This window comes from Solea solea, chromosome 11 (assembly GCF_958295425.1).
Source record: "Solea solea chromosome 11, fSolSol10.1, whole genome shotgun sequence".
Lineage (NCBI taxonomy): Eukaryota > Metazoa > Chordata > Actinopteri > Pleuronectiformes > Soleidae > Solea > Solea solea.
The window spans coordinates 10,354,371-10,469,427 of record NC_081144.1 but is presented as its reverse complement, the minus strand read 5'-3'; the positions used below and the strand labels follow the sequence as shown (position 1 = coordinate 10,469,427).

Sequence of the window (115,057 nt, the reverse complement as noted above, 5' to 3'; positions counted from 1 at the left end):
TTATTATTTTCTTTTTTCGCTAGTTATTTTCTTTCTGTACAAAATAGAAAAGAGCACTAGCCGAGAGTTGTAACCAAAATAACGTTCTAAAAAATTTCCCTTGTGAAAAAAGTAACTTTAGGGGAACGTTCTGGGAACCAAATATGCAACCAAAAGCTAATTTTAGGGGAACGTTAGGAAAACTTACCATGACAACGACAGGACTACCTACAGGGCAAATAATCAGGGAACGTTCCTGCAACTAAAGGGTAACATTCCCAGAATGCTCTAGGAACCAGAAATTGTTAGCAGGGTATTTAGTCCCTGAAGGCTTGAAACCAGAGCAATGCAGATCTTTCACCCCTCTGATCCGGTTTCAAGTTGTTTTCACTTCAGTCAAGGTGTGAAAGAGGGTTGTTATGGTCGCCTGAAAGACAGTGCCTGCTATTGGGTGAGTGTTCTCGTGTGTGACTCATGATCCTTTTAGGAAGAGAGCATTGCAGGTCGATGATAGTTGGTGTCTTTGTCCACCTCCTCTGTTGAGTGATGGTTTCTCCAGGTTGACATACATGCTTACTTCACTCCTCGTTCAAACCATTTCTCTTCCCTGGTCAGAACGCCAGCAATCTCATCACCAAACAAGTGTCCCTAGTCCTTCTGATGCAGTGGGACCGCTGGCTCTTCTGTGCTGTGCCATGGGTTTATACTTAACTGTGCACAAAGGTGTTTTATAAAACGCAAATTACAGTAATAATAAAGACATTATTGCTGGGGAAGTACAGACATCAATACCGCAACATTAAATAATGTATTATAACATGTGAGCTACACAAATATAACAAGACAGCATTCATTATACCACTATCATAATTCAATAACCGTGAGTAACACAAATTGCAAATTTCCCCAGTGGACACAATGTGTAGAATAGTCAACACAGAGTTTTACACATTTCACCATTTGACCTTTACAAAGAGTTTTTCAGTGAGTTACTGCCTCTTGGGTTTTTAAGTAGTTAAGTAAGTAGAAAAAAGGTTAAAGCAATTTCCACACACTATCCTTCTATCTGTGAAGGTCAGCAGGGTTTGCACTTTATTTGTAGCACAGAGGATATTATAGATAGCTGCTTCCAGTGGGATTAGTGTTGTATGGCATTTTTGTGATCAGATCTGAAGATGCATTCAGGATGGATTGGGACCATACCGACCTGTATGGTACCAGTGTTGTTCGCATGTGATCGGATGTTAGATGTTAATACCAGGTATGAATGAGGTCTTAAATACACTTTCTGTTAAAGCACTTATAAGTACACAAAACTTCTAGCTTGAAATACATTTGTGACCAGAATAAAACAGTTAAGCCACTTAAGCTCATCTCATAAAATCCTGCTGAAGTCTATGATGTCTTAAGAATATTATAGCTGCTTGATTTCTTCTTTGGACAGCCTTTACCAACTGGAAACTGACATTTACTTAATTTACTTACTAGTTACTACCAGCTGCTGGTCTACTGCTGCCTTGTTTGGTAGGTTTGTGTTGCTCAGGTAAATCTGATCATTCATCATGTTTGCCTTTGAACTTTGGTGTGGGTGTGAGCAGTTACAAATGTGACAGAAATGTTGATTTTGAGTCAGAAAAGGTGAGTTAGCAGTGAGTTGCTAACATATTGATATCAGTGGGAGCCTTGTGTGATGTGACTAAAATCAGTTTTTTCTCGTGGTCATCTCACATGCCTTGCATATGCTGACTCCAGGTCAAAGGTGCCACAGGGGTCGCTCACAGCACTTACTGTGTGTGAAGACCACACTTCACCTGTGATATTACAGTAAGACCTTTGACTTCCACAGAGGGTTGTGAACTTTCAACGTTTTCTTTTTGCAGAATCCTAACCGATGGATGTGGGGCGAATGTCGCTTTATTGACCTGTGTAGTGATTTACATTCCAGCTTCGGGGTCATCACTATAGTTGCTACATGTGCCGTTACAGTGACCTTTGATATTCTCACCCAAGGCTACTTGAACAATTAAGGATTGTGCTGTCTCATCATTCATCATATGTTCTCTTAAATTAAGAAAGTGGCCAATGGACCAAATTAGTTTTGCAATGGGAATGAATATGCAGTGTAGTAGATATGTATTTGGGTATGTATAAAACAAATGTAATGACCAGTCCAGGTTATTGCTGTTTTGTGTGGGTTTTATTTTCCAAAAAGCAAACAAACAAACCAAAGAATAAAGGAATCTTTAACTGCCTTTATGTTTAACTCTTGTTCAGGTAAAAAAACTAAAAGTGCGTGAAGTGTCACTTCACACAAAACTAAGAGAGAATCAATTAAATATGAGATAAAAAAAAAGGTATATGTCCCTTTGAAATGTTACATTTTAAAATATGTTTATAGGTAAACCTCTGGTGAGCAAGAGAATGCAGTAAATTCCTCCACAGATGTCTCAGGGATTTAGGTGGATGGTATGGGATGGTGTATTTCAGTATCTTTGTCAGATAATCAAATGTAGCTCACTCTCCAAAATAGAAAACAACAATGTAATTGGATTATCAGAAAACAGAGCTACTTCTTTAAACATTAAAGTTGGAAATGCTTCTTGACAGAATGAAAAGAACCACCAGCTGTCAATGCTCTATGCAAGAGTTACAGAAAATAATCACCCCCAGGGAGTGGTGCTGAGGAACTCTGACCACTTTGAGTGCATAAAAAAATCAAACAAATAACGAATAGTAAATGTAATAATAATAATTAGAGTCACTTTTTCTTTTGCTCTATCTTAACCTAATTTCTCTATACCAGGATGATGAGAGAGCAAATTATCTTATTGGGAATAAATCTGCTTCCTGTGTAACGTCCACAGCTGACATTTTAATGTTGGCGATAATGGTGCTAGTTCGAGAGCTCAATATTTTCTCAAGTGGTACTTGGTATGAAAAGCTTGAGAACCACTGGTCTCAAGAACCGCAAAGAAATAAACAAATGTTTTCAATACAAAATTCTCACTAATCAACTGATGTTGCAGCTCAGTCCCCAGTAGCAATGGAGAAATCCAAGGGTGAGGACTTGCAGGAAATCACGACAGAGAAATAATCTCTCCTGATAGCTGGAAAGTAATTCAGTTCAAATTGTGTTCTTGCATTCCTGCGGTCTCACTCACCTGCAGACTATTCAGTAATTGATTCGTGCTCCCCATGGGTTTGGTGGTTTCAGTTGTCTATGCAAAATGGCTGTCTACACAGAGAATTGTATTGGGAGCAGCACAATAACAGGCAGCGGGAAGCTGCAAGCAAAGATAACAACTGTATTACCAGACAGGTCTCCTCACAGGCAGAAGCAGCAGCAGCAGCAGCAGCAGCAGCAGCAGTAGCCACGGCTCTCTGTCCTTCTGTGAGATTTATTATGTTGAGAATTTCCTCATAATTCCCTTATCCTACAACAGGAGGCCAGTGTGTGTACAGAAAAATGTCTTTTATAGCCACAGAGTGACAGCACTATTGTCGAAGGAAACATTGCCCACTGTGACTGAGAAGATGGATAATCATTTTTTACTCTTGCTATAGTCACTTTTTTCCCAAAGAGATCTTCTACATTTACAGTCTAAATACTGGTAATTTACTGGTATAATACAGTTTGTTTTGCAGTGGCAGATTTTATTCCGATGACACAATATTTCTAGGGACCTGGCAATTTGTTATTTTACCCTTGACTTTTTGTGTCTAGCCTATGACATATTTCTTCATTGATGGCAAGACACCAGTTGACCAATACAGTCAGAAAAGTCAAAGAACTATTCAATATTTAATTATTGTAATACTACTGCATGCAAATTGTATGCAGACAAATTGACCTGTACACTTATAAATGGAAAACTACAACAATGTACAAAGAAGTAACTTGTGAGGAGCTGCGCATATGAGGAAACACATCAAGGTTGCTCCAATTCTGCCTAAAAGATCACATGACCTTGTCTCTGTTTCAGAACATTAATGGGGAGCCATGAGGCAATTACAGAAATACAATTAGAGACTGAAATCATTTCCAGGCAATAGAGGTAGGGATCACTAATTCATTCAAGCCTGCACACACACCCACACACACAAACACGTTTTGCATTTGCATTGAAATCGTAAACAGTCTCAATGTCTGCAAACCCATGTCGGTTTGCACATATGTGGTGCTATTAGTCACTAATTAGTTGCCATTAGCCCGACTAGAAATAGAAGCAGCTTTGACTAATGAACAACAATTAGAGGTAGAAAGAGAAGTGATTAAATATAAAATGGAAGAGGACAGAGGACGACAGGCAGACACAATCATTCGATTCATTCTGGAACGATATGCTTGTGTTATTGTAACTAAACGGTTATTTTATTCAACGTTATTTTTCCCGGGGAATTTTGACCAGTAATTAACGCAAAAAATGACACATACACTTTTGTTGATAATTGATGATAATAATATGCACGACTGAATTGTTTTATTTATTTATTTATTCATATAGCAGATGTACACACAGGTTTTCCACTGTTTGTTCACAATTATTTTGGTCAGTGGAAATTACGTATTATCTGAAAATTGCAGGCCTGTGTCCATCTCTGCTTTACTGAGATTTAGGCTACATGTACATTGCAAACTTTCCCAACCTGCTGATTCTTGCAACACATTCAAAACTTGTTATCTGGGGAGTCCTCATACTTGGGGTGTCTGCATAGAGAAGTTCAGCCTCAGCCTTTAACATGCAATCCCCAACTATCTAATCTTTCTGTATACTACAGGCATACAGATAATATTAAGGGAGAATGCTCTAAATGAATAATCGTACATAATGTTAATTTCAATATATCACATAAATGAGATTTCTTTTTCCAGTGAGATTTTTGTTGTTGTTGTTTTTGTTTGCTCTCAAAGCATTGATGTTGATCACCATTGAATCAATGTCATGTCACATTTAGTCAGATCAGGGTTTTGGATAGTTGCATGTGGTGACAACACTTCCAAGATGGTATAGAAGCAATGAGTTATATAGTATTAATAGCACCGAAGCTACATTTTTAAAAATACAAAATTAATGAAAGCCTTGGTTTGTATTGGAGAAAAAGAAAAAATAGATGTATCTGTATCTCCTCCACCACAACATCACTCTTTTCCGTTACACTGTTTTATTCAGGACTCAATAAACATAATGGCCTCATTTTGAGGCAAAGTTATTCTGAGCAAAGTCACATAGACAGCAATTGTGGCTTTTCCAAAAATATATCCTCCATTAGCCACAGTGTCTGTGGGGGAAATGAACAGGACTGCGCGTTATGTTCACAAAAGGTGGCAAATTAAATGAAAAGGCAACAGTGCTCTATAGCAGATGTGAAAAGTCAATAAAGTGATGATCAGCATCCTTCAAAATGACTACTAAGTAGAATAGTACAGATATTTATTGCCATTGCAACACACAATTGTACAGTCTAACAAGATGAGTTTTTGCAGCTTTTCTTAGATGCTCAGAGCAGTCGGACAAAGTTATAAATGAAATAGGAAATAATGTTTAAACATTTTAAATAAAATGTGCATTGCATCCCATGTGCACTACATATTCCAAAAGATGTGCAGTGCAAAAACATGTTGTATTTTGAGAGCGAGTATACTGTTTGGTAAAATGTCCTTAGAATAGATACAACAATGTACATAGCAGCATATGATAGTACATTGGCAGTGATGGTGTTAGACTGGATGGGTTTGTTTTTTTACCTGATTTAGAACAGTCACAGCTCTGGGGAAGAAGCTGTTTCTTGGTCTTGTAGTGTGTGAACAGAATGATCTGTAACGTCTGCCTGATGGCAGCAGTTCAAAGAGGGGATAGCATGGATGTGTGTCCTCACAGATGTTACATGCTCTCCCGAGGCACCGTGTGGCGTAGATGAGTCCCGATGATTGAGCGCTGGAGACGACGCACTGGAGTGCCTTCCTGTCAGCTGTTGTGCAGCTGAGGTACCACGTCGAGATGCAGTATGGTAGAATGCTCTCAACAGAGCAGAAGTACAATGTAGCAAGCATCTCTCGTGACACACTGGCTTTCTCCAGTGTCCTCTGGAAGAACGAACACTGCTGTGCCTTCTTGTTTGTGTTCCACGTGAGGTCCTCTGAGATGTGTACACCCAGTTCTGTTCTGTTCTGTTTCTCCACTTTGTAGGAGGATTCATCATCACTGGTGCAATCATCATCCACAAATGTCCCTATGTTATTAGTGCTTAATGTGGGGAAGAGGGAGAAACGGGATGGGACTGAGGACACAGCCCTGCGGTGTTCCAGTGCTCAGGGTGATGTTGGACGATGTGTGGTAGCCCTGTCTCACTGTCTGTGGTCGCCCTGTCAAGAAATCCTGAAATCAGTTGCAGAGTGCTTTGCTTCAAGGAGGTGATGTTGGTTGAAGATGTCTCAATAGCAAAATAAAAAGGTATTTCAGAATTAAATTACATACCCTAGCTTTACATTTTGACATATTAATATGATTCTTGTCTTTAAGTCAATATTATATAGTAAGGTCTTAAACACATTATATGAGATAATGTACAGTATATTGTGATTATTGTGATTTAGCACAGTATAAATTGTCTGAATGTGGGAATTTAATTCAATGGGAACCCATATTAGTTTGGGAGTAGACACTGACTCACGACAGTGAATCTTGTAAGAATTTCCAATAGCATCTGTACGATAGAACAGTACAGCTTAATCTAACTTAACCTAATCTAATCCAGAGGTCCAAATCAAGCATTTGACAATATGCACATCTGACTGTTTAAAATGCTGACATATTCCAACCTGCACATTTAAAATGTGTCACTGCACTGGAGGAAAGGAGTAACTATCATATAAAGGATCAAGTTCCTCTGATGTCTTAGGTCTTTTGGGGCAAATTCTTCATTTGTTTTATACCTCAGTGGTAATGAGTGTTCTGCAGTACTGTAATACCACATGGTACAGAAGTCTGCCCATTGCTGTGAAATCAAAACTGCTTCATCAAATTAAAATCTACTCAAAGATTGTAGGTCAACCAGTTGAAAAACTTTATGAATCATCCCACCACAATAACTTGTTGAGAGAACTTTGCCTCTGACCCTAACCACGTCCTGAACCAATGAATACAGGCTATTGTCATTCGGCTGGAGGGACAGGGTTCCACAGTTTAATAAGGTTAGACCGAAAAGCGTCTTTGAATGAAATGGAAAAACTTCTGCTCATCTTATAATGTGTGTATTTATGTCTGTGGCTCTTGGGTGATTGTAATGTTTAATGTCTGTAGCTGTTTATGTCTGGTAAACAAAGCTGCTGTGATGCAAGAGAAATGTCAGGCATGTTCTGACAATAAAGTATTATGGTATCATAACTAAACACATCAGAGTACATGTCTGGGGACCATAAAACTCCTCAGAACATTTAACGACAGTTCATACAAAATTGCCAAGATCAGTCACGGAGTCAAATTCTTGTGTAGACAGAGCAGCTGAGCTGCAAACCCAGCTGTCCTCAGACTGCAGCAAGAATAAAATCACCCTGAAGAGCAGGCTGCACAGGACCAACTGGGAAATGGTGAATGTGGAGAATGGATGAGTAGCACCGCCTTCTCCTTCAACAGCTCGTCCTTTGATCAAAACGTCTCAACTGCCTGCTGCTTGAGTGGAGCATACTCTGAGGCCAACATCTTAGGACTGTGCTTGGAGCTGGGTGTGAAAGGAGAGAGTGTGTCCTCTGTTGGCACTCTGCTGACCAAAGGAGCATGCTCTATAATTACACAGTGCAGCAGCAGCAGAGTGGTTCAGTTGATAGTGTCACAGTAGTTATAACATTCAATATTAATACCTGCTATGAGCAGTTATTGTCTGTCCATCCATCCATCCTCTCCACATGAATGACGCAGGGAGCTAACCCCAGCTGACACAGGGTGGGGTGCACCCGGTCGTTAGTCCATCATTCCACAAAGAAACAAACAACAATTCACTCTCACACTCACACCTATGGTCAATTTAGAGTGTCCAAGTTACCTAATCCCCAAATCTGCATGTTTTTGGACTGTGGATGGATGGATGGATGGATGGATAGACACACAAATAGAGTCCTTTGTAAAAAGGACAGTATAATCATTTCTCAATTCCAGTCTTGAATGTCCACAACTGTGCTCAATAAATGATCATCTTCTCGAAGTGCATCAATATCATTTAATTGCCTTAGATTCTTAGGTTTATTAGACTTTCTAATACACTGAAACACGTCACATAAAATTCACAGCGTATGCTGCCGTCGTAACAGTTGTTTCAAATAATAAGGTGTCCATTTTTGTTATGTTGTATGTCACCTATTCATCATATCAGCATAGACAGCATCATATTAGACTGTATTTTCAGACTTATCAACCAACATTACAGAGATAACTGAGGGGAAGAATATACTGACGGTATTTGCAAAAGGAACATTAGTAATAATAATATAATATATGCATGCAAATCAGACATGTGGCCCATCCATTTTCATTGGTAGTTCTGGGAGTGTTGCTCTAAACTTAATGCAGCACTGTCCCTGACTATAGTTTGTCTCCAGACTCCCTTCATTGAATCTTAACAACCAGTTGCAGGTATTGAATATAAGGCAGAGGGGAGGACAGATCAGTAAATAAAGACTGGTGGTCCTCAGCAAAGCCTTAGCCTGGACACACACACACAGACAGGAGAGTGCAGTGTTGCAGCAACTGCTGTCCTGAATGAAATATTAGTCCTAGAGAGGCAAGACAACAGGAATGCACCAGCAGACACCCAAGTGATTGCATGTGTCCCCAGGCCGATTTTCATTTACATTACATTCAGGTAAGAAGACAGTAACAGACAAGAAAAATGGCGATGGTGGGTGATTGATCAGTTTTTAACTTGAAGGATCATACAGTTATATTCTTAAATTGTAATATGACATGTACAGTGACTGTGCAGCCAGCAGAAATGACAGCATCAGGTATTCTACTGAAGTCCAACCAACATGACCTATGTTTATGTTCAAGTTCCCATCAGAAATAAATTCTTAGTGCCATTTTTGAAATTCATATACAAAATGTGGTCATTTCTTATTTCTTACAGACAGCTGCTGTCAGTGTCTGTTAATGGTGATTATGGTTGTCAAATCATTTGCCTTAACCTTGAAACTTGCATTATCATTTTTGGATAATAGGCTAAAGTTTGGGCCACACAGTGATGCATGTGATCAGCACTGTTGCCTTGCAGCAAGAAGGTTGATGGTTTGCATCCCAGTTTGGGCGTTTTTGTGCAGGGCTTGGGTTTTCTGCAGGTTTCCTCCCAGCATCCAACAATGTGACGCTCCAGCGGTTTAAAGTTGAAGGTCAAAATTATATCAATGAGAAAACGAAATGCTCAAAACTGAGGGTATAAGTTAAACTTTTAGGAAGTGATGTGTTTTTGTATGATATAAATAATGCTTATTACAGAATCGCTGGAAGGCATTAAAGCATTATTTTTGACATACTTAGTCTGAGATGACATTTCATTTAATTGGGAAATCCATCAGGGAGCAGAGGAAAAGTAGATGAAAAAGTTTGTATATAAGAGTGGAGTAAATGTCAGTAATATTAGCATAACTCTAATATGTCTAAGCATTTATACAGAGTTTGGCTGTGCTGTATGTTCCTAGGCCACAGGGCAGAAATGACGTGCAGATGTGGAACACGTGTGGAGGGAAATAGCTACACAGGAACAGGAGGTAAAAAAGAGTGGTATGGTTGAAAAGGTGTTGATGTAGAAGGAAGGGAAGGAAAGTGAGAGAGAAAACGAGTAAGTCATTTACCACTTATTTTAGAACTTGATATTTGAAAGATATGAGACTGTGAATTGAATTCGTAATGTCACTGGATCTTTTTTGTACTGACATGAAAGCAAAGATATTAAAGATACCCAAGTGGGTATCAGTTTTTCATTATCATTAGAATGGCAGTGCTTGGATTTACTCTGGATCCACAACTGTGAGCAAAAGACCTGTGACCTGATTCTATAATACCTAGACTTCAAACTGGCTGCTGATATAGGTAATAAAGACCAAAGGATTTATTAGACTCTATTAAATAGTTACTTTTTATTTGTGCCTATAATAATTATGATGGGGTTGGTGTGGATTGGTGGGGTCGGCAAAACTACTGCACAACTTTCACACAAGAGACCACTGTTTACTTCCTTTTTGAAAAAGTTTGTCCAGCCTAACCAAGCACTGCTGAGTATAATAAATGGTGTGTTTTGCCATAACCAGCAACAGTGTACTATTTCCTCTTTCCAGTGTAAATCATTCACAATAGATCTCCTTACAAGTGTATTCTAAGGCACAACATTTTTTTTCACCATCCACATGGACCTAATCCAATGGGCACCATGAATACTGACAGCAAACTTGAGGTACATTCACTCATTGTTGGACCCACAGGCTTTTTTTTCTTTTTTTAAATGACAGGTTACTAAGAACTAATAATTTTCTCTGTCAAGAGAAACAGAAGGAACAAAAGGGCTGTTTGGCTGTTCCAAGCCTTTCATGGATGCTTGTTAGAGGATGAAGGGATAATAATAAGAGATGAATGCTAGCACACTGGGTGGTATTAAAACACCAATCCTCAGCATGGATGATGCAAGGGTTGATAGGTGTGGGAGGAGGAGGAGGAGGAGGAGGAGGAAGGGGAGCAAAAGAAGAGATTGACAGAAGATGAAAACAAAGAAGACATTTTTCGCAAAGGTACCAGGCGCTGCTTTGATGGACATATAGATGAATGTTTGGAAATGCAGGCAGGGGAACTGTTTTAATCAAAGTGACTCATTTGTTGCAGCAGAAACCTTTTTGTTCAGAGAACACATTTACTTGGCAAATTCTTGGCAACGTGGCCTTTTCCATCTCAAATGAATATGAAGTGTTTTGAAGTGAACTTCTCTGAACACACAACTAGTCATGTTGCTGCCTTGTGCTGCTCTAAACATTTGCCCCATATTAATTCACAAGAATTTCCAGGCTACATATGTATTGTAAAAAGATGCTTCATTTAATGTAAAACAAAGGGAAAGACGTATTCCTGTTAATAGGTTATTATGCTATTATGTCACTGGTCCGGCCTGCTAGAGATTAAATTGTGCCGTATGAGGCCGCTGAACTAAAATTAGTTTGACACCCCTGATGTAAACTCACTGATTGACTTCTATGTATTTAGTCTCAGCCAAGGTCAGTGTTAATACCAGATAAAGGTCCTAAAAAAGTTTTGTTTTCGTCTCCAGGCAGCGAAGTTTGGTCAGCAGAGTTGTCATGATACTCAGACCTGCAGCTCAGCAGGAAGCCACTTCATTGTACTCATTTATTTCCACTTCATGATATTATGGTATAAAATGCCTGCAGCAGTGGTGGGGACATGCAAAATGGTCTTTGTGGCTGTTGGTCTACAATGGTTGTAGGAGGTGTGAAAGGAGGATTGCTGGTAGTTTTGGTTTTAGGTGGATACAGTTGATACTTGGTACAAGAGTCTGCAACCAAGTTGTGTTGTGGTCAGTGTAATAACACAACTTGTTGACCAAAGTTAAGCCTAACATGAAGCTAACTTTTAATCTAACAGTTTCTTTGGATTGAGTTGATTGAAGGGTGAGATCAACAAGAATGGAGACACTCTAAGTCACCCTCAAGTCGGATTTGCAACTTGGAAAGTCAGAGCAACCTTACAAAGCCCAACATAGGATTCCAAAATGGCTGCCATTTCTGTCAATACTAAAAAACACCCTGCTAATTTTGCTGTTATTTGCTCTTCTGTTTTTTGATTGACATTAAATCAGTTAGTTGTACATAGTACTGTTAAAGTTTTATCCATGGACATAGAACATTGGTAGTGGTATTGCTAACAGTGTCTAGCCCGACATACTTTTGTGTCCATGGTTGTTTCTAACTTCTCAAATGGAACATGGTCAATGCAGAGGTGACATTACTCCCAGTTCCAACTCCTGAAGTAATTGGAATGTCCCATAAGTAAGTGACAGGGAGAAAAAGGATGAGAATGTGATTGAGAACTTTAGCCTGTGGAGTGCAGCATCACACCTTACAAAGACTTTGATCCTTTGAAGTAAAATTGCCAGTTGCACTGTACACACCGGCAACATGAAACCAAAACGTTTGCGCCTGGCATTGGCATAGGTTAGGGCTGAGGGCCAAAATGCCTTCTATGACCTGCTCTACACTCATCATCCTCTTGCTCCTGCTGTTTTGGGACGTGTGGAGCTACGAGGCTCCTGAAGATAAGCAGGATGAGTTTGCAAGGAGACCCTGCCCTGCCTTTCTGACCTTTACCAATGCTGCCTACCTAGCTGGAGTCACTGTGGAGTTGCCCTGCCACTGCAAACCACAGCAGGTACATGCAACATGACCAACTATATGATGAGATATTTAAATCAAATTCATTATCAAATGTTAATGTGATGTATCGCCCATTGCTTATTTCTTTTCCATCTTAAAGTATTTGTAACCGAAAACATATCCCTATCACATTTGTCTGTAGATAAGGTGCTAACAAAACTTTTACATTCAAAGAATTGGTTTGAATGTAAAAGATATTGACATTTAAAAGTTACAAACTCCCTGAAGGTTAACAGCGAATTGACACAGCTTTTCAATCACGACAGAAACCTTGCAGAAATGCAAAGACTATGAGATTGATCTGTTAATCCCACTTTGCATAACTAAATGAGTTAAATGGTTCTGACAAGAAAATTAGAAAATGTCTTTGGCATTTAGTTTCTAGATGAGAGACAAACCATTTGAGTCTCTGGTATTGATCTGCTGGACAACATCATCGATCACCAGCTGACGTGTTTTGGTCATTTCGTTCCCTGCGTTTCCCAGGTCCAATCAGTTGTGTGGTTCTACAGGACACATGCGGGCAGCTCTGAGGAGACCAGAGCCCTGACTGATCACCATGGCAACAAGCTCCTGGACACTGGTCAGGTCCCTCACAGTAACGACCTGAGGAGTCGATTCGCCATCCGTCTCTTTAGTCTGTTGATCTTCAGAGCACAGCATGATGACTCTGGTCTCTACATCTGTGGCTCTGCCAACAAAGATTACTTCTTTGGTTACGACGTGGACATCCAGAAGGCACACAGCATCAGCTTCCCTCTGATGTCAGTAGTTAACAATGGTCAAATTGCCACACTGATGTTGATGGATGAGTTATTCCCTCCACCAAGGTTTTAGCTGTGTTTGATTGTGTCTGTCGGACTGTTTGTCTTTCAGCAGCATAACTCAAAAAGTAAAGGAGGATTCTGATGAATGAGCAGCCTTGTCGTAGGTTCAGGTTTTAATAACTGTAGACATACTACATATTCTGTTCATTGTTAAAATGCTCAAATCTTACTTCCATCTGGTTCATGTTGCTGCTTGAGAGACAAAGATAACAGCGGAAACATCAATTACCATGAGCTTATCAGCTTTTTCTGAGAAATGACGCACATTTCAATAGATTATTAACAGCTGATGATTGCTCTTGGTCTCACAACGGCCTATTTTGGCCTATTTCATTTTATTATTATTATTTTATTCACAATTGGCAATTGAATGACTGAAAAGCATACAAAAAGGTGGGGTAGAATTCATTTAATATGATGATATATCTTCATCTCAAACATCTATATAAGCATTTGGAGAAGGTTAACAACTGTTTTTTTTTTAAATATTAATCTTAACCACCAATATCTAATTATTTTACACCACGCACACACATGAGAATCTATCCTTTCATTTTATGCTTTTCACAAACACAAATGTGACCAGAGCCACCTTGCTGGATGAAAATATTCTAACAGAAAAATGTGTATTTGGGGCAGAAATTGCATTGAAAATGCTCCTTACACTGTTGCCTTTAATCCATGCGCTATATGTGCTGCACAGATCAAAGGCAGATCCCATTTTTTTACCACAGTTGCCATAAATACCCAAATAGAGATCACAGGCAGATAGCACAGCATTCGACTCCTGTCATTTTAAATGGAGAAAATGGCAGAAAAAGTTAAATATTTCAAAATGTATATACATGGGAGAAATAAAGTTTAACGTAATGCAAAAATGACTTCAACACCTGATATTGGAGTGTATATGTAACTGAAGACCAAAATCTTTTAGGACTGCTGAGTTCTCTGAAGGATACAGTCTCTGAATCAGACTATTCTTACCTATAATGCCAGTTTGTTCTAATCCCTCGGATTTGAATGTTCCTAGGCTCACTCCAGAAAGAAAAAGCCAGCAACAGAAACAGACAAAGGACCCCAAATCTGTTCAGCCGCTGTATCGGGTCTTCACCCATTACCGGCCGTGGTCAGTGTGCGATCGCTGCGGTGTTCCAGGTGAACAGGTACGTGTGGGACTCTGCTACATCCACTCCAAATATCTCCATATACGCTACAGACGGGCCAATGAGACAGTCTCCTCATGTGGATCCGGAGCAGTGCCCAAAGCTTTTGTCAGTCTCAAGCAAAACAGAGTACAGGCCAAGTTGGAAGTCCAAAGCTGTCAGGTGACCTGCCCATCTCAACCTCCTCCCTCCTCCAAAGTCCTTGCTCTGATGTCATTTCTTGGACACAGGTAGGCATAAGCATGTACATAAACGTTTTATGTAGAGGTACATGGGACAGTATGGCGGTATAGAGAGTTAAAGTTCTGGGTCAAATGGTCTTGCTGGTCAACATTTCTTGTCTTCCTGCACACAGTTCTGCCTCCATGCCAGCGGAGGTGCCAGTGTTCTTCCATAGCCACCCAGCAGACCGCGTCCTGACCCTGGGTTGCCCCGGAGCGCGACCAAACATGGCCGTGGCCTGGGATCGAGGGTCAGAACCTATTTACCGATCGGATCATTTGGCAGGAAACAAGCCTGCAGCCCAACCTTCAAGGCTGCTGATAGACACCGGACATAACCTTGTTTTTCAACCTGCAAAAACAAGGGACTCAGGTAATACTTTCTGTTTACTAAACCACAACAACCAACAATTATTGTGCCAAAATTGATCAGGATGAAATTTGACAGTGTTTGTTGTGGAGTCTACCCACTAATGTAGAGTTTTTATCTGAACCCACTATCTAATATTTTACTGAGCTGCTCAGCTGTCGCTGATCTCTACATTAGCTCGGTTCGTATAGTAGCTCCCTACAACTCACACTGTGTGAAATCGTGTATGAGCTGTCGTGAACTCCACTTCGTGTTTTGACTGTGTCTTGTCTCACCACATTTTTTAGCATCATTTCTGTACTCTTCCCCACAAAGACAGGGACAGGTGCCACTGCTTTCCTGGGGAATTGGGAACAATGGAGCTTTTATGCCAAAAATAAATTCATCTGCACACGTTCTCCGCTGAAAAAAAAGTTCATGAAAAGCCATTCAATCTATCATTTTAAATTATAGCAATTACTTATGTAAGAAGGGAAAAACAAACTGCCACTTTTAATCACATCGTATTCATTTTATTTCTAAATATGTGGAGCTTTTATATATTTAACATTTAATGGGAACATTATAATCAACATTTTACACTGCTACAAATGAAGTTGATGTTCTCCTATGTTATTTAATTCGACTGAAATCATTCTTCATGTTTAGGCGCCTACTACTGCTGGCTACAGGGTCGCCGGGCCGCTCGGATAAATCTTCTCGTCCACATCAGTTTGGGACAGAGCAAATTGATAATGTCACACCCTGACTTCCCAGCAGCTACAAAGACTCTATTTATATCATATGCTGCCATGACGGCTGTGTTTTGCCTGCTGTTGTTTGGCAGAACTGTAGTCAGATACCTGCTGGACACAAAAAACAAGGCTTAAACTTGTGGAAACGTATGGGAGTTGAGTTGAGCAGTGATTCTCAATTCATTTAATGAAGATGTCATGTTGGAGTTGCACTGGTTTGTGTTTGTGCCAGAAGTATTTTCATATGGAAATGTAAAGCAAATCATTTACAGTATATACAATATAATAAACTGTAAAACCTGTGCATCTAAGCAAGAAATACAATTTGTCATTAAATGATCATATAATAACAACAGTTCATACAAAGTTTGAGAAGCAACAAAGCCTGATACAAAAAGTGTCCTGTGAGTCCAATTGGCTTTGGTTCATAGGCTTAAAATATAAGAAGTGTCATGTCTGCGTCAGTTAGTTTAGTTTATGTGTACTCCTGGTTTTATTTTGGTGAAGGGTTTTTCTGTCTTCCTGTCTGCGCTTCATCTGTCTCGCCTGGTCTCGTTGATTCCCTGATTGTCTGCACCCGGTGTTAATCAGTTCATGCTCCTTTAAATACGCCTCTCCTCCCTGCACCTTTTGGCTTTCCACGACGTTTGCTTCTTGCTTTCTTCGACCCTTCTTGTTCCCTGTGCCTGGCTCACTCTCGTCTGACTGTTCCCTGTGTTTTGGAATTATTACCTGAGCTAGAGTAAGACTTTGCTTTGTTTTAAATAAACTCTTTTGGTTTGAACAGAGATCCCTGCCTCCGCCTTGTGCATTTGGGTCCACGGCCTTGACAAGAAGTGTCCTAATACAAAGTGGTGTGTCCTGTCCATCTATTAGCTTTTTATATCTGTGCTTTGGTTATGTACGGTTTGATTCCCTTGGTGTCTTATTTCAGTTCAATTCAATTCAATTTGGTGAGGGGGTGATCATTCAGTAGCCTCACTCTCTGTGGATAGAGGATGTGGGCAGCGCAAATAATATTATTTGAATAATATAATAAAAATAATTTGTGTTTTCAGAACATGCTGCATTTGTGAGTGGGGAAACATCACAGTGTGTTATGTTAACCTGGGCCGACGTCTACAACAGTGTGAAGTGTTCTCATGTGCTTGCTACAGTAATCAGCTTTGCACATGACAATATAGCCCTTGAATCCTTTGAATTCTTCCAGTCAGAGCCAATTGTATGGAAATAGACACACAGGTACTACAAAGGCCATTGAGAGATACAAACAGATAGTGACACTTCACTTAGGAGGAGAAGACGAAAGAGGAGAGGAAAAAAAGTTTGTGTCAACAACAAAATGCTTGAGATTGGCGAGTGAATGTGAAATAATACGGGTGAACTCTTCCATCTAGCTGTTTCTGTGCAAGTTCAAAAGATACAACACTTGAAACATTAACCTTTTAAAATGTGTACTTTCTATATTTCTTATTAATATAGTACAGTGCACAGAAAAATACCCAGCTCTGTGCAGCTCAACAGACTGCAGGTTAGATTTGTTTGTAAGGACTTGTCACACCTGGATTTTGAAGCAACTGCAGGAGTTGAAGTGTCACTTGAAAACCTCAGTGCCACTGATGAAGAGCGACAGAGGGGTGACCAGGATCTGGTGACGAATATCTGGGCCCTCACTGTTGGTTTGAAGGAACATCAGATGCCTCCTCATTAAGCTGCCTCTCCAAACCTGAGAGCCAAAGGCATGAACATCCTGATATCTCCCCAGCTGTGGCCTCCTCTTCATTCCCTCTCATGCCTCCCCCCCCCCCACCTTCCATTTGCTGTATCCAGCCTGCAAAAAGATCACATTGATAGTGACAATACCTGAATTCAAAATAAAGCCTGTAGGTATTTTAGTAGTCACCACCTACTTGTTTCTCACGTGACATTTTGATTTATTCATTCTACGGGAAAGCCTGACAGTGACTCTTTTAATTAGGAAGATGAAATCTGATTGCAATTTTTTATCTCATTCTATTTTAAGTACGCCTTTAGAAACCTAGGATTAATACTTTAGCACTTATTTCTACTATTCATATTTCCCTTTGTCTGTAATCCTTTTTTTTTTATGCCACTTCCCGTGTCTTTTCTTCAGAACTGTGGCCAAAAAAAAATCAGGCTGATTTTTAACCTATGGCCTAACAATCAACCAGGGACTGATTTTCATCTGGGTTTAAAAGCGCAGCACAAGCTGCGAGGAGAGAAATCCAGCAGGACTCCAAGCCTGAAGGATGTGAGAAACACTGCTGTTGGGGATGTGATAATGTGATGTGAAAAGTGCTGCATTCTGAGTGTGGAGGTGGCATCGCAAAGTGTATGCCCCAGGCCAGTATGGTGAGAGTGAACGCTTAATAAAACCCCACCTGAATCAGAAGGGTTAATTGTCTGAGGAGCAGGAATGTGTTCTGTACATTTAAGCTGCTTGTTAGATGAACACAGGCAGTGTGATAGTTTGTACCATGGGACACAGCAAGAGGAGTGACTTCAAAAACCTTGACTGGTTCTTAACGGGTGCACCCATGGTAAATTGCTGCGGGAATAATACACAACTCCTTATATGGGCCTCCTGTGGTCTGTGTTTATACTGTAGGTCGCATTTCAGGCTTTATAAAATGCATTTTTTTTGTTGCTGAGCCAAAGTTATGATAAATTTCATATTGTATATTGTGCAGAAGTCACAAAATAGACCGTTTTTATTTTATTGTTGTTCATTAAAAGGAGCCAAGCAAACTTTTACGTCTTTCCAAATGTCACAAATTCAATCCGATTTTTTTTTTTTTAAATTGAGTGCTCTTTGCTCAGGTGTGTTTATATAGTTGGTGAAAATGATTGTCTATAGGTTGTGCTTGGGAAAAAAAAGATATAAGACACTCTATATACTCTGTGTATGCATTTTAACACAGTAATGGAATAAAGGAGCCTCAATGCTCTGTGTCCTAATGGTTAAGATATAGTCATAAATGTCGATATTCTAGTCCGTAGAGTAAACTTATTCCATATTCATGTCCTGGAATAGTCGCGTCACCTGGCAAAAGCAGTGTTCAAATATGAACCATTGATTTCCCCCTTTGTTGAAGTTGCTGTGGAGAAAGTGTCTGGATCTTATTTCCTGTGTAGAATAAAACCGAGGAGATCAACAGACAGAGATCAATGCAGCATCAACAGTGATGACATGGTGAAAAGGAAGCCAAAACCTGGCATTAGAGCGATTCATTCCATCCTGACAGAAGCAAAGTAACCGATGTTTTCTTTCACAGCCTCTGCCATGCTCTGTTGCACCTCATGCATGGTTAGCATGAGGTGTACATTATGTTGGCTTCTGTTATTGTTTTTTAAACACGATTCTGTATGTGTCCAAGACAATAAAGTCTTGACAAAGTCTAGCTTGTCTTGAGTGGCAGCATCCCAAGCTGACCATGGTGGTGAGAAGTCCTCAAAAACACAGAGTATAAGCTTTATTGTGACACATTCTGTTTTACGATGACTCTAACCATGTCTGGTCTGAAGCTGCTGCAGTCAAGAGGCCTTTGACTGCTTCCCCACTTATGTGATTACCTGCCCTGCCTTAATGTGATTCCCTTGTGTCGAACTGTCTCCCCATCACGACTCTTTATATATACACTCACTCTTCCTTTCTTTTCTACCAGGTATCTTACCTTTGTGTAGCATTCCATGCCTTGTTTCTATAGTTTCCTTGTTTCTGGCCTTTACCTCTGCTCGCCTCTTTTGTTTTTTGTTCTTTGTTCATCCACGAAAAACCTTGCATTTTCTCCTCTTCACTTTAGACTTTAGGCCACACCCATTGTTTGTGTGCACATGGAAACACAAAATGTTGTCCTCTCTTGCCACGTGTGCTTGTGCAAACAGGAGTCCATAATCTGCACAAGCATGGTACAAGGAAAATGTTGTGTTGCAGATGAAGAATCTATACCCTCTACCCTCTCCTGCAGCAACACCAGGCTGCCTTATCTGCATCAGAGTGAGCTGCTGGCAGACAGTGCAGGGAGAAGAATTGTAGACAACACACTACAGTCATTAATCACCTTGTTTGCACATCCAGGCCAGCCATGTAGCCATACCAGCTGTCGGCAAGAAGATAAATGAACGCAGCACTTTCTTAACCTTGTTTTACCTCACAGACACACACAGAATATTCACTCTGCTGCAACAGCTACCTGCCGCGTGGCTCCACCAGATCAGCGAGAATGACTTTGATTGGCCCTTTCAAAAGCAGTCATCATTTTTGACTGATGTAACTGACAAAAGTGCACTTTAACTTTCAGTGTTCCAACGGGAAACAACAACAGAATTATCTTTGAATTGTGCAATATGCAAGTACTATGCAAACACAAATGTATACGATCACTGAGGAAGAACCGCAAGGAAATGGCAAGACAATATGCAAACAACATGCACAGAAAAAATAAATAAAGCGGCATACTCGAAAAAGAGTGAGGAGAAGTATAACTTATTAGCTCCCACCCCTTCTCCATAAATTACTGAGTAACAGAAATAATAATTGAGAAGTAAATGTGTAAAATATTATAAAATAAGTAAAGTGCAGCAAATAAGTAAAAGCCCCTATACTACCTGTTAACTTGGAGCATTCGCTTCATTTCTACTAAGAATTCAATCTTTATATTTCCTTTTAAAACAGCGTCTTTATCAAGGGTTTGGGTGAAAAGGGATAATTAAAGAAAATATTAAGCTTCACACTTGCTGTATGAACTGAGACACCCATATAAAAAGCATTGATCATTGCTTGGTGTGAAGGAATGGTGAGATAACATGCAGCCCTGTCTTTCAGATAATGCAACGGAATTCTTTGGAGACTCGGTAAAAGAGGGAGACTTCCCTCGAGAATGAAGAGGAAACAAGAGAAACAGATAACGCTCAATGTTTTTTTTTTAAAGTTTGTGGAACACGCTCAACCACTATTTTTGCACCGTTGCACATATACCTTATTAAATGATACCATAAATGTGACAAACTGCTCAGTATTTTTCCTTAGTGGTGTCTATTCATCCAGATGATTTTTCTTCCTCCTCTCCAATGCGATGTGGGGGGAATCTAATTTAGTTCATGGCGCTCACAGTATTTAAAAATAATAATACATGTTCCACAACAATGAGCTCTAAGGGACAGATAATCCACCTGAAAAAAATGTAAACAATTTCCACAGGGACAAGTGGGTGGTTTGACAAATAGCTGAAATTAAAAAGTGAACAATGACGTCTGTTGAACATTCAAGGTAACTGGAGAGTGTTTTGGAAAGTGCTTCTGATAAGTGTAGAGAAAAGGACGAAAATAACTTGTGATGAATGCTTCTTCGGCTCCCACAGGAACCAGAGAGAGAGAAAATACTGCAGTCCATTTGAGATGATGCTCCTTAATCTGCTCTGTATGTAATTTATATGAATGACCACAGCTCTCTGGCTCCACATTGATCAGGTTTCCTCTGGAGATTACTATAAGAATAAAGTATCAGACTTTCTGGCTGAGCTGCTGCAAAGAAATACGACATGCACGACGTCATGTTTTATGGAAGTCTTCGTTGTGTGGCTTTTGTGCATGAAAACATTACGTTATTATTTGGTGAGTTTGGAACCATGGACCGTTACAACGGTCGAACCGGCTGTACTGTTGACAACGTAAAAACAAACGCGCCTGAGAGCTGTCGTGAACTTTGAGAGGGGGAGAAGAAAGAAAACACATGTGAAGGGAGGCAGATGTAAAGGCGATAAAACCCCTCTGCGACCATCACGGGATGAGGAACTAAGCTTTTCTGCCTCCCACTGGCGTTTGATAAACCCTGTGAAACCTGCCGAGACACTGAGGGTTCTAGTCAGAATGAATCTTTCATCCTTTAATGACCTTCAAGCTTATCTGAAGGAGCTTTTCATTAAAATCTCACCCTGTCTCTTTCATTAATCGCAGTGTGATTGTCAACACCTTTGATTTCCTGTCACACGTATCATCTCCATTTCCGCCCCTGGTCTCGTTGGTTCTTTATCATGCGTTTATCTTGATGATATTTCCTCCTCTCCATGTTGTCATGCCGTGTTGTTATTTTGGATCCAGTTGGAAGCCAAGAATATGGCCTTGCTCCTTCTCCGTAAGTCATTGTGCTCACAACAATAAAAACAAAAGGTGGAGCAAAGCGCAGCTCAGCCGTGCAAATGAGATAAATGACTGGAGCTGAGATAAGACTCTGCCCTCTTTGCTCTTGTTAGCTGAGTCAAAACGTAACATTGGTGTAATTTAAAAAAAAATGAAGCTTATATTCATACTTGAGCTCATAGAAACGTTATTTTTCTGCTGCTTTCTTTTCAAACCCTTAAAATGAAACGTCATTCCATCAATAGAAAACGTTTCCGTCACATGTGACCGTCTCTGGCTGCAGTTGTCAAAATGATTTCTCTCTGTGTCTTTCTTTCATCTGTTACCTGTCAGTTTTGTTCCATCACTATGTATTGCTTTACCTCCCCCCCCTGCCTGCAGACACTCAGTTCATTCATTCTTCTTACTTTACTCAAAGTCTAGTTTATGAAAAACCATCCATCAAATGTTTGCCACAGCCGCATCGCATCTTATTGTTGTTCCAGTCACCACGTGGGTGTCATTTCACCCACAGGTTAGTGATCCCCGTGGCATTTATTTCCTTCCTAACAATTTGCATCGAAATGAAACATCCCGATACAAAAACACGGGAGCAGTCATTGATTATGCCTCTGCTATTTGATGATATTATTGAATGGGCAGAGTGGAGGCTGAGAGGGAAAACAGCACTGAGCTCATTATCGCATATCATTCTGCATAAATTCACCTTTAATTTGGTTTATTTTTGATTACAGAAGTATTTCTGCTCTTGTTTTACAATAAAAGACATATGTCTGTCCACAACCAGATTTGCTGTATGTCTGTGTTTACCACATGGGAAATACATCTCTGGTCATGCTTTATAATTGATCCTTAGATGATGACCTGTTATGATTCTGGTCTGTCCCATAACCTAACCTAACAACTAAGTCAGGGTTTCATTTTTAAAACAGCTGCCTTAATACAGACACCTCTTTTTTTATCTTAAACATAGATGTCATGCAGTTACTTCTGCATTTTTTGCTATTTACTGATACTGACAGTGTATAAACTGACAGCTCATACCTGATTTATCAGTGTAACATCAATCATACCCTTTATTTCACGATATCTAATCCTCTTAGTGAGATACACATATATGTATCATGTCATCACCCACTCTTTTATGTCTCACGATGTTTTTATTACCAAAACCCAAAACTGTGTTCACTTGAACTCTCTCCTAACATGATTCTCACTTGGTTTCACTGAACACTTAAAATGTGTAGAGCTTTTATAATGATACATCATTATTCCACCCTGTGTTGTGTTTTGTTTGCATATTTTGTTTAATTTCAAAGTTAAAACAGGGTTTTTACGGGGGTTTTATTGCTGTATTTGCATCTATTTTCTTTTAAAATTTTCTTTTCTATAATATATTATTATTATCGAGATCTGATGATGCTTTAACTCCTCACTGTAACTGCTCATATTGTTTCATTGACGTTGCAATAAATACAAAATATCTGTCATTACTGAGCAGATAGATATGTGTTACTGTCCTGGAGGAGAAATTAACAATTTCATCATTTTGGTTGTTCGTGTATTATTACATCATAATTAGTGTGTCTCCTATTGGAGATCCTAAGATTTCTAAATAGATGACCAAGGTTTCATACTTAGTGTCCTTGTCCATGTTCGAAAAAAGGAACTCTGCACACACAGCAGCACAGTCACAGTAATGATTTGTTCATCGTCCCTGTGTATGTGTGTGCAACATTTATTTTAACAATGTTTCAGTCAATTTCTCAAATCAATACTTGCTTAAATCTATTTCTCCGAGACAGGAAGAAGAAGAAGAATAAGACATACATACATTCTTGTACTACTATCTTAATGAGGTCGCTCACTAACATTTCCTGTATCCCTATTAACGGTCACAACTAAATACCCACAACTAAGCAATCACCCTCACACAGACCTTTGAGGTAGTGTGGACAAAATGATTTAATGACACAAAGAACAGCTCAATCTTCACAGAACGTAGAGGAAATCGATTGAGAAAGACACATTACATTCAATTATAATAATCTCCCTGTATGTGACATGAAATGGATTTTTCTTTTGTCACATGTCATGAGTGTTCTTCTCGGAAAAATTCTCATTTTTAACAAGAAGTGGGTCTCATTTTGGGACCACGGCAACGATCAAACACTTCAAAACCGATAGTGATTCAAAAGACACAAATAGCTAAAAGTAATTTTATGGTCTTTTTCCTAGTCTTTAATCTTTTTGTAATCCACGAAATTCTATATTTTACAGCGTCGCTACAGGGCTCACATCCCATAAACGTGCAAGCGCTGGAAAAATGCTTCTTTCTATCAGGATTGTTATTATTATTTTCTCTTCAAACAGAAGATTATACAAGAGAAGAGACACACGGTCGCATGACAACAAGCTCTGTACTGTAACACAGTTTTCTTCCTGCAGTGTTGCTAACACAAAGCAAAACTCAAACAAGTGGACAATTGACCTCTGACAAGCATAAAATACTTAGCATATAAGCATATAAGTGTCTTTAGTTTGTGGCTTTACAGAGACTCTGCTTCACACTCAAAATCAAACAGCTTGTCGTCCTTTCTCCTGTTTAGCATTCTCTTCCTCTCTTGACCCTCACATTTTGCTCTCGCCACATCCCCCTTCATGCTGTGCCGTCCTCCATCTGCTTCTCTTTGTCTTTCTGTGTAACATAAGTCTGTGACATCTTCTTTCGCTTTAGTTTCCTCGTCACTCACATCTGCTCATTCTGTGCACACACACACACACACACACATACATATGCTGCAACCTTAATGTGCAGGAGGACACATGTTACAAATGTGTCGTTCCAATGTCATGGTCACATTATTATTAATGGGAAGTGTTGTTGGCGGTATCAGACTCATTTATAACCAAGGACTGCCAGATGTTGTGTCTCATTTTAAAATCTCGTGTGATGTGACCTTCAAACATTTTTAGCATAGATCACTTAAAAACCGTCACACTGTTTAATGTATTTAGTCACCGTGGTGATTATGAATGTGTCCATGTTCCTGTCACTCTCACTGTGCGGCCCCCCACACACCTGCTGCTGACACACCATCATCATTTGATTTAAATCTGAGTCCAACATGAACCTGCAGGTGGCACTGTTCTCTGTCTTTCATTTGTCAGTGCAGTACTGGCAACACTTCTTCTTCTGGAGCTTCCGGAGGTGGGGGACTCGAGTCACGTGACTTGACTCGAGTCTGACTTAAAGGAATACTTCACTAATTTGCATTTAGCTTTGTATTACTAGAATAGGGGCAGTATTTATGAAAAATTGTGCTTCCCAAACTCACTTTCTTTTTTTTGTTACGTGCCCACCAGTGACACTTGTTCCGAGGCTTCCGAGGCTTGAAACTGCAACGCTAATTTCACACTTTTTAGACCCACTCGTAGGGGGGCGGGACCTCATTCCCAAAATGTAAAGTGTCAGTGTCCGCCATCTTTGCTAACAGTTACGCTAACAAGACCAAGTGTCACTGGTGAGCACATAACAAAGAAAAGATGGAAACTGAGGTTGGGAAGCACAATATTTCAAAAATACTACCCCTATTATAGTAATACAAAGCTAAATGCAAATCTGTGTATTCCTTTAAGGCGCAAATTTGAAGACTTGGGATTTCCTTGACTAACACTGGTAAAAGATTCAACTTGACTTATACTAGACACTCGTGACTTCAGACTTGACATTTTCTTAAATATTGAGGGGTTAACATTACAATTTGTTTTTGAAACATGGAAAACATTGGCTGTCTGCTTTTGCGGCCTTGTGCACAAACCTGGCAACCGAGCAACACCAACACCAGTACGTGAAATTTCATTCTCACAATCTCACATCTTGGTGGGTCAAAAGCTGGTTATGATTAGTGTGTGAAAAGTGTTGTTTTTTTTTAGCCTAATATTTGAAATGTATTTCCATGGTTTAATGTAGGGCTAATGTCAATATTGTTTAATCTTTCCAAGTGAGGAATTAATCAATGTATTGTTTGAAAGTGTAATATGTACGTATATAAATAAACCCAAGTCAATAATAAACTCTAAATTTATAAAGAATTGCATTTATTTTGGAAGGGAAAATTCACATATCCGCATAACCCTAACCCTATTTCCATGTTTTTAAAAGTGAGGTCTCAAGCTCACACAAAGATATAGCACAAGCCATACAATACGGTCCCTTACATCAGAATGAAAGACATTGTACAGTGGGATATCTTAAGTATTGCCTTCCATCTTGTGTAGCTTAATAAAATCTCCAAGAGGACAAAGCGCAAAGTAAGTGTAATAATGAAATGCATTTGCTTAGTAAAAGATGTAAAGACATATGAAACCCATGTCAGTTATTCTATGGTGCAGAGGAATCGCTCTGTGTTTGGAAAGATTTTATGAGGAGATTCAGCTTCAGATTCACAACACGTAAACTCCGTGCAGAAAGACCCTTGTTCTCACCGGGTCGCAAACCTGAGTCTTCTTGCTGCAAAGACAAGAGTGCTAACCACTACACCAACCATGTGGCCCCCCTTTATTTAATATCCAATTTAAATTACACATATCAAAAAAACAAACACTTAAATGTACAGTATCATACGAACTAACTTAAATGATACAAGAAAATCATCTTTGTCCAGATCCAAAGCTGCAGTGTCACCCACACTGTTAAACTTTTCACTGTAAATGTACATCAAAGGTTTACAGTGCACCTTATAGTCATTGATTAAAGTTAAATGTGTGGTGCTTTTTCCATAATGGCAGAAATCCCCCGTTCTAAACTACTTATTAAAACTAGTTATTACTGTAAACTAAATTGACTGTTAAAACATAACCTTTCGCCAGCCGTCTGCAGTTAATGAGCCGGTGTTGAAAAATGACGACCACTTTGTGCCTGTTGGTTTGCCGCTTCAGACTGAGCCCTCAATCAAATTTAAGAGGGTGTCTGTTCCATAAAGATATAGCATTAATGTTTTATGTGGCTTAACATAATGCCACAAAGCATTAGGGAGCAACAGGAGATGAGATGAGAGGGCAGGAAGGTGAGCGAGGCGGGGAAAGAAGAGGAGAGGGGATGAAAATAATGGATTTGTCTATGAGGATAAATGTACGGAAGAGAAAACATGAGCGGAAAAGTGGCAGTGTATGTCTTCATTGGGACAATCTGTCTGTCACTGATGAGCCAAATCCAAAGTTTACCTAATGTTAAAGCTAAGTTGTGTGGGTTCTCTGACAACAACACATCATGTATACAGTCTCTTGAACATACCATTAACTGGTCCATTTGTGTGGTGCATGTGTTGTTCTAATATTAGGGCCAAAGTGAAGAGAAAAAAAAAGTAATCTTCAGAGAATAAAGTCGTAATAATATGAGGAGAATAAAGACTTAATATTATGAAAATAAAGTTGTAATCCTTCGGGAATAAAGTCATAATATTATGAGAATAAACTCATAATTATTATTCAAGCAAAATCTCAAATGATCAGCCGCAAACTGCGTCAGGATGCAGAACGCAGACCACTTGTGAAGTTATAGTTTGGTTTGGGCTTCACAAATAAGGAAATACTCAGTCTTTTGGCACATCAGCAACACATTATCATCAGCATCAGGACTTTGAAGGAAGATTGTGAAAGAGACTGAGTCTGTTTCTAAGAAAGAACCCACAGACATGGATGGAATCATCATCTTTTGTCGAGGAGGAAATGACTGGTTGCGTCCACATATGTCATGTTCTCAAAGGAGTGTTGTGTTTTGAGGGGGGCAGATTCTAACCTTGTGCCCCTTGTAACTCAGCTCCAAGTGGGAAGTGGCAGGGGGTGAACATGAGAAACAGCTCACATTTAGCACAGACTGAGCTGTTTGCACAGAAGATCAAGATCAGACAAACAGGATCATTGTCACTGGAAACACAACAGATTTTAGCCCCTCATTAAAAGCCTCATCCATTAAAATCCGTAGCTGCTTAAATCTTTGGAAAAATGATGTCTACCAATGCATCTTCATATAATAGACAGCCAATTTCCCCTGGAAAAAAAGTTCAAATGGCAAAATAAAGTGGCAAACGTGTCATCACAGAATAGGCTTAGATTTTACTACTTATCCAGATCAGTTTCAATTGGCAGCCACGTTTTCTTCGAAAGCAAGCCTGTCTGTTTTTAATAATGGTTTGTAATCTCCTGTAAACACTCCTCATCCTCCTTATACCAGCAGCCCTTTCTGGCTTTAGCCATGTATTATAAGCATGGCTTTAGGTGCCTCCATGAGATTGAAATGTAAATTCTTCCAATTACCTGATTTATTCCCTTATACCTGCAATGTTAATTACATTCCCATCAGTCACAGCTGAGGCTATAAATTCCAATATTAGCAAGCTAAAAGGTTAACTGCGACGGGGAAATGTCACCATCTTGTATGAACCTGACAGGACGTGAGTGACAGATATGAAGGGGAAGCAAATATTTAGATTCCTTGTGAGACAAACGAGTGAGAGCGTTAAGAGGAGACATCAAGGGCAGAGTGGGAGAAGGACGGAGCGATATCAGAGCGATGTGTGACCAAAGGCAATATCCATGCAATCAACACCATGTCAAAGGACCTGCTCTCTTTATCTCTCCGTTTTTTACTCTTTACCACCTCTCTCCATCCCAGTGTTAGCCTCTGACTTCAATACAGATCAATACTAACATGTTTAACTGACAGAGAAGAAGAAGAAAGCAATGACTTCAATTCTGCCACTTTTAACTACTCGAGGTCATAAAGTCAGAGTTGGTTTTTATGTTGTTGGTTTTTTTTAACCCTAACCTTAACCTAACCACACATTAAATTTTGATCTTAAATTGAATTTGCTCCTCAGAATAATGTTATGTCTCATTTTGGTCTCCATGAGGACTACTGGTGTTTATGTCAAAAAAAAAGGCCCTTGGTTGTCAAGTCATATCATTATTTTCATCCCAAGATAGATTGTGAACAGGAGAGGAGCCTCCTGCTGTGTGTAATCAGGGGACAGACTGACAGTGTGACAGGTTTAAAATAGTGTACTGGACATGTCTTCATGGCCCCCGACATGCGTGTTCATGCCCACCAGCCACCTAGATGTCCTTACATGAAGTCACTCATTCATGCAGTGTCTTACGGTCAGCATGCAGAGGCATTCTGACGTTCTGCATTTGCACAATGCTACAAATCCTGCACATAGTTTCAAGCTTTTATTCTATAATTTGATTTCTGCTTTCAGACTTCCCAACAACGTTACATGTAGATGTTTGTAGAGCGCCTGTTTTTGGATCAAGATAAACATCACTTATTCCAGCTTCCACTGAAGCAGGTGACAGGTCCTCAATAAAGACTTAAATTATCATAAGACCTGCATATATATTGATTTACTGCTAGCAGTGGGACAATGTAGGTTACTTTTCTGAACACTGAGTTGAAGAATAATGATGTACAGGCTCAAGTTATAGGTAACTGTTGCATAGAAATATGTGTAGGTTATAGTATATTTTTTGATTTAACTTATTCAACGATCGCTGCAGGGGGAGCTGGAGGTGATCGTCTTCTTGGGTGAATTTTATGTCTGAGATTGAGCTTTTTAAATGGCTATGCGGTGCTTTCAAGTACAATCAATCAAACTCTAAGAATTATTTAAAATCTGTCAGATCCAGTGGAATTGATTTGATCTTAGCCCTTAGCCATGTGGCATTGAGACTTTGTCTAGACGTCCATTAAGTGCTTTGATTTCTGGCAGCCAAGAGCATTTTTCTGTCAATCTGGGCCCATGTTTGCACAGATAGTTACGTTTTTCTCTCTTTACTTCCTCTCTCTCTCTCTCTCTCTCTCTCTTGACTCACCCTCATATCCCTTCCCACCCCTTGAATTATCCACGTTGCTGTGTGTGCTTTATACATGATAATGCCTCCTTGATGCTATAATAAAGATGAAAAAGTTATGTACTCCTGTCTGTTACATGCACCCACCCACACACACACACACACTGGTTTGATCCGAGTGAGTCACACTGATAGTTGGGGAACTGTGAGTAATGCATGGTTGAGTGTAACATAAGAGAATATGAGAGTGGTCAGCCATTAACCTTTATTCTACAAAAGTAGAATGAGTGAACCAAAGATTAGAACCACTCTGATGAATAAGATTTCTGTAATTTGAAATGAAAACAAATCTTAGATGGAACTAAAATACACAGTAAATGGTTAAAAAAAAAACTCCTTTGAGTCAAGTTCATTTTTAAACCCAATGGCTCAAGATCAAGTGGTTAAATCAATAATTAATGGTCTTCAGTCTGAATGTGTGATTGGGTTGAACACACCAGACAGAGGAAGTCAAAGAAACTCTCACAGCAAAAGCGAATCTTCATTCGGATGAAACTTTACCCTTTGCTCCCCAGATGTAGATAAATGTGTTTGAATTTCTTAAATCCACCATTCTTCCCAAATGTCAGCTTCTTAGAATCGTGTATTTATTTATTCAGCTTTATCATCACTGTTTGGGTAGCATTTTTAGCAGGGTCTGGCCGCGTCATCTGGAGAATCTCAGCACTGATTGGTCTTTGCCTCAACGTGAATTCTGCGGCAAAGTTGACCATTTTCAAGTCAAGAATTGGAGCTAATGATGCCCTCTTGATCTATATCAATATTATTTGTACAGTGCGAGATCATAACACACATTATCTCAACTCACTTACATCCTTTGAAGGTCATAGCTGAGGTGAACTAATTCTGGTTGATATTGGGCAAAAGGCTGTGTAAACTCAGAAAAGATCACCAGTTAATCACAGGGCTAGATGTGTAAACAGCTGTTGGACTGTGGGAGAATACCCACACAAAACTCACAGAAACTCCACACAGTCAGGCCACAGCTGAACAGGAATTCAAAAGTTGCCCTCCATTCCATCCTGCGTTAGCTAAGCTTTAGCGCTGTCATGTGATTTTCTGGTGCTTTCAGGCACAGCAAAGCCATGGGGCAGCAATTTCAGCTCTGGATTTGTTCACATCCAGAGCAACACAATACATACATTGTGTGTGTGGGTGTGACCTGGAAAAAGCTGCAGTGAAGTCAACAATGCAATATGTCATTTTTCTGCAAGGGCCATGTCTTTATGAGGGAGGTCAAGTCATTTCTTTCCTGCAGACTGACCTCAATCTGTGTGTGTTTACCTTTAAATCCTCAAAACAATACAGCACAAAGCTCCAGTTTCATCTTGTCTTGATTAAATGACACAGTCTACTGGACACCAATGCTGTTTCAACAAGCCTGATGCCTGTAAATTGCTGTAAATTATAACATGTAAACATGGATCTTGCTTCTTTACTTCAATTTCCAAAGATGGGTGTTGTCTCATACAGACAGAACTCAGTAGAAAACAGTCTTTTTAACCGGCGGTTTTGTCGGTTAAATAATAATAACCATCACTGCAGTTGTCTTATGAAGTGTCAACCATATTGATTTATATATAATAATAATGCATTTTTTTTCCCTCCCTTTAAAAATAGAATGTATATAAAGATTGACAACATGACCTCACTTCCTCCAGCTGTGAAAATGTTAGGCTTAAGTACCTCAGCTGTGGTAAAATTGAGGTGGTTTGGCATCACATATTGGGAGCTGACATCTGTCGTTTCAGCAGGACAATGCAAGGCCTCGTTCCGCATGAGCTACACAACATTGTGGTTTTCATCGACATATAGAGCATGTGTTCTTGACTGGCCTGCAAGGGCGTAAATCCCGGGGGGTTGTAGTGGAGATTAGACCAGTGATCATGGTGTATCTGTAACGTTATCCACTAGTATACTTTCCTCTCAAATTTAAGTTTCTATAGCATTTTTTTAGAAACCATTCTTTCATCTGCGCAATCAGAAGACATCATACGGAAACTGTATATGTGTGTGTGTGTGTGTGTGTGTGTGCTGTTTATACATAAACACTGTAAGGCTGTTTGCACAGTATTATGGCACTGCTGTGCCTTAAGTACAATATGTTCATGAACATCATAGTACATACTCTAGTGTATATTTAGTAAACATCTGTGAAGGTTTTCAAACGCTTCCTTGGACTCATACACTTAACAAATACGTGATGACATTTCAATGACATGTTTATTCCTCATTTCTGAGGAATTGGTTAAGGGGTTGAGATAAGACTTGTGGTTAGGTTAAGGATACCCCTTTGTTTAAGGCCAGAGAAAATTGTTTGCTCTGTCAGGGCTGCGGGGAAAAAAATGATGTCATTTGTACAGTATTGTCTATGTCGCAGGTTTAGTGTTTCTCAATTCCCCCCCCCCCCGTGTGTGTGTGCGGTTGCACCTCACCTGGCCTGATTACTCTCCACACCTGAGTCCAGTTATCTGCAATCACCTGGCAATATAAGAACCTCAGCTCTTCCGGCACTCATTGTCACATTGTTCAGCCAGTCTAGTGGTAGTTGTGCTTGTCTTTCCAGTGTGTGATCTGCTGATACTTGTTCTTCTGTGCCGAGAGCTCTGTCTCTATTTCTTCATCTACTCAGTCCACACCATCACGGGTATCCACCACTTACCTGCCTGCCCTTTACTATTCTACCCATTTTACCTTTTCCTTCCTACAGCCAAGGCTCTGTGTTCACTTCTGTGTCCAAATCAATCACACCCTACTGTCTAAATGGAAGGAAATGGGTTTATGTAACTATAAATGTCTCCTTTCCTCCTCTAACAGTAAAACTCCGAGGCAGAAAAGAGCGGGGCACGGTTGTGGAACTTTTCTACAAAGCAGACAAATGCTTATGTTATATCACTTTGTACAGCTGATGGGAATAACAATTGCGAAAACCTCAAACACGGAGGAACATTAGCATTACTTGGAGTGTTGTGTCCACCTGAAGAGAACAAATCTAATACGACATCGTTTATAGTTTGGTTTCCACCTCTCCTTTGGTGCTAGACACACCCTAGGGTTTACTAATATTTCTTAGGCTGAAAGCATGCCACTTACCAAAGGTGCCCACTGCTGTAGGAACAAAGCTGATTTTTTTTCATCATCAACGTGCAGCCCTGGTTTGGAAACTGCACGCAAAGAGTGTGCATGGACAGCACATGCACAATTGAATTTCTGCACCACCAGTAGGTGGAGTACAAGCCCTGCTCACCAAACAGAAAAAACCTGCAAGCGAGTATACCAGGGTCCCCAATATGCGATGTGCACGGTTGTGCCACAAAGGTGCTGATAGTTTTCTGCAGGTCTGTCACCACAATCTGGCAACGCATTCAAATTAACGTATGATTCGCTGTCAATGGCACTATAAAATAATTGATCATCAGAGGTTTAAATTATATATCTTATTAACCAATAAGAGCAAACTTGGAGTCCAATTGGATGCACCATTATGCAACATATTCCAATTTAGAGAATTGTGTTTTGGTGTGTCTGTATATTGCAGAAAGAGTGTGAGGCTGCTTCAAGTGACAATCATTTCAAAGGAATATGCTCTACACTCACTAAGTGATGTGCTGAGTGCTTTTACCACATCAACATTATAGAAATGCCATAGAAATCATCTTAGCATCATTTGTTGAATTCCTCGTAGGTTTCTCGGGCAAGAATCTGCTGCGTCACATTGCTTTGTTGATTAGTTAGATTAGTCACCCTGTGGCTTTTTATTCTCCATGACATCCCTTTTGAGATGTGTGCTGAAGAGATAAATTAACTTGACAGGAAATTCAATGAGAATCACTGTTCCCTCTAAAAATGACTAGTCCTGTCCTCAGGCAAAGCAATTAAGCAGTGATTCCTCCAGTGGAACTAATCAGTATTAGATTATACTCATTGAAAGGTGGAGTGTTGGTGAGACAATATAGCACATGCTCAGTGGACTGAGCTTCTCTTATAAGAGCAATAAAAACTGTAGTTATCTCAGGGTCTCTGGGGACAGTTCAGAGGTTTGGAGCATCCTGGATCAAACTGTTGGTCAATATCTGTCTGCATCTGCATAACCTCCAAATGCTGTGTATCAGTGGTTTGATATGCCGCTTCAGTGCCCCCCTGTGGTGCCAGAAAACATTGCACCACAGCAAACACTAACTCATGTATACAGTACCTTCTCATATTAATAACTGAATTATTATTTACACGTGGGCTGTTTTTGCCCTGTTGTGTTACATTAGTGACATTTATAATGAATCGAGGCCTTTTTGAGTCACCAAAACACAAAGCAGCAGATAGGCAGTGTGCAGTAAACATGCATTCGATAAGGCCTTGCACTGATATCAGTGGGGAGTTGCGCTGCTAGATATGATTCAGAATCAGACCACTGATCAAAGGTTAACCTCTGATAACAAGCTGCAGTGGAGACAAAAGCCCACAGTGTTGGTAGTAGTCTTCCAACAGGGGGTGCTGGACCATAAAAACAGACTTTACGCTTTTTAGTTTCAGTCTTCTAACTACTACCATTACATGTGGCTGGTTTAAATGGAGGTGGATATCAAAGTTGCAGTGCCCTCACTGTGTTCTCAGAACCCTAGAATGATCATTTGTGAGAGAAAGGCCTCAGGAGGACTGTGTATTGTATTGTTAAAGGTTTCAGTGAACTCCCTTTTTACAAGCCATAGTTTCCTTAAACCAAAGGCCATGTATAAGTGGAAATCAGAATGGTAAAAAAAAAACAGAGTTTGTTTATGTTGAGGGCTAATTTGTAATGATCTTCTATATTAGAAGATGTTAATGAATGGTTTAAAATGTCTGCAAACGTTTCAACCATGTGCTCTCTCTCACTCCCTCTCTCTCTCTCTCCCACCCTCTCCCTTGGTGTATGGCGCCCCCTCCTGTTAAACAAAAAAAAACATTGAAGTCATTTCGAGGTGCATATGTTACCAAGTAACTTTATGAATCAAAAAAAAATGTGTATTGTAGGTTGGCCTGTCAATTAAATTGCTATAACACACACAAAACAAAATGTAAAATACATACATGTTGTGCTGCCATCCTTCATAGTTTCTTACAATTATGTAAGATTTTTGTTTTGGGAGTTACATTTTTGTCCTCTGGCTGCCCCCAGAGTTGCAGTAGGGTTAAGAGGCAACATGTAAAATATCAAGACCTCTAAATGATCAATGAAACTGAGCTTTCTTCAAATGACTCATATCTCATGCTCAATCCGTGTCAAAATGGTCTGCTCAGGCTGGACTGTTCGTTTAAACGTAAGTTGCATATGGTTTATTCTAGATTCAACAGATTTTAAGCATTTAGTAAGCATACAAGTGTAAAAGTGCATAAAAGAGGAAACAGAGTTGACAGTAAAGATAGTTTTATCAATAACGTGACTCTACATGATGTTTTATTCAGTGCAATAACTTTTACTTTATATGTAAAACAATTACATATAAAGTTTGATTACAGAGGGCTCTACTCTCCCGCTTGGATGGACGTGTGAATCCGCGCATGCGCACAGTCGCCTCTGGCAGCCAGGGCGGTGATCTCGCTCTCTCTCTCTCACGCACACTCTTTCTGCCAGTCTCTCTATCACTCTCTCTCTCTCTGGGAAAAACCCGAGCAGGAGGAAAGCAGCAGAAGGGGGAGGAGGAGGAGGACTCCTTCTTCTTCTTCTTCCGATACAGCAGCGGCAAGATATTTAGAAAAATTTAAAAAAAAAAAAAACAAAAAAAAAAAACCTCGCACCTCACCCCCCGGTGCGGAGCAGCTGAGGAAGAAAAAAAACACACGGATGTGCCTCCGAAAGCGCAGCGGATACCGCCCTCCGGACCTTATTAATGCCAAGATTGTGAGTATCTGTTCGGCTGCACAAGCGAGCTTGAGGACGGGGTGGGGAGGCGAGGTGAGGGGAGGAGAGGAGTGCTGCTTTCAGTTAAATTTCCCCTTCTCAGGTCTCCAGTCTGCGGCGGGGCTTTTCCTCGCTGCGCGGTGTTGAGGAAAAGGTCGGTCTCCGCGAGTCCTCCCCTCCCCTCCCCTCCTGTCCGTCCGTCCTCACCTCCTCCTCCCCTTTCCCTCTCTCACCTCCTTGTTTCCTTCTCAAGTAGACTCGCAGCAGGGGAGAGAGGAGGAGAAAGGAGACGTCCTCTCTCCTTTAGCGTCGTTAGTGGTTCCGTTGTTGGTGACACACACACCACCGGTGTGTTTCACACTGCAATACTTAAAACTAGACGCTAGATGTATTTAAAGGAAACTAAAGAATTAGAAAATGTTTTTTTTAATTAAACTCTAATTTCTTTCTATTTTCTTACTCTCTAACATCTTGTTCACATCAGCAAGTTTGGTAAAGTAGAATGGCAGTAAACTTGTTAGCTTAAAGCTGCAGTGCGTAACTTTCAAATGTGAACGAGGTGCTAGGTTTCCATTGAAATGTCTCCCAAACTTTCCAAAAATCTGTGAATCTCTGAATATTATTTCACTGAGATAAGCAGCGGGTAATGCAAAAGTCTGTGGCAGCACAGAACAACCTGACGTAAAGAAAGAGTGCCAATACCTGTTCGAAAATGATTGTGTTTTGTATCATATATTGAAGCAAGTTGTTGTTTCCTCATTAGTCCATAAATTCCTCCTCTCGTGCGCCGTTTCTACTATTTTTTTCAGTACAGCAAGTAGTGAAAGTAGGAGGGACTTTTAAACATCCATGTTTATTTGCTGAAACTATTTCCAGCGCACTAATTAGCATCTGCCTTTTACAGATATGTTAACTCTCCACCTCCTTCAAACTTAAACGCCATATTTCAAGACTCTTTCAAAATTTCTGTGTATCCATTCGGGTGTTTTTACGCTGAAATCAAACATGTGCGTAAAAACAGGCTGATGGAATCTCACCGTATGTCTGTACATTCAAACCATTGCCAACGTTGATTTAGCCTATCAACTCCCGCTGTATTTGTGTATTTGTACTTTGTTTTGATCTTTGTTACAACCCAGCTCGTAAGGGAAAGGGAAGCAACATAGTAACAATACGGTAATTTGTTACATTATAATTTATTCCAAAATGAGCAAACCAAAAGAGGAGTTAGAGTTGAACTGTCATTGTCTGATGAAAATCAATGAAAACAAAACCTGTGCCCAATTTCCTTAATCAAAAATAAGCCTTCTTATGGTTTCCTCCTTCATTGGGCTCAACTGCCAGGTGTTGGTGCCATACCAATCACAGTCCTGTCCACTGCCAAGCAAAGAACACAACCTACTTTGCATATCTAAAAAAACAACATATCTAAAGGTGACATTCCCGTGCTTCACACAGGTAGTGATTTTGCTTTATGTCGCGACTGATGGAAAGAAAGCAGAAGCACAACAGCAACATAGCACCAGTGAAGCGAGACGGCATAGTACCCACAAATAAGTTTCAGAAGATAGTATGGCAAAAAAGGATGCTGGCAGTGTTTTAGTAATCCTCAGTGGTGCGACAGAAGTTATATACGTCTGTTTACCTTTCTGGAAGCCCTCTTTAGTGAAGTCATTTTCTTTTCAATTGCCAGTTAGCATACAATGATGGTAGCTTTGGTGGCAGCTTTGGTTACGAGTGCTAACAGAGCTCATGAGAGAGTAACAGTCCAATCCCACAATATGGAATAGAAAAGTCTAACCCCACAGATGCTAGTTATTTGACATATAATCCGCCCCTCTTTAGAGTAAGATCATTTCTTGTCTTATTGTTAACCCTAAATACTGACCAAAGGGGTCACCAAGACGGCTGCAGATCAGTAAGACTTTTTCATAAAGATGTTGGTACTAACCTCAGCAAGGTTCAATTGAATCTTGTTCTTCCAGTTTCAAAGAATGGCATGACTCATACCGTTTTATTTTTTATTATTAATGTTTTTTACCAATTGGCTATATTGTCCAATAAACTGATTACAATTTAATTGATAATCAGTTACCACTTCCAGTAAACCTTATGGGAAAACTCACTGGTCTTGTCACAGAACATGGGCAAACATTAGTGAAAGAGGCAACAGACACCGTTCCTGTCCCCAGTGGCTCCTTTTTGGTCGCTGTAATACAATGCCAATACGACACACATACTTTTCCTTTAAGCCAGTGTTTTGTCATGAGCATTGAGCACTCCTGCTTGAAAAACGGTAGATATCAAATGATCTCCATTTGTAGTAAAAATCAAGTTGTCATCTGTCTGTGAAAACCCTACAGAGGGGCTAAATATTGACATGGATTATGTTGGGGTTTTTACTCTACAATCAGTTTTAATATCACATGTTGATTTAATCTTAAGTATTTTCATCCACCGTTCTGTTCAAAACAAAAATTGTATGCGTTTGTTAGCAAGTTTAAACAAGTATTTCCCCTTTGTCATACTGACTCTTGTGCATTTCAGGGCAATATCATTATGATATATAATATATTTGATACCATTGATCTCTTTCACCCTTGTAAATCTCTATACCAAACTATGCAACTGATTGGATTAATTATCATGGCATGGTAAATGCTGGGCTGATAATTTTGATCTTTTTAAAAACTGTCCAAAATGACTGACAGTGATAGGGATACTTTCAATATTTGTCTGTTATCAGTGTTCCAGTTGTTTGCAGTATAGTCCTTTTGTGAGGTTTTGACACCATTATGATAAAGGCATAGTTTCTGAAGAGTGTTGTTCCTGACTTATTCTTCTTTAGAATCCATTCATTGACACTTCAAACCGTCCCATCTGCCGTGAGGCTTAACTGTGTCCAACAGTGTTTCAGTCGTTTGTGTGTTCATGGTGACCTTGCTGTACTTATTGCATGTTTATGTATAAACTGACACTATGAAGTTCATACTACACATACTGTACATGAATCCGGCGGTAGTCTTATTGTGTGCATTACATGTCCCTGTATATTACAATTATAGCCGTATCTCTACCTTTTATGCTTGTTGTTGGAAAGTCTTTGATTGTGGTATAATTTCTTTCTTTCACCACAAGGTGAAGGCCCTGGTTAGACCCTTTGAAGAGAAAGAGCCACAACAAAAGCAGAAATTAATGTGTGGTTGCATTTAAGTATTCTTAGCTTGAGCAGAGGTGGTATTATTCTTGAATATTTTTCTAGAAGTCTCCCCATTACTTCATTGTGTAGTAATTGCCTTTTCATGACTCACAGTGGACAGCTTTGGGGAAGGTATCGCAGAGGAAGGTGCTTCTGAAATTAAGGTGGGAAGTTTATGAAAAGTTTTGAAAGCATAGCCCCTTTTCATCATGTCCAGCGCGCAAAAGTGCTGCATCAACATCTTTTCATAAATCCTTGTGTTTAGGGATCATTTACTGTAGTTTGTTTGGATTACAAACACAAATGACTTTAAAAGATCCCATTGAAAGAGAAGTGAGATTAGCTTTAAAGCGTCTTCTATGTGCAGTTCATTGGTTGTTCTTACGTTCGTTCTCAACCGACTGAATAAAGTAAGCTCGGGTTGGATTGAACAGCTTTAAACTCATGAAGTCTGAAAAGGACCTTTTAGATACCATATGCATCCACATTTCTCCTCTATATGATCTGCCATTTATTTGGGGATTTCCACTGAAAGCAGCAGATGAATGTTGCTTTAACGTGGAAACCTGGATCAACAGTATCAGCTCTCAGAACTGGTGAAGTCTGTGGATAATTTTGGGGTCCCAACCATGAGATAAAAACAACAGCTCTCACACTGCCCGTATAAGGAGTCACCAACTTTTTTCTTTCCTTTTTCTTGTTGCCAGTTGGTGCACACTTCTTCTTACTGTGTCTTTCTTCATCGTGTCTGTTCCTCTTTTTTTCAATTTGGTCATCACCTTTCTTTCCTGAGTCTCTGTCTATTTCTGTCTCCCGTTAATGTCCCCTATATACTTTGTCTCCATCCATCAGTCTTGAATGACTTGTGATAGCTTTCTTTTTCATCTTGCCTTGTTATGTCTAGTGGGTTTTCCCGATCCTTCGATCTTGCTGAATTAATGTTGGAATCCACTCCACAAACAACACCCATTTACCATTGCCTATGTGAGGTTAAAATAAGAACTTATCAAATGTTTGCAGCCCTATTTTTGGTTTGACCAGTTCATATTTTCCAGTGGGATTTTACAAGGATTCCATGAATCCTTGTAGGGTGCAGTGTTTTCTCAGCTCACAGAGGACCATGTCATCCGTGTCAGATGTTGGCTTCATCACAAAGTCCCTAAAAGTTGAGTTTTTATGATAGACTGTCCCCATGACTATAGACTATTTGAAAACAGAAAAACATTTTCTCAGTTGATCATTTATCCAAGAACATAATCACAGATGTGATCAAATTCTCCACCTAACACCTCGAAACCTAAAGACTGACAGAAGTCATTTTTCTGTCGGTCGATCATTGAATAATTTCGCAAATTATTTCAGATGAAGTTAAATCATGCAATTAGTGGGCAAGAGAGAAGATTATCCTTCCTCCACTATATCAAAATCTTATGATTCACTTATTTGACAAGAAAAACTCAGTGTGGACATGTGCGTTGCGTAGCCTCAGACAAACTCAAGTACATTCTTTTGTAGAACACCATAAAATAGTTAAAGCACTCAGTGTTACAGACACTGAATTATTTTGTCTGAGGTTATGTAATAATATGCATAACCTCAGACATAAAGCACATGATAAAACACTGTTTGACTGTAAAATATTAAAAACCAGAATTTGGAAATGTAAACCGAGTTCGGGGAAAAACAAAGCCCACAGCTGATCACTGCGAATGAATGATTATGATTTAAAATCATTAGCGGTGATTTATGATAGAGATAAATAGTTCAGTCAGGCTAAGACATTCACTGATATAATGTACATAATGCCAGCCAAAAAAAAAAACATATTTTAAAGGCATAAAAGTTGAGCATTTATGTTTGCTGATGCAGACATTTTCATTCAATTAGTTGGAGATATCTTTGCTTGTATTTCCCCTGTTTTCATTAACCCTCATAGCTGTCAGGTCTGTGCCGAAATTAGTCCCTCTGTTTTCCCAAAATAACTTTGCATCATTAGCTTTCCTGATTGAAACTAATTGGCTTGATGGGCAACAACCTTGCCACTAATCACTGTCTCATGGTTTCAGTGTGGAATTCAAGTTACTTATAGTTGGAGGGGGTTTCAAAGGAAAATCAAGGCAAGAGGTACATTTCCTCAGAGTAGCAAACCTTAACTCCAGGAACCAATCTTAAACATATTCTAAGAATGCTTCACTACAATGTCCTGAAATTGTTTTGTTATTTTGGTGGAATGTAATGCCTGCACGTGTATTCTTGGTCTAGTATAAGCCCTTGTCCAATAATGTTTAGCCATAATTTGGTCCAGTATTCTGTAGGGTTCTATCTTTAGTCTGGTCCAGGAACTTGCTCATTTAGCCTCAGTTAGATGTTATATTCACTGGTATTTTGGCTTAGTTTGCTCCAGTGTTCTCTCGTGTTTTATCCACAGTTTTGCCCAATAATAGGAGTTTTCACACCCTGGTTTCTTACTCAGCTATTGACCAATCCAACTGTTTATCTTTCAGTATGATACCACAGCTTAGTTTATCAGCCAGTACTGAATGCTGATCCAGTTTGAGGTCTCTATTTAACCACAGAATAATCACACTGTATTGAACTCACTGAGACTGTATAACTGTAACTGACTATAAGTCAATCTTATAATGATAACGACAAGGATTCTGTATGTAAAGTGGGTTGGTCATGCAATGGCTGAGGCCCAATTTGTTGAGTAAAGTGAATACTGGTATAAACGCAGTGGATGTTATGTGGAAGCAGCTTTTTGTCAACCATTTGTCAAAGATTTAACTTTCAAGGTTGTAGCACATTTATGAGGGTGTAAATAAATGGCAATGAATTATGTTCAGGTGAATTTTGATGCACTCACTTTTTACATTTAGTTTAACAGGATTAAGCAAATGAATTTTGACGTCCAGAAAAAAGTCAATCAACATCTAGCAATGATGAGCTGGTGGTCAGTCAATTTCCTTACTAAAAAGAAAAAGAAAGGAATTATTTTTACGATGTCTGTCACCCAGTTTGAAGAATTTATGAGGGTCCCCTTTGTTTGTTAACAGTGTACACATTTGCTTATTTGTCATCAACAATTTGATAGTTTGCTTTCCTTCTAACCCTGGTCAAAAATGTGAAAATTTAATGTGAAAACTCACATTGACGAGATACAGTTTGGACAAATATAAATATACAAATAAAGTGTACAAAAAGGGCATCTAGTGTGCAAAGGCCTTTAGAGTCGTAGGACTGCTGTGCATTCCACACTAAACAATGTGCCGTCTTGTAACTGCGAGTCTTAATAGTCGTCGTCGTTCATACTACCACGAGTGAGAGTGAGTGACTGGTTGAGGGAGAACCACAGACAACACCCTCTTTCATCACAATACAGTATCTGGCTGATATTTTTGTCATCAAAACACACATGAGAAGACAACAGGGACGGATGAATGGAACCAGGCTTCATTTTAGTGGTTTCATGTCTCCAGGTCGACCGCACATGAACATTTAGTATAGCGGTGCTGTCTGTGATCTATGGCATTTTCTTGGATGTTTTTTCTTTCTTCTTCTTCTCTCTGATGAGCCGCGGTTGTATGCCTTTCGGGTGTCAGTCGTTCTGCTCTGCAATTGGCTTGGATCACTGCGTGAAGTGGCAGTACTCCCCTTATCCATGTCAGTATTGCTTAATCATTAAACACTAACTTGTGACAATCTTCAGTAAATAAAAGATACCAGGAGATGTTAGTGATGTTCATGACATAGAATTTAGACTATATTAAAATAACCATTCACATTTTCAACAAAGATTTAAACTTCAAGCACACAGTCGATTTTATTGGGTGTCCTGTTAAAATGCTGTCCTCAAGTCAGCTTATATAACTTAAAATGAGTGAAAATAACTTTTAATAGGTATTGTTTTTTTTTTTCTTCTAATTCTTTTAAAGTTCTTAACATGTTAAGCAGGCAGAATTACTTCTCCCTTCATCTGTGTGGGAAAATGTGTCAATTGTCTTGTGCAAAGTGCTCACCTGTGCAAAGTGCCAGCCTCCGTTTTGGTGCACATCTGTGAAACGTGTACAGTGAGTGATCACAATAATCAAATGTCATTAACAAGCCAGAAACATATACTAGACTCTTGCGAGAACAGGTGAACATCACGTAGTGCTCCCTGAGAAAGGATTAGCCTATGCTGGGCCATAATTTGACCCCATTTGACAGATAACCTGCACCTACACAGAGGAACTCTTAGGAAGTGCCCGTACCAGCTCACTTCAAGCTGGATCTTGGATCAAATTTCTGTCTCACACGTAGCGACTGCTGATCATGTGCCAATTAGAATTAGGGGTGATTATACATAACTTGACCAATGACCAGATTATCGGGCTGAAAATCATTGTGTTGTTTTAACTAGGGTAAAGAGAAATTCACGGATGCACACTCTGATACATGTAATTGTAATTTGATTCATATTTCATGATTATTTGATGTATTTTATATGTATGCCAATACAACACACTCACTTTTGATCTTTTTCTCTTCTTCTCTCTCTCTCTCTGTGTGTGTGTGTGTGTGTGTTTCCTGGCTGCAACCATGTTCTTGTGGATAAATGTACTACTGCTTGGACTTTTGGTGTATTTTGTTTTGGGTGTTGTTACGCTGTGTTTGCCCTGTGTTTGCCCTGTGTGTTCATGTGTGGGTCCATGCATGGGATTTCATACATTAACATGTATTACCATGCGTGGTCATGTATGTTCATGTTTGGATTGTTTTGTTCTTGTGTGCGTCTGTGTTACTTTTTTTGCACGACTGCTTGTTTCCCCAATATGTGTGTGTGTGGGTGGATGTGTATGCATATGTGTGTGTATGTGTGTGTAATTATAAAGGAGAGGTCTGAGGCAGAAGGGGGGATGACATGCATGTGTCCGGCCTGCTAACATCGTTGAAGACTCGTGCACTAACCGACTGCCCGCCCTCACGACATGACGGATGTTCTGGTAAAAAAACAACTGTACTTTTTTATGCTTTTCCTCTCTGTTTATTTCTTCTCTTTATTTCTCTCCTCGGTTTTGTTTTTCCACTGTATTGGAATCAAAGATGGCTCCTTTTTTAGTTTCCCACTGAGCAAACAGTCCAGCTGAATAACACAAATATCAAGTAACAAATGTGTTGACATGACATCATGAGATCATAACAATGACAGGTGTATTCTTCTTCTTGTAAAACATTTACTGAGCCAGTTTGGTTTGAATCCAACACTGATCTCATTCATGTTCTCATTCATGTTTACTGGAATACAATTTCAGTCTTCTTCATACATGTGAACTTTGGTAAATAGTGACATAGCGAGCCTGTGGAGTTTAAATCATTATGAGCACTATAGATAACAGGAAAACCCAAAACAAATGAATGTGGAATCATGGGATTTAGGATTTTCTACACTCACCCTGTTTCTCTGATATCGTATTAAAACAGGTATAGTTAAAATTAGGGGTGGGAATCACAGGGCACCTACGATACAAAACACGATACATGGCCCACGATACCGATAACATCGCAATACGATGATTATGTGATATATCATGATATCTGTCTACCTGGAGAAAATGAAATGTCCTTGAAAAGTGAATGGGGCATCTCTGAACTTATCTTTCTCCGCCATTATCCCGCTCTTCTTCGGCCAGGTAACTTCTGCTCAAATTCCCACTCATTTGAGCAGCGCCGCCACATGGAAACATGAAGTAGCGACGCCCGCCGAGTGAAACTGGCAGGGACTGTTTATGAGTGCCTTCATTTGTTAATTAAAATATTAATATTTTGCCTTGGGCAATCAGTTATCATATTGCAAAAGGCAGGACTATGATATATCACCAAAAAGATATTTTAAACCCACCCCTAGTTAAAACATATATAGTTAAGGTTAAAATCAACCCAAGACTCAAGAAGCGTGTATAAATTTGGATTTAAATTGGATAAAAAGGCACATTATACTCCCTCTTGACAGACAATAGCAGCCTTGACGGGAAAACAAATGAATCAGTTACCAGCATTAAAACATTTGAGATAGCGAAGTGTATTTAGATATTTTAAAATAGAAACGTTATATATGTCTTTTAAATATTCAAAATATATCTCTGCAAAGGTTTTATGAAGGAAGGAAATGCACGCTGGAATCCATGCAACACTTTAGAAGCAACAAATGTTATTGTTTTTTTTACTCTGAGGCCTAAGTTTAACTTTCAAAGGAAATGTATCTTATCTCATAACACTCTGACTCATTGTGAAGTCACGCAAGTGCTTTGCAAGATAAGATTGTTCTCACTGGGGACTATAGAATATGTACATTACTCAGTGGTTAGTCTCAAGACCACTGACTTCTGAGATGACCGAGCAGTCTTCCATGATAAGTGTTTGCTTTCATCTCAGACAATAGTTCATTTCTTGTCAGGGACACCTACATATATATATATATATATATATATATATATTTCTTGAATACAAGAAAAGTAGTTTAGTCCCAAAGTTCAATCACAAAATTACTTACTACAGGTATTAAATACACTACTTCAAATCTGAAAACATTTTTGCAACAACAAAGCATTTTGAACACAGCCTCTGACAGCTGCTTTCCTCAGGGCATCGCTACCTAAGGCTCATGGATGTTGTAGTACATAGACAAGTCATGTTCAAACATGAAAGTGTCTTTCCCAAAACGCTTGCTGAAAGGTCTCGTATATGTTCCAGTCTGGAACATGAATAACGTTTGTTCTTTTTTTACAACTGAACGACCCAAATCACAAAACCCAAACCAAAAGCACACAAACATATAAAGACTTGGGTGGCCACATGATGAACATGTACTCAGTCAATCAGAATAATGTAAGCTACTCTCAGTAGTCGTGAATGCAGCTGGCCTCTACTGTTCCTATCAAAGAACAAGTAGAAACACATGTCAGAGTTGTTCAGTATCTGATGCATGGATGCCCGGAGCATCTCTGTAGCTCAAGTTTAGAGGAAGTAGGAAGGTTGGTTGCAACTTTTCCCTTTAAGCCATATTGGTATGAATGGGTCCATGCAGTCATGACTAGTAGCACTGTGTGTGTGTGAGTGTGCGTTTGTGTGTGTGTGTGTGTGAGTGAGTGAGAGAGGACACCAGGTCTGATTCATCAAGTTTAGGAAAAAACTGAGAAGCCCTGACACAATACCTCTGACTCTGTTTCCTGCCTCTCTCTCTCTCTCTCTCTCTCTCTCTCTCTCTCTCCATCTTTTCCTCTTACGTTGGTCTGCTTCTTGTGTCTGTTCCTCCTTCACTGGGGTGAAGGTGTGTTCATGGATGGAGCTACCGTAGCTATTTGTGAAAGAAGGACCTGTTTGTTCTTTTCTTCAGTCGTCCATCATTGATCCACCGTTGAACCGCCGTGTCTCTGGTGAGCTTTGCAGTTGTACAAGCGGTTATTGAACAGGGTTGGGATATTTTATACGAGCTCAGAACAACAGGTAGAGCAAATCAGTTAACAGTGTTCTTTTCTGGAAACATAGGAAGATACTATAGGCCTGTCTGCCAAACTGTTAAATTAATCATTTGTCTGTGGTTTGTGGGGGAAATGTTCTCGCCTCTTTCCGATGAAACTCTTTCAACATCTCGCTAGATGAACTTGAAATAGCACAGTCATCAAGCTTGAAACATAGCTGTTTTTCTCAGTTCCTAAAAAGTGGACCGCTTGTTGGATGTGTAGTTTTGTATGTTTTGGCTGTGTGAAGATGAATTATCTAAATCTATTTTTAAGGTTTCACATAGAGTCCCTGTTATCTAGCCAGGCACTGACTCTTATTGATTGTCAATTCATGCCTAATTACATACCTTGGTATATCATTTGCAAAAGTCTTAGGGCAACACCAGCTTTGTTGTTTTTATGTTAATCAAATTCTGTGGTCATTGTGTTTGGACTGGAATGACATGTCTGAAAGTTGGTCTCATATATTAGTTAGATGTTAATGATATTAACATATATAATGTTCAAGCATGTCTTGAAGAAACCTGGCATATTAGGCCTTTTTCACAGCAGGGTTTTTTTTTAAACTATTAGGTCAAACACAGGTTTTACCAATAACATTAATTAGGGTTCAACTGCAGGTTTAACTGAGTCAGAATCGTGCTGTTGCTCAAGTCTAAGGGGAGGTCACACTAACCTCTAGAAGCTGTCTTCTTTTCAACTGTATCTACTGTATACTGTTTTCCATGCTTAACATGTCCTTTGACTATATGAATATATAGTACAGTATTTAGGTCTTATGTACACATACATCCAAGTTAAGGAGAATTAAGTATTTCATCCTATTGGCTTTTATTCACATGGAATTGGCATTTCAGGAGCACTGAAATGCTATTTTTTTTTTCTTTAGGAAAATAATGATTTCATAGACCTCTTGCACCTGCACTCACTGTCACTATCTTTGTAATGTTTTGGTATGGTCTTGGATGCTAACTTTTATTTTGTTCCCTTAAGGCCTCTATGTTAGTCCATTGTATACATTGTAACGTGTACTAGCTTTGTTTAAAAATGGGTTGTACTTTACAAACATTGTTTTTGCCTTCTCTGTTTTTTGTGTATTTCTGTAACAGTGTTACAGGGCCATGTACAGGCCTGGTATATGTCCTACAGTGTAGTAAGAGTAATTTTGGGTGGGTTTCTTGTGGATTAAGACATTTCTTGAAACAATGCCGTGTTCACAGAAAACAACCAAAAAAGATTAAAAAAAAGAATAATAATAATAATTGTGGAGGTAAAGTTGTGTTTCCTGAGAGAGTGACTTCACACTGCAGGAAACACCAGACCCTGTATATGAATGTGCTGCTTTCAATTAGGATTGTTTACTGTGTTCATGAGTCAACAGCATTTGAACACACCCCTGACATATTCACAACCCACAAACTCTAAAGTTTTCTGATAGCACTGAGTTCAGCATGTCCTGTATGCAGCGTGTATATCCTAATTATTCACAACTTCCACAAGAATACAACAATAGACACAGTGAGACAAGCTGCTCTGTATTGGAAGAAAGTAGGTCAAAGCGTTCAGCTGAAAACTACCCACTGGTTTTACTTACATACAAAAAGCTTGTTCTTTGGCTAAAAAGCATTCAGACAAGGAGAGGGATAGGACCATGGTTAATGTTGGCGTCCCTGTGATGAGAGCTCTATGAGCTTCAAATGGGCTCCACAATGACTTGAAGATAGCCCTCCTCCTTTGGACTAATTTAATGCATACATAATTACACAATATTAAAAATGTGTGCTCCGTTAACAACAGTCAAGTCCTCCCTAAAGAGCTGCCTGACTACATGCCTACATATGCCAATCACAGCTACTGCTGTTTCCTTCTCCGTGCAGCTCCAATTAAGTTTCCTGGACACATTCTGGACAAGTAATGCTAAGTTAAAAGGCAGATAGACATACAACACAAAACCTATCAGCGTACCATAGAAACGTACAACAGAAGACAGCACTTTGTTGTCTTCTCTCTCTCACTCATGTGAAAGCGAGAGACTGTGTGTGACATCTTCAAAGTAAGATTAAATGAAGAGAGACAGATCAGGAGTGAGAGGAGAAGAGCATACTGTGTAAAGTGTGTGTGCGCGCACCAGCGTTTGTGTGTGTGTGTGTGTGTAAGAGTGCATTTGCGAAGCTTCAGCAATGTTCAACATGTCAGGGCAGGACTTTGGAAAAGCTTCTCTCTTCCATAAAACATTTCCTCTTTCTCCTGCACTTCGTCTGTGGTCTGACTCACTGAAATGCACATGTAGTCCTTCTGAGCCTAAGTAGAAAAAATGGTATCTGCAAAGCAGATTGTACAAGTTTGACTGTTGCTGTAACCTCAGTGACTTGCTGGTCAAAACAGAAACACACTGAAGTGCTTTAAGAGAAAATAAAAGCAGAAGTCAGTATAGCAGTGATTTTAATGAGTTTTACATTGAAATGGTGAAATGTTTGTTCAGCAAAAGTGTCATTAACTAGGCTTAAGTAAGCAACATGAAGTGTAGGTTTTTGGGGTGTCATGTGGTTATGGCCTGATGGCAGTGATGGAGGAGGTTAAATGGGTCCTCTTTGATCAGGGTGGCTTTCCTGATCGTGGAGTGCCGTTCAGAGAGTGGTGTTTGTGGCCTGATTAACTATGCGGGAGGGTTTTGTTTTTATTTTTGGTGAAGAAGAAGCTGTGCCAGGATGGATTCAATGAGTTATGAGTTAAAATGTGTGTGCTGACATTAAAAGTCCTCAGTTAGCTGGTGGATTATGAGCACTCCCACTAAAATTCTACTCAGTTATTGATATAAACACTTTTAGAGTTTCCACTGTCCATTTGGTGGGAGACACTTGTGTTATTTCAGTTCAGCTGGTGTGTCTGTGTTTTTTTTCCCTTACTCCATGCTCGTGTGGGAGTGGTTGATCCATGGTTCACAGTGGCGCACACATGCACAGAGCAAAGGTGGAGTGAATTGAACTCAAGTACATGTGTGCGTTATGTGCAGTACATGCTTTTCTGAACTAAAGATGGTCAAACCCCTATGTGAAAAACAGGGCAAAATATTTTTAAGTGCACTACCGCTCAGCCTGCTCCGGCTGCCCAACCCGTTCCTGGTGTCAGAAAGAAGCCAACCCTGCTCCCCCAGGCACCTGCAGCTCTCCTCCTTATATTTATAGATTCATTCTGTTTTGTTATCTTATTTTTCATGTAACTGTCTTTCAGTCCATAGCAAAAAAAAATGCTTTTATTTGGAAATTCTACTCAAGTCAACTCCCCCTCCCACTGTTTCTTTACCAATGCCTCCTGTGTTCCCCATAACACTCAGGGCAGAGTGAACTCTGTACTTTTTCCAGAATTCAGCAAAAATGTGCCACAGTTAACAAACTCTTCCATTTTAGGCTTCTGTATTGTAAAATATTAAACCTCAAAGATGTGCACATGCACAGAGAGGCAGCAGCTCTTTGTAAAAAAAAAAAAAAACATACTTGTGGTTTTCTGCAGGTGGTTCACATTGGCATATTTTTTTTTATCTATTCTTACTTCTCTGTTAATCCATTCATCAAATGTTGTTTTGTTCTTCCTCTGAGGAGCGTGGATGGATGCAAGGTTCACTATTGCTCTGGACACCTGTACATGCAATTCTGCATTACTAGGTTCTTCTTCTTTGTCCTCCTTAGATATGTGCCCTAACTTGTCGTAATTGATTTGTTTATTCCAAATATGGCCTTATTCTGATGAAGGTAGTCAGAATATATGGCGTTAACATGGCAGTGTTGTGTTCAGGTTATTGTTGTTATTACGTTTATACTGGAAAGAATTGCTATCAACAATGTAAAGTCTCTCTTTTACTTAATCCCTCTATTTTTTGACACACACATGCACGCGGGGTGTTGAAAGTAATTGTTTCTAAGATGGAAACACTGGCGATTCTGTACAGATGCAGTGACATGATCTTAAGATACTGCATTGACGTCCATTCATTTGGACAGCCTAAACAATTACCTTAACCTTAACCCAGCCACAATTTAAAATCGGAGCCCTCAGAAACAGCACACGGCCAATGAATAGACTTTCTCCTCTGCATGTATACTTGGACTCTGCATGTTGTCCGATTGCTTGTCTTAGTCAGACTACGTCCTAAGCTTGATTAAACTGTGCATGTAAAGGGTCTGACCTGATCTGTAGAAAGTTATTCTCTAGAGAAGATGTAAGTTAACAGAAACAGAATTATTTTATTTCAGGTCATTATACATTTATTATATTATTTTTAACTTCCAACACAGTGGGCGTTTCACTGTGATTGCTGTCTTTATTCTACACTGGTTTATCTGCATGCTTAAGCAGCACAAAGCATTTTAATTTCGCAGTGAGGGCATTTGTGTGCCACATGTCCATGTACCAACTCACTCATACAGTACACATGAATGCACACGCAGCTGTGTTTACCAGTAAGGTTTCAGTAATGAAGCGTTCACTTCAAGTATTAATGTGAGACATCGCTGCTCCATAACCTCGCCAAATTTAATTGGCAAAAGCCCATTTTGAACAGTGTCTGGGTGTGAGTCCATCAAAGGTCACTAATAGGAAAGACCAGTTAATAATCCAACTGGAGACAAAATACAAGTCTGGTCAAGTGCAGAGGAAAAGAATGCTAGTCTATATCATGTCCCCTCCCAAAAACAAAGCTTGTGTGTGTGTGTGTGTGTGTGTGTGTGCACGAGTGCGGTGGGTTTGTGTGATTTTCATGTCTTTCTAACGTCTTCTAGTTTAATCAGATTAACGCTCCAACTGAAATCCTGTTAAGCACACACACACACACACACACACTTAACATTGAGTAAAAGAGGAAGAAAGACATCTGCTCAGCAGGAACTGTACATACAAGTGTATTTCTTTATTGTAAAGTGCTTTTCTTTTTCACTTTCTTTCTTTCTTCCATATAGTTTTTGTAGAGACGTAACTTTTTAAAAATGCAAACACACACACCACCACAGAGAGACTCTCTCTCTCTCTCTCTCTCTCATTCACTGACAAACACACAAAGGCAGAAATCTGATATGTCTGTGTTATAAAAGATGTGTGCGGGTGAAGTGAACAGAGGAAGGGAGTGTTCCCCTGCTCTGACAGAGCAGGTAAACGCTTACTTTCATGCTGTGTGTCTTTATACTTTTTCTAGATGTTTGTGTGTGTGTGTGTGTGTGTGTCAGCTGGTACACTCACACACACACACACTGTACAAAGACAGAGAAAAATGAAGTCGTCTTCTTCATTAATTTCTCCATTTCTATCTTTCATTTGACGTTTTCCTCCATTTTAGTGAGGTTGCTGTCAGTGAAATACCATAGACTATATGTCTGGGGCGAATGGAACTCCCATTTTGAAGCAATGTCTGTTTTTGAAACTGGGTAATCGCCTGCATCTGGGCAGCTATTGGACGATACAGCTGTCAATCACACTGTTTGTGAGGGAGGTCCAAATATGATGTAAATATGGACTGTATTTTAAAATGATTGTTTAAAAAAAAAAAAGACAGATGTAATGTGGGGCCTAAACATTAGTGATCCAGGCATTGTGGCATTTCTTATTTTCGAAGCTTGAGGAGAGGAACCTGTGTCTGTGTGCATATGTGACCATCTTTGTGTGTGTGTGTGTGTGTGTGTGTGATCACAGCTCAATCACATGATGCATCACATTGCTTGGTCTGTCTCCATACCCACTCTGTTTCACTTCCTCTATTCTACATGATGTATCTCTTTCTCTCTATACCCTCTTTAACCGTCTTTAAAGAGGGAGCAATGGAATCTGTTTCCCCCTTAATCTTTGAATCCTGTATATATATATACTGTATATATGTTGTGTGTTTCGGTCAGTCTATTTATTTATTCGACCTTTCACACCACATTTTAACCCTTTAACACCATTTTAACCATAAAAGGATCAGAACATGTCCTATGAGTTAAGTGTTTTTTTTCACTTTTCCAGAATAACCTCAATATCTGGCAATTATTTACAATTTGCTGCATGTTAAAATAGTGAATTAACAATTTAAAATGAAGAAAAACAAAAAAAAGTTCAATGTAGAAAAAAAACACTGTAGTTGTACACAAACTTTTAACAGTATAAAACATATTTAAAATAACATTTGTTTTTGTCTTAAAGTCCAAAAACAGACCAAAAAACAGAAACCTATGTACTGTACAGCTGTTTTTCCCAACTCTCTCCTCTCTGGTGACAAAGACCCGGATTCTCCGGGAACAGAGAGACCGTGTGTAAAGAGCAGAATGGGACTGGAAGTAAAATGACACACTCTTTCTTTGAGTATTTTAACCATAAAACTAGAAAATGTCACTCAACACCGACAAACACTGTCCCACTTCTGATTGTCACATTAACTGTACTATCGCAGTATGATCAGTGTAAACAAATCATATGAAGAGCATTTTTAGCCTCCGTCTAACGCAGCGGTGTTGTTGCAGCTCAGGTTTCTCCATATTCAGACACATGTTGGAATGTACTGTTTTCAGGATCCTGTTCTAAAGCTTTCCATTTTTGCTGTTAAGCCAAAAACCTTTTTTTCTTTTTTTTTCCATCTCTCTCGTCCATGTGACCGTGTCTTATCCTGACTGAGCTAAAAAAAAAAAAAAAAAAATCAGCAAATTTTGATGAACTTTCCCAGGCTTCTATCAGGAATGGCCTCCGCTCTACAGATACAACAACACAACTTTCGACTTTCAGGTTCTTTGCAGTGTGATGGGGCAGTTTCCCCAGTCATGGTTGTGGTTACCCATCGTAGAATGAAGTCATTCTGTGGGAAACACTGTGGGGTTTTACCAAAAATTGTCCCGTTACTTGAGGACTAACTCATGAATAATAAGTGGGTCAGTGTGGCATTTCCGTGAACTTCCGCTTTTGCTTTTCAGAGATTGTGTTCGTAACTTTGCCACACAATGGTTGACAGCTGTTGTTTTCAGTGCAATATCATATGTAAACATTCATATAACAAAGACGTGCATCGCTTATAAAAGACCTTCTAATCTCAATTTGACTTCCTAGAAAATAATTCCACAATTAACCGTATCTTTTGTTCATCCCCCCCCTCCAATGAAAAGGGTACAATCCATTTTTTTTCGCATTGATAGTTTATCATCTGTAAAATCACAGAATGACCCAGCTGTTTAGCCTCTCTCTCTCTCCCTGTCTCTCTGTCTGTGCAGTATACAGGTCCAATCCCAGCCGAGCGAGGGGGCGAGCTGGCCATGGGTGGAGGTCGCAGCGAGACCTCGGCACTGAGCGGGACGGGAGGGGGGCGGGACATGACCACTGCCCAGAATTCCCAGCGGCCTAACGCCTGCTGCTTCTGTTGGTGCTGCTGTTGCAGCTGCTCGTGGTAGGAGACTTAAACACACACACTCAAGTCATGTGAACCGACATACTGTACGTTCACAGGCTAACGTGCCGTTAAAGTTTTGAAATAAGGGTTTACAAATGTATGTTTTAGTAGTACAATTAATACTAATACTAATGACTAGAAGGGATCACGGTATCTGTATCACGGTATCAAGCAAAAGTCCAATATCGTGCGTCCCTGATACGTATATTGAACCTTTGTTACATTAACGTTGAAGAATATTATGTCACGATATATTGTTTGTTTTTAATTATTGCCCGGTTCTACATTTAAATGGACATTATATTTGAACTAGAATTAATATCTGAGTACATCCTGCAACTTATAACTGAGTAATGCACCCATTTACTTCATCTTCCAGTGAGTGAAAACTTTCTGGGAATATTTACATCATATTTTTTGATAAAACAGCTAAGATTTAACTCAACACATGCAGTTTTGAAATGATATGAGTGCTGTTTCTTTCTTTTAATTTATATTCAAAAAAAAATACACAGGAAAGAACTACTGGCTGAGTCTTAATCAGCCAGCTGCTTAGTGATTAGGTCTCTCCAGTTCCTTCAAAAGAACTAATTATTCATAGGGCTCCCTCACTCACACACACACACACTCACACACGCTCACACGCTCACACTTAAAGGTGTCAACACCTGTAGTTGACACCTTTTGACCACCCCTGACATGTTAGTTGATATTGGTGTCATTAAATGTGTTCTGAACATAATGCCTTTGGCCTTTGCCATTAACAGTCACAAAAATGTCTAAAGGAAACGTGCACTTGATAATTAAAATATTGGATACTGTGCTTATAAAATGTCTCACTTAAGTGACACAAAGATATCAAAAGTTGTATAGAATTAAAAAAAACAAAAAACAATATACATATATATAGCCAATTATATCATAACTTATTAACTAAGAAAAAAGGAACCATATAGAAAATTTAAAAAAATATTAGGGTCCGAAATGTCACAGTATAGTAAAAATGTATAATTCTGAAAGCAATTACTCATCTGTCAGCTGTTAGTGTGCATGTGTGTGTGTGTGTTCCCTGTCTGAAAGCCGTCTTATCATGTCAGTCTCACCATCAGGAATGAAGAGGAGAGACGTAGGCGGCAGAAGAGGAAGGGACTATCACAGGGCACCAAGATGGAAACCATACCAAACTGTGAACCTTGGTAAGTGTGCAGAGCGAACACACACACACACACACACACACACACACTGGACTGACAGACTCATTTGTTTGTTTGTTTGTTTGCGGAATGTGATGATATTTGTGTGTTTTGTTGTCAAATCAAATCAAATCCCACAGAAAGATTATCTGTGGTACTTTCCTTGTCCCACTGTGACACACACATACACGCACAGACACACAGGAATTGAGAAAAGTATAATTCAATAAGACAAAATAGCAATTCAGCATGTGAAAATACAGCATCAAAATGTAATTGGTTGAGTGACCGTCCCATTCTGGTGAATACAATATCTTAACTAAATCTTGAGGCAGTCCCTTTATGTTTTTGTGTCTTAATGTTCATATGTTTTGGGCCTTTTTTTATTTGTTCTTCAAGAGAATCTTTTCAAATTTGGCACAAATGTTGAGGTGGACTCATGGATTAACTGATAAAGATGTCGGTGGCCAAAGGTCAAGACCACAGTGGCCTCACAAAAATAACTGTCCCCCATGATGGTTTGATTCAGTTTAGGTCAACACGCACATGTTATATCAATGTGGGAATAAAAATGTGTCATATCGTGTGTACATTTCAAGCTCTTTGAACCGTGATTTTTGTTTGTGTAACAGACAGCACTGTGCAAAGTTGTGAGATTTGTTGTTTTTATGTCTGTCAAATTCAGCGGCCATCTGGGTTTGGATTGGAATGATGTGACTGAAAGTTGGTCTTATATATGAGCAAGCTGTCGACGAGTTTAACTTTATTTAGTCATTCAACATGTGAGAGAGGAGATGTGAGCACAACATGCGTGTGTAAGGCTCAAGCGTGTCTTGAAGAAACCTTTTTAACAGCAGATATTTGTCAACATGAAATAGTAGGACAAGTGTAAGGCAACCTGTCCTCCAACTGAAATGTACATATAGGTCGTTTTCTCCAACCCCTGAAACGTAACTCTGGGTCGTTTTCTGAAACGTAACTATGGGTCGTTTTTTGAAACGTAACTATGGGTGGTTTTCTGAAACGTAACTATGGGTGGTTTTCTGAAAGTAACTATGGGTGGTTTTCTGAAACGTAACTATGGGTCGTTTTTTGAAACGTAACTGTGGGTCGTTTTCTGAAACGTAACTATGGGTGGTTTTCTGAAACGTAACTATGGGTGGTTTTCTGAAAGTAACTATGGGTGGTTTTCTGAAACGTAACTATGGGTGGTTTTCTGAAACGTAACTATGGGTCGTTTTTTGAAACGTAACTGTGGGTCGTTTTCTGAAACGTAACTATGGGTGGTTTTCTGAAACGTAACTATGGGTGGTTTTCTGAAAAGTAACTATGGGTGGTTTTCTGAAACGTAACTATGGGTGGTTTTCTGAAACGTAACTATGGGTGGTTTTCTGAAACGTAACTATGGGTCGTTTTCTGAAACGTAATTATGGGTCGTTTTTTGAAACGTAACTATGGTTCGTTTTCTGAAACGTAACTATGGGTCGTTTTCTGAAACATAATTATGGGTAATTTTCTTCTCAACCCCTGAATACGACGTAAAGGTATGTTTTTACTAGTATTTTTCAACTCGAATACACACAGGTGTTACTGAGGTTAGGGTTAGGGCAAAAAAGACAGAGTTAGGCAGTCAAAATTAAAAAAAATATTAAAACGGTGGTATAGTTAGGAATCGAACCTTGCTGACTGCACTCAGGCGCAGTGCTCTCGCCACTGAGCGGACTGCCGGTGGCGAAATCAGCGAAGCTTCTAGATAGGTGGAAGTGGTTGATGTCATGTATACAACCGCTAGGTGGTGCTGGTTTTGAAAACATAAATATAGGTCGTAATTCCTGCATACGACCTATATGTACGTTTCATTGCAGGGCAGTCTTGTGTAAGGTTATGTGTCACTAAATACTTGACTCTTAAACCTATAAAAGCAGTTTTTCTGTTCTGAAAATACACATTTTCTGGTGTTTTCTGGTGTCTGTGTACTCGAATCCATAAAAGCATCTTTTCCCACTCCACTTTCTGCAGCACCAAACCCTCAGTGGAAGAAATTCGGCTCTGGTCTCAGTCCTTTGACAAGCTGATGAGGAACCCGGCAGGCCGGAATATCTTCCGAGAGTTCCTGCGGACAGAGTACAGTGAAGAGAACATGCTGTTCTGGTTGGCCTGTGAAGATCTCAAACAGGAAATGAACAAGAGTGCCGTCGAGGAGAAAGCCCGTTCCATATATGAAGACTATATTTCCATATTGTCACCGAAAGAGGTACGTTGTTGTCGTTGTTGCATCTCTACGTTACACTTTGATGCCGTGTGTTTCTTCACAAACTGTGTGTTCATAATCTTTGCTTCAAACAAGTCACACTCTCCAAGGATTGCAGAATTAAGGCTTTTGTCGTTGTACACAATCATCTCTAGTTTATCACTTTAAACTGTTACACAAACGTTGCTCAACCTCAGACCTTGTGTCTCAGAGATTTGAACACTTTAACTAAGGGAACTACAAAGTTTTGAAAGTGTTTTCTTATGCAAGGTGTGACACTTTTTTGTTTTACACCCTGGCTGTTGCTTCATTTTTTTCCCAGACTGTCCACACTGATGTCAGTCTCATGAAACCATTCACTCTCACATTTACACCTATTAGACGGCATCTTTTTGGGCTGTGGGAGAAAACTGGAGTACCGGAGAAAACTCACACGCACATGGTGGCTCTTTTTGCTGTAAGGCAATATTGCCACCCACTGCACCACCACGTGGCTTATCTACTGGTCTAAAAAAAACACAAATAATTGTTGAGATAATTGCTCAGAAAAAAATCGTGGACTTTCAACTGTGTGGCCAGAGGCATAATGTGTTCATGTTGTCATGTTTGTTCCATAACTCATTCACATGCTCATTATGACAGGATGACATATACTGAGATCAGAGGAGTGGAACTGCTAGGCCATTAGTTTAGGGTTAAGTTAGTTTCTTTGGACATTTAAAGGGCTGTTTCACCCATTTGTTTCCCCACTTGGTCAAATGAAGAATACACTTAGAATCATTATGATGCTGCTGTGTTTGTTTAACTCACATTATAGTACAGAGTTGGATTGAATTTGACCAATTTATTTTTATTTCTTCAGATCTTTCACTCGTAAAACTTGCACTCAAAACTCAATTTTATTCATGTTTTTTTAAATCCCAGCTTCCTGTGTTGTTGTGGGAATGAGACATGCCTCTCAGATCCACTGTCTGATGATCAAATAACACATTTATCTCTGGAAATTAGTTAAAAAAAAAACAACAACAACAACAAAAAACGGTATATTCCTTTGGGTGAAGTGGCCCTTTAAATAATTGTATTAGTCCGCTGTTTTGTAATTGGCCCAGTAATTATTGGTTGTAAACTTAATGTAGTGTATTGTACACACACACACACACACACACCAGTATTGTATGTATAACTACTATTTATAACTCTGTGTGTGTGTGTGTGTGTGTGCACATGTGCACATGTGCACATGTGCATGTATGCTTAGGTTGATGTATTTATATGTACAGTTGTCTACATGTGTCTTATCGGTGTGTGTGTGTGTGTGTGTGTGTGTGTGTGTACAGGAAGCTAAAAATTGATGCTCTCATCACCTTCTCGCAGAAGAGGTTTTTTTATAGACTCACATTAAAATACAGAGATATCCAGACGTGTGACTTTGGCAGAGACGATACATTCCTGACTGACTGTTGTGTTTGCTTGTCTGACCTTGGTACAATGCCTCTCTCTCTCTCTCTCTCGCTCTGTGTGTGTGTGTGTGTCTGTGTGTATGTCCTTCCCTAATAAGCGCAAATGGAAAACATCAGAGAAGTCTTGTCGTTCTATAAATATCTGCTGGTGTTTGGTGTGTGTGTGTGTGTGTGTGTGAGTGTGCATCTGTCTGAGTATGTGTGTTCCACTGCTGGCTGCAGATAGTCATGCTCATAATAAGATTTTATTTATATATATATATGTATATATATATATATATATATATATATATATAGACCGAAATCTAAAAGTGCAGCTGAAATCTTAACTACAATGTGTGATGTGTGGGTGATTACAACGCTGTTCATAGGAAGTGAACACACTGAGGGCAAAAAAACAGTTTAAGTGACTGGTAAATAATTGAACATGTGGGCATTAACTGATCACTGTTTTCTTAATAGATTTGAATAAATTGTTGAATAGTCCAAGGTTATTTGCCGCCAGACTCACACGGCGTACAGTATACAGCAGCATCTTTATACCCTTTGATGAAGTAAATTAAGTGTATAATGTCATAATAGGTGAATGAATGAATGAATGTTTTCTTGTAAGGCGACAGTGACCTTGAACCTTGAATTCCATGGGCATAGTAAATAAATGGCACAAAATAGAAAATAATTACAACAGTTGTTTTACTGAAAAAAATGAAAAAAAAAAAATATATATATAAAAGAAATATGTGGGAAAAGCAGGGAGAGGAGGGGAGGAGAACTTCACCGCTTCAGGACGCACTCCAGTCCCAGCCGAGCACATTTGCTCACCAAAATTACATTTTGATTGCTTATCGTCCTGTAAAATAAAGATCTGTTCCACATTTGAAAGAAAGTGTCAGTGTCAAAGTCAAGTCTGTGCAAAAACCATAACAGATGTGAAAGTCGACCGGATGCAGGTTCGGAAAACACGTGTGAAAACGTGTGAAAAAATAGTTTTGTCATAGTAGAATTCTTCTACCCCAAACTTTGTTCAACAGAGACTGAGTGACACACACAGCATTCTAGACATACATACAGCATTCAAACCTCTTCTAGAGTAAAGCAAACTTAAACTTGAACTTCACTGCTCCCCCGCAGGTGAGCCTGGACGCCCGGGTTCGCGAGGTGATCAACAGGAAGATGCAAGACCCAACGCCTCACACATTTGAAGACGCCCAGCTGCAGATCTACACGCTGATGCACCGGGACTCCTACCCACGTTTCCTCTCCTCCAACATCTACAAGTCGCTCATTCACGGCGGCTCGCGCACCTCATCTGAATCCTAGTCCCGCCTCCTCATACTCCTTTCCTGATCCTACACTTAAAGGATTGGTGCCAGATCATTTCACCTCCTGGTCCAAAAGTTGTTTCAAAAAGAATCCATATCCTTCTCAGTTCACTTCCCTTTTTTTTTTTTTTTCTCCAAATGGAAAATCTCTGCAAGTACTGCCAAGACTTTCTCTTTTTCATCACTCTTTCATGTCTCATGTCCTATGTTTTAGTGCTGTTGCCAAGACACCACCTGTCCTCTCTCTTCTCCTCATCTCCTTCCTTGACATTAACTCTTACTTGTAGCCTGTGTTCTTTGCTTTTACTCATGACATCAAATTTTAAGGCCAAAACAAATGTAAATGTGTACTTTTCTGATCAGTTTGACAGGAAAAAACCTGACTGAAAGTCCACTCATTAGCTTTTTTTCAATCCTTTCAATCCCATCCCAGATGCTTTTCACCGTTTAAAAGGTCTGATATGATGCCACCTGCAGAGGAAGACTCAGATATATGGTTCAAAGGTAAATAAGCAAGTTTAAGGGGTTTAGAGCTTCAGAATGCCATGGCCCAAAGTCAATTCTGAAAGTTCTCTGTAGTCCACTGAATCCCTTTTACCTTTGTACATGTAAGGAGTCAACAAATGCAGCTTCATATTCATTTCATAAACTGTAAAAATGACTCAAAATGTGCCATTTAAATGTCATGGCTTTGTTTTATCAATATTCTGGTGCGCCCTGTCCTCCAGTCACTGAAAGAGTCAGCTTAAGGTTTTAAAATGACCAAGTATACTTAAGTATTAAATAAATCACTTTTTGTTAAGCTACTGTTTCAAAGGAAAGAAACCGTCACACCGTCGATCAGAGTATATTAATAAGTTATAATAAGTTTATATATTACCGAAATATGTTTAAGCTGAGACTCAATTTATAAATGTGATCTTTTTTAGCTTTAAGATTCATTTTTACCTCCTATTATCTCTGTCTCTCCATCCCCACTCATCTCCTGCCTTCATCCAGTTTCGTTTTTTTTTTTTTTTTAATTATTATTATTTTCCCTCATCTTCCAACGTTGTTTTCCCGTTTTTTTTTTGTTTTGGTTTTTTTTGTTTGTTTTTTTCACCTCGACATTGACTCATGAATGGAGAATGAAGTGATCATGGTTGTGGAAAAAGTATTTCATCTACTGTTACGTGAAGATGACCGTTTTACTTTTGGGAGAATTTCATACATTTCAATTGCGGGGAGAAAATATTCTTCTGTGCCATGGATTCTCCAGAGGATTTTGAACTGATGATGCCACTCAGCTTTGAGAGCCAACAGAAGGTGGTCGTCCCTGACCTCCACCCCACCTCACCGCCTTGTTTTTTCATCCCTCCGCTGCCTCTGCTGTAATCCGGGACTGACAGAGGGCAAGCAAAAAAAAAAAAGACGGTCGCTGTCAAAGATTTCCTTTTCTTTCTTCTCTTTCAACTGGAAAAAACAGGGTGCTCCCGCTATAAACTTTGGTTGTTTCCTTTTTGTTGTTTATTTCTCCACCCTTGTTTGCTGGATTAATCGTTACACTCCTGTGGTAAACAGACGGATGAATGGATGGATGTCACTTCCTTCCGACTACTGATTTACAAACAAACAAGACGTCTATTTTTGAAGAGAAAACTCTATATGGAACATTTTAATTATGTTTTTTTTTTTTTGTTTATTCATTTGTATGTTTCTCCCCATTTTCTCCTATTCCTGGATATATTTTTGTTTGTTTTGATTCCTCTGAGGCTGTACTGAATCCCACCCGACACAACATCACAGACACTGCAATAAAACACTGGAGTTTATAAAGAGAAAAGACAAAAGCATGTACATTCACATGCACACAATGACAACAGTTGTGTTACTATACTTCCTAGGAACGTTCAGTCACCTACTAATAACAGTTCGTTTCCATCCAAGCCGAATCAGACAATACTTAACTTTATTGTATTTAATATCAACTTAGCAGTTATTCCTTACGTCAAAGATATTCAATTAAGAGCTGATATTTTATAGTTTAAACATGGTTTCTTAGCTTAATGTATAAGCTTAATTATAAATAGCTACAAAATAGAAATATAACACAAATGCATATTTTTTGGGGGGGCTCTAAAGTGTAATACACACTGGTGTGGTTATTATTCTGGATGCAGTGAGCTACATTCAAAACCACCAAGTGATATTTAAAATGATTAGTGTGTCCACCACATGTTATCTAATTGTTCTGGTTTTTTTTTTATTATATTACCAAGACATCTAAAGTGTATGGTTAGTTTATCAAAACTAAGATTATTTTATATTTTAAACTTGGGATTGATTAAAAAAAAAACCATATATATATATATATACTTATATGTATATATATATATATATTTAAAAATAAGAGAATAAAAGGTACCAAATTATTGGTTCGGTTTGGAGAGCCTAAATTAAAGTTTTATAAGTGGAGGATTAAGTGAATCACATTATTTAATTACTTCTTTTCATGTGTGTTAGTCATTTTTAACATTTACAAACCATGAATTAATTCTTTTTTCTTTTTTTTTTCGGCTACAAACACAGTGCAAATGTTTTCTGTCAGTTCAGACAGAAGAAAGGGGTTCAAATCTTCGCTATGTGTTAATAAGTTGACCTAACAAGTATAGTAATACAAACACACACACACACACACACACACACCCGGGGTGGCCTACCTGGGCACTGCTGCTGCTGACCTCTGCCTCTGTGACCTCTCACCTTTGACCTAACCACTGTCTGTCACCCGCTTCGGTGCCTGCTCCTGAGTGGCAGCAGGAGATTCGTGGTTGGTCAATTCAGGGATGGGGGGGAAATCCAGGTGCAAAAAAAAATAATAATAATAATAATAGTAATATATATATATATATATATATGAAAAGAAGATACTTCTATTATTTGAGAGGGGGATGCCTCCTACACCCTGTGCTTCATGGGAAATGTAGGATAAGGAAAACAAATGTTTGTAGTTCTATGCGGAGGCAGAGGCAACGTTTAAAAAAAGAAAAAGAAAAAAAAAAGGAGATGCCTACGTCTTACCCAGAGTTGTCACTCAGAATGCATTTATCTTAGTATTGTTAATGTTATTTATTTTATATTTTGTTAAAACTGTGATTTTAATTGTACATATATAAACGGAAACTCTTGAACATCCAACGAGATGCGGCTTCGTTTGTCTGGTGTTTTTAATTCTCTTTCTCTTTCCTCATGAGAATGTTTCCTTTCAGGTGATTGAATTTCGCTCAGGTAGAACTTAACCACATGAGAGTACAGGTGTAAATAGATAAGCTTCCATCTTCTTCTGTTCAGCGTCTTTAAACTTTAGTTTTTGTTTTGTTTTGTGTTTTTTCAGGACAGTGTCAAGTGAGTAAAGTAGTCACGTTCATTCAAATCCCATCTCAACTGCATTTAATGTCAGGTGTAAATGGAGTCATAAATAAAATATCATATTATTTATCCTTTAGTTGTTTTGTTTCTTTGTTTTTTTTAAGCAGGAAAGTCACACGTGTAAGTTCATGCAAGTCGAGTCAGTGTGACAGTAAACCAACATGCACCCTGAACCTGATCTAAATGGAACTCAGCCATCGTTCGTTTGCACCTGTGCTTTTCCTAGTGTGGGCTGTTCAAATAGCTCCACGTGCAGGAAATGAAGCACTTTAAAGAAATCATTATAAAATAATAGTGAAACACCTCAGAAGTAGTGATATTGACATTTTTTTTTAGAGACAGGAGCAAATTATGAAACAAACACAGTAACAGTTGAGATGTCACTCGAACACTCCTTTGTAAACAGCCATCACAGTTGACAGAGCCACTTCCTGCCTCGCCCGTACTGCGTGTGTGTGTGTGTGTGTGTGTGTGTGTGTGTGTGCACACAAAGCAGTTTTACACAAATGAACAGGTGCACTCACTTTCACTTTTCCCTCCAAATAAATTGGTTTTGGATGGACTTTTGTTTGCTTTCTTTCCGTCCGTCGAGAAACACCGTCCTTGTGTTGCAAGAGCTAATCATCAAGATTTATTTTAGCAGCAGCAGCAGCAGCTCAGTGTGTGAACTGTTACCACACACATGGGCTGAGTTAGTAAACCAGTTTTATCTCTGCAGGAAGCAGGTGGTTGTTTGGAGGCAGTTTTTTTTTTTTTTTTTTTTTTTTATTTTATTACTGAGGTTAACCCCACCTGCAGTAAGCCCCTGCAGCTCCTCCCACACTGTAAACTCTCAGCAGGATCACACCTGCACACATGTTCAAGTGAAATATACACATCCCACTGACACAAATGTTGTCACGTATGTCATTTACCGGTGTAAGTGACTTCCCATCCATTACCACTGTGCTCCAGGTCCAGCTTTTAAGTCTCAACTTTGAGGCCTGTGGCCCTTTACTGGTCTGTTTATGTTGCACAAGATGTGTAAATAATTATGTAAAGGTCCAATATTTAAGGATTAGGGACTATAGGTTGCATCAAGTAGTGGACACCTCCTCTTACTCGTCTGTTTCCTCAGTACATTAGGGAACTAATGGCGTGTTTCCACCGGCTCTACTCACTCGTCTCAGCACGGCACGGCACGGCACATCGCGGTTAATTAGCGTTTCCACTAGCATAGTACTGGGTACTTTTTTTAGTACCTGCTCTGGTGAGATTCCAAGCACACTGAGTAAGTACTATGCGTGACGTCGCCAGACTGCCGGCCACCGATTGGCCAGAGTGCCAACACAGAAATAAATGCCGAACTGTAGATCAGTTAAACCTATTTAACAATCCTAAAAATGTGGGTTAATCTCCAACAACTACCAGGGAAAGAAGCATGGCAGTAAAAAAAGGTTGTTTACCGTTGTCTAAAGAACATATCAATCTTATTCTGAAGCTATGAATATGCATATAAAGACATACTTAGGAGTAATTTGATTTAAATATTTGTTGTTATATTTTTTTATTATTATTATTATTATTATTGTTGTTAAAATGAGCACTTTCAGAGTTGGTTCCTGGAGGCACAGGAAGACAAGCGGTAAAAATAAGCGTGTGGACTTGTGGGGAGGTAAGAGACCTAAACTTCTACTTCATAACATGGAAGTGCAGTTTGAACATGAACTGAGCAGAGACAGAGCTGCTGCATTTGACTTTCAGTGTTGATACTCCCAACAATCAGTTCCTTAAGGAAACCAACACACACACACACACACACACACACACACACACACACACACACCTATGAGTCTGGTCTTTTTCCACAGTTCACTGTAACGTGATCTGTTTGTGTTTGGAACTAATTCTCCGTGACACACACACACACACACACACACACACACACACACACACACACACACACACACACACATACCTACATATATGTACACACCCACACCCACAGTCCTTGTATTACAACACTTGTAGGGACCCACCGTTGACATAATACATTCATACAAACTTAAAGTCTGACTCTAATTCAACAACTTACCTAAACGTAACCTAAAAAATGGACTCCTAAGGTTAAAATGTAATTTGGGGGCCCAGCATTTTGATCCTCACAAATCTATATGATCGGGTTTATATGATATACTCCACATAACTGCATATCAAACTGGCAGTTCTTCCACTACTTTCCTGTCAGTTTACATATACCAACACTTGCCCCTAGGACACACAATAACTTGTATAATCTATTCATTATCCTTCTTTTCATGTCTTTTAGTTGGATCAAAATGTTATTAGCAATTGTTTTTTTTTCCTGATAAGTTATAGACCCATAAAACAACATAAGACGCTTGACTTTAAGAATCTTGACTGAACCACAAAGGTAATTTGTTGGGTTTTATATTCAAACATTCACACTTCTCCCTGGTGTGTTTGTGTGTGCATGTGAGTGTGCGATGGGTTACAGGTGTGCATGTTTAAGCGGGTGACAGGTGCGTGGGAGCGTCTCGGTGGATCCTGGCAGCTGATTGGTCCTGCACAGGAGGTTCCGTTATAAGAGGCCTGATCCTGGTCCCAGCGCCAGTGGACTTCCTTGAACCACTCGCTGCCATTGGATGTTTTGTGCTTGTTTTGAAATGAACCTTTAAAATAGTTTGTTTAATGTGTTGCTAGTTGTTTCTTTGGAGTTGGGAAGAGGGCGTCTCGTAGTAGCCGATCATTGTGAGTTAATCATACCTGTTGTAAAGCAAATTTGATCCAACTGTTAGTTTGCAGCCTGGTTGTTGAAGCTCAGATCAACAAAAAAAGGCTTTTTTCTTCCATCGGATCCAGTCGATCAGTGTTCTGTCTAAACCACATGGTCTTAGTCTGCTTCCCGTCCAAGAAGAAGAGACCTTTGTAGAAGTCCTAGTCATCCCTGTGTCGCTCCACCCTGCTCCCTCTCTTTGTCCAATGCTCATGGAAAGAGCGCAGCAGTGTTTCCACAACAAACACCAGAGGAGCTTCTTCTACTCTTGTTTTCTCACCACTTTTCATCACCATGTTTGCAACGCCGGTGTCAGTGTTGTTGAGATTACTTGTTTGGGGGTTGATTTTTGAGTCCATTATTTATTCTTGTGTATAAAATAAATAAAACGAGAGAGGCTTTTAATCCCAATCATGAATCTCTTATCTCTGTGGAGGCTGCGCCGACATGTTCACGTGTCAAAGTGAGCAGCAGCAGCAGCAGTAAGACAAATACCAGGACTCCTGAAAGTGAAGCAACTAAAAGGAATTCAGCCAGCGTTTATTTCGTCATTCATGCCTCTGTTTTTCTGCTACGACATGATAAAATGTCTGCCATGAAAAGGACCTGTTGTTGAAGATGTGCTTGTATATTCACCTGAAGTTTGTTTTTCCCGTGTGTGTGTGTGTGTGGGGGGGATTTTCTCCAGGTTATCCAGTTTCCTCCCACAGTCCAAAAACATGCAGATTTGGGGGATTAGGCAAATTGGACACTTTAAATTGACCGTGGCTGTGAGATTGAATGGTTGTTTGTCTCCATGTGATGGACTAACAAACTGTCCACTATCACCCTATGTCAGCTGAGGTTGGCACAGCCCCTCCCACAACCCTCATGTTGAGGATAAAGCAGTAGAAAATGGATGGATGCCTCTGTTTTTACGCTATGACACGTCATAATGTCTGCCATGAAAAGGACCCAAATTTTATTTTTCAAATTAAGATAGAAAAACAACTGGAATAGGCTTCCCCTGAAGCCTTTCTGCATAGAGTTTACATGTTCTCCTGTGTGTATGGGTTTTTTCCGGGTTCTTCAGTTTCCTCCCACAGTTCAGAAAGATACAGATTTGGAGATTAGGGAAAAATTGGACACTCTATATTGAACATAGGTGTGAGTGTGAGAGTGTGGTTGTTTGTCTCTATGTGGCCCTGTGATGAACTGGTGACCTGTCCAGTGTGAACCCTGCCTTTTACCTTATGTCAGCTGGGATTTGCACCAGTGCAAGGATGAAGCAATAGAAGATGAGTGAACCAAACCAAGTTCCAAGTTTCAAGCAAATGAAAATATAGTGATATAAATAGAGTGACGCTCGGTTTCATTCAAAAGCAGCTTTAATAGAAATGTCAATGGCAAAATATGTGGCAGCAAACATGGCAAAGAAAGGCACGTCCACCGTTTCCACAAGGCCTAAGTGTGATACAAATCTGCATTAAAGCTTCATCTAGCATAAGAAATTAACTTATGAGTGTTCCATACAAAAAAAAAACTAATGAAAACCAATAGATAGACAACATGATCTGGCATATATTTTTTTTTCCTCTCCAAATATATTACAACCTTTAGTTTTAAATATAAAACAAAACTATACAAAATGAAAAAATAAATATAAATCCTAATTCAACCCACTTGAGTTAGTTTGCTTCACAATGGGGTTATATAAATGCACACGGGTCGTCTTCAACAGAACTGAAAGAAAGAAAGAAAGATTATTATTATTATTATCATCATTACACTCTTTTACATTGAACAGTGAAAACAACTTAATATGAGCTCAATCAGCAAAGGTCTGGAGTTAAAGGAGCTTGAAGGTGATGAGTTTTCTCAACTCACTTTTGCAGTTTGAGTTTATTCCCCAAATAGAATAAATAAAGTGGATCCTGGGGTTAAATAAAATACTGGCACGGAACAACAAAAATGGAGGGATGGGAGATCTTTTGCCTCTTACACAAACCACCAATTTGGTGAGGCGTTTTACTGCCTCTCTGAGGTGTACGTCTACATTTTAAATGCACATCCTTAAAAACACTTCCTCAATCATTAAGTGCTTGTTGTCACCAGAGCTGTTTGTTACTATAGTCACTTCCCAGTCACTGCTGCAACTCAAGCCCTGATTTTAGAACCACAATGTCACCTGGTATGATACACACTTACTTACAAACAAACTAAACTAAACTAAATGCAGTTTGACTCTCTGGTTAAAACACAGCTTAAAATCTTTGAAAGCTTCACCATGTGCACTTGTCTCCACCCGTGTTTTAGAGTGACGGAGCAACAAAACAGACTGCCCACAAACCAGGTACTTCACCTTGACCTAGAGCCAAACAAGGGAAGGGATAGAAAAAAAAAACAACAAGGAAATGGAGTGAATGTGGAGAGGAAGAAAGGGGGATGGGAGGGTGACAGCAGAAGAGGTATAAAATGTAAACAAGAGTAGATAGTGGAGTAGAAGGACGAGAGAGACACAAGGAGAGAAACAAAAGAACGGCCACTAAACACAATCAGTAAACAGACGTGTAAAAGTGGGATGAAATGCGGAACAGAGGATTGAGGAGAGGGTGAACACATAAAAAGGGAACCAGGAGTTTGCACTGAAGTTGAGCAGAAAGCTGAGGCTGAGGGGGAAAACTGGACTACAGTCTCTGCTGCCATCTTGTGGCAGCAGTGGCTAAATACTACTGATATTCAGAGGGAAGGAAAATAAACAAAGGTTGAAATTGACTTATTTTATGATGCTGTGTTCCACATTTTCACACTCCCCTTGTATTTCATTCAACTGTACATTTCCCACATTCCACGTCTTTTAACGGGTTCATTTAAAGACATTTTATTTGAATTTTTAATTTTAATCATACGTTATCGATAATGACATTTCTTTACCTTCCATCTGTTTCCGCAACTATTGCACAACACAAAGGTTGTCATGGGCTCATCAGCACTGCGAATCTGCACCTGTAACACACACACACACACACACACACACACACACACAAAGTTTGGTATGTTTTTGTTTGTGTGTGTAAGAACGTTCACTTGGCGCATTTGTGTGCGTTTGTGTGCGTCTCTCTCACCTGCGTGTACGCGCAGCTCTTTCCGTGACACTTGTTGCATATGAACATGTCCGTCTCGGTTCCTCCGACCTTTGAAAGCTGATGCTCTCTGATGGACTCTTTGGTCAAAGTCTCTCGGATCTGCTTTAGCTCTGCACTCGCCATGTCCTACACACACACACACACACCGAGTCAACCGGCTGCATTCCAAATATACAGGACTCAAACATTCACAGAGGTGAGATGCACTTTAGAACACTCTCCAAGTGTGAAGGCAAACAAACGCTCATTTTAAAGTATGAGCTAATGAGGACGCTCATAGACGGGTGAGGTAAAAACTGACCTCCGCACTCATGGAGGCGATGCGTTGAGGGGAGATGTTTCCACAGAGGACATTGCGCCGCAGGTCCGGATTCTTCTGGTCCTTCAGATTCGAGATGCGGCTTCGTAGACGGGTTTTATACTTCATGTCTGTGGACTTGAACTCCTGGAAAATCTGTGAGCAGGACGCGCAGTTAAAGACCCAAAAAAGCAATGTACTTAGTCACAGGGGTATCGTGATTTAACGCTCGTCTGACTGATGCAGCGCTCTCACACAGCAAAGTGTTTTATTGGGTTTTATATTAGTCCTGTGACACTGCTATGGGCAAATGCATGATGTAACTTTGGGATCAATATACAGTAAAAGTTCTATTTTGGTGCCACTGAGTAGTTGCTCTCCCACCAGTATCAACACCATCTCCGAATCCATCCGCGTACCATCCATCGGTTCATCCACGGCATCCTACTTTGATGCATTTCTCTATTTTCTTTTGCTGATTCCACATTAAAATGATCATGTCACCAGGATTCATTCAAATTCAAGTCAATAAATCCAGTTATAGGTAAGACACAATTCTGCACAACGGTGCACAACCATGTCCCGCTTGTTTCACGTGCAAAGTAATAACAGTGACAGCGCGTGTGAAGGATATGTTCTTCGATTTGTGCTGCGAGGTGTTCACAGTCGACTCCGATGGTCTTGTGGTCGTCTGAAACACACACACACACACACACACACACACACTCTTGTTAAAATGTATTATCAATCCTAATGATGAAACTACACAGCAAAGTGAAGGAAACTGTGACGGCCTGGTAACAAACTCCTTATGTCAGTAAGTCAATTAATAAACTGGAGTTTGATGGATTTGCACATTTAGAATTCAAACCCAAGCATCAGTTACTAGGAATTTAAAGTAACCTTTCCACCGCAAACACCAACTTTATGTCTCAAAATGAACTTCTGGAAGTATCTTCATCTATTTAGATGAACCTTTGATGACATCATATGATTTTCACCTGCAGACGCAGTCAACAAGCACTTAAAATCAGATGCAAGATTTTAGATATAAAGATTCTCTTTCAGTTATTTATCCTTCCTTCACTGTGGAGCTTTAAGATCTATTATTTTTGCCGATGTTTTTTTCACCGTCAGTCTGCAGCGCGGCCACCAGCAGCTCTCGACTCTTGTTCCTGACACTGTCGGTGGTGACGGGGGCCGGCGGGAAGGTAGTGAACCGAGCTGGAGCGGAGGTGGCGGTGGGTGTGGTCGGGGGCGTCTCCTTACAACTGAGAAGCAGAGGGACGAGGAGAGGTGATGAAGACTTTGGGTTAATATGGTGGAACAAACGTGACATAACTCGTTGCAAGTCCACTTGCCATGAAATCATAGTAAAAAAAACACAAGTCCGTCAGCCGTTAATAATGACGTCATCCGAATGTGACGTCACTGTGTGACAGACCTTTTCTCGCTGCTGCCAGAGTCTTTGGAGGTGGACGATGACCTCGCAGGAGAGCCGTCTTTCTTCTTCTTCTCCTCCTCCTCACACTTTCGCTCTGAACCATCTGTGTGAGATCACACACACACACACACGCACACAGAGGACTGGGTATCAGACACTTTTGTGGTATCGACTAGGGTATCAGACTTCCTCTGTATCACCCAATAATGAAAATATCAATTGAAGATGGGCCTTATGTTTGTCTCTGTGTGCTGTGTTTCGAGAGGATGGTTGTTGTTTAATGAATGTGGATTTTTTGAAATTGATATCATTAAAAGTATTGTTGAGGAATCAGTATCCAAGTCCAGATATCAGATACCAGAAAATCAATAATATAAGCCATATTATTGTATAATATTATATTATAATATAATATAATGTGCTGTTGGTTCACTTTTATCATGACAGTATGAGGAGAGGAGCGTTCCATTTGTTGATCTAATTAAACAAAGACCATTATTTGATACTGTAATGACTAAATAACTCATTTAATTTACTTTGCATGCAGTTACAACTACGTTGGTTCCAGTGATATCGGTCTAAAACTGTCCCCTCTCTCATGAGCTTAAACACGGCTTCTCACAGAGAAGTACAACGGCACACAAACACACAGACGCACCCAGCAGCTTCTTCCAGGACTTGATGAGAGCTTTGGCAAGAGTCTGAACCTCTTCATCTGAACTCTGTTTCCTCACTGCGTTCACTGACATCCCAATTCTGGTGGACTGCAGACACAGAAAGACAGAGAGGGAGAGAGGGAGGTCAGAGACAAACAGGAAAAGCATGTCTCATCATCTAGGACACTGTCAGTTTAAGTACCATGTGTTAACAGATAAGTCAAAAGCATAGAAATAGATTCCCCCAGGAATTTTTTCCCACTGCCCAATGAAGAAGGAGTTTAATTAACTTGAGTTGTGTGCATGCGTGCAGTGCTCAGGCTCAATGCCAAAAGCCTCATTTATAAAAAAAATATGACACATATATCATGACTAATGCTTCAAAGTTCACCCTTAGTCAGCTGCCTGTGTAAAAAAGAGAAGGTAGCAGTGGAACAACTTATGCATGACACAGAACACAGGGAAATTTATGACATGACAGTTTTACTGGACCACAAGCATGCACAGTGGAGTACAACTGCATTTGTCGTAATATTTCCCACTTAAAGTTTCTATTTTTGCAGTTCCTATTACCAAAACTATCCTGGCTTAGTTAAGATTAACAGAAGTTGTTACAGTAGCAAATTATAAAGTGGGAAATAGGATAAAGCAGTATGAGATTTAAAGCTAATCCTTCATACACTTGTATGTATTTGTGGTGGTTTCAGTCCCACTTTAATAATATCTATCTGATGCAATCTCACCGTTTGTGTGCTTGTGTTAACAAAGTTAGGTATAAATAATTTGATTATTACAAAATGGGGGCTTTAATTCTGAAAATAATGCTTTTAATGTCGTAATTTGTGTTCGACTTCCTGTCCCACTCGTCATCCGGCAAAAATAGAACACAGCGTAGTGGAGCCTATAGATAGCCGAGTTATTTAAGGTAAAACAAAATGTTCACGCAATTAATTCCATTGTTTCAAGTTCAAGTCAATGAGTAATCGTTTGAAATAATCCTGATTTCAAGTTTGACCCAAATATGATTCTTATTTTTCCCAATCATTGAGCAGCCCTGATGTCAGGCTTTGACTTTGTGGTGCACTTGATTTGATGGTGTGGCAATGACACGGCGGAGGGTCAAACTTAATTACCTGCAGGGTCTCCAGAGACATCTTCATGTTCTTCAGTTCCCTCAGCAGGTCCAGAGCGCCGTCCTGTAATCAAATCAATACACAGTAATTCATTATTTAAAGTCTGTACCCTTCAAAAGGTGGGGTCCACTGAAAGGGACAGGTATATGCTGCTGCACACTGAAGCCTAAAGCCTGGCCTTAGATCCAGTGATGTAAAGGAACAAATCTGCACCTGTCTACCTATATATATATATATATATATATATATATATATATATATATATATATATATATATATATATATACACATACATACATATATATACATATATACATATACATACATATATATATATATATATACACATATACATACATACATATATATATATATATACACACATATACATACATATACATATGCACACATATACACATATACCATAATACTAATTGAGAACTAATACCATAGATCTCAAACTGTGGTACGTGTACCACCAGTAGTGCTTTTTACGCGAGCTTCCTCTAGTGGTAAAAAGGAAGGAAAGTCAAACTGTTCTACTGTAGTTGCCAGAATATGTGATCAGAGTGGAGCTGAGGAATCAAAAAGAAAATTAAATAAATAACAAAATAATAATAATAATAATAATAAATGAAATAATAAAAATCAGAGTCACCTTATCTCTTGCTCCATCTTAATCTAATTTCACTATAGCAGTGTGTGGAGCATGTGTGAGGAAGAGGAGGATGATGATGACAGAGCAAATTATTTTACTGGGAATAAATCTCCCTCCTGTGAAAAGTCTGTTGATGACTTTGCTCGGCCTATTTACACCACTGCATTTTAACGTTGGTGATAATGGTGTTACCTCGAGAGCTCAATATTGTCTCAGGAAAAAGTTTGAGAATATAAATCTTACATTTGTGCCACAAAACATTCACGTAAATAATTGGTTGTTTTAACTAAATCTATGATAAAATTATACAAATAAATGATGAATTCAAAGAAATTCCGGTAAATTTTCCACTGTCTCTGTTCCCTGTAATAATACTACACTGTGGTTCACAAAGTCTTAGAAAAGAGTTCCCACACGTCAGTTGTGCTCACTCTCTGTGCCGCAGTGACCAGACAGCGGCGCCTCTGCATTCCAGAAAGATGTTTTCCTAGAAAACAAAGCGACCTGTGACCCGACATAATCCACATCCTTCAAGGGTTTTCAGTGGGTTTTTATACATTTTTATTATTCAGTCAAACATCTATTGAGTGGGTTGACATTTGATTTATGTGTCTGTCATTTAAATATCTAGTATTAAAGTCTTGTTCATGAACTTGAGTTACAGGAGATTTTTTTGTTTGTTTTTTCACTTCAGTCGTTGTCAAAACCATTTAGTGTCCGCACACAGTGAGAGTCAATGTAAATGTGGAGCTGAAGAGCTGCTAACAACTAATTTAAAACACAAGTAAATAAATAAATAAAACTGCAGTTTGTGTGTTGTTAAGTGTATTTTTTTATTCCAGTTAGGGTGTCATAAAATGTTTAGTTCCTTTGTTTGTCTGTAGATATCACATGAACTAAAATATAAAGTGCCATTATGTTGCAGTTTGTAATTATGTTTTAAAGCCAACTAATTATATTATATTATCTCATAGTGTCTCAGTGTCAAAAAACGATTTAAAAAAAATAGAGCTATAATAAACGACAGTACATTTAAACAATGAGGCAATTCCGTTTGCTTCACATAACATTTTAAAGCTTCTCAATCAATTAAAACATTAAATATGCATGTGCCCTCTAACGTCTCATCACGTTTTACCTCCATGAAAAATGAAATGTTAAATAGTTAATAACCTAAAGGTGAATAAAATTGATTCCAGGTGCGGATGTTTGTATTGAGTCCAATCACTGCTGTGATTTACGAGCAAACAAACACACACACAGCGGCTGCAGCAGCAGCAGCAGGAGCATGATCAGCAGCAGCATGAGCATGATCAGCATGATCAGCATGAGCATCATCACTCATGTTTCTGGTTGTCTCCTCATTTTTCAGCAGAAAGAGGAAAGAGACACTTTAACCGTACAGCGGTGAGCGCAGTCAAACAGCCTCGGAGCTTCCAGAAATTTCCCTCCTCTTTCAGCAGTTAAAGGTAAAAGGCTCATCATCATCATCATCACCTGATGGCGTTTTTCTGCGGATGCAGCAAGTGTTGGCGCCACTCACCGTGTTCTTCTTATGCACCATTTTATCCAGCTTTTTGGCGATGCGCTCCACTTCCTGATTTTTAGCCATTTTGAGCGGAATCCTCTGCGACACTTGTGCTCTTGAGTAGCGGAGAAAACCTCCACCTGAGAGGACGAAAAACTCTCCCGGTCTTCACCTTTCTTCCTCCCTCTCTCTCTCTGGTGTGTCTCTCAGTTAGCTCAGCCTCTCTCTCTCTCTCTCCTCTCCACCAGACGTTGCCTCTGTCGTTTGTTGTGGTGTGGACACCGTGGCATGCTGGGAGTCGTAGTTCCCTTTTTTTGATCATTTCAAAATTCAGTTTAAAACAAGCTGGTTCAACACTGAAGAAGTGGATAAAAAGCTTTAGGAAAAGGCTAAATAACATTACACTACTGCGTAAAAGTTAGAGGTCCAGTGTGCAACATTTAGGGTTTATCGTGGGAATGTACTACCTATAATCATGTTTTTATTTAGTTAGTTATATTATTATTCTAGAGTTAGAATAAGCCTCTTATACCCTATTCCCACTGGTCTAAAACTTGTTTAATCCAGGTCCAGAATTAAACTTCTTTTTCTTTTCTTTTTTTGGCTTTGGCACTGATTAGCTTAAGTGGGAACACAAGACCTGGTTGAATTGTTATTTTATGGTTTTTTTTATTATTGTTATTTTGTAGTTTAAGATTGCTAATTTAGTGCATGTTTTTCTTTAAAAACAAAGTAATTCAACTGGTTCACTTGTTTAATTCAAGTTCAGTTTCACCACACTTAGTGCTTCACTTTTAATACAAATGAATACTAGTTCACTTTTCTTATTTTACTGCCCTCTAAGGTGAAAAAAATAATAATAATAACGAGTGACACTGCTTTGGTGTACAACAATAATTCATGCACTTTATAGTGTTACATTTGTATCAATAATAGTTAAGCACTGGCTACTCTGAGGTGGTGGGAGGAGCCCCCAAAATTCATCTTAAAGGGCTCTTTCACCCATTTCTTTTTTTTTTACACTACGTCAAATGAAGAATAAATTTAAAATCATTATGATGCTGCTGTGTTTGTTTAATTTGACCAGTTTTTATAATTGATTTTATTTTCATTCATAAATCTTGACAGAAACACAATAAAGAGCAGTGTAAGGCTTTTATTTTCTCGGAAGAATGTAACTTTAACGGCGACTTTTTGTCAATTTTATTCTTAACTTCCTGTCTCATTGTGGGAATGAGACATGTACCTCTGATCCAATATCTGATGATCAAATAACACTTTATCTGGAAATGAGTAAAAAACAGTATTTTTTGAGTGAAGTGCCCCTTTAAAGCCCCATAAAGGCTTGGGCCGACACATGTTCCTGTGCCATGAAAGTTTAGGGTGAACTTGGCATAGGGCTCAATATTTAAAATTTTATTAGATGGATCATTTCAACGATCAAGCTGCACAAGTGTTTTCCTCCTCAGGTTTTTCTTCGACTACTTTTGTTTCTAGTGTATTCTCAGTGAAGCAAGTCTTACAAGAAAAGTATGTTTTATATCGTTTTTTTTATTCTCTCAGTCTCGGTAACTGACTCATTCTCACCATAACTTATAAAAACAGAGGAGAAACACTACAAACAATGTCATTGACACTAAATGACAGGATCACATCATACTACATTGAAACATTAAATGAGAACTATAGACAATGATCAGCTTATAATATACACATTTGACATTTACTGCATTGTAATGGAATTCATTTTTGATCAGAATCACTTTTTGTATGAATTTCACATTCACATGATAGTCCTAAAAACACTCAACATGTTTTCATTGCAAAAAGCAGAATATCTTTTTTAGAGTGGACAGAAAAGGGAAACATTCAGCCTTTGAAGGACATTTAACTAAATTGCCTCTCCGTTCACCATTGAATTTAAACTCACTGGCGACTCAATGTGCATTTACTTTTTTTTTCCTCTAGGTGGCAATGTTGTAAAGTTGTTTTGTGCTTTGTGGACACTTCATGATGGTGGTGTGCAGGAAACATTTGGGTCAAAGCCTTTGTAAAATACATGATTCGTTTGGAAAAAGGGTTGTTCTGCATAGAATAAAAATACTAGGCTCTGCACACAAGTGATAAAGCACCACTGAATCCAGCACCTATTAAATGACACCTTCATGGTGCCCAAAGCAGAATTTAATTGGATCTTCCTCACACCACCAATAATTGACTATTGTTTGATGGGTCACACACTGTATGAGGACAGCGGCCTGCAGTTATTGATTTAACCAGTAGTTTGTTTTTAAGCTGTAGATATAACTGTAGACAGGGGCCCTAAGCAGGAGCTTGTTTATGTGTTGAGCCAGGTCTAAATTTATAATTTAATATATGAATCTATGTGTGGAAAATTATGTTTTCACTGCAAAGATATTAACTATAATTGCCATTATGTTGTAATAAAATCATAGATTTATATTATATCATTATACACCTAAGATGGGGCCACACGGTGGTGTAGTGGTTAGCACTCTCGCCTTGCAGCGAGAAGACCCGGGTTCGAGCCCCGGTTGGAACAAGGGCCTTTCTGCATGGGGATAGGTAAATTGGACACTCCAAATTGACCATAGGAGTGAGTGTGAGAGTGAATGGTTGTTTGTCTCTATCTGTGTGTGGCCCTGCGATGGACTGGCGAACTGTCCAGGGTGTACCCCGCCTATCGCCCGATGTAGCTGAGATTGGCACAGCACCCCCCGCGACACTCTGGCAGAAGATGAAGCGATAGATGATGACAGACTGACTGACTGACATTATACACCTAAGACCCGGGTTGTCGGCCCTTTCTGTATGGAGTTTGCATGTTCTCTATTTTTCATTTGCAGATTTATTTTATTTTATTAATTTGCTAACTATTTCTAAGTAGCACATAAACTGATTTAGATGATTACATTTTTAAATAAATACTGTGACTATAATTTTTTAGAATTTGTTGTTTCCAAGGACACCATAAGGGTCCAAATGTACACAGGCAGTGTCACAAGATGATCATTGAAAAAAAAAAAATTAGAGCAAATATGGATATAAAAATTAATATCAACATTCACAATATTTGCATATTGACTTAATTTCAAATCAAACGTAACCCTTATGCCCTCCTTTGGTATTTTGTACATTGATTATTTTGGCTGTATTACGGCTTATGCCTTTTAGTATAGTGTATTTTACTCTTGCATGTCTTCTATACTAGTTGTGTGTACGGTTTGTAATCACATCAGGGGAACACCAGCCAGTGCTTCAGATCAGAATTGATTTTTATCCTTTTACGTTCTTTTATATAGGTTCATTTACATTAAGGCATATAGTGTTCCACTGGCCGTTCTACAAATTCTGAACAAATTTAGAACTTAAGGACAAAGTCAGCTTATATTAGACCACCATAGAGGATCTTCTGGATGTACCAGCACACTAAAATAATGGTAATGATAATAGATACGAACATAATAATGATAATTATTGCTTTAAATGTTAAATTGTAATTCCAGAATCGAATATATTTAGTTACTAAAGGCTAATAATAGCCTATTCAGAACTAACGTGCCTGACGTCAAGGTTACGCTACATCACGTCGCTCTGTCAGAAAGTGGTTTCCTGTCGCTAGCACTAGCAGCTAGCTGGAACTAAGGAACTTTTATTTATTCATTTAAAAAAAAAAACTCTCGAAAATGAAGCATGTTTGCTTAAAGAGGGGTGTCAGTGGGACAGTCGTGAGAACTTACTTGGCTCTGAAATGACGCAGAAGCAGCCACATTATCCATGTTGTTAGCCCGTGACGAAGGTTAGTTAGCATGCGGAGTGCGCTCCACCGGCACCAGCAGTTGAAGAGCCGGTCGGACTGGACACCATCGGATTTATCAGCCACAGAGGGACCAGCAACACAACTAACGTTTGGATTACGATGACATTATGAACCTTTTCCACTCAAACTTCAGAAGACTTCGCCTTGTGTCGGCACAGCCACAGGTAAGCAGGTAAATGATTATCCTGGCCCGCAATGGCATGTGCGGTTTGTTTGAGGCTGTTGTGATTGTTGAATATTCTAGTCCATTGGTCAGAAATTGGTGGCCCGTGAGCCAAAAATGGAACACCAGTATGAATATCTGGCCCAGCAGATGATTTAACAAATCTGATTTTAGATTATTTGCTTCACAATTTGTTTTAATTTCATATCGAGCTTTTATTATGAAAAATATGAACGGATTCAAATAGATCCTGTTGCTAGAATTGACACTTAAACTAAATGTTTGGTTTGATAACTATGTGCATATGTTAGATTCAAAGAAGAAACAGTAATTCTTAAAAATGAAATCATACACAGTAAATATTAACAGTACATATCTCACACACATTCGTCTTCCTAACAAGCTGAAGGCAGCAAACGTGGGATTTAGTTTCTAAATAAAGACGTTTTAAGGCACTTTCCCTGATGAAGATAAGATGTGTTGGCCCAATATTCAATTGCTGACAAAAAAATTGGCCCTCGGCCACATTTACTTGCTGATCCTTGTTCTGGTGAATTTGTGTTTGAAGCTACTCTGATATGAGTGCAATGCTGGATTTGAAATTATTATTTCCCACTCATTAGCCATGTTCTGTATCCGCTACTGGTTACAACAAACCTCAAATTGTTGGTTAATGTAGGTATCTAAAGTTCTAAGAATACATACAACATAACATTTCTGGTTGTGCTTTGTCTTATTCTGATCCCTCGTTTTAACATTGTAAGAGTGTAATGTTAAACCCATTTAACTTCTTTTTGAGAACATATGCTGTGACAAAGTGCAAGAGGGAAAAAAAAAAGAAGCACAATTCAGTTCACTTTAGGTAGTCAGAAAAGAACAAGTTTAAAACTAAGGCAAAGAACTTCTGGTCTCTATCAGCAAAAGATTCATTCTGACAGTCAGCAAGCATTGATTTATGTCAAGGGGGGCAAAAATAAATGGAAAATGTCCCAAATATTTCATGTAATCTAGAACAGATTACATTTTTAAACAAACTCTCCCAACACTGCCTGCCAGCGACAATTCACTGTAGTGGTCTACTGTAGTGCTTCTCTCGCTCTCTAAATTTGAATCAGACTGTCCTTCTCAAATCTCAAGACTCGAGCTCCAGCTGAGGATGATCTGCAGAGCAGAGCAGAGCTGGCAGCAACATCAGCAGCTGCTGGGTGAGATAGCTGCCTGCCTGCCTGCCTGCCTGTGTGTGTGTGTGTGTGTGTGGATTCTGCAGAGAGAAACTTATCCAAAAAGCTGACAGAAAGGAAACAATGCAGTTTCTTCCTTCTCCTTTCTTCTTCATCGTCGTCCCCTCTGCTTTCCTTTTTGTCTTTTGTTCTATCCTTCCATCTGTCACTGTATTAAGCATTTATTGTGTCTTTCTTTCATTCTCTCTTCCTCTTATCGACCTCTTTTTTAAATTCCATTCGTTTTTCCTTCTCCTCACACCTCCCATCCTGTACTTCTTTACCTTTCTTTTCTGTCTTCTCATCTCTTTTCCTTTATCGTTTCCTATTATTCTCATGTATTACTCTACTCCTCTTCTCCACTACTTCCCTCTCGTTCCTTGATTGCTTCTCATCTCATCCCATCCCATGATTCCTTTGGTTCAATCCTGTTTTCTTCTCCTCCACTGAGCTCTCCCTCTTGCACCTTCTTCTCTTTCCCGCTGTAGCCTCTCGTCTTTGCCTCTTTGCCACATTTCTAACCTCTGTTGGTCATTTCTCTCATCATCTCTTGTTCACTCTCCTCCTGTTTTTCCTCTCCTCTGCTTGTTTTTTCCTTTTCCCTTTCCCTATGTCTAGTTTTAACTTGTATCGGTTTGGACAAACAAGTTCTTGATTTTTAACACATGTTAAGTTTTAAAACAAATCTGCTGCTCATTATTGCTCCAAACCTATTGTTGATGACACTTATTGTTTTGATGTTTTTACTTACAAAACTATCAAAGTAGGAGTGAAATTTATTCATTGAACACTTCCAAGAGACTGAGCCAGCAGGGATACAGACGGTGATGTGATACATGATGATAATGTAATGAGAAAAACATGAATCAAGGAATGTTATTTTAAAAAAAAACGATGCTTCATGAAACGTTTAAACCCAACTCAAGCAAGTTGAGTTGCCAAGCGCTATAAATACTGTAGATGACTATCACCTGGATGACTGAGAACCTTCAAAGACCCCTGCTTTACTGATTTTGTGGCTTGATATTGACAATTACCATTTAATAGGTGCAATAATTATGCATAGCCGTCACAAAAAGCACCGTAAGCAATGCAATGGCACCACAGGGCCGTTCGGCGACAAAGCAACCCATTACAAGAAAATGAGCAGCTCAGTTCAGTTTCTTGCGTATGAGCTAATCGCCTCTGCTCTGATGAAGCTTCACTGGACTAATTTACCGTCAGAGAGGAAGAAAGAGCCTATTCCACACAATACTTGGCCTTCTCTCTGAAGGAAATAAGAATGGCTCCATCCATCCACCAGAGAGGACACTTCCTGTCTGAGGTCATTAGTAGCAGTGACTCCATAGAACTCGTGTAAGTAGAAAGGACACTTCCTGGTACTCAAGGTCAAAATGAACAACCTGGGATCAAGGAGAGTGGGCACTTCCTGCTTCAGGTGGTCAAGAGCCAAGACTCCAGAGATCCATGATGAAATGGAGAAGCACTTCCTGGCGTCAGAGGTGACTGTGAATAAGACTATAGATCAAGCAGAGAGGGCACTTCCTGAATCCAGCTGCTGATAACGGGTTTCATTGACCTACACACACAGAATAAACACTTTATAGATGAATACATTTGTACTCCAAGTAAACCAGTTCTGTATAATCCTCGAAAAAGATCTTCATAGACCAAGCACAAAAAAAACCAAGAATAGTTGCGTTATCTCATGACAACACTGTCCATCTGATACAGATGTTTCGCATTATAGCTCAGTGAGGAACACTGGGGACAATCTGCTGCCATTGTGTCCACACAATGCAGGAGTCTTACATGCAGCTTTCTTTACATGTAGTGTTTTCCGACCAAATCGGCTCATGTTTCTGTGGCTTAAAATGTATAAAATTCCAGTGTTTACAAAGAGTGGCTCCATAATTGCAGTAGTATGTAGTATGTATTTAATTTATCAGAGGGTGCACCTCCAAGTACGTATACACAACTCAGTTTTGTCATCAGTATGTAGTGGCAATTCGTCAAATGTGGTGTTTTTTTCAAAGACAGGAAAGAAGATTGTAAGCGATCAACATCAGATCGTGAATAATTATGCAACATTGCAAATGATTAATGAGGAAGGAAAATTAAAGTACAAGATGCATTTTGGTGAAATGTTGAAAATAAATGTATCATAGGCCTAGAGTCTGGTAAAATGGATATGTCTCATCCACAGGTTGGTGCTCGTGTCAGTGCCTGATTCTTCTTGTGAGAAGTCCCCAGAAAATTACTCCTGGCTAGATGACCTAGTCGGCATGCCGCAGCTCACTGATTGAATAAAAAGAGTAGCCGCAGGCTTTCTGGTTCAAAAGCACCAAGGTAGCAGGTAGCAGGTGTTAACACAGTATGTGTGCTTTTGGAAGACATCACAGTGGAACCCCACAGAGGACAACACTGCATTTTCTATTGTTTACTTATTGTTTTACTCTTTGAATAACATGAGAGCAGTTTATTTGCCTCAAGTGTTTCAATGGGAATATCACACATAATACAATATGTCTGTTTCCCAGCAATAACCACAAAGAATGTTGCATTGCATTCTGATTATTTAAGTATTTAAGTACTCCTCTTTTCAAAAACTTGCTGCACATCTGCTACATATGAACGAGCCGTTTTACAATTTGCTATGGTTTTCGCTTGCTGACACGGCGTTTGTTATCAAGTCTCACCAAAGCAGTCCGACACATCAGGGCGTGACTTCACACGGCTCTGCTCTCAGACGTTTTACCTACATGAAACGGTATTAAAATGTCCTGGCACCGTGGTGTTATAGCTCTTGTTTTTTGAGCAGCACAATGGTGCCATTTTATTATGGAACAACGGCAGTACTGGCCTCTTATTTTTCTTAAACATCAAAGAAATAGAAACAGGATGAGGAAATGCGTTTGTGCAGCATGAAAGGCTTTTTAACATCCAACATGGCTGAACTGTATGAGCTCACACCCAACGCAGAAATGAGTGTGGTTACACATGATGAAATATCCTGAGGTGCCGAGGTGGATAGTAGTACCCTTACAAAACACATCTATCAATAACCCCGTTGTGTCTTGTGATCTGACGTGGCAGCCAGGATTTACTCGAGTTGCTTTCTCCTTAATACACGCACCTACACCACTGACACTACTGACTCTATGTTGTTTTATGTTTAAATCAATGAATTTGAACTGTTTAAATCAGAAGTGTCAAACGTATGGCCCGCAGGCCAGAAACAGCCCACCAGAAGGTCCAATCTGGCCTGCAAGATGAAGTTTGTGTAAACTACTGCTGTAGTGTAAACTACTGTTGCTGTGGCCCCTTTAAGAGCCGGGCAAGTGTACGTGCAAGGAAAGAGAGGGGGAGAGGGGGAGCGAGCAGCGCTGTTTATGTATGTGGGGTTAATATGTGTTGTGTTCCAAGCCTGTCGAGAGAAATAAATGCTCAGACTCTTCCAGATCACCTGAGTGTCCACTTGTTCCTCCCCTATCTGTAGAAGTAAGGGTGTTAACCTGGAGGAGCCACCGCTCCAGCCCTGAAGGTAATATCTCCCCTGTGCGTCCCCAAACCACTGTCCAGAAGCAGAGCAGGAAAGTCAACACTGCATTGAAGATAATCAACTACAATTATGTAGTTATACGTACTAGAGCTGCAACTAACGATTATTTTTCATAAACGGTTAATCTGTCGAGTATTTTCTCGATTAATCGTTTGGTCCATAAAATATCAGCAAACCTTCAACAATGTTGATCGGTGTTCGTCAAACCTGGAAATGATGATGTTCTCAAATGTCTTGTTTTGTCCACAAACCAAAATGATTAATTTGAATGATTTCTTTGTTATCCAGAGCAAAGAAATGTTCACATTTAAGAAGCTTAAACAATCGGAAATCTTGTTTTGATCATGGAAAAAGCTTTGAACCGATTAATTGATTATCAAAATAGTTGTCGATTAATTTAGTAATCGATTAATTGTATATGGCCCGTGGCTTACAATGAGTTTGACACCCTTGGTTTAAATAATAGTGAAAAGTAGACATTTGCCACTGAATCATTTGTAGTTTCATACTGTTTACTTGTATCCCTGTTGACGTGCAAATGTCTTGAATCTTAAACTTCCTAGGCTTGGTGAGTAAATGTAAATAGTTTTTATTTTATTGAATTTGTTGTATATTGTTATTTCAAACATGCACCAGCAAAATGATTAGCGCAGCGTCTCTGTCTGCGTCGGGGTGTGTATGTGAAAATGCGTACAAGTGAGAATGTGCTTGTTCGGTTCCCCTCCCGTGTGCCAACATTCCAGCTTGGAGACAGGAAGTCAGGGAAAAAGGTGGTGGTGGTGATGATGATGATGTCATCATCCCCAGACAGAGAAGGAGGCGCCCGGGTCCTGTGTGGCACAGACACCTGTGAGAAATGTTCGATGATTTGCAAACCATGTGTTTCAATTATGGAACACAAAATGAACAGCATGAATGCATGAAATAAAATTGCTCCTGATATGTTTGTAGAGTTGTAGAGCCAGGTCTTATTTATTGCATTCTGTGTACGCGGAGAGCCCTTGGTTCTGTTGATACGTTCACTCTAGGGTCAATCTCCTATTTCATTTTAGTAGAGTGTCATGTTTATTTCTTCTTTTTGGGGGAACGATATTTGTTACGCAGTTGGAGAATTATGTATTTGAAATGACTCGGCACAAATGTGTTGTTAACAGCTTCATAGTTCATAAATGGTTTAAAATGAAGGACTAATATTGTGTTCCTGATATCAGACACATAAAAGTGGTATCATCCCATCCCTTGTTTAGGCGAAAAACAAGATTTATGTCACATGGACCCTGCGCACACGCGTCAAGTATGACCATATTCAGTACGTCAGTGTTTCTTAATGTCACTCGAAAATCTTCTAACCCTAATCCTGTTTTAGTGTTACTTGACCTCAGTGGTATAAGAAATCAAATGAAATCTCTTCTCATCAAAAGTGTCCATGTGTATAATGTCAGATCAGTGTGGTGGAAGAAAAAGGACATACTTTTCAAATCGTTATTATTATTATTATTAGCACCAAAAAAACTAAACTTTTCAGTAAATGTTGATACAACTCTTATGTAGGTTGTGTGTGTGTGTGAGAGAGAGAGATTTCCTCATGGCCAGGTCACAGCAGGACTTAAGTCGCTGGTCTGCTGCTGTGTGTGTGTGTGTGTCCATGTGTTTTATGATGTGTGTGCATGTGTGGGAAGGCACTGGCTGACCCACTCCCACACACTTCCCTGGGACACCCCCTGCCTAACACTCGCACACACGCAGAGTGTATGCAGATGCACATCTTTCACTAATTTATTTTTAATTTACTTATGTATTTCTGCACTGCCAAAGCTACTTATATCTGTCTTTAGCAGAATTGTGTTGGATTTTTTTTGATAAGCTTTTTGCCCACTCAGACTATTAAAAGTCATAGAAACATGTTCAAAAGGTGGTGAATGAGGCTTTGGGGTTCATGTTCACTGCTGCTCTTTGTGGATGTCTTTTTCTATGAGCATGGTTTCCTGCTTTAGTATTTGAAAATTGGCATTGAATGAAATTCAGTCTGGCCTGCAGTAGATGTTATTCAGAGGAAACTGTGGTCACTCTGAGCTGAAGAACCTTGTTACACCAATATTATCCTTCTATAATGGAAACCAATGATCTTCTACATCTGTGAAGAATTTAAAAAACTGACCAAAATTGCGTAAATTAATATCCGTGTGTGTGTGTCTGTGTGTCTGTGTGTCTGTGTGTGTGTGTGTGTGTGTGTGTGTGTGGTGTTACTCCACTGGGGTTAAAGACGAGAAGAATAGCAGCAGCTCTGCAGCGATGTGAAACTGTGAAAGTGTTCGCTCCCTGCCTCTTCTTCCTGTCCCACACATCCACCACCATTTCCTCGGAATAGGACTCAGGGGATTTCAAATGTCTGCCCACCTGTCCCCTCACTAAGTCAGTCTTCAGTCTCTGACTGTTTTTACTGTCAAGTCTCTTAAGTTCAGCCAATAACTACACTGTGTTATTGTGGCTTAAAGTCAATCCATTTGAATGGTGTCATCATCTTTATCAATGAGGCAACTTCTTACCAGTGATAAAAGGACAAATATTGGTCGTAATAGACGTCATTTTAGATTGTTAGATGACAGGATTGATGCAACGAATGTTCTTACTACCAACTTTGCCGCTGTGTTCTGTGTCCAAGGTCAGGAGTGAACATTTAATATAAAATCAGTCAGTTATATTGATTTTTCCTTGCATAGTGTTGAATTTTTATGTCTCTGGTAAATGAGACATTGCTGACAAGTTGACATCCAGCAGCTAAAAAGAGGTTTTATAAGTCAACATAGTTGCAAAGTAAAATACTTCTTGTGCTTCTTTCAGCATGCCTGTCCTCATCACTGTGTTTGTGTGCATGCAGAGTTTGATATAGGTCAGACTAGGGTGTATGCATGGCTTTGTGTCCGTGTGCTTGCTTGTTGTGAGTGGTGAAAAGGCACTCTAATCTTTATCCATGTTGCAAGTTAAAACAATGAGAACACAAGCACACACACACACACACACACACACCCCGCACACAATCAGAGAACAGCTGACAGAGCGTTCTGTGTGCAGAGGAAAACAAACAAACAAAAGACACAAGTTTAGAAAAGCAAACATACAGCACCTATGTGTATGTGTGTGTGTGTGTGTGTGTGCTTTTGAGGGGCCATCAACACACACAACCGCACGCACACACACACACACACACATGCCACATTCACCATGTCTCACCATTGTCCCTGTGCTCTTACATACACAACACAATGTAAACACAAGTCGACACACGTGTAAAACGTGCTGTGCTCACTTATACACACAACTGATAGGAATCTATAGTCTCTCTCTCTCTCCCTGTGTGTGTGTCCTGAATGGAGTGCAGTTTCTGGGAATTGTGTTGCCGCTTTAGTAGGGAGATGCTGAGAGCAGCAGGAGGGTGGAGAGTGTGTGTGTGTGTGTGTGTTTGTGTGCTGATAAGCCCTCTCTCCTAACTTGCGACAGCAAATAGGCTTTGGAGGAAATGCAATTGTGCCTGCTGTACCTTTTCTATGATGTTAGAATGAGGACTAATACATTTATTCTTAATTAATGTATCTGGCAAATATGTTAACGTTGATCATGTCAGTTAAATCTTCACAGGGTTAGGGTTTAAGACAATGTGTCTTTGTTTTTTTTTTTGTTTGTTTTTTTTGTAACATGTCCTTTGTTCAGGAAATGATGGGCAATTAGCCACCACCCTCTCTTTAGTCATTTAAACTTTAATAAATGAAAAACTATTTTTTTGTATCTTCTTGTATAACTTTGTTCAACTTAATGAACCATAGATGGATTTAAACCTTGGTTTTTGGTGGGACAGTCACCCTCTGTCCACCCCAACCACTGCTAGGCAACTCTGCAGCCCTAAATAAATGTTTATGCTTTAATAAAAATAAAAAAATAAAACAACCCACAAGAAAACAAAAGCAATGCATCATTTTATCATTTATAAAGGTATTTCCTGGGAGACGGGTGCCAGCTTGTCTATGTGTTGCAGCAGTTTCATGATGAAAAGCATCGCAGGGTCGGTACAAATAGCTGTGTGACTGAAGAGAACTGTGCTTTATAAGTTACAGAAACCAAAAACCCACCTGCATAAGTATAAAGAATTGTGTAATCTTCTTAGAAAATCTCTCCAACCCAGCAATAAGGTTTACAAAGTATTTGCTGCTCTCAGCACTGAGTTAGTTTTCTAAGTGTGCTCGTCTTTAGAAGACACACATCCTGTGTCTTCTAAAGACATACTGACACTCAAATGTCACACATTCCCCACGTCCCCCTTGTCTCTCTCTCCTTCTCTCTCTCTCTCTTGCTTACACATTTTCGTCAGTGATCCCCTCCCTCCATCTTTAACATTTTCTGAATAGTTGCAGTGACCACAGAATACTTTCCCAACTTCTGTGGCCGACGAAGGCTCCGAGTTTGTTCACCATCTCTCCTCCTTTTTCACCCGTACATCCTTTCTCTCCATCTGTCACTTCCATAATGTACATGTATCTCCTTCGCCCTGTCTGCTACCAATCAACCAATTTCCTGAAACTGTTTTGTCTTATTTAACCTTTTATTGATCGTTAAAACCTGTCCTTTTTGGCGAACCAGCTCTTCCATTTTTACTGTCTCATCTTCTTTCAGGGCTTATTTTCCTTTTTTAGGAATTTCTGATCTTCACAGAAACACATAAAAGCATCTGGGAAAGGCATTAATCCTTTATAAGAGCTTGTTATTGTGGTTTCTTCAAGTTTTGATCACAAAAACAAACAATTCCTGTGTGTGTGTGTGTGTGTGTGTGTGTGTGTGTGTGTGCTTGTGTGTGCGTGTGCATGCATACTTGTGTGCCCCAAAAATACATCCTAATGAATCCAAAAAACATGTCAACATGTCAAGTATTTATGGCGTTCAAGGAATTAAGTGGTGGTAGAAATACTGGGCAAATTGAAACCAGGCAGTGATGGTGCTGTTGTAATGTGTGCATCATGAATATTTTTTAAATAATATTGTCCAACACTGTAAACTGTTGAAAAGACTATTTTATTATGACACATAATCATAAGAATGAGGCATTTAGAATGATTTAAACGGAGATCAGCCATGACGTCAATACGAGACAATATTCAGTTTAGATCCTGTGCCACTGCAGGAAACAGTGTGTATGTAATTAGGTTGGATTGGTGTGATATACTGTAGATGTAAACCTGGCACTACCCACAAATAAAGCCATCAATGATTCTCCTAAACACCATCCATCCATTCATCCAATCAACTGTCTTTCGTCTTTCATCTTTTGGCCATTTAACTTTCTTTTTTTAAGTAAATCTATTAGTGGCTATAAAATCTGTTTTCTGTTGTTTTGCCAATTTACCAATTCAATTACCATGACATTGTTCCATTATGTTTTGCTCAGTATTTAGTCAGAAAACGAACCCTCAATGTTGACTGTGATCATGGACAAAAGTTCCCCTAAGAAGGAACTCTGAAACATCGTCTGTTTTTGTGTCACAGGTTACAGACTTTGATTTTCTTTACAATGAAGTTCCTGAAATTAATAACCTATTAATAGTGAAATACATGGGTGTGTGTTTACTCGCTCATTACATACCAATTTCCAAACATTTGTCAGTGTCTCCACTAATAAACCTAAAGTTATTCCTGCTGTTGCCACTCAAATCCACATACATGTTATGTTTTCTCCTGACTAGCTGTCTGCACCAAGCCTGTACAGATTGTTTTTATTTGAAAGTAAATGAACCCACAGACTGGAAATTGGGAAATCAAAATCAAACCCCACTGCATAATTTAGAAAAGGGGAGAGCAGGATATCAAAGAACACGTACAGTTATTTAAATGTCAGGTCATTTATGATGAAAGTAATGAATTACATTTACTCGCGTTACTGTAAGTGAGTAGGTTTTTTGTGTACTTTAGAAAGTTCACGCATGTGTGACCTTGGAGCCATTTTGACTGATACATTGTGTTTCCATGTTTTATTTTGTCAGCACTTTTTTGTGAAGGTTTGCCTCTTAATTTAAAACAATTAATGTCTTTTTTGCACGACACGAGAAGGAACCCCAACCTTGTTAAAAAGTAACTTTTACCTTTTAGACCAGTACTTTTCCTTCAGTAAAATGTTATCAAAATAGTGGTAGAATATTTCACTACTCTTTCCACATCTGCCCACCACAGAGTCCTCTTATAAACTATGTAATGCACAACACAGGGTTAATGTCTCAAACATTGTGCAGCAATTAATACATAATTCAAACTAGAAATGACTCCATCTCTCTACTGTAGCAGTTATCGAGCTGTCCGTCACTCTTCTCCCTTCAAAAATACTGTCACGCTTCACATCTTGATCACATCAAAGTCTCAAATACATGCAAAACAATCCCTAAAGTAAGATATTGGCTTTATCTTACCATGAAAAACTATAGTGTCAGCGAATTTGATTTTTGGTTCCTCTTATATTTCTGTCCTTTCTATAATTTTTGTAGTCAATTTGTAAGAGTTGCTCCAGCTCAGGATGGCAGTACTTTTGTGGACAACATTTTGTCCTCATTTTTGCACAGTGGAAGGAAGTGAAGACACACCATCCATCATTTTGTACAGTAAGCTCATGGCGCCAACTGAGTGGGTGTATATGGTAGAGCTACTTTCTTTCAGTATATTTTTGTTTCTGCCTCTTTTCCCGAAACTTGACGCGGTGTTTTGAAGTCCTGAAAGATTTTCTGCTCTCAAGTTCAGTCGGACTTGCTGAGAATATGTGAACCAAGACGGATTCAGAACCTGAACAGCTCAGCTCAGCAAAGAAATATATGCACATATGCTACCAGTGTCAAAATCATGCCAGCAATAGCACTCACAATTACATTTGCCCTGAGCCTGTTGGCCTCCCCTGCCACACTTTAATCACAGATTGTCTGTCCTGATTTAAATTAGGATGTTTTTGCTTCAGAAATTACTAGAGTGAACATCATCATTATCCCATTTAACCTCTAAATCACTTTCTCTCCCTTCAACCGCACTGAAAACAGCTGCAGCCTCTGGAAAGTGGTAAAACAGTACTTAGGTTTTAAATTAGTGGCTCGACTGGAGAAGTGAGTTTGTGTTGCTCTAACAAATGGCCAAGCCAGCAGTTTTGAGTGGGACAGAGGGTTGGTGACATACACAAATACTTTTGCAGTTAGTACACAAGAAACAAATGTACTTTTGTGGATCAAGAAGAAATGACACAGGGTGAGCAGAGTGCTCATAAATCAAGCGACCTATTTTTAATTATTAAAGCTTAATAAGGAATAAAATATATTTTCCCAAAGATTTAATACCTTGTTTTTTTCTTCTTCTTCCTTTTAGATCTTTGTGGAGCTATTTCACCACATTCAACAATTAGTTTCAATTTTTTCCAGCTGTGAGCAGCTCCACAATTTCTGTTGTGCTTTGACTTGTGGAACATCAACACACTAAACGGCTAAAAAGCCCAAACAAGCTCAGTCTGCCTATCTCTGCGTGTCTGCAAACATGGCGTGAATTACAATACAGAGTGAAACCAGGACATAACGCAGGTTATAAAGAAAAGAAATGAACTAGAATGAACGTCATCATTATCTATCTTCACATCTTAACCACATTCCCTTTCAAAACAACTACGGCCGAAAACACAAACCTAGAAAATGGGTAGTATTCCCTTTTGAAATGAGTGGTTTGTGATGTTTTCGCACAGCTCAAGACTGAGCAGAGAACTGTACAATGGTAAACAAGATATTGTCTCTGTTTATGCTGATCTGGCTCCAGTAATGTGGATGTAAAATTAAAATGATAAAATGCAAAGTAAAAATACCTACATAAACATTCTCACCCCACATTATGGCGGAATATGTCTGCTCTGCTCAGACGCTCGGCTGAAGCGACGGTCTAGAGAACAGACTGTGGTGAAGCTGTGTGGTTGTTTTGTTTGCTTTAGTAAAACCATGCATAAGTGACTAAAGTGATAAAGCTCAGTGGGGAATGATTATTAAGTTGAGCCTCGTAACTCTGTGTCACTAATTTCCAAACCGTTGTCTTTAAAGCCAATTAATGAAAAGACCATGAATTATAGACCTTCTGAAACCTCCTCTGTTACCTACAATGGCTCTTGTCTGACTAGTGTGAATTGAACGCGTTGGTTCTGATTTTCCGCCAAAGTCTAAAAGATGTGACATTATGTGCACTCCCTTGTTCCTCAGGGTAAACATCAGGGGCTGACTTTACCAGAGCAGTGAGTAACAAGTAGTGCATGCGTTGTTGAAGTTTGCAAAAGCATAACAAAGCGGCAAAACCCAAGCACAGCACACTGGGCCAAACAGGAAAGTGGCTAATGGCGAGTTTTGTCTTTAGTGTGCATCTTGCATCCACGAGTAAAATACTGCATTCTCCTCTATCACCGTTTTGGCTGGAGCCCGGGACGCTTGTTTGCAGCTGTCGCGAGCCCCCACAAGCACAAGCCAGTTACAGCCACATGTGTCCCTATAGAGAGTTTTTTGGAACTTCTGTTTAGCTCCTTTAACTTCCAGTCATGCTAAATGCTGTGTGTCCTCAATACAACAGTGTGGCCTAATATTTGTGGCAAATAGCACGACCGGGACAGGTTGTCATTAGGGTGTATCATGTGCAGAGAGGGTGCCAGGTCTGTCCGCAGCATGTCAGGTGATTAGTGTCCAGCCATCATTTACCTTTATTTGGTTTGTTTGAATGTGACTGAAACCAGTGAAATACAGGAACATTATTCTGCTCCTCTGGTTCCCTCTAAGAAAACAAATTATATAAATAAATGAGCTCACAGCTGTAATTCTTCTTTCTTCCAAAACAGCTGCTGGAAAAAAAACACCTTTTTGTTTTGGTGTGTTTTTAAATGAAGGTGATGTTGTCTCGGTGCTGCTCTCACAAAAGTCATTTAATGGAGCAGGGCACTGTTTCTTTTCTTCTTTTATCTTCATGAATACTCAGCTTGGCTTTAATTAATGTCGATGGTGAACCACAAATGACTAGCGCAAACATTGTAATTATGTCACTTCACAGCTAAATCATTCTCTGTTCTCCCAATTACACTCAAAACAACAGCAGCACAGAGCAGTGGCTTTCTAAGTGGATAGTGGTGGAGGAGATAAGTTTATAATTAGTGACTTTGCTGTAAGACTGAGGTTGTGTTTGCAGTCCTATGCAAGACTTTATCTTTGTTCCCTGCACTGTGATCTCCCTCCACAGCCTGGGGTTTTTGTGTCGAAATCCAGATAAACTGTGCCCCTAGATCCCAGCCAGTAGTATTCTGAGGGGAAAAAATACCTTCTTGAGTTTAGAACCAGTGGATGCACCATGAGAAGAAATTCAGTGTTTTGACCATAAGCTTTAGTAGTTAAAGTGCCCACAGCAGCGACCTAACCCCAAACCCCTAACAGACGGAATGTGAGTGCGGAGAAATGCCCAAAGTTTGAAGGTTGTCATGTTTCATTTTAGGGATACTTGGATGACAGCTTATTTTAGTTACACTACAAATTAAGTTGGTTGCATCATATATATTTTTTTCATATCAGGAATCTGAAATATTTTGTAGACATTCTACGGGCAGGATTTGATAATCATTTTAATATGAGGATGGCAGTTGTAGAGGCGATGCCTGCTTGAGTTCTTATCTTCTAATATCCAAACAATTATTGAGTGGAGTGGGTGTAAATGCAATTAAGAAAACGTTAATGTCAGAGAGGTATTGCCAAAACTGCATGTACAACCCTCTCAACAGCAGCCTTTCATGGCCCATTACCATCATGTCCATACATTTTATACCAGAAAGTTAAATGTAATTAATAAATATAAAACAACAACAGTTCATACAGTCAGGTCCTTGTGTATAATCTTTTTATCTTCAGTTTACCAAATGAAAGTAATTTCATTAGAACATTAATTACTTCAGAACATAATCTCACTTTAAGGCCCTGAATCATAGTAAAAAATAAAATGATGCATTGCAGTATTCATTAGCTGTCATGAAGCAGTAGAAAAGCCTGTCTGTGTTTCTTCTCACCCAACTCAATGTCTCCAATATCAGAATCAGAATCAGAATACTTTATTAATCACCGGGGGGGAAATTGTTTAATAATAATTTGTCAAGTGTTATTGTCAGTGTGGTTAACTGCAGGCAGATTTAGTTCAGCAACTGCCATCCTTTCCTCTCAGGTCCCCGTAGGTTTCCTCCACCTTTGGGATTAGATCAGCTGGATGTTCGTCAGCTGTGAATGTAAATGGTTATTTGTCCATATGTATTGAGGTTGGCAACCTTTTCCAGGGTGAACACTGGGGTTGGCTCCATCTACTGTGAAAATGAAAGCTACTTATGCTGTGTTTGTGAATGCAAGCATGCTGGACCTCAGATAACTGACTGCTAAACACCCAGAAGGAGACTTTTTTTGAAGACTGCATTGGACTGAACCACATGCACCAAGGGGCCATGTCACCAGCACTTCACAGTGTATATTTATGCTCAATGTGTACAGCAGTGATATTAAAGTGAACTCGCAGTGGCATGAAGACCTGCTATCATGGTCATTTTAGGTTCTTACTGGGGCCTTCGAAAGGTTATTGTGATTAATTGTAGAAATTCAATCGTGATAATCACATTTTTATCACGTATTAAAAAAGTTCACAGCAGGTTTGAGTCCATATTAACAAGGTAAACCAACTCTTACCAGTGTATCTTGATTGGGAATCAAATGAATGCAAGTAAATGTACTTTATTAACTTGATTTTCAGGTTTATTCGATTATTTCAAATCTATAAAACGCAATAAGCCTGATGGCGTGTTTCCACCTAGTGGAACAGTACGATACGGTACAGTACGGTATGAACGGTATGTTTTACATTTCCATTTGGAATAGTACCAAAATAACCGGCCCCAATTTTTTGGTACTCTTCCCTTGGGGTACGAGAGTAATGGTACAGTATGGGTGAGCTTTACCCATGACAGTCCACTGATTGGGTGTCTTTTGTGTCGAACAGCGACATAGAACATGTCGTTGTTCGCTGTCGGCGCATCGGTACAATGCAAGCCTGACCGAGGGCTCTGCCGATCCAAACTGCACCGCACTGTACCAAACTGAACTGTACCATGATGGAAACGCGGCTTATGGTAACGCAATGTTTATTTCAAAAATATGAATGCAACAGCATTTGTAGGAGTTCCAGTTAAGTTGCCTTCTCTGTGTCATACAGGCTGTGTATTTGGGTTGGGCAGATGAATGAACGAGGCTGCAGTTTTGACATACGCAAAGAGTCTTAAGTGATACAGATGTGTACATAGACGGAGCATCTCTGACGCACTCCGTGTACACTGTGCACTCGCACACATGGACACACGCACTCAGTTTACGACACTCTACAAAGTTACTTCTAGACAAGAGCTGACCAGATGACATTCTACTCTGCTGCTGATATCAAAAAGAAATGGCTTGAAACCTAGGAAAGTGAAGTTCTTGAAGATTAGCGACAACCACATAATAATATCTTCAATATGGTAAGTTTGTCTCAGATGTCAGTCTTTGGAATTATTTATTTTCTCACAAACACAAAACAATAAGCTTGTTGTCTTAACATCACAAGAACGTTCTTATTTTTCCCAGCTTATTTTATCTTGTGTCAATAAATAATGGGGTCACAATTAATCCGTTAACTTGCTTTTGCTGCCAAAGGAAGGAGGAGAACAGCACTCAGACAAATTATTTTGTCAACTCAATGTGACATCATTGCGTTCCATCACAAACTCAATTTCAGGATGACAGGAAACCAAACCTCAGAAATAATTAAATACATGTCTTCTGTGGTGTTTTGCATGTGTATGACTGACATCAGACATTTGAGCTCTGAAGTGAGAACACATTATAACTGTTTAACACAAGCAGAAAACAAAGATAATCCAACATCCAGTGCAGGATCTGAACCCTGACTGTTTTTCTGTATTGGTTTGTTTATCAAGATCAAATTTTCATGTAGCTTATGGGCCCCACATCAGTTCTTATCACACTTGGGCCTCCATCGGCTCCATCCCTGTCCTTATCGTTCCTCCTCCTCCCCTCTGCATGGCCAGTGTTTGAGTATGTCTAAGCCTGATAGCATTGACTTGAGGAATCACTCCATCTAATTCAGTAGTTCCCACAGAATCACTACAAAAGAAAAGAAAAAAAAATCCCCACTTTACACACCGCACAAAAGAAAAAAACAAAACAAATGTATCTGCTGAACAACTCCTGTCATTGTGCCAGACAAGTCCCACCCTCCTTTAGGTTTTTTCCTTGTTTCAATGCAATCTCACTGTCTCCGTCTTTCTCTTGTTTCAAATCACTTTTGATCAAAAGACGATATTTGGTCGCTGCCGGAAATGAACACGAGTCAGAAAAATGTGAGGAGTATACACAAAGTTGTTGTTTGCAGGGTAAAGGGGTGAAAAATGGGCAAAATAAGATAAGTGATTGAAATGGACAGACTAAACAGGACTGAGTCTGTTTATGTAACAACAGACGGATACGTGGAATATTGCACAAACTCACTGTTTTAGTTTTTGAAATTCTTTTTGGACCTAAGGCCAAGCTGCCCTTAGAGGACCTTCTGTTGGACCACACAAAAATGACTTCATACGGTACGAGACACATCTAGGCTGTATATTTTGAACTGGAACGTACAGGTTCACATTAATCCACCATTAATGTGTCCTGGTTCAAATGTGAGCAGATCACAGATGGGATTCCTCAGATTTTTATTTGGGCTTTTAATAGCCTAACAGCCTAATAATCTTTATACCTATAATAAAACTTTATAACTGCATTACAATTTCACTTATCAAACTCCAAGTTTACAAAGTGCTAAACTGCTTTTCTCAAAGTAACAGCAGCAGTCAATTAAGCAACAACTCCCACCCTGCCAAAACCTGAATGAGATTCAAACTGGCAGCCTCTCAGTTTTCTCCATATGCTTTAAAGCTGTAACTGCTCCCAGTCCAACACATGGAAACAAATCAAAACAGTACACAACACGAAACATGGTCCTGGTGTGGTTGCAAACAGAGCCATAAATGGCAGCAACAAAGACTTCACGACATGGGCTGATGAGACTGCCTCATTCTTTTGCATCATATTTGCCATTGTGAACATGCAAACTGGAGAATTTGAGTAGACAATTCAAATTATGGAGTGGTGAGGTCTTGGAGCTGCAAGGCTCAGCGTTTAGTTTATCAGCAGCAGGCTGTACATTATAATACATTGGCTCTGATTAGGGGTACTAATGAGTTTAACTTTGACTAAAGCTGTGTTAGTCTTTGTAGGCACAGTCGGTCCCTCCTGACACAACTGCTTGTTGATGAATTCACAGTTTAATAGTGTTGGGAAGCAAATTAGCTTGATATTGAAACCAGATTAAAGAAAAAAGAAAATTCAGCATGCAGATGCCAGGACTGTTACAAAGACTCTATGTACTGTAATGCTACTGGATGCAGCATTAGTATTGTGATGGGGACTTGTAAGCTGCTGGGTCCATACTGTATGATATAATTAGAAGCAATATATTGATATAACTCAAAAGTGAGGGTTATCACACAGCGAAAAGCCTGTATTTTGACACTGAATTGAATGCATATACCTGGTTATGAAAGTATTTCCAAGACCCATGAGCAGGAGTATCCAAGTTTTGTTAGGAGGCCATTAGGAGTTAGGATTAATCAGGCCAATTTTTGTCATTTTCAAATAATTGAATAAATAGTTTAATCTAGTTTAAGTTTAGACATTGTTTCTTCCCCCTCAGAAACTTGATAAAACAAGCTAAGCACACTGAATCTTGTTTTTTTTTCCATTCAGAAGTTTATGTGACAACGGGAAGTTTCTTGATGACTTGTTTCATGAGTGTAATATTAAGTATTAATACATATAATACAAGTATAATACATTTAGGTGCACTGCAGTGCAGACAACTAAACCATATCGGAGCGATCGACCAAGAGAGATCTCCAAGATGGAGCAGAAAAAGAAGATAATCGGCCAAATATGTCAGCCAACAAAAATCCGGCATCTCATATCAACCATTTTCCTGCACTGTTTTCTGAAGATCAGCATAGGCCTTAGAAAAACCTGTATCAGGTGACCTCTTGTAAGGTTTGGTTTCACTTTTGGGCAGCTGTCATGATGTCCGACTTCGTATACAGTCGAGGGATGGATCACTTTTCCTATGGATCTGTAACATAACAATGACTTTACAGTATTAGGGTGCGCGTTTCTAATTCCTATTCCTAATGCAATCAGGGCTTCTTTATCAGCATTGATTCATTAACATCAGTCATCGGTGCTCAAGTCAAATAGAGTCATGAGTTCTTAGTAAAGCTTGAATTGAAGTTGTGGACTGGAGGACTACCAAAGTCTACAAATTAAAAAGGGGCTCTGCTGGCAGGTCAGTGGCACATACCAGTCTTTAGGAATGTATTTGAGGGAAGCCAGAAACATGCGGCTCAGTGCAGAGTGAGGTTTCAAAAAAGAATTCCACTGCAAACTTCTCTGGGTCATAATTTCAAAGAGTCTGTGTGAAAATAGTTCAGAAAGGCTGGATGTGCAGTCTGAACAGTGTTTGAAATATGACTGTGTTATAGTCATAGTTTCATCTTCTCGATACTTAAGTTTTGTTATAATGGTACAGTTTAAATGGAGCCAGTAATTTACAGTAGACCTATATATATGTGGAGAATGTGTATTTAGTTAACTTGGAGCCAGTCTTCTGAACAAACTCACCACCGTCTCTGTCACTTCAGTCTGTGTTTACAAAAAACAAGTCACGCCTTGTTCTCGCAAAAGGCTCTTCATGTAACCTGTGGGTGTTATAATGGTTACCTCTGATTCCAAAATTAAGATATTGATTTTTCAATAGTCTAATAAGCTGATAATCATTCCTAGTGTGCGTATAAAAACAGTAACAGTAACAGATGAATTACTTAGTCTATAAAAAGGAAAGGAGGTAATATTAGACTTTTCTTTTAAAACCATTTTAATTAGAATCGATAAATAGCTGATAAAGTGTGCTTTATCGTTCTTTCTACATCTTTGAATTCAAGTACAAACTCTTAATAAAGCAGCTTGTCAGGGGTGTTATGCTCAGTTTTACATAAGTTTTCTTTAAGTTCAAGTTAAGAATCTAAACTTTAAGATTTTTCTTCTTCATGCAGTGCCAGAAAATACCACAAACAAGAAACAGAACTGTTGCAAAGTAAGCTCCGGATTTGTTTTGTTCCACCGTCACAGTGAAACCGAACCTATTTGTTTCCAGTTGATGATCAGTCATTATCAATAAGAACTAATGAGAAAGTGTTTTCAAAGGTCTCACTATCTCTCTCCTTCTAGATTTAAACACTGCCTCAGAGTTTTGAAACTTATTTCGTTTCCTACGCACTCTGGTCAAAATTCCTCAGCTCTACTCCGGTCACGTAACCTGGTATATACAATACAACAGTATTTCTGATTATCCTCCATGTACCACCAGAGGAAGCTTGCTTTATAGAGGTCGCCATCTTACACTGCCGTGGTTCTACAGCAGCCCATCTAGTACGTACCATATGAATTACGTTTGACCTTTTGTCAGTATCTACAAAAGCTCTATTAGTTTATAATAGTGGCTTTTAATTGGAATTAAAAGCCACTTACCAGCCTTCATGTTAATGGTTGGCTGTCTGCGGTATAGAGGATGGCTGGACAATCACAGTGCTTTTGTCCTATGTGCAGCAGGTCAGCTCAACTCATAATTCATTGAAGGCCCCGCCAGTCTAACCACAGTAAAACCACTGGGATGCTTCACTGTGATAACTTTGGCCTCCTCAGTGGTTATTAGGGGAAAAAAGAGTGTTAATTATGCCTCCACGTAGTCAAATGTTCCCAGACATTACAGAGATTTAAACTATGTAGCTGATGTGGTTGCTCGAGGATAAAGAGACTTAATGAATAACTCACATAAGACGTTTGCAATTTTGAAGCTGTCAGTGAGCTAACACTTCCTGTCTGTCCATCTCCAAACTGCTAATCAGAGACGCTAAATGTACGAATGTCGTATGTGGATTCCTGCTTTAATCATGACTGTCATACAAGAATGTTAATCCAACACATCATTATATTTTGAAGATTTCATTAGCATTTAAAGAAAACAGGCAGCATTTGGGAAAGGGAAAGAACAAAAAAATCCATAAAAGGCTGTTTAGATGGCAGTGTCTATTCAGACTATTGTGTTAATGAGGTTATCACAAAGTTGTTTTTCATGTAAACCTAGTAATTGTGAAAATATCATGTGTCATCTATAGTTAAATCATACATGTGGGCAAAATAACATAACATAATAAAAAACAATTATTAAGCCACATCTGAATTTATGGAGCATGCCTCTCTTTTATCTACCGACCCCTGCTACTACCTTCCTGTATGTCTGCGTGTGTGTGGCTCCTTCTGAGGAAAGCTCAAGAGTTTCCTGGTTTCCTGAGACTTCCTGTCCTGAGTATGGAGACAAGATTTGACATCTGCAAAAAAAAAAAAAAAAGGATTAAAACTGAACATTTGAACGCTTCTGTCAAAGAGGTAGAGCATGTGAGAGCACTAGCGTGAGAGTCACTTAAAGAAAGAGAGAAAATGACAGGGGGTGATGAGAAAACAAAGACAGAAAGACATAGAGAAGAGAGACAAAAACAAGTGTACGACTGGAGAACAGAGGCGTTGTGCTCAGTGGGAAAGGTCATATATTGTCCTGCGGTGCTGCAGTGCATTAATTACAGGATAAGAAATGATAAGCTCTGCTGCTTGTCTATGAATAGACAGAGTGAGAGACAGACAGAGAGCTGACAGTGCAACCGGAAGCTCACTGTCTCAGGGTTTTGTTGTAAGTTAAAAGTGAGATAGAATGAGAGCTGCAGTTTGTTTCATTTCATGTGTTATTCATTTGGGATGGGAATCTGTATCGTCTGATACTGCTCAAAATCACTGGATCGGATATCGGACAGATACAAATGTAAAATACAATACAATTCAAAAATTATATATATATATATATATATATATATATATATATATTGCATGCTTCACTATTCACAGACTGTAAAAATGTATAAATGTATATAAGAAACCAACAACACCCGGCACAAAATGTTGTTAACAGCCTCATAGTTAATTAAGTGGTCTAAAATCATTGAATCAGAATAATATCTTTAGATATTACGTTTAGAGATTTTGACATCTTATCGGTATCAGACACCAAAAAGTGGTATCGGGACATCCCTATTATTCATTTAACCTAATGCTCTTCAGTCTCTGAACAAGTAAAAAAATAAAAATAATAAATTGCAATGTCAAATTTAGCAATAACAACCCATCATTATTATTATTATTAGACCATGGTTATTATGAAAAAGATGTCATATCTCAAATAATAGGATAAAGAAAGGTGCCCAAACTAAATTATCTACTTCAAGGGACGGATCAGACAATATTACCATCTGGACTTTTTAAAGCTGACCTCCAGATTACAGTGGTGAAATGTCAGGGAAGACATTAAGGGACATGCCATGATTAAAACAGGCCACTATTGAGAAATACGCAGTCCCAAGTCATGTGTACGATATATATTCACATCCATGAGTCTGCTGGATGGTGGCATGAAGCATGACATGGCTCTTTTAAGCCTTCTCCACACTAGAGGATAATTGGCCAGATTTCGTCTAGTCTGTGCTTTCTCAGGATTAAAACATTGAAAATTGTTTACCAAGTTCCTTGTGTCTGTGGTCCCCCATGTTTTTAAAATCAAGTCATATTTGCAAATCCTCTAGTGTGGAGCAGGCTTTAGTTCTGAAAGTCTGATGTGTATCTCCAGCCTGATGGTCAGTGACCGTATTGGCCATGTTACTTTTGTTGTGGTTCTTCTGTTGTAAATAGGAATTAATGATTCCTGTTCCAGTTTTTTTTTTAACGATTTTGTTTGCTGTTTTCTTAGGAAGCAATGGCTTTGCTGACATTTGGAGTCATGGACTGGGGATACTGCAGGGCAAGTCTCAGTGTACTATGAATGAAATGATAAGACAGTGACAATAGCAAACATAATGAATGAACGAGTGAATAATCTGTGACGGGTTACCACATTTAGTCAATTTAGCAATCAATTCTTATAGTTTCAAGAGAGTCAAAAGTATCTGTCACAACCTCACAAAGTTTGAGCTCCAAATGTTTCAATGCTGTTACTGTGGGTCTCCAAAAGTGGAAAATAAGATGTTAATTGTCAGCCTTAACAACAGTTTGGAAAAACAAACCAATCTTCGCACATAGACCGACATTTATGAAATTATTCAGAGTTTTAGAAAACACCAACCCAACCCAGCAAGTAAAGGTTTGTATAAACCTCCAGTTCAAGGGAAATTCAGGGGGAAAATACGGGTAATTTTCTCAATCACACCCATGTATTTTTAGATCATAAAACATCACATAAATGACCATGGAGGCATCTCAAGCAAAATTCCAAAAAAACCAAACAAACTCATTATCTCATTGAGCAGCATCTTTTGAATTGTACAGTGGCTTTAGAAGGAGTTTCATGGCATTGTGAAACGCGCCTTGGAGCCTGAAGACTTGACGACAAACTATTTAACAAGTTTTATTCACGTAGTGTCAGCAACATTCAACCAATCAGACTCTTAAGAATAAACTTAATGTAGTCTAACATAGCTTTGTGCACCCAACTGTTGCATTATGTTATTTACAGAAGGCCACACATGCGTCTTTATGGAGACATGTAAGTAGTAACTAGGCTGGTGGCATTGGCTCTTTGGATGGCAGTTGAAGTGTCATTCTGCTGGTTCACCACTTTGGTCATAAACCTCAACAACTAGCGGCTGGATTTCCATTACATTTTGTGCAGACAGGTGTGGCTGCAGGATGATGAATCCAACCAACTTGATGATCCCTTAAAGTTTTCTCGAACACAAAGCTGTTTAGGCGATTCCTTTGTCTTTTCATGCAGCACCATCAAGTCAAAGGTTTGATATAAGTAGGATTTTCTGCTTAATGGTAGCATGCTAAACTTAAAAACAGGATTTAAATGAATGATTCTTTTTCAAATTTCTGTTTATACCAACCTCCAACACATGCATCAGTTTTACATGCAAGTTAAGGTATAAGTTACAGGTTTTCTTTCAATTGCTAACAAGTATTGGTCATTGCTGAAGAAGCTGCTTGCAGCGTGCATTATCCACATGCATCTTAGCGAAACGGTTCATCTCACCTCCAAAACTCTTTCTCACCAACAAAACACATCACGCATGTCTCAAGGTAATTCACACAGTACACAAACCTGGCAACAAGTCCCACTCAGGAAGCAAACACAGTCTCTCTTAGCACACTGAATTCTGAATTACCATGTAGACAATGGCAATTTTTTGCACAACCGAAAGTATTCCACTTTTTGTTTTGATTGGGTTTTGAACAAAGTGTATTAGTATTTGAATAGTGTGCACCAAAAGTATTGCTTTGCAGGTGGTGGACTCTGACTGAGAAAAGAGTTCATGAATTTTGTTGTTGATACTGAATGCATTTGTAATGAAGTCAATGAAAAGTGATTCACACTGACTTCTGTTTAGCTGACTTTGCAGAATGTTTTTGTCTGTATTTTGTCTTGTATTATTTATATTATGTTAGCTTAGGCAATTAAAATGATCATGAAAATACACATATGTTAAAGTGCTGCTCACAATTTTTAACTTTCAAAGTGCGTACAAAACACGTGTGTTACACGTTTCTTGTGTCTGTTGATTGTTCTGTGGAGTTTGTGCGTTATGCAAGTGTGTGTGTCTGTGTGTGTGTCAGTGGGTGACAGAGCTAGGGGATTCCCGCAGTGACCTGTGTTAACGGGGTGTATGTGTGTGTGCCCTATCCATCATCACACACACTTCCCTCCTTGAGCGCATTCGAAAATAGAACAGTGTGTGAACATGACCTCTCCCACACACACACACACCAGTAAACACACCCATTACGATGCCATTGTGTCTTGGTTTCTTGTCTAGAATGTTGGTGTGCATTTGTTTGCGTGTGTGTGTGTGTGTGTGTGTGTGTGTACTATCAGATGCTGTAAGGAAAAATGTCCCTCCATGTGCCATGTCGTTGTCCCTCCTTCTTTCTCTCTTTTCTTTCTCGCCACAAAGTCTGGAGTTGCTGCCAAATTTCCTCTGTGGCAAAGGTGTGGTGTCTCTTGCAAACACACATGCGCGCACACACACACAAACACACACTCCGTGGTATCCTGATATAAAAACATCAGACAAGGTGAAGGTAAGAAAGCTGTGATGTCTTTCCTTTTGCTGGCAGGTCAATACCAATATCGAAATAGCAACCTCCGTGTCTTTTTCATGTTTGAAAAAAACAGTGAGGCCTGGTTTCCATGAAATTTCACACAGATTCTTGGCCCACAGAGGATATGCTGTGACCTTTAGACTTTAAAGTACAGGTTTAAACTGTCACTTCTACTACAATGGTTCAAGACAATAAAATCTTTGCTTACGTGCTAAATTTGCGTGCTACTGTGCTTGACCGAGAGTACTGTCGGCAGCCAAACGAGTGAAGCTCAATTAAGTTTATAGCTGAGCTAAGAACAGGGCACAAACTTACTTTTAGTGCATCCTTATCACCTAAAAAAAATACGTTTCCACATGACTAAACTGCATTCTCAATTATGTTTTCCAAGGAGCTACTTTTGTAAAGCAAAAATACTAAAAACAAATGTAATCTGGGAAAACTAAAACGGTAATTTACGAAATGTAATAGGGATGCACCAATACCACTTTCTTTAATCGTTTCTGCCGGTAATGAGTTCTGAGAACTTAATAATACCATAACGGCAAATAAAAAAATTGAAAACTAATTTAATTTGAAGTGGTATCTGGTGCAGTGGTATCGGAGTAGTTTTACGAATACAAATCCGATTACATGAGTGCAGCATCAAACTCGATACTCGATACTGGTATCAGTATCAGTGCATCCCTAAAATGTAATAGGTAGTGTAGTTGTGTAATTTTTCATTCCTACCAAAGAAGAAGAGAACGATGCTACAGCTCCCTCGGACACGTCGAGGTTCGAGTCGCTCACAAGGCCCGTCGGGCAGGGGAGTCGGGGTGTTAACAGGTTCGAGGGTCGAGTCTTGGATGACTATCCTTGGCGGCTACTTCTTCTGTTGAAATTATTTTTGTGCTTGGTGAGCGGGGCTTGATTACTACACCTACCAGTGGGGCGGAAGTTCAGTTCGCGCATGTGCTGTCCACACGCACCCAATGCGCTCTTTGCACGCAGTTCCAAAATCTGGGCTGCACATGCACCCTGAGTGTTGATGACACACTTTGAAGTATACCAGAGCCTTTAGGGTTAGGGCCAGGATAGGCCTGGGTTTAAGGTTAGGGCTGTAGTTGGCTCACAGTCTAATCAGAACATTTAAAGCCCCTTTTCCACCTATGGTCCCAGCTCGCCTCGCCTTGGCACGGTTTAGTTTGGTTTTCCACTACAAAATAGTACCAACTCAACGTGGGTGGAGTCATCACCACACGGCTGCATGAAACTGCTGTGACTTGGTTTTACAGGCGACGCACACAAACGAGTGACTAGTGACTTGTAAAGCAGTTGTTTTCAGTGTGACTGAATCACTAGAATCAATTAATTACTACTATTTGTTCAATACTTCCTCCATGACTGGAGCACAGACTCTGTCTGACACAGTCACAGGACTGAAATACAGCAGCAGGGTTTGTGATGTGGCTCACGATCTCGCGATATCAGCAGTGTTTTCGCTAAATACACCAGACTCCTCTGCTAAATATTGAGATTTTAGACATTTCCCTGTTAATTGTTGGAGATTAATTTTTAGGGTTAACTACATATATGTCCCGCCCGGTGTGTCTTTTTCAGACAAGGAGGGGATACCTTTTGCATCCGTCAGGCCCCACTGAGGGACAGTGACAGAGCGGTGCTATATGATGCTCTGGGAATGACAACGGGCTGGTTTTTCTAATGGTGTGGAGATGGGACTGTGGAGCTCTGGCTGGAGTATGAGTGCTGGCCTGGAGCAGGGGGCTGTGGATCTCTGGGGAGGTCTCACAAGTGCATGAGCAAATGTAAGTGCCATACACAGCCAGGCAGGGCCACCTGAAGCACGGGGAAAGCCGGAGAGCACCGTTGAGCACTGGGGAGGGAAGGAACACAAACGTTATTGCAAGGGAATGCAAAAGTTCACTCTTAAAACTTTCCCAGCCTGACCCTAAAGGGGCTCCATATGTGAGTGTGCATGCAGGGGGTAATTATTTTGTGATGGAGGAAAGGGGGAGGGCAACATGTCCTCGGCAGATGGACTAAAACCAAACCAATATAATATTTATAATATTGAAAGCAACAGTCTCTTCTTTCATTTTCACTTGACAATTTGAGCTCAGTATCTGTGTCATTTGCTGAGACAGAGAACGTAATTTGCCTTGCAACAGCAAAAACGCTTCATCTAATGAGCTGCCAAAATCCTATCAACTCATAATTGTTTGTATTGCATCCTCTGCCATCAATGTTTCTCCAGCTCAAGAAGGCAACACTGTCATGTTTTGGATTTCCCTTCCCTGACCAGAACATGAATGCCCCACGTCTCAAACCATTGTACAATGAGAATGTGTTTATGTAAAACACAAAACCTGCGATGTGACTTTGCCTCAGTTCATCTCGTGCAGTCACACTGCACACTGGTCACACACTACCAGATGCCTGACAAATTGTCCTAACTTTTTTTTTAACTTAGTATAAAAACCAAATAAAATTACAATAGGTCTAAATAAAACTTCTAGAATCAATTTTGTCACCAATGTTTAATTCTCAGTGACTGCTACCAGAGAAATGCAGTAAAACTGAACCAAGGAACTCTCACTCTCGACTGATTTATCAGTTAATCTTTTCAAACAAAACTGCTAAATATCTTTTATAAGCAACTGGTTACTTTCTATATATTTTTTCTTTTGGGTTACAGAATGGCCAGCCCTGTTTACACCTCCCTCCCCCAACGCCCATCAACCCACCCCCTATGACTTGTTGTTAAGTTCACCCACTAACTGCGCTGGTTGGAACTGTGGTTAGCTGTTGTACCACAGTTCTGCCCTCAAATACACAAACACACACACACAAACACACTCGGATTGTGTATTAATATTGTGTCTCTCATTTGTGTGCAAACATATTTATAAATGTGTTGACTATTTCATGAAGTCTGTGTGTGTCTGCGTGTGTGTGTGTATGTGTGTGTGCTAAGCTTCACTCTCAGTTGGGCAGAAACAATGGAACCTCTCTGATTACATCTCCCTGTATAGGCGGACAGTGCGCGTGGGTGTGCGTGTGTGTGTGTGTGTGTGTTGTGGGGGGGCAGACGAGGAAAGAGGGAGTCACAGAGGAGGAAAGAGGGAGAGGCAACATTTACCCCCCCCCCCGCCATCTTCTTTGCCCTGTCTCCCACGCACACTCATTCCTTCCCCTCGCACCCACCTGGCATCTCATTGGTTAAATCCCCAACTACATATTTATCTGATTGGTCAGGGCGGGGTATATATACACAGTGTGGGTCGGTTATGTCTGGCCACAAATTTCAAAAGTTTCAGACAGAGCAGAGAGACAGTGAGTCGGACAGCCTGAGTGACGGACGGGAATCGAGCTTTGGACAAACCGCTGCACCGCACACTCCAAACAGAACTGTTGTCTTTTGAGAAAAAAAGAAAAAAAAAGAAAAAAGAAAGAGGCAGAGTCACTGTGGATCATTTTCAGGGGGAATATCCTGCACCACAACTTGTTTGTTTTCTCTTTCTTTCTCTCATTCTCCCTCCTCTCAGATCTCGATGCTTTGCTTTGGAATTTCTGCTCCATATCCATCAAATTCCACTTTTGCTGTTTGTCTCTGTCATCTGAAAAACTTTGAGGCACAAATTCTTTCCAGAACTTTGCAACCCAACAAATCGAGACAGACGTTTGCAGAATTACACTTGGACTAAAAGTTGAACCAATTCCCACTTCTGGGATGAATTTAACTGAGGCCAGGTTGTTTAGAGAGACTCTTCTGCACCCAGCCCAGGTGTCTCTCAGGGGCCCCTGGACATCCAGAACCCCAAGTCCAACTTCTGATCCTGAGATGGGTTTTGAACAGAACCTCTCTGGGGACTGCAGTTCTCCTGATGGCCTTGGACACGGGAGCATGAGGAGAACGGAACCAAGGATTTCTATCACGCCCAGTTCAGGTGGACAGAGCCCAGACCTGAACCAAGCAGGAGGTGTGTCGGTTGGCTCGGCAGATGGGAAGGCCGTGGGGGGTGAGCAGAGGATTCGCAGACCCATGAATGCTTTTATGGTGTGGGCCAAAGATGAGAGGAAGAGACTGGCCCTGCAAAACCCTGACCTGCACAATGCTGTGCTCAGCAAGATGCTCGGTAAGACAAGAACTCAAGAGTTAGTCTCATCCGGGCAACTAGCCTTTTGAATTGTTCCTGTGCATCAAAACTTTTTCAACAAATGCCAAATGAAATCCTGTCAGGGTTTGCTACTTTTTAACTTACAGGCAATTCATTTTTATGAATACATTGTGAAATCTACCACATGAAGGCCAAGGCTTTCAAGATATTGACTGGATATCTGAGAGGTTTTGATTTGATCAGCATTTCCTGAGTGGAACAATCTCCACCCAATGTTGAGCCTTTTATAGCCCATAATATCTTAAAAAGCATAATGTTAGGAAACTATCTTCAAGAACACCTGAAATACACATTGTTATTGCCAGAAAACATTTCATTTTGACAATTTAAATCAATACCTTGAGTTTTTTTGCAAGTATGTATTCATTCACAGGTGGCGTACATTATTTTACAATATTCTGCTTTATTATAGTGAAGTTACAGAGGGAGTATGTAACTCATATGCTGATTAGCTGATCACAACCTCTCTAGATTGCCAGGTTTGATGTGTTATGCATGACATTATTCACCTGAAACCGCAAACTACCATATATGATGAATTATGATGTAGAACAGCTGCCCAGTTTCACTTTATACATTGTAGATTCAAGACTTACATTTACTGCCTAAATCTTTTGTACATCAGACTGGCCCTTTGAAAGGTTATTGAAGATTTTCTCAGTGAAAGCGCGCAGTAGTGAATTATCTCAAAACCATCGGTGGAGTATAAATCACTTCTCCACTGTCCGTCAATGTGCTCATTATGTTTCCAAACTCCACAGTTCTCTCAAAATGTGGACTACACTCTAACCGAGATGAACCCGGGCCAACCATAGCTGCTGTTCTCCTCGAGTGAGGAAACTTTAGTCGATTTACGACCGCCTTTAAACTAAGCAGGGGGGCGTTTTATGTAGAAGATTCTGAACAGAAGCCAACATGGGGTCAGCGCTCCAAGGTAACGGTGAATTACTGATATTCTTCTAATGCAGTTAATATTTTTTTTCCCACATCTGTTTTCCACGTGTGCTTCCCAATAAATAGTCAAATTATAATAATTTGAATAAGTTAAACACATTGAGATGTTTTCCTAAAACCCATTTTTTGTTGATGTTAGAAATCATTTTACGAGATGACACAGCTTTTACAAGCTGTTAATAGAGAGGGTGTCACATTAACAGTGAGAAGTCACAGCAACTCATCTGCAGCTTAAGATTTTTCAACACCACCTTTAATACGAACCATAATGTTTCTGAAAAAAGTCTCAAGGCTGCTGGCATGACAGGAATATGCATGTAACCACTTCATGTAAATGCCGTGACATTTTGAATAACCACAAAATTAAACAATGTGGGATGCCTCATAGATTGAATGATCAACAGTGTTTATTTCAGACTGAACGGGCAGACATGTAGAGACACGTTAACTTATGGTTTCTGTTTTAGACATAAAACATTGTTCTTCATACAACTGTCACGGCTAAATCAGCAATTCTTGTTTTAGCTTTGATTGTGAATGCAATAACAATTCATCAAATAATCAATTAGTTGACTGACAGTCAATTTTGGTTTTTAGGTACTGGTATTTTAAGCAAAAATATCTGGTTCCAGTTCTATAAATGTGAACTGAATACCTCATGGTTTTGTTCAGTTGTTATAGGTTGGAAAAATATGTCAGTGTTTTTTTTTTTTTTAAGAAATGAAAGAAAGAATTTTTAACTCCTTCATGGCATACGGTAGACCAAATAATTACTCCATTAATCAAGAAAATAGTAATTAAATGAATTATGCCTAACGCAGACACTATTGACAAGGCCATATTTTAGTGTACCTAAACAACATAACACTGTTTATAATTCAATTTAATTTAGTCTTCTTAACACCTTCCAGGTCAGTCATGGAAGGCCCTGAGTGCCCCAGACAAGCGACCATTTGTGGAGGAAGCGGAGCGACTCCGAGTGCAGCACCTCCAGGATCACCCAAACTACAAGTACAGACCTCGCCGAAAAAAGACCACCAAAAAACTCAAGCGGGTTGAACCGGGGATTCTGCTTCACAGCCTAGCCCAGGGTGGTGCAGCAGGCCTTGGGTTGGGACCAGGCATCAACCCCATGGGTGTGGACGGTGGAGGTTCTGCATATGGACATCCGGGCACTCACCCTCAACATCACCACCACCACCCTAATCACCTGCTGCCTTCTCTGGGGCACTTCAGAGACCTCCAGGCTCTGGGACACCCAGAGTTAGAAAGCTACGGTCTGCCCACTCCAGAGATGTCCCCACTGGATGTTCTGGAAGATGGAACTGGGGAATCAGTGTTTTTCCCCCAACATATACAAGAGGAAGGAGGGATGGGAGGTTGGAGTGGGTACCACCACCACCACCACCACCACCTTCACCCTCATAACCAACACTACAGCCCTCACTACAACAACCACAATCACCACAACTCCATGCACAGTGCAGCAACACACAGTCAGGGTCCAGGAATGAGTGCCGGTGCCAGTTTAAGCACAAATATGAATTTCACTTTGAGTCCAGGTAGAAACTCCAGAATTGACTCGAGAATGAGCTCCGCCGAGTCAAACATGACCTCCAGCATGAGCTCCGTCACTTCAGCTTTGGGAAATTCGGTCAACTCCAGGTTGAATCCCACTCATGCCTCTGGTCACCATATTGCCTTAAGAAGTGATGTTAAGTGCCAACCAACTCTTACCACCTCCCCCTCCTCTGCTTCCTTCACCCAGGCCTCTATCAGCCTCTCTGAGTCAATAAAATGCCATCAAGCGCCCCTAAGCACCGCGCATGGTGGCTACTTCAGTCAGATGTATGTGAATGGCAACCCAAATGCTTCCCATTTCGCCCCATCTCCCCTCGGTCAGCTTTCCCCTCCTCCTGAATCCTCTCCCTCTTCCTGCTCTTCTTCTGTCCCCTCATCAACCTTTCTTACCCCTGTTCACTTAGACCCTTCAAACTCTGAGTCTGCTAGCCATTTGGGGTCTTCCTCGGCTGAGCTTTGGTCTGGGGTAGATAGGCATGAATTCGACCAGTATGTGAATATCGGAAGGAATCGGGAGGAGGCCTTTGGACTTGGTGTCGGGTCAAAGATGCTGGGTGGTTGTAGCATGAGTAGCAGTATCGGCAGTGCCATGAACAGGGATGTCGGTAGCATTCTGAGTGGTGCAAGTGGGTGTGATGAAGGTAGCAGTCCTCTTATATCTGCTCTTTCTGATGCCAGTAGTGCTGTCTATTACAGTGCCTGTATCACTGGATAAAATGATTGATTTATCTCAGACAGTATGTACCTCTGTGAATACAATTTGGTTCATCTGAATCACTGCTGTGTATGATAGGGAGAAAACATACATCTTTGCTGGAGTTTTGACTTGGCCCAATCATTGTCATGCAATTCACTCATGGATTTCCACTGTGATTTGAAAAGTTCCATTTAACGATTATTGTAAATAAAGTGTTATTATTAGTTTATTCTTTTACAAATGCTTGCTGTTGCTCGGGCAGCATTGAGCTAAAATGTGTTAACTGGAAAAAAAAAAACATTACTGGTATAGATGAAGCTCACACCATGTGCACAATAATCACACACAATATCTTTTGTCGGATTTTCTTTGGGGCCACGTTTTGAATATCAGCCACTGGCAATTTTGCATGGAGAATCTTTCACAGCAGGTTTTTGGATTTTCCTGAGCAACTGCAAAATTAGCTACCACTGGTTTCTTGGCCAATAGAGATGGCCTTATGTTGTGATAATGCATGCTTTTTGCATTATTTAAATAGGACAAATTGGGTCTATGAGTGGGGGCATTGGATTAGATTACAGGTGTGACAGTACAGTTGCAGGAAGATGACTGCACAGTGCATACTATGGTCATCAGGAAAAACTGTGATGACTCTGAAGAATATCTCACGTTATTTTTTGACACCTCATCTCAGGAGTGGCCAAATATTCATCTCCAATGAACTGAATGAATTTATCTGAAAAATCACGAAGCACAATGAAGGACAAACTTGGTAGATGGACAGAAAGAAACAAAGACTTGATGGGAGAGACTTGATCCAGCCTCCACATACAGTATAATGGTGTTGGGAAACCCTTGGCCTCAGAATCAGAGCAGACCACTGATGTCTCCCACAAACTATCAGGGTGCTTTACCAGTTTTTTTTCTGTCTGTGATAAATACTGTTCCCTCTCTATCTCAGTCCATTACAGGGGCCTCATGTCAAACTCCATGCCAAATTCTGTAAGTTTTAAGTTGCCTCGTTTCTGGGCAAACGTGATATTTTGAAGTCCATTCCTTTTGACCAGTGAAGCCTCTCTGCCCTAATAAACATATCACCCGTTTCAACAAAGCTAAAACAACCCTTCAATTTAATTTCAGCAAATTACAGAAAATTGTGTTCTTCAAGGGAAGCGGTAATTAAAGACGCCGTCATTAACGACATCGGCTGCTCGCAGATATTGGCAGGAAGCCACTCGAAGTACAAATGGTTCCACGTTAAATGATCCAAGTGCAGGATATTATGATTTTTTTTGGAGACTTTGATTTGATGTAGCGATACACAGTAGATGCTATCCCTCCTGGACAGTATATGAGGGAAAAACTGAGACTATGAAATGTTCTTTTGCACTGGGTTTTATGTCTTAGCTGTATAGAAGGAACACTACTTATTACAAATTTAAAAAAAAAAGAAAAGGTTCATCAATTTAAAATGATTTGTACAGAAAATATTCCGTGTTGTTGTTCTTTTCTTGTTGTTGTTGTTGTTGTGTAATAGATTATTATTTATCTCGAAGGACTTAATGTTGTGTTACTAAAAGTGAAATGAGACTGTGGTCACGTTTGTAAGACGAGTACAAAAGTGGAGTCAGGAAGCACTTAGCCTAGCTTAGCATAAATGATAATTACAGAGGGAGTTATGTCCTGTAGTTACTGCTCCTGGTTGGCCAATAAATAATTACTTTAAACTATACCTCCACACAAAACCATACGCCGTTGGTTCTATTTCACTGTTTGTGTGGATGAAATAACTGAGCTGCTAGATGTTCATTTGCAAACTTTCAAACAAATGTGTATGTGCCGCAGCTGTTATGCTAAGCTAAACTGTTTCCCTCCTGCCTCGAGCTCTGTATTTTTTTATAAACCGAGACATTCATATTCTCACCTGTCTAAAGTTTTTCCCAAAATGTCCAACTATTTCTTTCAAGGTGATTCAAATATAAAGCAGTGAGTTTCCACTGATCTCATTTCTGTGTGTGTGTTTGTATAAGCTTCCTTTGCAGAATTGTAATGAATCTCCATGGGTCTTTAATGGGACAAAAAAAAAACCCCTCCAACACCAGTATTATTTACCTTAATTGCTGGAAATTAAAATCAGAATTTGTGGTTTGGGCTGAGAAAATGAAAAACCAACAGTTGTAGCCACTATAATGGTCTCTCTCTCTGTCTCTCTTTCTCTCTGTTTATGTAGCCTCTACCCTGTCGTAGTTTTGTATACAGCCAGAGCGAAAACATCTCCCCTCAAAGACTTACGCTCCATCTGTTGTGCATTAGTCAGACAGACAATACTTTTTTTGTACATGAAACAGTAGAACAAAATCGAGTATCCTGTACAGTGAAGCCAGTTCTATTTACCACACCGTTCCTTGTGGCTGCCATTGGTCGAGAAGAGAGGAACATAAGATTTTTCAAAACATTTCCTCTGGAAGGACGCAGTCACAGGGTAACAACAGTTCAAGCTTAAAGCGTTTAAAAAAATATATATATTTCTACATCTGCATTTGACATTCTTTTCTGTTGACACCAAACAGTCTTGTTTCCATTTTAATTGACTGTGACACACAAAGAACATCAGACACAGGCGTCTTTGGAGCCGTGCAATAACTCTGGGCTTTTGGTAATAATTATCCTTAGGGGGGGGAAAAATGGAACATCCAAGATTTTGGAATTAAAACAAAGGACTTTTTTTTTTTTCTGCTGTCATATAATGACAAATTAAATCCAGGATTTTCCCAGAAGTGTCACTGTGATTCTTCTAAATCTGTCTGACAGGGATCATTTTTATATTTTCCTAAGTGTGAAGAATTGTTTTGTTTTTGTTTATATTTGAAAGCTGTGGGATGGCTGTAAATTGATCTGTTATATTGTTATGTTATAATTCACAAAATAAACACTTCTAAGGTTGCATTTGGGTATGTGATTCTCTTAGGGAACATGGCATATTGTGTTCATTCAATTGTAGACGTTTACATCTCACCCCTGAGTGGCAAACACAAAAATCCCCCCGTAAACGTTGACGTTTTTGTCCCTGTGATTTAATAACCATTTCATTTTGTTTGTTAATTCCTTTGGCATTGCTCTTTGTAACCAAGTCTGGTTTGTTTATGTATTTATTTTAAAAGCTGTTGCAGTGTAAACTGGAGGCCACCACATTATACAGGGAGAAAAGGTGCTCAAAACGAGTCAAGTTAGAGGAGGACAAACGTCTTTTGTGTTAGTTTTGAACGGTCAGACACTTGGCAGGCACGCCGAGTTAAACTACTCCCTCGTCTCTGCGCGTGCTGTCAAGAATGGAAAATCTGTTTTCGAGATTTACAAGAATGTACAAGAAGGCTTTTCTGATGCTGTTACACACATTCAAAGTTCACGTCTCAATTGAAGACTGGTTGTTTCTCACTGGAACCATGTTGT

General features: G+C 39.5%; 4 protein-coding genes across 10 annotated transcripts; 3 read left to right on the top strand and 1 right to left on the bottom strand.

The window, feature by feature from the left end:
* Positions 1-12,128: 12,128 nt before the first annotated feature.
* LOC131468141 (Ig-like V-type domain-containing protein FAM187A) lies at positions 12,129-16,505 on the top strand. Its single transcript, XM_058642076.1, has 5 exons — positions 12,129-12,395; positions 12,887-13,164; positions 14,258-14,620; positions 14,746-14,984; positions 15,630-16,505. The coding sequence occupies exons 1-5, from the start codon at positions 12,201-12,203 to the stop codon at positions 15,848-15,850; spliced, it is 1,296 nt and encodes a 431-aa protein (XP_058498059.1). The 5' UTR covers positions 12,129-12,200; the 3' UTR covers positions 15,851-16,505.
* An 18,944-nt stretch (positions 16,506-35,449) lies between these two features.
* Positions 35,450-62,301, top strand: rgs19 (regulator of G protein signaling 19). Of its 6 annotated transcripts, none has more exons than XM_058643778.1 (6): positions 35,451-35,663; positions 43,737-43,847; positions 53,588-53,760; positions 54,861-54,959; positions 56,976-57,210; positions 59,799-62,301. In XM_058643778.1, exons 2-6 carry the CDS (start codon positions 43,833-43,835, stop codon positions 59,985-59,987), a joined length of 711 nt encoding a protein of 236 aa, XP_058499761.1. In that variant the 5' UTR covers positions 35,451-35,663; positions 43,737-43,832; the 3' UTR covers positions 59,988-62,301. The 6 variants fall into 6 exon arrangements, with proteins under 6 accessions (XP_058499759.1, XP_058499761.1, XP_058499760.1 ...); XM_058643779.1 differs by having other exon boundaries at positions 35,455-35,663; positions 54,873-54,959; XM_058643776.1 differs by lacking the exon at positions 43,737-43,847 and having other exon boundaries at positions 35,450-35,663.
* Positions 62,302-67,528: 5,227 nt separating this feature from the next.
* Positions 67,529-78,914, bottom strand: tcea2 (transcription elongation factor A (SII), 2). 2 transcript variants are annotated; one of them, XM_058643346.1, is made up of 10 exons: positions 78,777-78,914; positions 72,830-72,892; positions 71,699-71,804; positions 71,041-71,143; positions 70,728-70,867; positions 70,233-70,287; positions 69,600-69,756; positions 69,278-69,424; positions 69,087-69,158; positions 67,529-67,895 (listed from the first exon to the last, which is right to left on the bottom strand). In XM_058643346.1, exons 1-10 carry the CDS (start codon positions 78,813-78,815, stop codon positions 67,887-67,889), a joined length of 891 nt encoding a protein of 296 aa, XP_058499329.1. In that variant the 5' UTR covers positions 78,816-78,914; the 3' UTR covers positions 67,529-67,886. The 2 variants fall into 2 exon arrangements, with proteins under 2 accessions (XP_058499329.1, XP_058499328.1); XM_058643345.1 differs by lacking the exon at positions 78,777-78,914 and adding an exon at positions 75,031-75,303.
* Positions 78,915-78,934: 20 nt separating this feature from the next.
* sox18 (SRY-box transcription factor 18) lies at positions 78,935-114,551 on the top strand. The gene is made up of 3 exons (XM_058643344.1): positions 78,935-79,020; positions 107,743-108,333; positions 110,241-114,551. The coding sequence occupies exons 2-3, from the start codon at positions 107,928-107,930 to the stop codon at positions 111,623-111,625; spliced, it is 1,791 nt and encodes a 596-aa protein (XP_058499327.1). The 5' UTR covers positions 78,935-79,020; positions 107,743-107,927; the 3' UTR covers positions 111,626-114,551.
* Positions 114,552-115,057: the final 506 nt, after the last annotated feature.

Coding starts and splice junctions, on each gene's coding strand:
- LOC131468141 (XM_058642076.1), top strand. CDS start 12,201: ATGCCTTCTATGACCTGCTCTACACTCATCATCCTCTTGCTCCTGCTG. Junction 13,165..14,257: donor AGCATCAGCTTCCCTCTGAT/GTCAGTAGTTAA, acceptor GAATGTTCCTAG/GCTCACTCCAGAAAGAAAAA. Junction 14,985..15,629: donor TGCAAAAACAAGGGACTCAG/GTAATACTTTCT, acceptor CTTCATGTTTAG/GCGCCTACTACTGCTGGCTA.
- rgs19 (XM_058643776.1), top strand. CDS start 35,607: ATGTGCCTCCGAAAGCGCAGCGGATACCGCCCTCCGGACCTTATTAAT. Junction 53,761..54,860: donor TGCTGTTGCAGCTGCTCGTG/GTAGGAGACTTA, acceptor TTATCATGTCAG/TCTCACCATCAGGAATGAAG. Junction 54,960..56,975: donor ATACCAAACTGTGAACCTTG/GTAAGTGTGCAG, acceptor CACTTTCTGCAG/CACCAAACCCTCAGTGGAAG.
- tcea2 (XM_058643345.1), bottom strand. CDS start 75,099: ATGGCTAAAAATCAGGAAGTGGAGCGCATCGCCAAAAAGCTGGATAAA. Junction 70,868..71,040: donor TCTGGCAGCAGCGAGAAAAG/GTCTGTCACACA, acceptor TCTGCTTCTCAG/TTGTAAGGAGACGCCCCCGA. Junction 70,288..70,727: donor GGCCGCGCTGCAGACTGACG/GTGAAAAAAACA, acceptor TGTGTGTTTCAG/ACGACCACAAGACCATCGGA.
- sox18 (XM_058643344.1), top strand. CDS start 107,928: ATGAATTTAACTGAGGCCAGGTTGTTTAGAGAGACTCTTCTGCACCCA. Junction 108,334..110,240: donor TGTGCTCAGCAAGATGCTCG/GTAAGACAAGAA, acceptor AACACCTTCCAG/GTCAGTCATGGAAGGCCCTG.